This window comes from Trachypithecus francoisi, unplaced genomic scaffold (genome assembly GCF_009764315.1).
Source record: "Trachypithecus francoisi isolate TF-2019V2 unplaced genomic scaffold, Tfra_2.0 Lachesis_group10, whole genome shotgun sequence".
Taxonomy (NCBI): Eukaryota; Metazoa; Chordata; class Mammalia; order Primates; family Cercopithecidae; genus Trachypithecus; species Trachypithecus francoisi.
The window spans coordinates 37,442,580-37,583,158 of NW_022681455.1; the positions used below are offsets into that span (position 1 = coordinate 37,442,580).

At 49.4% G+C, this 140,579-nt stretch overlaps 3 protein-coding genes and 1 long non-coding RNA gene across 7 annotated transcripts; 2 read left to right on the forward strand and 2 right to left on the reverse strand.

The window, feature by feature from the left end:
- Positions 1-1,511: 1,511 nt before the first annotated feature.
- On the reverse strand, positions 1,512-2,467 carry LOC117087155. 2 transcript variants are annotated; one of them, XR_004438706.1, is made up of 2 exons: positions 2,271-2,405; positions 1,512-2,154 (listed from the first exon to the last, which is right to left on the reverse strand). XR_004438706.1 is itself a non-coding variant. In XM_033217032.1 (2 exons), exons 1-2 carry the CDS (start codon positions 2,428-2,430, stop codon positions 2,002-2,004), a joined length of 309 nt encoding a protein of 102 aa, XP_033072923.1. In that variant the 5' UTR covers positions 2,431-2,467; the 3' UTR covers positions 1,512-2,001. The 2 variants fall into 2 exon arrangements, 1 of the variants encoding a protein (XP_033072923.1); XM_033217032.1 differs by having other exon boundaries at positions 2,275-2,467.
- On the forward strand, positions 2,443-50,971 carry CMTR1 (cap methyltransferase 1). 2 transcript variants are annotated; one of them, XM_033217028.1, is made up of 24 exons: positions 2,443-2,604; positions 4,847-4,985; positions 13,227-13,378; positions 15,494-15,652; positions 19,550-19,642; positions 21,309-21,380; positions 22,566-22,660; positions 22,759-22,831; positions 28,129-28,327; positions 29,080-29,198; positions 31,077-31,173; positions 31,487-31,619; positions 32,343-32,522; positions 40,492-40,548; positions 41,322-41,379; positions 41,893-41,961; positions 42,946-43,077; positions 43,990-44,112; positions 44,796-44,887; positions 45,590-45,658; positions 47,058-47,105; positions 47,871-47,983; positions 48,606-48,714; positions 49,476-50,971. In XM_033217028.1, exons 2-24 carry the CDS (start codon positions 4,850-4,852, stop codon positions 49,606-49,608), a joined length of 2,511 nt encoding a protein of 836 aa, XP_033072919.1. In that variant the 5' UTR covers positions 2,443-2,604; positions 4,847-4,849; the 3' UTR covers positions 49,609-50,971. The 2 variants fall into 2 exon arrangements, 1 of the variants encoding a protein (XP_033072919.1); XR_004438704.1 differs by lacking the exons at positions 47,058-47,105; positions 47,871-47,983; positions 48,606-48,714; positions 49,476-50,971 and having other exon boundaries at positions 44,796-45,380; positions 45,590-45,663.
- A 1,410-nt stretch (positions 50,972-52,381) lies between these two features.
- On the reverse strand, positions 52,382-70,070 carry CCDC167 (coiled-coil domain containing 167). 2 transcript variants are annotated; one of them, XM_033217030.1, is made up of 4 exons: positions 69,976-70,070; positions 54,547-54,641; positions 54,260-54,312; positions 52,389-52,746 (listed from the first exon to the last, which is right to left on the reverse strand). In XM_033217030.1, exons 1-4 carry the CDS (start codon positions 70,015-70,017, stop codon positions 52,643-52,645), a joined length of 294 nt encoding a protein of 97 aa, XP_033072921.1. In that variant the 5' UTR covers positions 70,018-70,070; the 3' UTR covers positions 52,389-52,642. The 2 variants fall into 2 exon arrangements, with proteins under 2 accessions (XP_033072920.1, XP_033072921.1); XM_033217029.1 differs by lacking the exon at positions 54,260-54,312 and having other exon boundaries at positions 52,382-52,746; positions 69,976-70,063.
- Positions 70,071-70,145: 75 nt separating this feature from the next.
- Positions 70,146-83,512, forward strand: LOC117088684. Its single transcript, XR_004439275.1, has 3 exons — positions 70,146-70,221; positions 77,782-77,947; positions 83,199-83,512. It is a non-coding gene; the product is annotated as an uncharacterized LOC117088684 (long non-coding RNA).
- Positions 83,513-140,579: the final 57,067 nt, after the last annotated feature.

Genomic DNA, 140,579 nt, shown 5'->3' on the forward strand with positions numbered 1-140,579 from the left:
TATACTCATATATATTAAAAAATAAAATTTGCCGGGCGCGGTGGCTCAAGCCTGTAATCCCAGCACTTTGGGAGGCCGAGACGGGCGGATCAAGAGGTCAGGAGATCGAGACTATCCTGGCTAACACGGTGAAACCCCGTCTCTACTAAAAAGTACAAAAAACTAGCCGGGCGAGGTGGCGGGCGCCTGTAGTCCCAGCTACTTGGGAGGCTGAGGCAGGAGAAGGGCGTAAACCCGGGAGGCAGAGCATGCAGTGAGCTGAGATCCGGCCACTGCACTCCAGCCTGGGTGACAGAGCAAGACTCCGTCTCAAAAAAAAAAAATAAAATAAAATAAAAAAAAATAAAATTTAACTTTAACTTGACTATATTTTGAATGCATGCTCTCATTATTTAATGCTTTACATAAAAATTAAATCATTAAATTTGCTAAATATGTTAACTTTTTCAATATAACTCATTTCCTATACCTTATTTTATACCCTTCAAATTATTCTGAGAACGGGTCCATAAGCTCCACAAGATTACCAAAAGTGTTCATGTCGCAGAGCATGTTAAGAAGCCTTAGTGAGGTGGAAGGAAGTACACTAAGCTTTAGAACATAGAGAACTAGGTAAATACCTGTTTGCTGCTTCCTAGCTCTGTAACCTTGAACATATTACTCAACCTTCATTCATATTCCACACTTCCACAGATTCAGTAAATATCTATTGAGCACTGACCACCAGCCTCTTAAATCTTGTGAATTTAATACAGACAGACAATCTTTCCTGCACAGAATTTACAGCTGCGTCGGGGAGGCAGATGAGTCCGCAGGCCATTACACAACACTGTGGTAACTGCTTTGATAGTGGAGGGACAGAATGCTTTAGGAGCTCACAGGTGGGGCTCCCAACCTAGACTTGTGACATCAGGAAATATTTCGAGATAAGGACACTAAAGTGAGTCCTGAGGGATAAATGGACATTAGCCCAGCAAAGAGGAGAAGCATGATCCAGGCAGGGGGCTGAACTCTTAAGAGACATGGCATGTTTTGTTTTGTTCTGTTCTGTTTTTGAGATGGAGCCTCGCCCTGTTGCCCAGGCTGGAGTGCAGTAGCGCAATCTCTGCTCACTGCAACCTCCGCTTCCCAGGTTCAAGCGAGTCTCCTGACTCAGCCTACTGAGTAACTGAGACTACAGGCGCGCACCACCACGCCCAGTTACTTTTTTTGTATCTTCAGTAGAGACGGGGTTTCATCATGTTGGCCAGGCTGGTTCTCGAACACCTGACCTCAGGTGATTCGTCCGCCTCAGCCTCCCAGCGTGCTGGGATTACAGGCGTGAGCCACCGCGCCTGGCCGAGACATGGCATGTTTGATAAATTCAGGAGTCAGCATGGGGAGAACTAAGGGATAGCAGTACAAGGCATACCTGAAGAAGGCGTCATACTGGAGGGTATCGGAGGCCATTTTAAAGACATTAGCTTTATTCTAAGAGCAATAGGACATCATTGATGGATTTTAATCATTGATGGGTTGTGACAGGATCAGGTTTCATTAATTTTAAATTCTCTTTTCATAGATGTTGAAAATTTAAAAAATCACTTTGGTTTTGTGAAGAACGCATTAGAGGGATCACAACTGGAGACAGTCACGGGGGTTTGGAGATTACTGGAGAAATTCTGCTGAGTCGGGGTGAGTGCATGAATCGTGGCAATGGGGATGGGGGTGAATGGATGGATTTGAAAGACAATTAGGAGATAAACTCAATTAAGTGTATGAGAAGCTTTGGCGTATGCAGAAGAGGGAGACTCCTCAGATTTCTAGCTGGCTCAACAGGATGGATGGCAGCGCCCTTCCCCAGGAAAAAAGTGAGCTGATGGGAGAACATAAGGTGAAATTTGAATTCATGGGGTTTGAGGTGACTGAGTGAGGATGTCCAACAGACGTTTGGCCATAATGGCCTGAAAATCAGAAGAGAGGTTTGGGATGGAGAGCCATCTGTGTCCATATGGTAAGATGCTATGGGCGGCATTCCTTCTTTTCTCCCGTCCTTCGTTCAAAATCTGTTGAGATGTCCCATAGGCTGGATGTTGGGGATACAGCAGGGAATAAGAACACTGGGTTCTTGCCCTCAACCAGGTTACCATCTGCCTCTCGGAACTTGTTCTTAGTCTGTAAAATGAAGGTAATGATTAGATTAAGTAAGACGAGGTCGTGTGAGGGCACCTAGCACTTACAATTTTTGTATTGGTTTTCTCTTCCTCAGAGCCGGAGGAGGTGCTACTCACTGACTTTTGCTTTTGCAGCCTTTTCCCGGCGACTTTTCCGCGCAGGCGCCCCTGGACTTCCCAGGCTAAAGGGCGGAGCGGGCCAGAACCCCAGCGGCCTTTCCCGGGGCCAGGACCCGGCCGGGGGAGGAGCGGGGTGCGGCGCTGTCCGTGACGTCATCAGGCTGCGCTGCCCGCAGTACTGGACCCGAGCGCGACGGCGCGGCTGGCGGACCTGGGCTGGCTTGTGGGGAAACGAAACTGAGGGAGGAGGCGGCGGCTCTGGCAGCGGCGGCGACAGTGTCGGCCTGACCACCCCCCTCCGCTCCCCGGCAGCTCACTCTTTCCCCTCAGCGTGAGTGCCGACGCGCGGCCCGGGGGGAGCGAGCGGGCGGGCGCGCGGGCTCAGCATCCTTCTCCCCTCCACCGCCGCCTGGGCCCCCCACCCGCGGTCGTGACTCTCCTCGCCTTCTGGCCCCTTATGTCTTCCCTCCTCCTCCCACCCCCAACGCCGGCTCCCTGGAGCCCGAGCTGCCGCTGACACGTCTCTGCGCACACATTCACACGCTCACGTTATCTTCAAATGAAGGGACTGGCCGGGGAACATGGGAGCTTCTCTCTCCTCTCTGTGATTAGGGGTGGCAGTGCCAAACCGAGGCCCTGGGAGAGAAGACTGCAGAGGGGATTTGAACCCCTTCTGTGCGGAAGCAGCAGGTAGAACCAGGCCACTTGCCTTCCGCTTAGAAGTTCCTTGCCAGAGCATTCTTCTGGCTTGTGTGGGTCACTTGAGCTTGGCACTGGTTAGCTGTGTGGCCTTCCCCTCTGCGGCTGCAGTCTTTTCCAGTGGAAGATGATAGGGTTTGATGAGATGATTTGGAAGGCCCAAATCTAAGGTGATGTGGTTTGAGGAGGAGCATCCGCCTCTCTTGCCTTTCACACAACTATGCAACACAATCCGCTTTGAGTTTGCTGTACTTCCAGTCTCCCCCCGAGTTACTTAAGAATTAAAAGCTTTTGGTGCTTGCAATGGCTAGAAGCAAGTTCTGTGATGAACCTTCCTTTAGCTCACCCTGGGGGCCTTTTGCGGGTATTTAAGACTACAGGCTTAAAGTGAAATGTGGCTTAGCTTGGTCTCGCTTTCTGTTTGCTCAGTGTCTCCGGTTCTTCCCTGGGACACCCCCTGCCTGTGTCTAGTAAGAGGCTGCTTTCTCAGGAAGGTGGCGATTGTGCATTGGATTAATTGGCTCTTCCTTGAGTTGGAGAGAACTGAAACATGTAATCCAGGGTTTTATGAGGTTGGGGGGGATCAGTGACATTTTGGGGTTTCAATAGTTTCTTGCTGCACCTTGCCTTCCCTATGGATTGTTTCCCAGCCGGTTGCCCACCCTTTATTGAGTCCTCTTTTCTGAGTTCTCTACAGCCAATCAGTTGTGTGTAAGCCACACTGTATTCACTACTCTTGCTTGCTCTTTAACTTGATCATTGCTTAAGATTTCAGGGTTTCATAATCACTTCATTCCATCTCTTTTTTCTTGTGCTTACCTCTCATGTACCTAACCATGAGGATGGATGATTGATGGTGGCATGGTGCCTGTTTCCTTTCTTTCTTTCTTCTTTTTTTGAGACAGAGTCTTGCTCTGTCGCCCAGGCTGGAGTGCAGTGGCGTGATCTCGGCTTGCTGCAACCTCGGCCTCAGCCATTCAAGCCGTTCTCCTGAGTAGCTGGGACTACAGGCATGTGCCACCACCTGGCTAATTTTTGTGTTTTTTTGGTAGAGATGGGATTTCACCATGTTGGCCAGGCTAGTCTTGAACTCCTTACCTCAGGTGATCAGCCCACCTCTTCTCCCAAAGTGCTGGGATTGTAGGGGTGAGCCACCACTCCCAACCGGTTTCCATCCTTTTTTGTGGAGGTGGATTTCTGTCCTTAAAATTGTTGTTTTTGTAACTCAGTTCTATGGGATAACTACCTCCAGTCCCAATAACTTTCCCACTCTTGTGTTTCCTCAGTCTTAAGCCATTCACTGCTTCCATTCCTTACTCTGCTTAAAAACTTTCCCAATTCTTTGATGTTTTCAAATGTTATGTAGTAAACTAAAACGAGTATTTTTATGATATGTAATTTCTTAATTGTTCTGGTAAAATAATGCTGATGAAACAGTCATTCTGGGATGGTCCCTTCACCTTGGAAATATTGGTTAATATTTATTAGGTTTTATAGTTCATTTTCAGTGTACATTGTCATGCATGGCCAGTATTGCATCAAAAGTATAGAATAACTACAAGTACCAAGCTTTTTCCCCCAGTGGCTTGTGGAGTTGATCCATGGACTTTCTGTTATGTGACACCAGTGGCCCAGAGCTGTCTCAGTCTGTGAGCACCACATTTTCCAGTAAAACAGCTATTATTGAAAACCAGCACCTGGCCAGCATCCTTCCTAGACCTCATTCTGAGGAAGAGGCTATTCAAGTGCTGGCACTGGAAGATGTGTAGAGTTGCCAAATCTCATCCCATTGATGATTTACACTTTGGAATCCCTGCTCTGATCCGAGTGGCGCTGACCCAGGGGCAGCTGACTCTCTGGATTTATGGTTACAGTTAATGATGAAGAGGAGAACTGACCCAGAATGCACTGCCCCCATCAAGAAACAGAAAAAAAGAGTTGCAGAGCTTGCTCTGAGCCTCAGCTCCACTTCCGACGATGAACCTCCCTCCTCTGTCAGTCATGGAGCAAAAGGTACGTGTGCTTGTGTGGCCTGAGGCCACTGGCCATCTGGTTATTTGAACACACAGTGTCTGGATGGAGCAGACTATAGTCCTTGGTCCCTTGAGGAAAATTAAGAATACTCTACAGAGAGATGTTGGCTATAGACTCTTTTCCCTTCCGCCATTCTCCTACTAAGAGTGGGGAAACTTGTTTTAAATAAAAAATGGTAATTTTTCCAGAAGTTGCTTTCTGTTGGTTGTCCTTCAGTAGGTGGCACTCTTGCTGCCTTAAACCAGTTAGAAGAAGTAGTGGTGAGCATTGAGTGCTCTGTGCCCTGAATAGCTGTTAATGATCCTGGGGCTCTTTTGTAAGGGAGGGCCTCTTGCTGCAGTCATCGAGCTAATTTTCACTTTTTTGCATGCATACTGTTTTCTCAATTCCTTCAGCAGTCGTGGTCAGAAACATCCAACTGTACTGGAGCATTGCTGTGTTCACTGTTTGCATTAAGCGTCGAAGGATTTCACTAATCTGGTTGAAACTAGCATTTCGCTTTGCCTGCCTTTTAGGGTTCTTCACAGTTTCCATAGATGCTTTCTGAAAAGTGGTAAAATTTCTGGGAGCTTGCCTCAAATACCTCAAGGTAAATTTGCGTTTACCTTGACTTGCCAGCTGTATTAGTTTCCTAGGGTTGCTGTAACAAATTACTACAAACTGGGTGACCTAAAACAACAGACATTTATTCTCTCATAGTTCTGGAGGCTAATAGTCCAAAATCAAAGTATTGGTGGGGCCATGTTCCCTCAGAGGCTCTTGGGAAGACCTTCCTTACCACTTCTAGCTTCTGCTGGCTGCTGGCATTCCTTGGTGTTCCTTGGCTTGTGGTAGCATAACTCCAATCTCTGCCTCTATCTTTCCTCTGTGTGTGTCTGTATCCAAATTTCCCTCTTCTTATAAGGACATCAGTCATTGGATATGGCCCACTGTAATCTAGTATTACATTTGATGTAATCTGGAAAGATCCTATTTCTAAATTAGGTCACGTTTACAGGCTTTGGGGAGGATACCATATTCAACCCAGCACACCAGCAGGCTTGCATATTGGATCCTCTGTTGGATCACTGGGAAACTGGAATGAAATTTCGTAACAGATTGGTGACTGAAAAGGTGTGAAGCACCCTTCGAAGGTAGTAGGAAATACAGTTTATTCACAAGTGATAAGCTTATTGAAGGGCAGTTACTCATCAGCTGCTACTGAGAAGCTGGTCCAGAGAGAAGAAGCTTGACAGGTGGTACAGTGAATGGAGCACTGGTGTGGCTGTAGTCCAGGCTGGATAAGAGACTCACTTGCAACTTTATGTGTGGAGGTATTCACACCTTTAAAGCAAGCTTGTCCAACCTGCGACCCGTGGGCTGATGTGGCCCCGAATGGCTTTGAATGGGACCCAACACAAATTTGTAAACTTTCTTAAAACATTATGATATTTTTTGGGGATTTTATTTATTTATTTATTTATTTATTTATTTTTAAGCTCATCAGCTGCTGTTAGTGTATTTTATGTGTGGCCCAAGACAATTCTTCCTCCAATGTGGCCCAGGGAAGCCAAAAGATTGGACACCTCTGCTTTAAAGTCACAGTAGATTCCAGGGTAGGTAGGAATTGAAGTTCCTGAGTAGGAAGGCAAGAACTTATTGGACGCGATGGTTCTGGAGATTCTTGAGGAAAGGGAATTTTACCTCTCACCTGGAATTTGAGCAACTTGGTGAAGATAGAATCTCCTTGGATAGGGGTATTGGGAGAAATGGCCTGTAAGGGAAAAAGAGCATGTCTGGGGAACAAGTGATACCTGGTTCTAAGTGGATCTTGGGGGACATTTGCTCTCAAATAACATCTCTTTGAAGTAAGGAAAGGACAACTCCCAGGTAAAAGAAGACAAGTGTATAAGGGTAAGGATCCTTCAAGGAAACCATTCTGATTTAAACTTCAAACTTTTGTGACTGAATTGAGATTACTCTTGCTCCTTCTCTGGAAGTGGTACTATATGACTCAGTCAGGCTTGACTATTGCTGTTGTGTGTGTAGAATGGAAATCCAGGCTGGGCATGATGGCGCATGCTGTAATTCTAATACTTTCGGGGGTTGAGGTGGGTGGATTGCTTGAGCCCAGGAGTTTGAGACCAGCCTGGGGAACATGGTGAAAACCCATCTCTACAAGAAATGCAGATATTAGCTGGGCATGGTGGCATGCGCCTGTAGAGCCAGCTACTCGGGAGGCTGAGGTGGAAGGGATCACTTGAACCCAAGAGGTAGAGGTTGCACTGAGCCAAGATTGTGCCACTACACTCCAGCCTGGGCATCAGAGCAAGATCCTGTTTCAAAAAGAAAAAAAAAAGGAAATCCAGGGGTGTCCAGTTCCTTATATGTGCCACTTGGTCCTTTCATTTGCAGAAAATAAGATGGGAGGCAGAGGCAAACCAACATTTATAGATTTCCCTAGGTTAATTTATTTTAGGAAGGGGCAGCTCTGCATTGACACAGAAACTGAGGGCAGTATCTTTATCAGCAGAACTGCTCCCTGTGCCTTTTTTCCCACCATGCCTAGCCTGGAGCAAAAGCTCAGTAAATAGTTACTGAATAGAACTGATAAAAGGCAACAATACTATCTTTTCCAAGAAGCTTAACTTGCATCACAGTTTTCATTTTGCCAGTCTCCTCCAGTCTGCAGAAGATCATTTCATTAAGTACTTAGCATTTATATCGTCTGTGTTCTGTATCAAATTCTCTTAGGTGTCCCCTGGACGGTATACCCTGGTGATTTGCTGTCTACATATCCCCTGAAATGTATATGCAGCTTTCATATTCAAATCATTCTATTAAAGCAGGGGTGTTGCCATTTACTGCAGTCACTTCTACCTGAACATAATGTTCAAGTGGATGATTGAAAAATACTCTTTAGGGAGGACAATTAGAAAAACAAAATAGTAGTTGCTATTTCTGTCTGTGTCTGCTAAATCAGTGTGATGACTCATTATTAGATCTATTTAGTTTAATCAGTGTGTTTATTTTACATTATTCACATGGCAGCTACATTGCCAGGTCAAAGACTGACATCTGGCCAGAGTAAAGAGGAAAAGGGATGTTGTTGTCAGGGCCACTGTTGCATCATGTGATCTTTTGAGTATTTTCAAAGGAGTTTGAAGGCATTTTCAAGTGTAAATACATTCTTGCAAATTTGCTGTCAAATAACTTTTTGAGGGAAGGAGAGGCAGATGAGGTCATTTTGTTCTTTTTGGTGGTTTTTCACAGGGAAACTATGGTCTAGACCCTAAGAAAACTCCTTCTCTCCTTAGCTGTGCATCTGATGTGGGCTCCTGGCCCTGCTGCAGTGAGTTCCTTTGGAAGTTGCCGGGCTCCTTCACCAGTATCACATTAAAGGCGCCTTCCTCTCCACGAGGTTTAATTCTTTCCTAAATAGGCTATTTGCCCTGAAACACCATCGCTTTCCTGTCAGCCCAGATTCATGACCTTAATCAAAAGCTTCCTTTATCGGTATCTGTTTAAATTGCTTTAACAAGTTACCATTTGTCTGGCATGAAGGAGAAATTGAGTCTTTAAGCAGGAATGAGTTTATTTCACAACGGTTGTTAAGCAGCATGTGATGTTTATTAAAATTCATAATTTATTTTTCTGTATCTGTGTGCTGCTCACCTTGGCCATTAGTGGTTGGAGCTGCCCCTCTTTGTTGTCACTGTCATTTTTTAAACATAGTACATGTATTCTTTTTCTGTTTTTAGAGACAGGGTTTTACTATGTTGCCCACACTGACCATGAACTCTTGAGCTCAGGTGGTCTTCCTACCTCAGCCTCCCAAGTAGCTGGGACTACAGGCACATACCACTGTGCCCAGCTTGTCACTGCCATTTTTAATTTTGGCATGTTTGTCCCATTGCTGTATTGCCATGTGAAAAATTTTGCCAACAGCCAGGAGACCTCTGTTCCCTCTGTAAAGTTGAATCTTTCTTCCTTGTAATGACTTAATAGTGATTTCTATCAGGTGGAGAAGAAATCTTAAAACTCTAAATACTGTTTTGGGCTCTCTGGTAGGTTTTAGGAGGGGAGTTCCCCGGGAGGTAAATGGGAATGCTGTCCAGCTTTGGCAAATTCTTAATGAAACTAATGAGTTTAATAGACTGACCTTATTACTCCTATTAATTTATGACCTCATTGCAAAATTATCTGCTCATTGTTTGCTAAATTCTTTATCAGTCTTGAGAAGCTAAGTCTCCTCTTTAGTTCCTGCTGCAGCAGTGACAGTTGTCTCCCTTTCATATGAAAAGAGTAGCCTCAAAGGCCCCTGAGTAAGAATGAGTAGTGGCTGTGGCAGTCTGTGGACATCAGGAATAATCTAGGGAACTTTGGCCTAAAGCATGTCAAGCTAAGAAGTGGCCTCCTATACCACGTGAATAAAATAAAAAAATAAGACTTATTTGCTTATCTAGCACACTTCTTGATCTTACAAGGAATTGCCTAGTAGGGTGATATTTTACTCACATTAACCCCACTCTTAGAACCTGGAAAGGACAATGTACATTAGGTGACACCTTGGGAGGAAGAGTAGGAGGGAAAAATCTTTGTGCCAAAGTCTGGTACTGGAATTTTACACCAGAGTCACCACTGATTTGCTTAGTGAGCCTTCCACTCAAATTTGGTTCTCCCTTTTGTTTTTGCCCAGAGATATGCTGAAGACAGAAGGAAACAAAAGCTCTGCCTTTGAGATCTTAGGGTGGCAGGAACCCTGTGTGCCCAGGAATGTTATTTGCACTATTTCTGTGCTCATTGTTGGGGCCTCAGGCAAGTCTAACAGCGTGACAACTCTCTAGAGCTGGAGCAAGGCCACAGTCTCCTTTGAGGAGGATACCAGGTTTTCAGACTTTTTCTTTTTTTTTTTTTTTTTTTTTGAGACGGAATCTCGCTCTGTCGCCCAGGCTGGAGTGCAGTGGCCGGACCTCAGCTCACTGCAAGCTCCGCCTCCTGGGTTTACACCATTCTCTCGCCTCAGCCTCCCAAGTAGCTGGGACTACAGGCGCCCGCCACCTCGCCCAGCTAATTTTTTGTATTTTTTTAGTGGAGACGGGGTTTCACCATGTTAGCCAGGACGGTCTCGATCTCCTGACCTCGTGATCCGCCCGTCTCGGCCTCCCAAAGTGCTGGGATTACAGGCTTGAGCCACCGCACCCGGCAGACTTTTTCATAGGTAGACCTATGAATGTCCAGATTGCTGGTGAAAGGAATAGCAACTGATTTAGCATTGTAGCTTGTGATTAGTCAGGGCCCTGGATCCCTGGGTTGCCCAAGAGGAACTTTAGGGCTGTGCTTAGGGAGCTGCCCACATTCCTGGTACCACCTGTTTCTGTATTAAGCAGTACAGGTTGAAGGCATGAAAGCAACTGGTGAAGAGAATCTACACCTTTGGAAGTGCAGTTCTTTAGCATGTGGGCACTCTGTTGCAGAGTGCATCTCTCTCCTCTGCGTGGGAGAATAGACGAGAGGCCCTAGAACAGTCTTGAGCCATTTAGAAGGCCTTTCCACTCAGATTTGCTGCTCTTGGAAGATTTCTCTGGAAAGGAACCAACCTCTTCCCAAGGCTTGGAATGGTAATGTATTTATTTATAGCTTTCTTTTACCCTAAATTTTTTTCTTTTTTCTTTTGAGACAGAGTTTAGCTCTTGTTGCCCAGGGTGGAGTGTGATGGCTCGGTCTCTGCTTACCACAATCTCCACCTCCTGTGTTCAAGTGAATCTCCTACCTCAGCCTCCCGAGTAGCTGGGATTACAGGCATGTGCCACCACGCCTGGCTAATTTTATATTTTAAGTAGAGATGGGGTTTCTCCGTTTTGGTCAGGCTGGTCTTGAACTCCTGACCTCAGGTGACCCTCCCACCTTGGCCTCCCAAAGTGTTGGGATTACAGGCGTGAGCCACCGTGCCTGGCCCCTAATTTTCAAACTAATACATTCTTGTGTCTCACAAATGCAGAAAATGCAGGAAAATGCAAAACAAAAGAAATATGAGTTCACCTCTCGGTTTCCATGGTTACTCATTCTTAATGGTCTGGGTTTTCTGAGTGGCACACTCTGGCACTCTGTGGCGTTTGCCAGATTGGTTCATGTAAGCAAGTCAACTCGATTAAGAGAATTGGACAGCCACCTTAAAGGGAAGGGCAGAATTTTGTGCCTCTCATACAGGGACATTCTCAACCAAAATTTCTCCTTGCTAACTTATTAGGAGCCAGAATTTTGGTTTTTATTATTTCACGCATGTTCACCTGTCTTTTCTTTCTTTTGTAAAATGTTATATCCTTGAAAATGCATGTTTATCTTACCTGTTAGATTTTTAAGCTCTCTGAGGGTTGTTACTTTTGCACAGTACCCCATTATATGTAGCATGTCTTTTATAGAATAGGTGCTGAACCAGTATAGTAGTCTGATCTTTTAAACAGTATCAGTGTTCTGAACTATGACAGATGTCCTAATTCCCTACTGGTGGAGAAGCTAAATCATAACCCCAGGAGGGCTCCATTCTCTGTTAAGATACAGAGATCCCATTCTCATCCTTAAACTTTTAATACCTGAACAGCTTGCACTATTTGTAAGAGAAAATGTCTTAAGGAGTCATATACTCTGTAGGTCCTTAGGAAAGTGACACTTGGCTGACACATCTTTACATTTACTACGGTAATCATTTAATTAATTTCTATTAAATGGAAAACCTCAGTCCAGGTGTTGGGTACAGACTGTGACACAGTTCCTGCCCTCCAGGAGTGACCCTGTCCAGTGGGGCCAGCAGGTGGCAAACAATAACTGGCTCTAACGCAATATGATGAGTGCTGTGCCAATGGCACTGGTACTACTGGATGGAGCACAGTGGAGGGGATAATCAGTTAGGCCTAGAGTGCTGGGGAAAGCTTTGTTCTTCTTGAATGTCAACCCTTAACAGGTTTTGGTTCTGATAGGGAAATGGATGGATCAGTGAAGATTGGCTTCAGAATTATAATGTATTCTTCAATTTAGAAATACCTGAATAGTGACCACCTCGGGTCTATTAAAAAATGTTTTACATGCTGCCTTCTGTGACTGTCCCTCACTACTCACAAGTAGCCAAGTTTTGAATCAACACCCTTTCTGAGTGGTGTCCCTTCTTCAAAGAAATTATGCCACATTGCTAAGTTGGTATTTTCATGTTTATTTTAGATTTTAATAGATAATATGTTCACATGGTTCGTAAGTCAAAAAATATAAAAAGATAGCCAGTGTAAACTTTCGTGGTACAAAAATGTAAGTCAAGTTTCACTTTCGCTTTCACTAGTTCCAAGTAATTGTTTTGGTATTCTGCCTCCAAGTGCTAAACCCTGAATGTGTGAGTAATCACTTTTATTGGTCTTCTTGTATATCGTTCCTTCCAAAAGTTCTTTTTGCAATTATAAGAAATAAAAATGTTAGCCTTATAATGGAATTGTTGAAAATGGAATCAGGCATCAATGTTTGGATACTGATGTTCAAATAATAACCACCAGCGGCAGAAATAACAATCATATCTTCAGTAAATACACTTTATATTTGACAATGTACTTCTTTTTTTTTTTTTTTTTTTTTGAGATGGAGTCTCACTGTTTTTGCCCAGACTGGAGTACAGTGGCACAATTTCGGCTCACTGCAGCCTCTGCCTCTTGGGTTCAAGCAATTCTCCTGCCTCAGCCTCCCAAGTAGCTTGGATTATAGGCACACACTACCACACCCGGCTAATTTTTGTATTTTCAGTAGAGATAGGGTTTCACCATGTTGACCAGGCTGATCTTGAACTCTTGACCTCATGTCATCTGCCCACCTCAGCCTCCTGGAGTGTTGTGATTATGCGTGAGCCACCATGCCTAGCCAACAACGTATTTGCAAATACATTATTTCATTTAATCTTTAAACAATCCTGTGAAGCAGGTATTACCATCCCAGTTTTGTAGTGGAGGAAATTGAAAGGGTGGGGAAGGAAAACTGTTATTTTTGAGCCCCCATTGTGTCAAGTCCATTAGGAACTTTCAGTAGTGACTTGCCCAAGATTACCTGGCTAGTAAGAGGTAGAGAATAGATTTGACCTTAGGTCATTTAATGAACTTTATGTGTGTGTTGTGTATACTGAACAGTAATTGAATAAATGAAACTTGGACTTCTGGAGGCTATTTTGTGCCATAAACCTACCTAAACATTTTCCTTTTTCTTTTTCAGCATCTACTACAAGCCTTAGTGGGTCTGATAGTGAGACCGAGGGGAAACAACACAGCTCTGACTCTTTTGATGATGCATTCAAAGCAGACTCCCTTGTGGAGGGAACTTCTTCTCGCTATTCCATGTATAATAGCGTCTCCCAGAAGCTTATGGTATGTCAGCAGTTGGGTTGGGTTTCTCAAGCCCCACCAGCAGAGTGAAAGAAGGGCAGTTTGTATTGGTATGAAAAGAAGAAAAATTTGGCCATAGGTTTTTCCTTTGCTTATCAGCTACTGAAATTTAGCAGAGTGTGACCCACTTCTTGATAGAAGTATCTATCATGTTTGTATCATCTATGGGCAGTGACTACTTAGGCCTGTTTCTGCTGTCCTGTCTGGACTGGATCACCTTTTCATATCCATAGTAATGAATTCTTGTTATTAGCATGTGAATATACTTCCCTAAACATGGATGTTTGTCAGTGGGTGAAGAAGCTTCATGCTGTGAATATTTGCTCTAGTGAGTGGTGTCAAAAGAAATGACTAAAATCCTGTTCACTCCCAGATGCCTAAAATAAATGGAAGTATTCCATTTATTCTTTTTCTGAAAGAAGGCCCAATTATTTTTCCCAGCTTTCATACCAAATTGATATATCACAAGGAGAATGTGACTAGGAAGACCTGCTCATATTCCTTAGTGTATGTGCAAACGTTAGAGAAATCCAAGTTTACCTTCTGTCTAGCTTTAGAAATATTATAATTGGGCCAGGCGCAGTGGCTCACGTCTATAATCCCAGCACTTTGGGAGGCTGAGGCAGGCGGATCAACTTGAGGTCAGGAGTTCGAGACCAGCCTGGCCAACATGGTGAAACCCCGTCTCTACTAAAAATACAGAAAAATTAGCCAGGCATGGTGGCAGGTGCCTGTAATCCTAGCTCCTCAGGAGGCTGAGTCAGGAGAATCGCTTGAACCCGAGAGGTGGAGGTTGCAGTGAGCTGAGATCGCGCCACTGCAGTCCAGCCTGATTAACAAAGTGAGACTCCGTCTCAAAAAAAAAAAAGAAAGAAATACTATAGTTGACCCCTCCATTTTCTCTTGGATTCATTTAAGAATGAGAATTGTCACTGCTAAAGCCATAGGTCAGGATTCTAGTTTGCAAGGCATAAGATTTGGGGAAGTTAAAGATGGAAAGGCTTGTGACTCAGTTAGCCTGTTTGACCTGAGAGAAATATTTGTGGCTACCATAGGAATTCCATTCAGCTCTTTAGCTGGTAATTCCCCTTTCAGAGGGAATACAGACCCTCCAGGGAAATTTAGATCTTGTTAGGATTGGAGTTTTTTTTATTAGGCAGGAGTCTGTGGGGTTTGGGATTCAAGTCTCTAATCTTTGGGTATATACCTGGGCCCAGTAACTCTAAAGTTTAGTAAGAACTTATAGATAGTTGTGGCATTTAAATAACTGTTTCTGTCCCAGGGTATTATAGCACCTCCCATACCTCACTTTTATATAAGGCCAGTTTTTAATCTCTTAAGTGGGCTCCTGCAAAGCCAGTTATCCTTGCCTAGTAAGGCGGTTTGACTGGATAAGGGTAAGGTACAAGTTACTTGAAGTGGTTCCATTTTAAATTATGTTCTCTTTATCACCTCTACTCTAGATCTATTTCTCACTTAATCAGACAAATTAGCAGATGTCCAATAAGATTCATTAACTACTCTGGGTGCTTTTAATTACGGCTATGAGGTCCCTTCTCATTTATCCAGTTTCTGGTTGCCATAGACTTTAACCTCCAGAACAGCCAGCCACTGGACCCACAGTTATACTGTAGTTATTTATTTATGCTTCTTTTCTTCATTAGGCTAAGACAAACTTTAGACCTTACTCGTCTTTATTTCTTAGGATTTAGCACACTGTCTGGCATGTGATGGGGTTAAATAAATGTCTGTTGGGGCCGGGCATGGTGGCTCACTCCAGTAATCCCAGCACTTTGGGAGGCCGAGGCGGGCGGTTCACGAGGTCAGGAGATCGAGACCATCCTGGCTAACACAGTGAAACCCCGTCTCTACTGAAAATACAAAAAAAATAGTCGGGTGTGGTTGTGGGCGCCTGTAGTCCCAGCTACTCAGGAGGTTGAGGCAGGAGGATGGTGTGAACCCAGGAGGTGGAGCTTGCAGTGAGCCGAGATCGCGCCACTGCACTCCAGCCTGGGGGACAGAGCCAGACTCCGTCTCAAAAAAAAAAAAAAAAAATGTCTGTTGGACTTAATTAATTGTGCTCCATTACTTTTTCAGGCCAAGATGGGCTTCAGGGAAGGTGAAGGATTGGGTAAATACAGCCAGGGTCGGAAGGACATCGTTGAGGCTTCCAGTCAGAAAGGTCGAAGAGGCCTGGGTCTGACACTCCGGGGCTTTGACCAGGAACTGAACGTGGACTGGCGAGATGAGCCAGAGGTAAGTGTTAAAGGGAGGAGGAAATGGAAAAGCCACTTGTGTTTTTGGATGCATGGCTTTAAGAAGCCATATAAACAAACTAGAAATCTCCAGAGGCAGTACGAGCAAAGTGGAATTAGTTTTTACATGGAAAGTACTGGGAATATCCAGAATGGAAAACAGAAGGCTGGGGGAGATATGGTGGGATGTGGATTTCCTGTTGCATTATAGGACTGTCTAAGACCAATGGGTAGAAGATGCTTGAAAGGCAGAGTTTGGCTCCATAAAAACTTTGATAAATAGTTATAGCTCTCCACTAGTGGACTAGGATACCTTGTGAGGCAGTATGCTCTCTCTGCTGAAAGTGTTCAAGCAGGCCGAGGGAGCACCTACTCTCTCACTGTGTGAGTGACTGGAGTAGGTGCCTTCTAAGAAGATCCTTGTACCTCCACAGGTTTATGCCATCCAGGTTCCAAATGGGTGCTTTTTTATGCCACATTGCTTTTCTACCATGGGTGTAGTCTGTTTACTTGGGTACCAGTTTGTTTTCACCCTGAAGATCCAAAGAAACTCTCATTATCCCTTTTCATGGCACAGATAATGCGAGATTTTATTTTATTCATTTATTTATGTCCTGTCTTACTCCACAAAGGATCTGTAGTGGGTACAGTAAAAACACCTAAAAATAACATTGAGATATTACCATTACAGAGTTGAAACTAGAGAAAATGGAACTCAAACATCTAGCTTTCTGCACAGTTGCTGTAGTTCAGCTTCAAATGTGGCTCTGAACTCTGGAAAATTGATATTTTATTTGTCTCCCTAATGTTCCAGTTCAGGAAAGAAGTTACGTGAATCTGCACGTGATAAAAGCCTAATAAGTCTTCTGAGTAAGATTCTGACGAGTGAGGAGCTCTTGGGTTCTGGGGCCAGTCTCGCTGTTGACTTGTAGTTGTGGGCATTGAGACCAGTAGACTGGCAATGCGGAATAGTGTAGATACCTGCTGCTGGTTGCTGGTTGTGGGCTTTCATCTCAGAAGTACCTGGTGGTTTCTATGTCTTCATTCGTGTTAAAACAAGAATCACATCCTTTCAGTGGGGCAGATGTTGAACTAACTTTGCTAAACTCAAAATCTGAAATCACCCTATAGGCCGGGCATGGTGGCTTACGCCTGTAATCCCAGCACTTTGGGAGGCTGAGGCGAGTGGATCACTTGAGGTCACGAGTTCAAGACCAGTCTGACCAACATGACGAAACCCCGTCTCTGCTAAAAATACAAAAACTAGCTGGGCGTGGTGACTCACACCTGTAATCCCACCTACTCGGGAGGCTAAAGCAGGAGGATCATTTGAACCTGGGAAGCAGAGGTTGCAGTGAGCAGAGATTGCGCCACTGCACTCTAGCCTTCCAGCCTGGGCAACAGGGCGAGACTTTGTCTTTAAAAAAAAAAAAAAAAAAAGCCCCAAAGTAAGTAAAAGTTTGTAAGTAAAAGTTAGGTCAAGTGGGGCTGGGTACGGTGGCTCACGTCTGTAATCCCAGCACTTTGGGAGGCCGAGGCGGGCGGATCTCAAGGTCGGGAGATCAAGACCATCCTGGGTAACATGGTGAAACCCCGTCTCTACTAAAAATACAAAAAATTAGCTGGGCATGGTGGCGGGCACCTGTAGTCCCAGCTACTCCGGAGGCTGAGGCAGGATAATGGTGTGAACCCAGGAGGCGGAGCTTGCAGTGAGCCGAGATTACGCCACTGCACTCCAGCCTGGGCGACAGAGCAAGATTCCGTCGCCCAGGCTGGAGTGCAGTGGCGTAATCTCGGCTCACTGCAAGCTCCGCCTTGCAGTGAGAGAGAGAGAGAGAGAGAGATCAAGTGTCAATTGGCAGCCACTTCTTTACAGCAGGTGAGTCTGGGTGTCCAGGGTGGATATCCAATCCTGCAGTTACCACAGGATATGTGCTTAGTGGCTACTGCAGCCTAGGAATGTAGAGGACAGGGTATGACCCTCTGCACAAAGTCCACTCTGTAGGTAGTTATAATAGTCAGACTTCCATTGGGACATTGATTGAGTCTGCTTTTTCTTTCCAAGTTTATGAGCTTCTTGTTCTCTAGAGTTTATAATTTATAACCAACTCTGTCACCTTTATGCTTAAATGTGATAGATTTGACCAGGAGAAGAAGCCATGATTCACTGCCAGATTCATGGACAAAAGGCTTCAGTAATTTTTCTTTTCAACTTTTTCTCTGTTGATGCTGGTTGGCTTGCCCTCAAGACCTTGCATTGTGATACCATTTTATGCCTTTCAGAGCATGTAATATTACTTTTAATCACATTGCTTCAATTTGCAATGGTGAATCTCTTCTCCACACTTGCTCGGGAGCTAATATGTGAAGCTGCCATGCAGGTTAGCCATCTGTTTAGGTTTTATATTTCATGTTTCTCTATCCTGGTGGCACTTAGCGCTGCCTGCACAGTAGAATCACCTGGGGACTTCTGAAAATTTATCCCCAGGCCTCACCTCAGACCAGCAGAATCTTATACTCTGGAGGTGGGTCTCAGGCATCAGTACTTTTTTTTAGTTTTTATTTTATTTGAGACAAGGTCTTGCACTGTTGCCCAGGCTGGAATGCAGTGGCATAAACACAGTTAACTGCAACTTCGAAATCCTGGGCCCAAGATATCCTCCCACCTCAGCCTTCTGAGTATCTGCAACTACAGGCCTGTGCCACCATGCCTGGCTAATTTTTTAGACTTTTTTTGGTAGAGACAGGGTCTTGCTGTGTTGCCCAGACTGGTCTTAAACTCTTGGCCTCAAGCAGTCCTTCTACCTTGGCCTCCCAAAGCGTTGGAATTACAGGCCTGAGCTACTGTGCCCAGCCCCAGGCATCAGTACTATTTATTTTATTTTATTTTATTTATTTTATTTTATTATTTTTTTTGTTTTGTTTTGTTTTGTTATGTTATGTTATGTTACGTTACGTTATGTTACGTTATTTTCGAGACGGAGTCTCGTTCTGTCATCCAGGCTGGAGTGCGGTGGTGCAATCTCGGCTCACTGCAACCTCCACGTTCCGGATTCAAGGGATTCTGCTACCTCAGCCTCCCAAGTAGCTGGGATTACAGATGTGCACCAGCACGCCCAGCTAATTTTTGTATTTTTAGTAGAGACGGGGTTTCACTGTGTTGGCCAGGCTTGTCTTGAACTCCTGACCTCAAGTGATCTGCCCACCTCAGCCTCCCAAAGTGCTGGGATTACAGGCGTGAGCCACCACACCCAGCTGTATCAGTACTCTTTAGAAGCACTGCAGATGATCCTAATGCACTGTTTTGGCCTGATAGGAAAGTAATTGAAAAATTAAGAGGAAGCAGCCATTAGAGATGTCAGTTTTTGTTCTGTCTTAGAATGAATGGGCTAGGAATCCTATTTACCAGTTTCTGGATTGTTTTGTGAATAACACTTTGAAAGGAATCAGGAGATGAGACTCATTGCCATTAAGTCTGATATACTTACCTTGTCATAGACCTACATCATACGTGATAACTGCCTGTTTACTTCTCTGTGTCTTCACTGCTCTGATTGCAAACCCCTTTTGCTAAGTACCATGTCCTATTTAACTCTGCATTCTGAGTGCTTAACACATAGTAGGTATTCGTTAAATAATGAGGGAACAAATGAAAGAAACCTTAGGTTTGAGAAATTTGTAAGGATTCTAAGCAGAATTGGAGCTGGCCTTTAGAAGTTAAACTTTAGAATTGTGGCTCTCACTTCTCATGTCTGACCACTGCATTTGGCTTCAGCAACCTGCACCCTTTTCGGTCTATCTCAGTCCCTTTTGATTGTTTTGGGGAAGTCCTGATGAGTTGGGGTTTAGCTTTGAGGGTCTGTCATACCTGTCTTACTAGCCTCTCTTTTGTTTGCAGCCCAGTGCCTGTGAGCAGGTGTCATGGTTTCCAGAATGTACTACTGAAATTCCTGACACTCAGGAAATGAGCGATTGGATGGTCGTGGGAAAGGTAGGCTTTCAGGAAGACGTACCCTGACTTCTTGGCACTCTCTTGACTTCACTTGCTTGAGTCTGGTATGTACATATACTTGCAGTTTAAGAAAAATGTGAATCTGACCATTCACGTTGGTAGGAATAAAGCTGTGTCAGGAGGGAGTGTCATGAGCTTTACAAGTATGCCCCTTGGAGATATGGCAGGGCTTTTTCTTTTCTCCGAGTCATTTAAATTGTAAGGCAGACAAAATGTGTAACCTCTGTCTTCTTCATGGATGCCTTTTGAAGTGGCTTACCATACATATCTGTGTATATTCTGATCACTGCTAGATGAAAGGACATTGTCCTCAGAAAGTAATGAGGGAATTGTTACAGAGGGAATTTGTTTAATCTTCTTCTGGAAAATTGTGAGAATAAAGTAGGTGGCCACCAAATCAATAGGTCTAGAGGGCAGTTCTCAAAGTATATGTGCTCCCGGGGATCTCTAAGACCCTTTCAGGGAGTCCACAAGGGCAAAACTGTTTTCATAATGATATTGAAAAGTTATTTGCACTTTTCACCCCCATTCTCTCACAAGTATCCAGTGGAATTTTCCAGAGGCTATGATGTGATATTACAACAGATTGAATGAAAAAGCAGAAAGGAAACGCTGTCCTTCTGTTAAGCCAGATGCTGAAGAAATTTGCAAAAATGGAAAACAGTACCACTGTCCCCACTAATTTTTTTCTTTTTTGAAATATGGTTATTTTTCTGAAAATATATTTCTGAAAAGCATTTATGTTAACATTAGTCTTTTAAACTGAATTGAAAAATATTTTTTTTTTGTTGTTGTTGAGACGGAGTCTCGCTCTGTCGCCCAGGCTGGAGTGCAGTGGCCGGATCTCAGCTCACTGCAAGCTCCGCCTCCCGGGTTCACGCCATTCTCCCGCCTCAGCCTCCCGAGTAGCTGGGACTACAGGCGCCCACCACCTCGCCCGGCTAGTTTTTTTTTTTTTTTTTTTTTAGTAGAGACGGGGTTTCACCGTGTTAGCCAGGATGGTCTCGATCTCCTGACCTCGTGATCCGCCCGTCTCGGCCTCCCAAAGTACTGGGATTACAGGCACAAAAATTCTTTAGGATCCTCAATAATTTTTAAGAGTGTAAAACCTGAGACCAAAGAGATTGAGTTTCACTAGTTTAGAGGTGGCTTCACTCATATGGGGGTTGCACTTGATATCCCCGTGAGACCCCTTAACATCCCTCTTTTCTGAAATGCTACCAGGTCAGTGCCTAGTATCATGCATTTGTACTCATCACAGAGTGAGAGGCTTCCTGGTGGAAGGACAAGCTTTTGTCCTTTGAGGCATTCCCCATCCTTCTGCCTCCATGCTCCAGGGTTAGATAGCTTGAATATCTCCTTCCTGTTTGGTGTTCCCAGCCTCAGCATTCATGAGTCTTGTGTCCATATGGTGCTCTACTCAGAGCTCCGGGGTGGGGGTGAGGGGGTGCTTCATCTCATAGCCATCTGGAGAATAGCCAGAGGGGTTTAGGATTTTCTCTTTCCCACCCTTCAGGGATTAATGTTTCTTGGCAGAGAACCAAGTCCCTTTTTGCTCTACTTACTTGGAACCCTAATTTCTTCTTTCATCCCTGACAATTGCAGTCATATGTGGTCATTACTTACTGCTTTTTTCTCCCTGTAGAGAAAGATGATTATTGAAGATGAAACAGAGTTTTGTGGGGAAGAGCTGCTTCATAGTGTGTTGCAGTGTAAGGTAAGGTCTTGTGGCTACAACCAGATATGAAAACCTTGTGGGAGGTGATTTGCTGGACTTTTCCATTTCTCCTTTGAATTGGTTGTGGGAAGGCTAAAGTTAAGATTTTTACTGGAGATCAGATGCATAGCTTGATTCATATCTGCAAATTATCCTTTTTCCGGGTGACTGTTCTGCCCTGTGGGTGTTGTGCTGTCCCTGTGGTCAGCAGCCAAGAATGGATCCGCCTAACCTCAGTGGGTCTTTTCATTGTAATCCTGAGAGGGCCTGGTGTAGCAAAAGGTTTGGAGTCATTCTTCAGCATCAGATAGACCGGGATTCAAATCCAAGATCTGCAACTTTTTGCTGTGTGAACTTGGCCCAGTTGCTTTATCTTCTCTGAGTTTGAGTTTCCTCATCTATAAAATGAGGAGAAAATACTCATTTCTTGGGGTTGTTGTGAGAACTAAATGAAATAGTGGGTGTGAAGTACCTGGGTAAATGTTAGCCTCCCCTTGATACTTTTTGGCCTAATTGAGAATCACATTATCTGTGGGCAGAATGAGTCAGGGGAACTCTGAGGAGGAAATGGGTTGGTGAAGAAGGCAGGCCTCAGACTAGCCTCACAGATTTTATTTTTTGGCAGTCATAGGGTTGGGAATATCCATAAGGTGACTAGAACTCAGGTAATGTGAGGATTTCTTTAGAGAGGAAATTGGTCAGGGAAGTTTGAGAGAAGGGATCGCTACTGTGTGGTAGATGCCATCAGAAAATGCTGGTCTTGTTTGTTTGTTTCTCCTCTCTCTAAGTGAGCTCTAGTCAGGTAAGCCTTCATACCAGAACTTTGATCCCTTGGAGAGTAGCTGCTGGTATGGAATGGAGAAACAGATTTACTATGAGGATTAGCAATTTCCAGAGGTGGCTCTGTGTGTAGCAGCGGGTGCTGTTTTTTAACCATTTGCCATGTGCCAGGCACCTGCTTACATTGTTTTGTTTTTGTTTTTTGTTGTTTTTTTTCACCAATTTACCAGCAAGGTAGTTGAGCAAGTGATTAAGCAACCTGTCTAGGGTCACACAGTGAGACATTTCAGAGCTGAGATGCCACAGGAACCTTGTTCCTTGGAGGGCTGTGAGTTGGGCACTGCATGCTCTTAAGATCCCTTTCCTATCCTGGAGCTCACCTTGAGGTTCTGATTCTCTGGGCAGAGCGTGTTTGATGTCCTGGATGGGGAAGAGATGCGGCGAGCTCGGACTCGGGCCAATCCCTACGAGATGATCCGAGGAGTCTTCTTTCTAAACAGGTTTGCTGACATTTCCCTCCCCTCCCCTGGTGCTCCCTGCTCTACCTTTTCAGTTGAGCCTAGTACATCCAGTACTTTTCTGTCTTGCTTTATTGCAGGGCAGCAATGAAGATGGCTAACATGGATTTTGTGTTTGATCGCATGTTCACAAATCCGCGGGACTCTTACGGGGTGAGAACAAGATTCTGCTTCTGAATTCATGGTGCTAAGTGGGTTTAAGCTTCAGTGGCTCAGCCATTGCCATTTGTTCAATGCTAGGAGAGTATTCTGTGTGATGGAGATATTTTGCTTTGAGCTCCTCAGATAGGGTCCCACAGTGCTTCTGTGGTCCCAGGAGTGAAGCAGTTGTCTCCAGGGCTTCAGTCCTGGAATCCGAGCCCCTAACCCTACAGAAGGTAGAGTGAAAGGGTGAATATTGTTTTTATATAGCAAGCTATTTTCCAGATTGAAACTTGGTGACATCACCTGATTTGGGTGCTGTTTCTGGTATGAGAGCGGGATACTGGGAAATATGGTTTGAGTGTTGGATGAAATGTGGGCATTTCAGTGGGCCTTTTCACTGATCTATTTAAAATCAGTGTTGTATCTGAAAATCTAGCCTCTGTTGTTGGAATGTGGTGAGGAGGGACATAGCATTTATGAAGCAGGAGGGATTACTTAAGTTTATACCTTCTTTGGGCCTCAGCTGCCTCGTTCTGAAATGAGCTGTACTGACCTGCCAGAGGGCTGGGGTAGAACCAAAAGGCTCTTAAGAGTTGTCCCAGCACTGAGACTGTAATTTTAGACTGAGCCACTTTCCTTCTCGGCCTCTTTGAACAAGCTTTGTGTGGGATCGTAATTATAAGGCTTTGGCCCTTTTCAAGAAATGGTAAAGCAAAATGATTTTCTACTCTGCTGCATCTCATTTCTCTGAACATAGACTCTCCATAGTGATAGAGAAAGAAAAAAAGGAAATTTCATTCTAGAATAACCTTCAGGGTTTCAAGGCATTTTTACCTGGTCCTAGAAAGTTACTTTTCTTTGACCGTGACAGGGCCAGGAGCCAGCTATCCCAAAACCTGTTTCTGCTTCACTCACCCTCATTCCACTAGACCGCCTGATTATCCACTGGCTAAAGAAACTTATTTTCCAAGTTCTTTAATGTTTCAGCTCCACCTACGTAACTGCTTCCTCCTTGCTGGCAAAACTGGCATGTAGCCCCTCCAGCCACTACTCATTTTTCGCTCCCAGGTCTCCCTCCTCGTTCCCCAGTACCAGCAGGCAGCACAAAAGGGCTCTTGGAATTAGCATCTTGAGAAAATTAGGTTGATATGATGTTGATTTAATTTTCTGAGTTCCAAATGATTTCCTTTAAACCCCTGCCTGGCAGAGGAGCTCTGTCAAGCTGATGGGAAGTCACAGTGTCTTTTTTGGCTTTTGAATATAAATGCCTCCAGCAGCTGGTATCTGGTTATTGCCTTTTGCTGTCATGAAAATGAAGTAGGCATCAGGATTGTACCATTCAGGTCGAGGGTAGAGACGTCAGTTACATAGGAAAAGGCAGCCGTGTTCGTAATGCTTCAGGCAGCTTCTTGACCTGAATTGATTGTTAGTGGCCACGGAGAATTGCCCTTTCAGAGATGTTTCTCTACGTTCCACTATAAAAAAAGTGATTTCTCATGAGCCCCTAGTGTTTTATTCTCTCTTTTCATTTCCGTTTTACCCTGAGGACCAGAGATACAGCCAAGCCCAACAGGTTTGGTGTGGTTTTCAGGCAAGCAGAGACACTAGAACAGTCCCCAGCAGAAGAGGGAGTGGCTGAAGGCCCAGGCACACACCCACATTTGGTAGGGTCATAGTGGCTCTTGGATCAGGCAAATTGTAGACTAAGAGCAGGAGAATTTGAAGCTTGGAATGTGGAGAGGTTAGGAGGTGATAACAGGTGATGGAGAGAGCAGACTCTGAAGTTGTTGTTTTTTTTTTTTTCTTTTTGTTTTTTTTTGAGACGGAGTTTTGCTGTTGTTACCCAGGCTGGACTGCAATGGTGCGATCTCGGCTCACTGCAACCTCTGCCTCCTGGGTTCAAGGGATTCTCCTGCCTCAGCCTCCCAAGTAGCTGGGATTACAGGCATGCGCCACCACGTCCGGCTAATTTTGTATTTTTAGTGGAGACAGGGTTTCTCCATTTTGGTCAGGCTGGCCTTAAACTCCCGACCTCAGCTGATCCGCCTGCCTTGACCTCCCAGTGTTGGGATTACAGGCGTGAACTCCCACACCTAGCCAACTGTGAAGTTTTTAAGTAGGTCTGTGGTGCTGCAGGTTATGGTAAAGGAGAAAGGGGGTGAGGGGCAGAAAATAAAGAAGCTGTAAGCAAGAACTGAAGAGACAAAGGAAGGAGGGAAATATAGATCCTTGGAGTATATGGAAGCATATTATAAACTGTTACATTATATCAGGGGTTTGTGTGCCTGGGGATGTTGTTGAGACAAGAATACATTGTATGTGAAGCACTGCAGAAGACAAAGGAATGTAGGCATCATTTGTCTAATTTCCATTGAGTATACTCGGAGTGCTGCTGTACTCACCACTGGAAAGAGAAAAATGTGGAAAGGGATGAGAGTTTTGACTCTGAGGAAGTTGATCTGATTGAGTACAATATCATCTTGCATTAATTTGTTTAATACTTCACAGTTTGTAAAGCTTTTCAATATAGGATACTTTATTTAGTCCTACGACAGCCTGGAGAAATACCTGCATCAGTCCCAATTTATAACTGAGCAAGCTCAAGCTTAATGACTTATATTGTGTACTTGTCCTTGACTGCACAGGCAGTAAGTAGCAGGGCTGAGAACCCCAGCTGTCCTTCCTGTGAAAAGACTTCCTGGCCATGACCTATAACGACCATACGTCTTGAAATCACAGAATGAGGTCATATTCATGCCCCCTTTTCAGGGGTGAGGTGCTCGCATCAATCATTCTGCATCCTTCTCCCAGTCTTCCTTTGGACCAGTGGTTCACTCAGAGGGCACGGCCGGTGGCAAGGAACCTTGTTTTCCCTCTTTGCAGTATGTGTAGGGCTTAAACTTGTGACCCCTGCCTCATTACCACCACGCTGACTCGAAGATGCTACATAGTGTTCTTGGTAAATACCATTAGGTCTTTTTTGTGTGCAAATGAATATAATCCAGAAAGATGAATAATTGATGGCTCAGGAACCAAGAATGCTGGGGTGGCTTAGTAGGGAAGTGGAGAAAGAATGATTAAGACCCAGCATGCCTGGAGTGGGCTTATCACAGGATGATGACATTTATTTTTAGCTAAAGTCCCTACTTTCTCCAGAGACTTTTTCACTATTTTGATAAAGCTAGATAGCTGTCATCAGAAGAAAGGCCCATCTCACCAAGAAGTGATTGGGTTGTAAACGTTAATATTTCTATTTCTTTCTTGGGACTATTTCCCCTAAAGCTTTCTAATCGTTATCTAGCAGCTGCAGAACTTCAGACCAGTACTCAGCCATGCCGAACCTGTAGAGAGGGAAGACTGAGGTCCCTGAGCCTCTTCTGGCTGAGTGTTCATCATGGTCTGAGGCAAACTCTAGTCTTTTGCAGTTACCCACTTGTATGACTCAACTTTTTGTTGTCACCAGTGCAAATGGTTCATCCTCTCTGCTGTGGAGGGTGGGTAGAATTTCACTGTCTAGGGCTCAGGTGTGGGTAAGAGCATACCTAGCATTTGCGTAAAAGAGAAGTATAAACATACAATATGGGCCAGTACTGGGTTCAGCATAAATGTGAGGTTAAGAGATAAAGCTAGGCTGGGCATGGTGACTTACACTTGTAATTCCAACACTGTGGGAGGCTGAAGTGGGAGGATTGCTTGAGTCCAGGAGTTTGAGGCCAGCCTGGGCAATATACCAAGATCCTGTCTCTAAAAAAAAAAAAAATGTGCTGAACGTGGTAATGTGTGCCTGCGGTTCCAGCTACTCAGGAGGCTGAAGAAAGAGGATTGCCTGAGCTCAGGAGTTCAAGGTTTCAGTGAGTTATTACTGCACCACTGCACCCCAGCATGGGCTGAGTGAGACCTCATTGCTACAAAAAAAAAAAAATGCTGGGGAGAGAGAGCGAAAGCTATTCAAGGGGCCACAAATGTAATTATGCCAAAATTCAAATGATGGTTAGTCAGTCCTGAATTTGCTGGGTGCTCTGATGGTTGCCTGGAAGCTGCTGTTGCTGCACACCAGTATTTCCTTCCCTCTCTGTCTTGTCAGCTTCTGACTGTGCCCTGCCCCAGCCCTACACCCAGCACTGGGCAGGAGAAGAAGAAAGGGAGTGCAAAAAAGGAGAAAGACCAAATGCAATGTGGTGTCCAGGATTGGATCCCAAACAGAAAAAGAACATTAGTGAAATCTAAATGAAGTCTGGAGTTTAGTTAATAGTAAGGTACCAATGTTCTTAGTTTTGCTAAACATACCATGGTGTAAGGTGTTAACAAAACTGGAAACTGGCTGAGGGGTACAGGAACTCTGTACTATCTTGGCACCTTTTCTGTAAATCTAAAGTTATTCCAAAATAAAAAGTTATTTGGGATTTTTTAAAAGGTGGTTGGGAGAGCCAAGGAGGAAGGGGAGAAGGAAAGACAGAGGCTATGATGGGAAAAGGGAGGTTCCTGTGGCTGGGAGAGGGTGATGTTAGAGCCCCCCAGGCTTTGGTTGGACAGGAAGACGTGAGTCTAGTGGTTAGGCCAACTGGACCCTAATTTAGCTTTGTTGCAGACTGGCTGTGAACAGATTACTTTGTGACTTTGTATCTTGGTGCCTCTTTTTCCTTATCTGTAATGTGGGGCATATTCTGTTCAGTAGGACTCTTGAAAGGCAGTATATGGTGAGGAAAACACTCTGAGAAATAAAAAATGTACAGTCAGATACCCATAAAGATTTTTTTTGTTGTTGTTGAGACAGGGTCTCGCTCTGTCGCCCAGGCTCAAGTGCAGTGGCACGATCTCAGCTCACTGCAACCTGTGCCTCTCAGGTTCAAGCAATTCTCATGCCTCAGCCTTCCGAGTAGCTGGGTTTACAGGTGTGCGCCACCACGCCTGGCTAATGTTTAGTATTTTTAGTAGAGACAGGGTTTTACCATGTTGACCAGGCTGGTCTCAAACCCCTGACCTCAGACTGTCCGCGTCTCTGGCCTCCCAAAGTGCTGGGATTACAGGCGTGAGCCACCATGCCCGGCTCCATGAAGATGTTTTTATGAGGAGTCTGAGCTAGGCCTGGTGATGTGATAGGTGTTGTGGGTATTTTGAGAGTGGATGAGGCAACACTAAAGGGTGTTGATCACCAGAAGATACATTTCCTGGGTGCTGTGGCCCTGGTGGGAGCTCTGGATTGTACTTGCCGAAAGGCTTATTTTACTCTCCCTGCATTCTCCTTCCTGTTCCCCATTGAGCTGTCTTGTTTTCCTTCCTCTCCTGTCCTCCATTTCCCTTTGCAGAAGCCACTGGTGAAGGACCGGGAAGCTGAGCTTCTTTACTTTGCCGACGTCTGTGCAGGCCCAGGTGGCTTCTCAGAGTATGTGCTGTGGAGGAAGAAGTGGCATGCAAAGGGCTTTGGAATGACTTTGAAGGGCCCTAATGACTTCAAGCTGGAGGACTTCTACTCTGCTTCCAGTGAACTCTTCGAACCCTATTATGGTAGGGACACTGAGGAGGGTACTAGGAGATATGAGGGACAGCCCCTCTATGGGGACTTCAGGTCAGAAGCAGTTGTTATCCACATGCCGTGTTTTCTTTCCTGTCTCTTACCCTGGGCTTCACAGTTCTTGTCAGAATCTTGGTTTCCTCTGGACTATACCTTTTTACCCTGGGCGTGTAGAATACGGGTCAAACACTCCCTCAGCAGATTCTCATCAAGGCTCTATTAATTCCTCCTTTCAGGAGTGCTCTGCTTTTGTGGTGGCAGGAGATAGTGAAGCTGCCTGATCTCTGGCTGAGAACTGGCAGGGTTATTAACAACTACAAACCCATGCCCATCTCTAGTCCTCTGTGCCAGGTGTGGAATGCACTGGGTTGCAGACAGGTCGGCAACCCACAGCAGTCCCTCTGCTCTATGTTGATTGTAATTTGGCAGCAAATCCTAAGTCCTTTCTAAACAGTCCTTATTAAAAAATTGATGCCTAGATGTTGGTGCCTTAAACACAATTTGGGTCTTGAAGAGAAAGTTCCAAGAGTTGATGACTTTTGGCTGGTCAACTACTTTCGGACTGTATTTCATTATAACAGGGTACTATTCTTCCTCCTGGTCCATCACTGTAAGGGAGCCTTGTAGGATGGGCCCTAGTTCTTGAGACACCTGATGCCTGTGTTCTCTGTCCCAGAGCACTCGTGTCCCAGCTCCTGACATGTATAGGGCAGATGAACTCACTATGACTCTTGTATTCTGACAGGTGAGGGTGGGATTGATGGAGATGGAGATATCACCCGCCCAGAGAACATCTCTGCTTTTCGGAATTTTGTCCTGGATAACACAGATCGCAAGGGTGTCCACTTTCTGATGGCTGATGGGGTAGGTTACCTTTTTTCCATAGACTGATGCATTAAGGATTTGTTATTTTAGAGGTTTGAGAATTGTTTGTTTTGTCTGGTTCTTTAGCTGCCCCCAAAGGTGGTATTTCACAATTCAGATTGTAGGGGATGCATTTTTATTCTTTCTGTACATTTTTTAAATGATACTTTTGTAGAGACTGATGTTGTGGATACCTTTGCCTGGAGTAGGGTGATCTTGGTGTTGCTCCTGGTGGAGGCTATCTATACATGGTCACCTGTAAGCCTCTCATAGGCTGACAGATGGCCACCTAACCAAAGACGGCAGCATGGGAATCCATGGGAGGCTCTTGTCAGGGCTGGGCTAAAGTGAAAGTTCAAGAGGCCTTGTCTACAGGCAGCTGCTTGAGGCACAGAGGGAAGCCCATTGCAGCTTTGTTCAGCAGAAGCTCTCACCCATTAATCTGACAATGCAGGCATTCCTTTCTGGAGTGAGCCACCACTTACTCTAGAGGAAGGACAGACAATGTGGCAGCTGCTCCAGGGTCATATAGCTAGAGTTGAGAAAAGCCTCTGGGGCTCTTAGGGTGGCCTCTCAAGCAGTAGCTGTGTGGCTACTGAAGGAAGGTGGGCAGGATGTCAGCGTGATATCCAAAGATGCCCAGGCTCACTGAAGCACTGTGCACAGCAGGGAACGACAGATGACAGGCTTGGGGCTGGCTGTGAGGGAGGGGCTGCTCTAGCTGAGCAGATGTGGGAGTCTGATAGCGCTTATGAGGCAGCTGTTGCAGTGTGGCAGCTATAGAGTTGCGAACTCAAGGGCTTTCTGCTTCAGCACTTCAGCAGTGTAGAGGGGTGACCTAGGCTTTTTTTTTTTTTTTAATTGACTCCATAATTAGACATGCATTTTGAGAAGCATCTTTAAGTCTGGAAGACACTGCTAAACATTTTTTATTCTGAGTCCTTTAGCTATCACTTTTGTAGAACTGAGTCAGGGAGACCTGGCCTGGTTGGGGCCTGTTTAATAGAGGTCAGCGTCCTTTTTATTTTTATATTTTATTGTAAAAAACACAAATTTGATCATCTTAATCATTTTTCAGTGTTAACAGCAGTGTTAAGTCTATTCACAGTGTTGTGCAACAGATTTTCAGAAGTTTTCATTTTGCAAAACAGAAACTATACCCATTTAACAACACTCTGCCACCCGATGTCCCCTGGCCTCCTTTACTTTTATGTAAGCCTGACTCTCTGTCTCCTGCTGGGATCTCACAAGGAGGGAGACCACTCTAGAAATAGCATTACACATTCTTTCGGTAAATACCCTGGCCAGAGAGTCTGCCAGCTGGAGAGAAGAGGCACTGTGGTCTTAGAACGGGAAAGGGAGTATTGTAAGTAAAACCTGAGTCAACAGAGAAAGATTACTGTAACTAGGAAGGTTAACTTTTCTCCTGTCACCAGAGTGGGAAGCCGAAGTGAGTTTTCTCACTGCACTCACTCCCTGGTGTTGTTAGGACTCACCAGAGCATTCTGTTTCTTATGTTGTGGTTGACCTCTGACTAGCCAATATTTTGACTCTGTTCTGCCTTACTCTTCCCGGGATTCCCATGAGTTAAAATACTTTCTAGACCATCTCCTTGGAAAAGTAGGCTTGGTTCCATCCCCTGGGAATGATAGAGCAGGAAAGTGGAGCTGGTCCAGTGGTAGGTCTGAGTCCTGTGCTTACTCCATCTAACAAGCCCAGTGACCTTCTAAAATAACTCAACACTAAGCTGCTTCTTCATCAGTCAGATGGTGATCAATGAAAACACTTCAAGAACTCTTGATGAAGATGAGGTAGTGATGTTATTCTCAGTCCCTCTCCTTTCTCTTTCCAACCCCATTCCTTGTGCTCTCATTTCAGGGTTTCTCGGTGGAGGGGCAGGAGAACCTGCAGGAGATCCTCAGCAAGCAGCTGCTTCTGTGTCAGTTCCTCATGGCGCTGTCCATTGTCCGGACAGGTGACACTTCCTCAGCTGTCTCCTCACCCCAGGACCCACTAGAGGCCCTGTTGGACAAGAGCATGTATAAGGGGTTGGAGGGGAAGTTAAAAAAATCTGCTTGTGTTAGCTGACAGGTAGCTAAATGAGTAATTTAGGGAGAAAGAACCCTCAAAGTCCCCCCCAAAACTGGTTCTCCCCCTTAAATTGTCTCTGACTTTTAACGGACCCAGGTGCTGGTTCCTTGACTTTGTCATATTTACTCCCAAGACTACTTCACCCATCTCTTGGAATAGACCCATTGGCTGCTTTTGGTGTTTTCTCTCTAATCTAGGAGGCCACTTCATCTGTAAAACCTTTGACCTGTTCACACCGTTTAGTGTGGGGCTTGTCTACCTGCTGTACTGCTGCTTTGAACGAGTTTGTCTCTTCAAGCCTATTACCAGCCGTCCTGCCAACTCAGAGAGGTGAAGCCTTTCTCTCTATATTAGCCAGATTCGTTGGCTAAATGTGAGAACAGCAAATCATGGTGCATCTCTCTGGCATGACCTCTTAAGCTACATTTAAAACCTTGACTTTAAAGAAGTGATGAGAGCCAACAGGATTCAGGATTCCTGGGTCTTTTGGTCTTGGGATGTGCCAGTTCAGCTTCTGCCTCCTTCTCCCAAGCCTTATTCTCCATGCTTATGTGAGGGACTCTCAGCTTGGTCCAGGAGAAGGTGACCAATAGCAGGGACACTTCGAGGGGCATGGGCTGGGAAGGGGCAAGGAGCTGCTATCCAGAGGCACTGCTGGGGTCCCAGTGTGACACTGCCCACACACAAGGTGAGAGAAAACGCAACTAATCAGAATTGCCAGGTGGCTTGTTACAAACACATATTTCTGGACCTTCTCCTGGGAGAGTTTGATTCATTAGGTCTGTAATTTGACAGACTCCCCAGGTGATTGTGACGCAGCCCGTCTGTCACAGGGAAGTTAGGAACTACTGCCATAGAGAGTAGAAATAGAGCTTAACAGGGAAGGATTTGAGGGGAACTTTAGCGCGCAAAGGGTCTGTGTTGTTCTTTGTGCATAGGCCTAAGGTTGAATAGGGAAGTTGTTAAGCTTTGTGATTCCACAAGGGGTTGGGGGAAAGGAATGTATGGGGAGGAAGCCCTTGCTCGGTGGAGTGACAGAGTATCTCCTGCCAGGTATGTGGTGTGCAAGGGCCTGAAGGTGGGCATAGATGACGTTCGGGATTACCTCTTCGCAGTGAATATTAAACTCAATCAGCTGCGGAACACTGATTCCGACGTCAACTTGGTGGTCCCCCTGGAGGTGATCAAGGGAGACCATGAATTTACTGACTACATGATACGGTCCAATGAGAGGTAAGCCAACGGACTGGTTTTTGCTGGTACCACTGAGGTCCTAAGGAAGACCAGAGAGTGAAAGACTGAATGGTTGGCTCTTGGTATCACTTTGTCAACCCTGACAAATTGGCAACTGAGTATGGTCTGCTGGTTCCAGGGCTGCCTGGGACTTTGGTTAGTTACCCTCAGGGACCCCCATCCTGCTGCCAGGCCCTATCCCAAGGGTGGCAGGTAGGTGCCTGGCTAGTATAGGCCTGCCCACAGGAGTCTGTGTATACGCAGGAGCCTGTGTATAGCTGACAGAGAGCAGCCTGTGTCCCTGGAGGCAGGAGTAATTTCCCTTTAATTGCTGCTGTTTGTAGAAGGCCATCATACTTATTGCCTGGAGAAGTCCCTGTTTGGAGGCAGGAGATGGATGGAAAGCATGTGTATAACATGCTTTGGAAGTGCCCAAACTTTTGCCAGCTCATGAGTTTCCCAGCTGGTGATCCAAATGCTGTTTTCTGTATCTTCTTTGTTTTCCCCACTCCCTGTTAGTGGTAATAATTTGAAGTTGTGATATTTGGCTTAGTTTTCTCAGTGGGCAGGCCTTAGAAAAAAGTGCTTGGAGATAGGTTGGTGGGTTGTATAGTAGCAGTTAATCAACAGAAAGTGCTCTCTTAGGGGGCCAAACAGGTATTGGAAAGGCCTTAGTTAAGGGTCCAACCTTAAGTCCCCCAGAGAAGTTTGAAGATATAGGTGGCCCTGGAGAATCACAGAAGGGGAGGAAGTCTTTGTCCTGTTCTCTTCTATTTTTCCAGTATTGCCTTGTGTTTTAACTTTCCACAGTACTACCATATAAGCTCCCTCATTTTGATAGCAATGGTAGGCACCAAAGTGGAGCAGACAGTAAACTTCAGCATGTTATAGATGAGGAAGCAAACAGGCCCAGGGATCAGCCTGGCTAGGGCTTTATAACACTTCTGGGTTATGGAACATGTCTTTTGGCTGAACAAGTGTGTGTAGAAGCATGGCAGAACTGGACTTCTTTTTAATGGTTCCAGTAGCACAGAGTATTTAAGCAACTCTATAACCAACCACTTTTCTTTTTCTAAAAAAGTGGAAGTATAATTCTGTAAGTGAAATGTAAATCTTAAGTGTATACTTTAATCAGTTTTGGCAAATGCATATAGCCCTGTAGCCTACCATCCCTATTAAGATAAAAAACGTGACTGGGCGTAGTGGCTCATGCTTGTAATCCCAGCACTTTGGGAGGCCGAGGCGGGCAGATCACGAGGTCAGGAGATCGAGACCATCCTGGCTAACATGGTGAAACTTTGTCTCTACTACAAATACAAAAAATTAGCCGGGCGTGGTGGCAGGTGCCTGTAGTCCCAGCTACTTAGGAGGCTGAGGCAGGAGAATGGCGTGAACCCAGGAGGCGGAGCTTGTAGTGAGCCGAGATTGTGCCACTGCACTCCAGCCTGGGCAACAGAGAAAAAAAAAAAAAGATAAAAAACGTTTCCATCACCTAAGGAAATTTCCTTGTGCCCCTACTCAGGCAACCCCAAAGTAACCCCTCTTCTGATTTTTATCACCACAGGTTAGTTTTGCTTGTTCTAGAACTTTGTATTTTGTGTCTGGGATTTTTTCCTCATCATGTTTTTGAGATTCATTCATATTGTGTTAGTTGGTTTGGTTTTCTTGCTGACTAGTATTCCATTCCATTGTATGGGGATTCTTTTGTCAATGGCCACTTGACAGTTTGGGGCTGTTACAAATAAAGCTGATAAAAACATTCTTATACAAAGCTTGGGTGGACAAATGTTGTAATTTCCCTTGGGTAAATACCTGAGTGGGAAATTCTGGATCATAGAGGAGATGTATGTTTATTTTAAAATACCACATAGTTTTCTAAAACACTGTGTGTGTGTATCATATATATATATATACACACACACACAATAAAGCAATGTATATGTATATAGTATACATATAATATGTATATTATGGCTGGGTGCCGTGGCTCATGCCTGTAATCCCAGCACTTTGGGAGGCCAAGGTGGGTGAATCACCTGAGGTCGGGAGTTCGAGACTAGCCTGGCCAATATGGTGAAACCCTATCTCTACTAAAAATATAAAATTAGCTGGGCATGGTGGCACATGCCTGTAATCCCAGCTACTGGGGGAGGCTGAGACAGGAGAATCGCTTGAACCTGGGAGGTGGAGGTTGCAGTGAACTGAGATCGCGCCATTGCACTCCAGCCTGGGCAATGAGCAAGACTCCGTCTCAAAAAAAAAAAATTGTATATTATATATAAAAACAATAAAACAATTTATATACATTGTTTTATTCTCCTTCCAGCAGAATATGAAGTTCTGATTACATCTTTGTCAGCACTTGGTATTATCAGTCTTTTATTTTAACCATTTGGTGGGGTATAGTGTTATATCATTGTGGTTTCAATATGTATTTCTGTGACAACTAATTATATTGAACCCCTTTGTGTGTGCTTATTGGCTACTTGTATATCTTCTTTTATGAAGTGTTTCTTCAAGTCTTTTGAACATTTAAAAAAATTGATTTGCCTTTTTATCAAGTTGCAGGAATTATTTTACATTCTGGATACAAATCCTGTGAGTAGCTGGGATTACAGGCACCTGCCACCATGCCCAGCTAATTTTTGTGTTTTTAGTAGAGACAGGTTACAACATGTTGGCCAGGCTGGTCTTGAACTGACCTCAGGTGATCCGCCCACCTAGGCCTCCCAAAGTGCTGGGATTTCAGGCATGAGCCACCATGTCTGGCTGACCTTTGGCTATTTTTAATTGTTTTTTTTGTTTGTTGTTGTTGAATTGTAGGAGTTCTTTAAATATTCTGGATATTAATCACTTGTCAGATATGTGATTTGAAAATATCTGCGATTCTGTAGGGGTTTTTTTTCCCACTGCATTGACTGTGTCCTTTGATGCACTTAAGTTTAAAATTTTGATGTAATCCAATTTACCTATTTTTTTCTTTTGTTCCTTGTGCTTTTGGTGTTATATGCAGGAAATCATTGTTAAATTCAATGTCATTAATCTTTCCTCTATGTTTTTAAAGAGTTTTACAGTTTCTTTTTTTTTTTTTCTTTTTTTTTTTGAGACGGAGTCTTGCTCTGTTGCCAGGCTGGAATACAGTGGTGCAATCTCAGCTCACTGCAATCTCTGCCTCCCAGGTTCAAGCAATTCTCCGGTCTCAACCTCCCGAGTAGCTGGGATTACACGTGTGTGCCACCATGCTCAGCTAATTTTTGTATTTTTAGTAGAGACAGAGTTTCACCATGTTGGCCAGGATGGTCTCGATCTTTTGACCTCGTGATCCTCCTGCCTCGGCCTCCCAAAGTGCTGGAATTACAGGCATGAGCCACTGTGCCCGGCCAAGTTTTACAGTTTTATTTGTTACATTTAGATCTTTGATTCATTTTAAGTTAATTTTTGTGTATAGTATTAGGTGAGGGTCAATTTGCATGTGAATATCTAGTTTTCCCAGCACCATTAGTTGAAAACACTGCCCTTTCCCCATTGATTGGTCTTGGCATCTATCATTTGATCATATATATAAGAGTTTATTTCTGGGCTATCTCTTCCATTGGTTTATGTGTCTGTCTCTATGCCAGTAGTAGACAGTTTTTATTACTGTAGCTTTGTAGGAAGTTTTAATATCAGGAAGTGTGAGTTCTCTAACTTTGCTCATCATTTTCAAGATTATTTTGGCTATTTGGTGTCCCTTGAGATTCCTTATAAATTTTAGGATGGGCTTTTCTATTTCTGCACATATATATGTGTATATATATAATTTTTTTAATGTTATGAATTTCCCTTCAAGGATCCTTTAGGGCCAGGCACGGTGACTCACACCTGTAATCCCAGCACTTTGGGAGGCCAAGGCAGTTGATTACTTATGCTCAGGAGTTTGAAACCAGCCTGGGCAACATGGTTGAAGCCCTATCTCTACAAAACGTATAAAAATTAGCTGGGCATGGTGGCTTATACCTGTGGTACCAGCTACTCAGGAGGCTGAGGCAAGAGGATTGCTTGAGCCGAGAAGGTGGAGGTTGCAGTGAGCCAAGATTGCACCACTGCCCTCCAGCCCGGATGACAGAATGAGACCCTGTCTCAAAAAAAAAAAAGGATGCTTTAGCCGAATCTCCTACATTTTGATGTGTGTCTTTTAATTATCCTGTGGCTCATATATTTTAAATTTTTTCCTTATGATTTGTTCTTTGATTCATAGATTATGTGTATGTCGTATTTAATATTCAGATAATTTAGGATTTTTAAGATACCTGTTAGATTTAGTCACACCATTCTCAGAGAATGTATTCTGTATGATTTTGATCCTTTGAAACTTAATGAGGCTTATTTTATGGCCCATCATATGCTCTATCTTGGTGTTGCTTGGTATAATGTTCTATAAATGTTAATTTGGTCAAGTTAGTTCATAGTGTTTTTCAGATCTTCTAAATCTTCACTGATATTTTGAGTACTTATTCTGTCAGTTGCTAAGAGGGTTGTTAAAGTCTTTATGATTATTGAGCTGTCTGTGTCTCCCATTAGTTTTGTCAATTCTTCAGTTATTTGGGATCTTTGTTATTAGGCACCTGCACGTTTAAGACAGTTTTGTTTTCTTGATGAATTGACCTTTTATCATTATGAAATACCCTATTTCCATTAATACTCCTTGTCTGAAAGTCTGCTTTATCTGACATTAATATAGCCACTTAAGCTTTCTTTAGCTTAGTGTTTGTATGGTCTTTTTTTGTCCTTCTACCTTTGTCTTTATGATTAAATGTGTTTCTTATAGACAACATGTGGGTAAGTCTTACCTTTTTGTCCAGTCTGACCTGTATAGAAGTCTCAGCATTTTAATTGGGGTGATTGGTACATTTACATTGAGTATAATTATTAATGTTTGGCTCTAAATCCCGTCTTGGTTGATTTCTGTTTATCCTGTCTGTTCTTTGTTCTTCTCTTCCTTTCTTCCTTCCATTTTTGGTGGGACTAATTCAGTATTTTTTAATAACTAATTCAGTATTTTTTAATAACTAATTCAGTATTTTTTAAATAATTCAGTATTATTTAGTATTCTTTTTATCTCCTTGGGGTTTTTTAGATGACTTTATTTTGTTATGTTTTAGTTGTTGCTCTAGAGATTACAATATGCACCTTTAATTAATCAGTCTGCCTTCCAAAACTATTTCGTTGCTTTATGAACAGTGTAAGAACCTTACAACACGATACATGCTATTCTTTTGTCTTTGTGTTTTTGTTTTTATATAAACCCTAGTTTATATAATTACTATTTTTACTTTAAACTGCTTATAGTCTTTTAAAGATGCACACGCATGCACATATATATCTACTTTTTTTTAAAAAGGTCTTTGGTATTTACTGACATACTTACCCTTTCTGGTGTTCTTCATTCCTTCCTGTAGAACCAGATTTCCATTTGGAATCATTTCACTTCAGCCTAAAGAATTTCTTTTAGCCTATCTTTATAGTACAAGTCTGCCGGAGACTAATTCCCTGCTTTTGTGTATTTAAAAATATATTTAGGCCAGGTGTGGTGGCTCATGCCTATAATCCCAGGACTTTGGGAGGCTTAGGCAGGTGGATCACCTGAGGTCAGGAGTTCGAGACCAGCCTGACCAACATGGTGAAACCTCGTCTCTACAAAAGTACAAAAATTAGCCCGGCATGATGGCAGGTACCTGTAATCCCAGCTACTCGGGAGGCTGAGGCAGAAGAAGCACTTGAACCTGGGAGGCGGAGGTTGCATTGAGCTGGGGATTGTGCCATTGCACTCTAGCCTAGGTGAGACAGCAAGACTTCATCTTAAATAAATAAATAAAAATAATGTATTTAGACCAGGCATGGTGGCTCATGCCTGTAATTCCAGCACTTTGGGAGGCCGAGGCAGGTGGATCACTTCAGGCCAGGAGCTTGAGACTGGCCTGGCCAACATGGTGAAACTGTCTGGCAAGAGAATTGCTTGAACCCATGGGACGGAGGTTGCAGTGAGCCAAGATCGTGCCACTGCACTCCAGCCTGGGTGATAGAGTGAGACTCTGTCTCAAAAAAAAAAAGGCCGGGCGCGGTGGCTCAAGCCTGTAATCCCAGCACTTTGGGAGGCTGAGACGGGTGGATCACAAGGTCAGGAGATCGAGACCATCCTGGCTAACATGGTGAAACCCCGTCTCTACTAAAAAAAAAATACAAAAACTAGCCAGGCAAGGTGGCGGGCGCCTGTAGTCCCAGCTACTCGGGAGGCTGAGGCAGGAGAATGGCGTGAACCCGGGAGGCAGAGCTTGCAGTGAGCTGAGATCTGGCCACTGCACTTCAGCCTGGGCGACAGAGCAAGACTCTGTCTCAAAAAAAAAAAAAAAAAAAAAAATATATATATATATGTATGTATGTATGTATATTTCCCTTTCATTTTTGAAGGATATTTTCACTGGGTATAGAGTTTGAGGTTGATGTTTTTTGCACTTTAAAGATATGATTCCATGGTTCTCTGCCTCCCTTGTTTCTGATGAAAAGTCAGCCATTATTCCTGTTGTTTTCCTGTATGTCATGTGTCTTTTTCCCTTCCGGCTGCTTTTAATATTTTATCTGTTATTTTTAGTATATCAACCTTGATACATTTATATGTGGTTTTCTTTGTATTTATTCTGCTTGGGGTTCACTGACCTTGGATCTGTGGATTGATTTCATTCAACACTTCAGGAAATTTCTTGGCCATTAGTTTGTCAATATGTTTTATTGGTGTTTTTTTTGTTTTTTGTTTTTTTTGAGATGGAGTCTCACTCTGTTGCCCAGGCTGGAGTGCAGTGGTGCAATCTCAGCTCACTGCAACCTCCTCCTCTGGGGTTCAAGTGATTCACCTGCTTCAGCCTCCCGAGTAGTTGGGATTACAGGCACCCACCACCATGCCTGGCTAGTTTTTGTGTTTTTAGTAGAGACAGAATTTCACCATGTTGGTCAGGCTGGTCTCAAACTCCTGACCTCAGATGATCCGCCAGCCTTAGCCTCCCAGAGTGCTGGGATTACAGGCGTGAGCCACCACACCCAGCCTAATATATTGTTTTATTCTTTCCTCTGCTTCTGGAACTCCAATTATGTTTATGTTAAGCAGTTTGCTATTGTCCCCAATACCTAGATGATCCGTTTTTGGTTTTTTTTTCACTTTTTTTCCTCTTTTCTGTTTCAGTTTGGGTTTCTATTGACATGTCTGTCCTCAGGTTCACTGGTTCTTTCCTCTACTGTGTTCAGTCTGCCAATCCCAGCAAAATAATTTCTCATCTCGAACATATTTTCATTTCTAGAATTTCTATTTGCCTTTAAAAAATAGTTTCTATATCTCTGCTGAAAATCTTCACCTTTTTATATATTTCATTCACCCTTTCCAGTAGATCTTTTAACATGTTTATCACAGTTATCTTAAAGGCCCCATCTGAGAATTCCAACATTTGGGCCATCTCTGGGTCTTATTCGGTTGGCTTGTTTTCCCTCTTGCCAATGGGTAGCATTTTCTTGCTTCATCATATGCCTCATAATTTTTTATTAAATGCCAGGCATTGTATGTAAAGAACAGTGAAGACTAAAGTAGAAAGGGTAGCTGTTACTATACATGGGTCGAGTAAGCTTAGTCTATAGTTGAACCGAGTCTGGGCTTTGAATGAGCTCACCTCTACTCTCAGATGATTTAAGGGTGGGATTAGAAGCTTCCTTTTAGTAGGACTTGGGATCTAAGAACTGAGTGACTTGGTTTTCCTGTTCTACCCTCATCCTTCAGTAAGCCCCACATAACTGCACTGTGGGGTGGGGTGTGGGTTTCTTTCTCAACTCTCCAGCTCCTTCACCAAACGTAGATGGCCACTGCTCCAGTTTAACCTCTCTGTCCTGATGTCAGTTACCTGTCTTTTTTGGTAATCCTGAGATCAAACAATTTTTTTTTTTCTTCTAGCCACTGTGGTCTGCAGATCAAAGCTCTGGCGAAAATCCATGCCTTTGTTCAAGACACGTGAGTGTTGCCCACTTTCCAGAAACCACCTATTTCAAGGGAAGATCTTGCTTTGCTCCTCCCCCCAAGCTGGTTGTTTTTTTCATTTCAAGAAACATTTTAAAACACCTACTCTTATCTCATACTCTGCTGTGGTCTCTGAAGGATGCCAGAGAAGCATATGACATGAACCTTGTCCCCAAATACTTTACACTGTCTTTGGGCAGATAACAGTAACCCAGGAAAAGGATACAGGAAAGTTTATTAACAGTGCATCAGAGGGTTATACAGTGACATAGCACAAGTAGAATACATAATGTTCAGGGGACACAGAGTAAAGAGTGATCAAGAGAGGAGAGGTAGGACTGATCAGAGAAACCTCTGGTAGGGGGTGAACATAAGCTAATTCAGCCTTGTGGGGCATGGTGACATCTGCTGAGACAGGTTTAGTATGGCCTGTGTCAGCAGAAGAGGAGCTAGAACATGCTGATGGGTGATTGAAAAGGGGTGTCAGAGAGGACCCTGGCATCCAGGTGGTCTGGAGGGCACTTTCTCCTTTCCCATTGTGGTGAGAAGGGCAGGTAATCCCATTTCATGTATGTTTGAGCTCCTGTCTTCAAAAGGAGAGCCTTGCATGTGTTGTAATCACGCTGGGCCAGTGGCAGCATAGTGTCTGTGTGTACACTCACATGTTCATTCATTCAGGCCTCCTCTCTATGGGATGTGAGGGGTGCACTGGGGGCACTCCTGTGTCTCGTAGAGATTTTAATCACTGACTGGCTTCATACTCCCAGGACACTGAGTGAGCCTCGACAGGCAGAGATCCGGAAGGAGTGCCTCCGACTCTGGGGGGTGAGTGTCTCCCCCAGCCCATTGCTGCTTCAGGGCAGGGAAGCCGTAGAGAAGAATGGGGTTAACTCCCAATCCTGTCACCTTAGGGTCTCTCCGCATCCAAAAATATATGCTACCCTCACAGCATCCCAGAGGTTGACTTTTCGGCATTGCTGGTAGTTACCTCCTTGGCCCTTTCACTGCAGGTTTGACCCTGCAGCTGGGTCAGAAAGGACTAAGGGGCGGGGTGTGGGGAGGTAGACTGGCATCAGTTTTGCAACTGGTGGCCCCATGTAGCAGCACTGACCACAGAGAGCCCCAGAGAAAGGGAAGTAGCCTTTGGGGTGCATTGCCACAGGGTCTGAAAGGGAGCAGTGAGTGAATTATCCACCTCCATCCCTGTCAGCCTAGCCTCCTTTGTTGTGTGCCATTCCTCCTCCCCAGTCTGACCCTATCCTCCACCTGCGTACACTCATACACGGCCTCGGTCAAACGGGCATTTGAAAGTCAAGGCTCTTTGCTGTCTTATTTCAGATCCCAGACCAGGCTCGTGTGGCTCCTTCTTCCTCTGACCCCAAATCAAAGTTCTTTGAGCTAATCCAGGTAAGACTGGTGTCTGTGGTGGAAATAATTCAAGTTAGAGATCTGTCTCTAGATGTGGATAGTATCACTGAGGCCCCAAATGCATGGCCTCCAGAGGGTTTGTGCAGATGCCCCTCATGGATTCTAAGGGGCAGAGCTAAGGCTGCCACAGTGGGAAACCTTTGGTATAGGGTGTTGAATTCCCCAAGAGCAGTCAGGCCAACGGTAGATTCTCATCTTCAGTGCCTGTGCTCAGCATTCCTGCCACCCAAAGGGTGGTTCTGGCTCTGTCACCCTGGCAAGTTCAGGGTCCTGTGGGATTTGCCTACAAAAGAGACACAGAGTATAGGATGATCTTAGACAAGGGAGCTGGGCATAGGGTGAAGGGAGCTGCCAGGGAAGCCCACAGCAGGGTTGGCCTAAACCCCAGCTTCTTTGTCTTATTTCTGGTGACCTGGTCCTCAGAGTTCTTTTGCCCTGTTTCTTCCTACCACTCAACCTCCAGCTTTTACTTGGGCCTCATTTAAATCTGGCCCAGATCATGGGCAATTGTGCTGGTTTTGTGGGGGTCAGGGAGTAGAGACCGAGGTTCAAGATGCCCTCCAAAGAATTGTATGTGTACAATTTTCTAAATGGGGTAAAGAGATCACTAAACTGTTCTCAAACCAACTGCTGGAGAATCCTTGCTTTTACTTTTATTGAAGGGGCAGCTTTTATATTCTGGTGACATTTTCTTATAGGTCTGGTAAATTGATCTGTACTTGGGGACTCAGTGTTCTTTACTTTTCCAGCCTCTCCTAATAGGTCCTACAGGAACATTCCAAGTAGATGGAAATAGATCCCATTTAGTGCACAGTTAGGTAGAGAAGGGGGTGCAGGTGAGCGTATTTCAGAGAGCCAGTGCTTCCTGTCCCTTGCCTTGTCGAGCCTGCCCCCAGCCCATATAGGCACCCATACTGTCCCTTCCCCCAACCTGACAGTGTTTTCTCTGACTCGTGGCTGCAGGGCACTGAGATTGACATCTTCAGCTACAAGCCCACACTGCTCACCTCTAAAACCCTGGAGAAGATCCGCCCTGTGTTTGACTACCGCTGCATGGTGTCTGGCAGTGAGCAGAAGTTCCTCATCGGCCTGGGGGTAAGTCTGCACCTGGCTTCCTGCCCTGCTCGGGATGGTGGATTTGCCCTTTGTGGGAATCTGGACTGCTGCCTGCCACACTTGGTACATGTTCTCTTGGCACTAAGTAGCTGTTGCTTTAACTCTAGTGAAGGTATTTCTTAAAACTTTATTTCCTTTCTTCCTCTGAGTTTGCCAAGTGTCATTCATTCATTCTTTCATTTGTTTCTTCAACTCTGTGCATTGCTAAAGGGAACACTGCCGCTTTTCTTGTGATATAGAGCTTCCCAGGCTAGCAGCGTGGTCAGCAGGCTAATCTGGCTTGAGCCCGTGCAGCCATTCCTTTGCAACACCACCACCACCCCATGCCATCCCCCGTCTTGCAAAGATACTCCCTGTCCTTACCCTGGGCCCCCTGGAGTCTAAAATGAGGTGAGGGAGAGCCTTGGCAAGCTCTTTATCTTACTTAACTGGGTAAAGTCATTGCTTTTTCTTTCAACTCTTGACTTGTGTTTCTATATAATTTGATCCTGTCTTCCTCAGTTACATCTTTTGTGTCCTCTCACACTGTCTTTTTCTCATTTTACTTACTCTCTCCTTCTCTGCTCTCTGGATTCTTCAACAAACCCACCTTAGACATACACGAAATTGGATCTTTTTTGAGGGCCACTAATTATGGACTTAGGTCTTTTGAGTGGTGCCCTGCGCCTGTTCCAAGGCTGAGCCAGATCTCTGCTTCTCTTCTGCAGAGGCACTGGAGAACACTACTATCATTATCACTAAAGTATAATGGATTTAATTTCTCATAGACATTTTCTTCTGACATTTCCCAGTCCTATCAGTTTGTAGCTGCCAACTAAAAGCTCTTTTGAGAAGTAAGCCTTTTATCCTTCGATGTCCATGCCTTCCTTACCCGACTGTTTCTGCCTATAGAAATCCCAGATCTACACGTGGGATGGCCGCCAGTCAGACCGCTGGATCAAGCTAGACCTGAAGACAGAGCTGCCTCGGGACACTCTGCTATCTGTGGAAATTGTGCATGAGCTGAAAGGGGAGGTCAGAGATGGTTCTGCTCAAGTGTTGGCCTTGCAGCTAGGGGACTAGGGAGCTGCTGAACCTGGCCTTTTGCCCTGAGTTAACTTGGTTACATTGTGTGGTGGCTGACAGGGCCGAAGGCTGGGCTAAGGGTTTATAATGACTCTTCTCCCGGAGCAGTTGCTCTAAGCCACAGTGGTTCAGGTAAGGAGGAGCACAGTCTCTGTGCGTCAGAGGAGACCTTGATTGTCTCTGTGCATTGAGGGCCCTACTGAGTCTACTGGATATTTTTTAGCAGCTGATTTAGCTTTTGACCAGAGATCCCTTGGGAAAGAAGAGACTTGTTATTTCTCAGGAGCCATGAGTATGAAATCTATATGGTAACATTCAGAACAGTCAGTAGGAACAGTTGGCAAGGGGTATAAGCCAGATCCTGGCTGGAGTGCCATGGCAGCAACCTCACTGGGTTTGAGGTTCAAGGGGCCTCATCACCAATGCCTTGGATCTTACCCTGCTCAGAAGCCCAGGCCAGTCGTTCTGACAAGCAGCTGGGAGGGAGACAAGAGAAATATCCCGCTAATATTTAGAGCCCTACCTTTCCCCTGGCTATAGGCGGAATGGAGCCAGCATGCCATGGTGGGGGTTAGTGGGGCCTGAAGGCTGACGCCTGGCAGATTGGGCAGTGTACTTACTTATCCTTCTAGGGGAAGGCCCAGCGGAAGATCAGTGCCATCCACATCCTCGATGTCCTTGTGCTGAATGGCACCGATGTTCGGGAGCAGCACTTTAACCAGCGGTCTGACCTGGGCCCCAGGGTAGGGAGGGTGGGGGTAGGCCAGGGCAGCTTGGGAGGACAGCAGCCTCCTGAGGTGTGGCCCCTCACCCAGGGCTTCTCTGCTTGTCCACATCCTGAGTTTCCCTCTCCCACCCACTGGGTGGTCCCAAAGTCAGGGTGAGAATTGGTGTTGCCACTTCAGAGTTGGCTAGGGCTTGGGCCCTGGTTATCAGAGATACCAGCACACTCCATTTTGCCACAGCTGCTCAGGTTGAGGTATTTAAGGTTGAGCAAGAGGGTGACCTTGTGGGAAGAGGGGTACTCCTTGGAAGAAATATCCTGTGCTTGAGTGGTCCCATTTAAGTTGCTTCATCTGAGTGGGTGCACTGTGGTGTCCATGCTTTGGGGTGACAGGGCAGACATAATAAAGATGATACTTGAAGTTCTAGTGGAGGTGACTGAGCACAGCTGAAGGCACACTTCAGGAAAACCAACCGACATAGTGAAATTAGAGGTCAGAATCCACAGGGGTGGGGCATGAATAAAGACGTCGGTGGAGAAGGGCAGGGCGGGCATCCTGGGGGACGTGGGTGCTGCCTCTTGGAGCAGTCTTGCCGCAGATTCAGAAGGTTCTCTGACTGGAGCTGTGAAAATGCCCTGGGGGTAGGGGTGCTGGTGGAGGCATCCTTGGCTTGCCTCTGAGAGAGACTGTTTGGATTGTAGAATTCAGCTTGCCGAGAAATTTGTGAAAGCCGTTTCCAAGCCCAGTCGGCCTGACATGAATCCCATCAGGTGAGCGTGGGGTCCCTCCCCTCCATGCTTCTTTCTGGCCAGTACCTGCTGCTCCCGTCCAGTGAGGGATGGGAGGGCTCAGTGGAGGGCACTAGGCAAGTTGGTGTTAGAGACAAGACCATTCTTGCTGAGAAGTTTGTGTGAGGGTGCTAGGTAGGTGACTTGCCCCAGAGCATCTCCCCATCCTGCCTGGCAGTGGGTGAACTTCATTCTGAGGGGTTAAGGCATCCTTGTTGTTAAGATGCACGTGCTTCTGAAAGTGCCAGCCCACCTCATGAATCACCTGTTCCCACTTGAGCATTGTTAGCACATCACCTGGCCTTTTTATTTTTTTTTTCAGGTAAGAAATGGGTGCTGAGGGAATGGGAATTTTGAACATGAAAAAGAGAAGAATGGTTTGAGGGAATGGGACCCCCAGTGCTGAGGGAGAAGGCCAGGGTTGTTGTAATGTTAGATAGTGGGAAGGTTCCAGGACCCTGAGAGGGAAAGGAGGAAGAGAACAGAGTCAGGAGGAGACAGATGGAGGACACACTTTTCCAGGGTAGGCTGAGGTCTGAGGTTATTGCCAAAGGGTACTGTTTAGCCCTGCTCTTGGGGGCTTCATGTGGCTGGAGACTGAGGTATCTAGTTACACTTTATCTACATTGTTTTTGTTCTTTTTAACATAAATTTACTTAGTTAAAATTAAATTCAGTATTGAGAATGCACTTTATAGGTGGCATGCAAAAGTCCCAAAGGAATTTCTGTCTGCGCTTTAAAATGTCCTGTCTGCTAGGTCCTGAAAGACAGCTCCCGGGGGAAACCTTGCTTTCATTGCTTGTGGTTTGGTTGCTGGATTTCTGGGAACCTTCCCCACTAGCAGTTCCAAAGACATGTTCAGGGCCCCCAAGAGCTGAGCGTGGGCGTCAAACAGGAGCCCTGCATCCTTGTTAGGGTTTCCCCACCCACTGTGGATAATAGGACTATTAGGACTGTTTAGCAGTAACGTGTTATGGAAGGCCTAAAATCCACATGGACAGACCTGGGCAAGAGCCTACTCCTTGGTTTTCTCCCCTCTGGTGATGGTGAAGATGCCTTGGGGGTGAGAATGCTGACAGAGACATCTTTGTCTGCCAGACTTTTCTTCCTCTTTCTCCCTCCTGTCTTCCAGCATCTGTAGTTTCACTCCCAAGTTGCCCTGACACAGGCCTGAGGAGCTGCTTGGCAGCTCTGAAACCCAGGGCTTGTCTGTGTAGAACAGCCACAGGGCAGGCTCGGTGTCCTTGCTGCCGGTGGGCTGGGTGGTTTCAGGGAGGGCCTGGGGCAGAAGCCAAGGTCAGGTGCAGTCTCCTGCCTCCCAGCTGCCTCCTGGACGAGAATGTCCCCCAGGAAGCCTTTGTCTCTGTCCCTCTACCCGCAGGGTGAAAGAGGTGTACAGACTGGAAGAGATGGAGAAGATTTTTGTCAGGTGAGTGACTTGACCGGTGAAACTCAGATTCAAGAGGAGGTGGGGGTGCGGCCATGTCCTGGAGTCATCCTCTGTTTCGTAGAGACTGGTCAGGGGTGGGGTGGTGCGCTGGCTCCAGTGGTCCCCTCACCTCACCTGCCTCTCTGCAGCACCGCTGCAGTCAAGAGCCCCCCGGCTGAGAGCTGCTTCAGCATCCTATCAGGAGGGAGCCGGGTGGGCTGTGTCAGGCAGAAATACGGGCTCATTGATGCTGTCACAGTTACGATGGGCCCTGCGAGGGGCAGAGCAGCAAGCTGCTTGAAATACCATAAATCCCAGCTCCCGGTGCTGAGAGAAATTGAGCCTGGAGGGGTAGAAGGGGCATAAATGCGTCCTCATGTTCTTAGTGGTGTGCGGGTGCTCACAGATCTCAGTCTCCTGGGTGTGCTTATGTGGAGGTTACATTAACGCTTTAGTGGCCGCATTGCCATGGGCACCCATGGTATCAGATCTCACCCTTACTGGTGTTACCCTGAAATCCTCCAAGCAGCAGTGACACAGCAGGGTCATTTGTTACTCCCCTGCCTCCACTGCCTGAGTAGGAATTCAGGACCTGAATTCTAAACTCAGCATGGCCACCCACTCACTCGGCTCTGTGCCTTAGTTTCGTCTTAAGGCAAACCAGGATCAGATACTACAGTTGGGGTGATTTTATTAGTCAGAGACTAATTTTATCAGCCAGGGCCTTTTCTCTCTCTCATGTACATACCTTCTTGGGGAAGTCAGGTTGGAGATGAAGATCATCAAGGGCTCCAGTGGCACCCCAAAGCTCAGCTACACAGGGCGTGATGACCGGCACTTTGTACCCATGGGCCTCTACATCGTCAGGACAGTGAATGGTGGGTGAGGAGGGACTGTTCCCGCCATCCCCTCCCCTCTCCCCTCTCCCCACCAGGTGATGGGCCCAGACCCTACCTGAGCCAGAGCGAAGGGCTCCCAGCTAAGGTGGGTAGCAGCTAGGCTGGCGTTTCTCCGAGGTGTATGTTAGGGGACAGTGTTCCCTGAGCCTCTTCTGTTCTTCCATGGGCCCTGGGAGTTGGTTAGGGAATAGAGAGAGGAGCTCAACTTGTACACAAGCACGTGTTGTTCTCCTGGCAGGAAAAGGGCCTTCTCAGTAGACAGCGCAGATCCAGAAAGTCAAGCTTGGCTTCTTCCATTTTGCATCCCCCTTTCTTCAGAGCCCTCTGGCTAACAGAGTCCTATATCTGTCAGAGTCCTAGAGATGTCACCCTGATGGCAGGTTGGCAAGACTGGGGTGGGGTCGTTGAGAAGTCACGGCTTAGTCATTCTCCTGGAGCCCCTTTGGGCTGGTGATGAAGGCTGCTGCCTCACGGGCTGTTCCCTGCTTGCTTTTGGGGAGAGGCAGGAATAGGACCACCAGGAGTGGAGGAAGGCACGCACCTGTCCTCCACAAGTGCTTTGTGTCCCCTTCTGGGCTTCATCCCCTCTTCCTCCTGTCAGAGCCCTGGACTATGGGATTCAGCAAAAGCTTCAAGAAGAAATTCTTCTACAACAAGAAAACCAAGGACTCTACCTTTGACCTCCCCGCAGACTCCATTGCCCCATTTCAGTAAGTAGCTCTCCTCCAAGCCTGCCCTCCTTAGCAGCCTCAAGTACTCCTGCAGGATGTCAGCCAGCTGTCCTGGGGCACACCCTGGTTCCTGAGACTGTTGCCCATGTAGGGGTTCCCCTGAGCACAGGCCTGAGAACACCTTTGTGGGGATGGCAGCCCCCTGCAGGTGTGGCTGGGCCTGGGTAGAGCTGGTGAGGGAAGCATGATGCCTGGACCTGCCGTAATGGTTACGGACCTGGCTGTGAAGGCCCATCTGGGCAGCGTATCCACCCCATGGAGCAGCCACATTTCGGTGACATTCCAACACTGGCCTGATGGTGGGAACATGCTGAGGGCCCACAGCCCTGCCCCTTGGCACTCAAGGTCCCAGCTGTCCCTCTTTAAGACCCGGTGTCCATTAGACTGTTGGTCATAGGCTTCCCCAGCAGCCCTAATGTGCCTGTAATTAGCCACTGACATTTTCTGTCACCACACTACTAATACTGTTCTATTAGAGAAGCACAGACAGATAAGCCAGGAATATCAGTCATTGTAGGAATCCAGTTGGATGCAATTAGCAGCAACAGCTGTTTGTTGGGAAAAGTTGGTGCTGGGAGGCAGGGCAGAGCTAGGGCCTACTGGGTACCTTTTGCCTGCCAGGGGGAAGACCCTCAACTAAAGTCACTGACAGATCCCTGCGCCCGACACCCTTAAGAATACTTGACCCTATGCCATCTGGGTGCAGTCCCCTAACCTCTTTCCCCTCCCTCTCCTCCCAGCATCTGCTACTATGGCCGGCTCTTCTGGGAGTGGGGGGATGGCATTCGTGTGCATGACTCCCAGAAGCCCCAGGACCAGGACAAGCTGTCCAAGGAGGATGTCCTCTCCTTCATCCAGATGCACAGGGCCTAAGAGCCTCAGGATGCGCCACCCCTGCAGAATGCCCTGTCATTCCTGAGACGGGGCCACCTGGGGCCCATAGTGCTGGCTTCTTCCCCCTCTTGAAAAGGGACTGGGGAGCACTGCACCTGGCATGAGGAGTGGGTGGCCTCCTCCCCATCCCCCTGAAGAGCTCAGGCAGGGCCCTGCAGAGAACACTCCCACGTTCCTTCTGGGACACCTGCCTGGGAACTTCCCCCTGCCAGGACTCAGCCTGAAGGAAGCTGCTCCTGAGGCAGGTATGAGGTCAGTGCCTAGGGCACGTGGGGCCGATGGAGGACGTGTCAGAGTGGCAGAGCTGTGGGCTCTGCTGTTCTCTCCTGCATCCTGTAGACTCACTTTTCTGAGTTCCATGCACTGCCCTGAGGGTAGCCATGCCCTTGCTTTGCCCAACTTTTTATTGGGCCATCCCTGAGTGGGTGGAGACCTGCTGTCGTGAGCTGGCCAGGAGAACCTGCTATAAAAAATCACGGTTTTGTTTCTTTGAACTTACTGTTTTGATGCCAAGTTGGAGACGATTTTCTTGTCTCCTTCCCCCATTCATCCTGGCCTTGCCTGAAGTTCTTCCTAGCTCAGAGGTCTGACAGTCCAGCAGGGTGGGAAGGAGGGAGTGTGGGCCATCCGTCCCTGATACCACATTGAGATCCTGGGAGCCCTCTTTCGTACTGAGTATGGAGTTGTAGAGCCATCCTAGGTCCCATCCCCTCTTGGTCCAAACACTGGGCAGCGCTAGATGGCAGGAAGCAGCCTCCAAGACCTGTCTTTCTCTCCCCCACAGCAGCAGTGGCCCCACCAGTAACCAAGGGTACCTCCAGGGGTTTGGGTAGCGCTGCCCTCTGACAGTCATGCACCACTGTCTGCCATAGCCGCTCTAGGGTCTTGACAGAATTCTGAGCTGGAAGTGCAGCTCCCTTGCTACCCTTTCCCTTCCTTTTTCTTCCCTAATAGGAGGTACAATCTGCTTTTGTTTGTCATTATGTGGTCACTCCCATTTCCTTTATCTTGTCTGACAACGCTGAGAGGAGGGGGAGCTGGGCCGTAGCTTGGGGTGGGGGAGGGCACCTGTGGTTGTTTTTAATGGGAAATACCTCTCAGAGATGTTCATGCAGGCTCCCTAGGGCCCCATCCCAGTGCCAGGCTGGTTTCCATGGCGATAGGGCACTGAGGCTCCCGTGAGGTTGGAATCGACTTCACCATGGGGGTCCTTCAGCCAGCATCCAGCTCCCCACCCCCAGGCTGGCAGCAGCACAGCTGAGATGCTGTATTTCCACCCAATTCTGGGTATATCAGTGTGTCTTGCAGAATCTTGGATCATTAAAGATAAACATATTTTTAATGCCTGTGTGGCTCTGTGTTGGGGCTGCTGCTGTTTGTCCTCAGTGCTTTGTGGTCTGAGACTGACTTGGATGAAACAGCTTGGGTCAGAAGTGAAGGGGAGGCAGCGCTACTCAAAGCAGAGGAGAGAAAAGAGGGTTTGTTTAATCGGAGCCTGTCCAAGCTCTTGGGCCCCTGCAGGGCTCCCAGGGCTGCTGCTTGCTGCTCAAGAAGGGGCCCAAAGAAGAGTTGGGGGAAATTATGCAGCTCCTGTTAGAAGCAGGGACTGCAGAATGAATGAACCCACAGCCCCGGGAGGGCAGAGAGGCACCTTCCCCCCTTACATAAATCACACATCTCACTCCATGGTGGCACTGTGACAATCCAAGATCAGTCTGTGTGACTAAAATAACAGAGGCGTCAGACCAATTAGTGTCACTAGACTTGGGGGAAAGAGGGAGGGAGAGATGGTTTCACTGACCCTAGCCTGCCTTCCCTCCAAGGAGAGCTGGTTCTGCCTGCAGGGGGCTGTGCCTGGGGGCGGGGGATGCAGATGCTGCAGGCACCTCCTTTCTCTGTTCCCAGCTGATTTCTCCACCAGTTAGTCATCGCCCTGGTGCTGGTTCCTCCCAAAGTCCTCCTTCACTTTGCTAGACTTCCTCACTTTAGCCCCAAGAGTCCTTCGTGGATGACCTTAGCTCCCTGGGCAACTCTGTCCCTTGTTTTTCCTACTTAATTGGTTTCATCTCAGCTATCCACGCCCTTCCTCTGTTCTGCCTTGCTGCAGCCTCCTACCTGCTCCCCTCCTTATTCCTAAGCTAGGAGTTAGAGTTGGGGGGTGGAAGGGTAAAGGGGATATCTGAGTTTGCTGCTCCTGCCACAGCTCCTCCTCTGATCAGCCCCACCCCTCCTTCTCACTACAAACCCTACCTGATTTACTGGCCACTGTCACCGTAAGTCTGTCTGATCATTACCATGACTCTTGCTGCCCGCTCGCAGCCTCTCCAGCCTTGCCTGCCTGTCGAAGATGGATTAACTCCGCACTCCCCCAGGATTGCCACATGACCACTTCAGGTCCCCAAGCCACCCTTCACTGCACAGACTGCACTTTTTCTCCCATAATTACAAGCAATGGCACTGGCTGGATGGCATGACAGTGTGTAGTGGGGGGATGGACAGGTGGCACAATGTCTGCTGCTCAGCCCCAGCAGTGCCCAAGCCCTGGAAGTAACTCCCACTATTTGGCTTGGGAAGTGCTTCCCACTGTCTCCTTACTTCCCACTCGAGCTAGGGGCCTTCTCCTCTATTCTGAATTGTAAGCCAGAGCTTTCCCTTGAACATCTCTTCTTCCTTGATTCTTGAGTGCGGCCCCTGCTGCTGCCCCTTCCTGCCCCCGGCCCCCACCCTCTGCTAGTCAGACCATGACATGTACTCAGCAGATGGGAATAGCTTTGTGTTCTTTATTGCTTCTCCCTTGGGCTAAGGGAAGAGCCAGCACCATGTCCTTCTGGAGACCTGGAACCCCCCAGCAGGCCAGGGAGGCAAGGCCTGGGCCGCCAGGAAGCCATGCTTGAACACTAGGTTGGGAGGGGAACACCCCAGCACCTTGGTCCCGTTGAGGCTTGAAGTGCCTGCTTGGTCCTGATCAAGGGGCCAAGTGGAAGCCTGTGCTGGTTGTGGGGAAGTGCCCGGCTCACATAGTCCAGTAGGCATAGACGAGGGTCAGGAGGATGAAGATGGCCACAGAGAGCAGCATGTTCTTCCGGTTCTCTTGCCGAAGAAACTTCAGTTCCTTCTCTGGGAGGAAAGAGGGTGATAGGAATGGGACAGGCAGTTTAGGCCCATCTGTTGTTCTGCTCTGCCTCTCCAGTGAGTGGGTACACACTGCTGAGGGCAGAGACGCACCCAGCCACCTCCTTACCCATAAAAATGACCCTGCCCTTCTTAATCTGTCCAAATCCTGACACCCTTTTGGCTACAGACCCAGCCTAATAAAAGTCCCAGTGCCCAATGCTGCTCAACTATTGCTCCTTAAATGTGGCTGAGGTCGAGGATGAGGTGGGTGAGGAGTCACCAAAAATGCCACACCTGAAAGCCCGGCTAGGAGGTGGTGTGACATCGCCAGGTGAGTCCGCTAGCCTGTCATGGGGTTGGCTGTGTGGTGCTCAGCCTTCCAGGTATCTCATCCACCTCAGAAACTGAGGGCACCTGGGGCCTCATTGGGCCCGACAGTGGAGGAGGTGCCAGGTGGGGCCGCGTGTTTCCTGAGTCCCTGCCCTCTGCCGGGTGCTTGGTTGAGCAGAATCTAGGGATGCTAAGATGCAGTTTTTGTCCGTGAGGCAGCTGGTCTTGACTCTAGAGGAAATCAGTCCTGCTGCTCTGTGGCCATACTTATGTATATAAGTATCCCCTCCAGGTGACACGCAGGTAGAGGGTACTCTGTGAGGGCTAAATTGAGTGGTGGTGTGGTTTTGTGTGAAAACCGCTAAACTTGAAGGGAAACAGATGTCCCATCCCTGTCTGTGCTGGGCAGTGGGAGGAGACACCTGCAAAGCTACTCTGGGCAGGCCAGACTGAGTCCAGGGCCCAGGCTGCACCGGGCCAGACATGTTGAACTCCAGGCAGGGCCGGTACGTGTGGACTGTGCCTACGGCATTCATCAGACCAGCACTTCTAGGGGGCTCCCTGCCATTAGCGCCTTCCTGGGGCTGATTCTTGGCCAGGCCTGGTCCCCCAGGGGAGAACAGAACAGACAAGTCTGAGGAGCACCTGTAGACCGTGGTCCTTCCCAGCCTTCAGCAGGGAGCCCACCAGCCTGCCAGCCACCCTCTAGTGCCCTGCCAGGCCTGGCCTCTACCTGCCTCTGCCCCCAGCGCCCAGAAGGTGGCGGCATCGCTCCACCCACAGGAGCCCTTGCCGTACCCAAATGGGAGGTTCGGCTTCCTTTACCCCTCACTTCCACTGCACGGTTTTCCTGGGAGGGTGTGGTGGGGTGGGCTGGGCTGGGGTGAGAGCAGACTTCCGATGTCTGGGTCAATGAGTGTCTTCTAGACCTGGCCACGGCCACATCCCTTCATCCCAAAGAGCAGACAGACCCACAGGCCGTCTCATCCTCCCTTAGAACAAAGCAACAACCCTGCTCTCTCGCAGGCTGCTGGGCCTAGCAGGGGTATCTGCAGCCTCTGGGGGCTGGCTCCCTCCCAAAGAACCCCCTTGCTCCCTGCTGCCTTGTCAGGCCCCTTGGGCTTCTGACCCTTCTTGGCTCTGGGGACTGGAGGCTGGGGCTGGTAACTGAAAGGAACTTTCTTACCGTAGTTGGAGGCTTTGCTCATTAGGCTGTTTTTCTCCTTCTCCAGGGACCTCCTGTGAGGGGGAAGGAGTTTCATGGCCCAAATCCTTTTCCTTTTTCCCACTTGAGGGGCAGCTGGCATGCCAGGTTGGCAGGGCTTGGGTCTTGTTTGGGGGAGGGGGGTACATTGAAGCTAAGGTGTCAGGGATCTAAACCCTCTGCCTCAGGTCTACTTTGGGGGACCCAGGATAGATACAAGGGGTGGGGGCCCGATGGGGAAGGGTGGGGTAGCTGGGCAGGAGCATTACCTGGCCTCTGGGCTCAGCTCCTGGCTGTAGAGCCTGGAGTTCACGGCCTCCAGGTCTTTCCGACACTGGGACAGCTTCTCCTCTAGCCCATCAATCTGAAACAAAGGCCACAGAGAGGTGCGCTGCTGAGGCTTCTAGCTCTCAAAACACTGGGACCGGGAAGCAGGGCCTCCGGGACTCTTCTTGGACAGGTGTTGCCTCCATTCATTTTCACAGGGGCAGGGCACCCAGGCCTATCTTCCCTGGAGTATCTTTGTTTTGCTGTCCTTTGCTTCCATGTGGTTCAGCTCTGAGCTGCAGAGGACAGTGGCCTGAGCCACGCTGGAAACAGCAGTGGGTGTTGCCCAGGGTCTCACAGCTGGCCCAGCCCTCTGGGCCAAGCACAGGTTGGGGGCGGAGAGAAGCAGCCCCTTGATCTGTGTCTCCCCAGCATGATGCCCCAGTTGGGCCCACAACAGGAGCAACCAGAACCCTGAACACGGCACGCACCTTCCCCACAGGTGTATCCTAAAGTGGCGGAGACGCTGTGAAGAAACTCTGGCTTCCAAACACTCCACACATGTGGGGCCAGGTGATTAGACATCTGGGGCAATGCAAAGGTGTTTTTCTCATTGACATATTGCATCTTAATAACTTAGTAGTTCAAGTTGTAAAAATAAACATTTTTCTGTGAGAATCAAGAAAAATTACTGAGAAAAATCCTCAAAAACACCTTTATTCCTTTCTGACTTGGTTCTTTTTTTTTTTTTTTTTGAGAAGGAGTCTCGCTCTGTCGCCCAGGCTGGAGTGCAGTGGCCGGATCTCAGCTCACTACAAGCTCCGCCTCCCGGGTTTACGCCATTCTCCTGCCTCAGCCTCCTGAGTAGCTGGGACTACAGGCGCCCGCCACCTCGCCCGGCTAGTTTTTTTTTGTATTTTTTAGTAGAGACGGGGTTTCACCGTGTTAGCCAGGATGGTCTCGATCTCCTGACCTCGTGATCTGTCCGTCTCGGCCTCCCAAAGTGCTGGGATTACAGGCTTGAGCCACCGCGCCCGGCCCTGACTTGGTTCTTAAGCAAAAACTTTACCTACCATCAAGGTAGCAAAATAGTTAAGGTATCTGTTTTTTCCATTTGTTTGATTAGAGTTTCAGAGAAGTGTTCTTGGGGAAATATTTGAGTTGTGGAGAAATGTTTAATAACATACTGGACTGGGTTGTCCAAACCTGGGTCCTGGCACCACGCATTTGGCATTGAAAGTCCATCTTCCTGTGTCTGACTCAGTCTCCAGGTGTTTAGCTGGCCATCTCTCTGGCTGGCGCGAGCCTGGGTGTCACTGGGTGGAAGGGTTCGGGGGGCTCTGTGACCCTCCCAGCAGCTGACTGAATAGTGCTTCGGAGCCCCATAATGCTCCATTTCCCACCTCTGACTTCACTCATTCTCATCACTTCCGTAGGAGACATGGCAAATAAGACCTCTATTTCATGAATGGAAGAATGGGGGTCCCCCAAATGGAATGACTTTCTGAGGAGTCAGGGTGGGACACTCCTCTCCTTATCAGTCTCAGCCAGTTCTCTGCCCCATTTGCTTCTGGAGTTAGCCCCTGCAGGGTTAGTAATAAATGACTGCAGGTAAGATCCCTGCCTCCCAGGATGGCTGGTCAGAGGGTGGCAGGCATTCTGGGGCTGGGTGTCAGGGGAGTCACATTCCAAGTCTCTGGACCTCTGCCTCTCTCTCTGGCCAACACCCATCTCAGCCACTTCCATGTCAGCCACTTTTCCTTCTTCCCGAGGAAGGCCTGGCAATGACACACCATCCACTCCCTGCCCTGCAGCAACACCACTGCCACCCCCAGCCCCATAGGCAGGGCCCTATGAGAGAGAGCAACCGCAGAGCCTTGAGTTAATTGCCTGGTTAATTGTGTCATTTATCTGCTAATGGGCACCCAAAAGGAGGGCAGTCCTGGGAAACAGACCCAGCCAGGAGATGGGACTGTCCCTGGGGAGGCCAAAGGCCTACCTGGAACCTGCGCAGCAGGGAAATGAACACTGGGAAGCCAGGCTCAGGGAAGAGTGGCAGCCCCATGCCAGTGTCTCAGGCCACCATGCGGCCTCCCCTTTACAGCAGTACCCCCAGCACACAGCCCAGCCCCACAATACCCTGAGACTCAGTTTCCTATGGTGTAGAAACCACAATCAGGGAACCAGATTCCACTGGAGCACAAATAAAGCTTAATTCTTGATGCCCTACCTCCTCCACCAGGCTTCCCTGCTGCCCTTGGCTGTGGCAGGGGAGGGGGTGCATTCCACCCTCCTCCTCCTGGCAGATTAACCAGTCCTTCCTTCATGAGGCTGAGTGCATTCTTTGTTGCCCTCCTGTTTGTGTCCAAACCCTATCTTCCCAAACTCTAAGGGTCTCTAGATGGTGCCAACTGGCAGCCCGTAGGTCAGGTCTAGCCCACAGATCGGCCCATTCCACTTATATATGTGACCTGCCTGGTCCTGGCAGAGGCCTGAGTCTAAAGCTTCTGTCCTAGAAGTAACAGTGACCATCTGTCTCCTCTTTGTGCCCACCACAAGGCCTAGCCTGCTGCAGTCTTTGTATTTTTAGCCACAATGAGTGGAGTTGAGCTTGGGTGGAACTGAGGGGCTAGGACAGACGGTTTAGGTCTCATGTAGCAAGAGTCTGAAACCCTCCCTCCTCATGTCCACAGAAGCTAGAAAAAGCTAGAAGGAGAAACAACTAGACATGCACATAAATTATGCACTTTGCAGATTGCCCAGTGCAAGTCTTAGTCCTAGGTGAGATTTCTCCTTACAGCCTTTGAGCCAGGCCTTGGTTTGCATGTCATTCTGGGGAGGGAGCAGGTTGGGGACTTCCATCCCTCATCACCTCTGGAAGGCTACCAAGTGCCCAAACAAGTGGTAATTGCCCCCAGAGCAAGGCCAGGAACTCATGCTAAGCAAAATCTTAAAATTGAGGTTGGCAAACCACAAGTGGCCAAGCCAATCTGCTATCATGCTCTGGGCAGAGCCTGCAGAGCTGGCAGTCGGGGGCCTTTATCTGAACAAGCCCAATTTATCTGCAGTTCCACTGAATATTCCACTTTCATTTGCCACTTTTTAATGAGGCTTAAACGGTCGAACACAAATCAAGGTTTTAGGGACTCAAGTTCTAACCTCCCTCTATGAATATTTATGTCCTGCTGACAGCTCTCTCTGATTCCCTTCTAAATAGCAAGTTCCCCTTCTTTATAACCCAGCTGCTTGATGTGGGCTGAGTGAGGGGAGGCTAAAACTGTCAAGAGGCTCTTCAGAGGCCACAAACCCATCCTCAGAAGGTGACCCTGCTGGGTCCCCAGTACTGGGCCTGGTTCAGGAAGCTGACAATCAAACACCCTGCAGCATTTGCTGAAGCAGGAGCCAGCTGTCAACATGGGTGGAGAGACTCCGGGGGACCTGGCTGCAGAGGCAGGGAGGGAAGGGAGGTCCAGATGCCTCTTTTAGTTGTGGCTGGGGTCAGGAGTGGGGGCTACAGAGCAGAGCTGACACAGCAGGATGGGCCTGAAAGGTGGGAGAGGACCCAGAAAGGGGGTCTTAAAGGAAGTCCCGACTTGGATTTTCAGCCAACTCTCAACTGCATGCACACGGATTATGCACTTTGCAGACGACCTGAGGCAAATATGCAGTCTTTGCTCATATTTGAGGGAGTTAGCTCTCTCCCTGCCACTACCAGGCTGAAGGCAGAGGACAAGACAGCCACGACCAGGAGAGAAGACGTGGGGATTAGGACCAGATAAGGAGACAAATGTCGAGAAGATTCTAGAAGTGCCAGAACTGGGCAAGCAGTTGGGAGTTCAAGTGCCCAGAAGCCTGGAATGGTGGTTTCGGGTGAGCGAGTGGTAAGGAGCATGGGCTATAATCAGTGCCCTTGGCTCTGTCACACTTGTGGTATGACCGGGTGAGTCCCTTAGTTCTGTGCTCAGTTGACTTATGTGTAAAACAAAGATAACCACATTTCATATTTCAAAGAGTTACGTGAGGATGACATGGAGCCATACAGGTAAGATGCCCAGAACATGCTTTACACGGTCAGAGTTCAGTAAATTTTTGCCATCTTTATTATCAGAGAGTGGTTTGCACTGGATCTTTGGAGAAAAAAAGAAAACCTAATTAGTCCATGGCAAGAGTAAGAGAAGGTGATAGAAGCAGGGGTGTGGCTGGGCACAGTGGCTCACGCCTGTAATCCCAGCACTTTGGGAAGCCAAGGTGGGTGGATCATGAGGTCAGATCGAGACCATCCTGGCCAGCATGGTGAAACTCTGTCTCTACTAAAAATACAAAAATTAGCCAGGTGTGGTGGTGCATGCCTGTAGTCCCAGCAACTCAGGAGGCTGAGGCAGAAGAATTGCTTGAACCCAGGAGGTAGAGGCTTGCAGTGAGCTAAGATCGCACCACTGCACTCCAGCCTGGGTGACAGAGCAAGACTCTGTCTCAAAACAAAAAACAGCAGCAGGAGTATGAGGTAGAGAGGAATCTCCATGGGTTGCTGACTGGCAGTGCAGCGGGGAGAGGAGGGCCCCTCTAGCTTGGATGTGGCCATTCCCAGTCCATGAAAGGGTTCAGCAGGGAGGGCCCCCAAGGTAGATGTCAGGACAGCAACAGGCCATAAGCCACCTTGCTTCGCTTGCTCTAAACATGGCATGGTGGGAACCTTGCGATCCTGCCTGGGGAAAAAGCTAGGGTGGGCCTCTGGAGCCAGGGCCAGGTTGCAGACATGGCGCCTGGTAGAATCCTAGCGTGAGAGGCGTGGAGCCATGTCCAAGGTGGAACAGCCTCAGGGCAGTCTGGGCATCAGTGGGCATCTGAGAAAATGTGGAACAGCAGGTGAGGCCCAGCAGCCAGAGCCAGAGCTCACCCACACCATGGTTCTAGGCAGCTTGAAGGGGCCCCATGGAAGGGATCCAACCAAGCCCAATAGGAAGGGTAAGTTATATTCTGAAGGCCATGGGGGCTCCCAGGACTCCCGCCCAACAGGCTGCATAGTAGGGCCACCTGGCAGGAAGAGGCATGGCTGGCTGAGGTGCCAGGACTTGCCTGGAGCTATCAGGGGGCAGCATTTCTGGCTGTGACTGTGACCAGCAAAGTGGAGACAGCCAAGACAGAGACCTAGACGGCACTCAGGCACAGTGTAGGGGCAGAGAGCAGGTGCCCCCTGCTGTACAATAACATTAAGAAGCACCCATGCATTACATTTGTACTCAGAAAACCAAGGTCAATTTTTACACGGGAAAAGAGCACTGTGTCCCAGTCACTGAGATGAGTCAGCAGGGGGCGCAGGGCTGCGATCTGCAGGGGCTCTGGGGACCCCAGGAGGTAAGAGAGGCGGTGGTATGAACCCACTGTAAGCCAGCACACTGTGCTTCCTGGCATCTGGCCCAGCCTGAGCCCGTGGAGGCGCTGTGTGAAGACCTGTGTGAAGCCTTGTGCAAGTGGTCCAGGGGGCCAAGGAACAGGTTGACGAGTGTGAAGGGTGTCCTGGGGGAAAGTCTGTTCTTTACCCAGAGACCAGCAGTGGCTAAAAACTGCCTGGGGTGATGGCTGGGGGGTCTGCCTAGGCAGGGGAGACACAGAGCACGAAGGAAGAGGGGAGGAGGAAGGAAAAAGAGGCATATGAGGCAGGGAATGGCGAAGGAGCCTCCCTCAGGTAGAAAGGTGGGAAACGCCCCAGGGGAAGCCTTGGGGACTGGGACCTAGCAAGTCTTTTCTTTAAACAGAAAAGCCCCGTAGTGATGCTGCCTAAGTCAGTATGAGAACTGCTGCTTCTCAGTATCAGAGCCTGGGGCAGGGAATTGAGGCCTGCTGGGTGGAGGAGTGAGCTCAGCGAGGAGACCCATGAGACCAAAGGCCCTCCACAGAGTGGGTGCTCTGTGCAGAAGAATGAGAAGATGTAAAGTCAGCCCGGCAGTCAAGGCCGCAGAGACTGTGTTGTAGGCCTGAGGGGTGCTGGGGACAAGGCCCTAGCCAAGTAGGGCCGTCAGTCCTGCTGGCAAGTGCCAAGAGCAGAAATGGCTTCTTCATGCCCAGCAGCAGGGGAAGGGACTCTTCCTGCAAGCACCCGGGCCTGGAGTTCAGCAGCCCCCAGGCAGATAAGCTAACTCCCCTCTGCTGCCTGACTTGGGGAATATCACCTTATTCTAGGAGCTTTAAGGAAGTCTCCCTGGGGTCCTATATGCCATAAAACCACTGTGTTAAGAGAAACTGTAAAATTCGTCTGAAATCCCCGTGAGGCATCTTTTCAGGAGTGTAGGCCCTCTCAGAATCAGCCCCACAGAGGCTTCGCTGGGGGCAGGGAACTTCCTGCCAACTCATGCACAGATAACCGCCCAGCATCCTGGCCAGGTCAGCTAAGGGGGTGCCAGCTCCAGGGCTGGCTGCTGTTGGGGGCCTCATATGCTTTTCTTCTGCCAACAAGCATGAGACAGTTCAAGCCACTGGCTACCGTTCACTCCATTCTCCTACTGAATGGTGCTCCCACAGAGCATCTAGATGGCCGGGGAGGTGGCTCTCTGCCTACTCCCTAATGAGCCACTGTCTAGGGCCAGACCTTTTTCTGGGAAAGGGCAGAAGGCACCCCCAGGGCCTGGCGCTGGGCCACACAGGCCACTCTGCTTTCTGGTTTAGGAAGTTGTTTGCTGTCTCTCCGGCCTTACTCTTATGAGCTTCTGGCCAGTGAGTGACAGGTTTGCCATAGGGTCAGGCAGTGGCCATGGGGCATACCTTGCACCTGGCTGGCCAGGTCCTTACTGGGCACTGAGACCTTCCAATAAAGAGCGTGGTGCCACGGCAGCTGAGCCAAGCTCAAGTCACGGAGTCTCCAGTGTCTGCATGACAGCATGAGTGTAAGCAGCCTCTGGAAACCAAAAGTCCAGACAAAATGGAACCACAACAGTGACAGCAGCAGCAACACTTCTGTAGTGTGTGCTGTGTGCCAGGCACTGACCTACATGCTTTACACCGATTAACTCACGTAATGCTTGCAAGAACCCTGTGAGGTGGGCGGCATTAGCATCCACATTTGACAGATGAGGGAACTCAGACATGGGTAACTGTCCAGGGTCACACAGGCATTAAGTCTGGGAGCTAGGTGGCCAGGTCTGTGCCCTTAACCACCATGCCACATGGAGAAGGCAGCGCTCACCAGCTCTGAGGGACCCCTAGCTCCTGGACACAACCTCCACACCTTACCTCCCTGGAGCTGGGCAGACTGTGGGCAGCTTCCTGTGTCTGCAGCCACTGTGCAAGGGCCCATCTGCATCTTAACAGAGGTGCAAGCTCCCATGCAGAGGTCTTCAGCACCTTGCCCAAGGTCGTGTAACTGGGAAGGGGCAGAATTGAAGCCTGAATCTGGGTTTTTCTGCTTCAGGGCTTATGCTCTTTCCACCACTTCAAGCTCTTTCTCCAAAATCCCTCATGAAACCATTCATGACAAAGAAGGATTCTGCAGAACAGTCATTCCACATCCCAGCTGAAGCCCATCTAAGCTCGCTGATCTGGCTTCAGCAGATTCTCTACTCGGAATAATCTTGTACAAGGCTGTGCTCAGTTTCTGTCTACATAACGGATACTCTGTGAGGGAAAGCCCTGATTGAAATGTGTTTGCTGAGACAGAGGAGACAGGAGCCCAGCGTCTGCCCTTACACTGAGCCAACTCAATAAGCTTCACAAACATCCCAGGCATCCTGCCCCAGATCACCTAGACTGTCAAAGCACCCTCCAAGATTCACTCAAAACAGATCCAGTTTGGAGAAGGAAAAAGGTGGGCTACTTGGGCCTGATAAACCCTTCTTTCCCCAGCAGTACTGAAGCCTTCCCTTTCACTTGCTAATCCACAGCCAGGAGAGTGGTGTCAGCTGTTTCATCTCCAGCCCCAGCAGCCTGGGAACTACATTTTTGAAAATCCACTCATTTTCACACGTCAGGAGACCCCAGGACATTTATTACAATGGGTAAAGCAGCCAAGTGCCTGCCCAGATGGTCTCTGGCAAGAGTGCAGGGGCTTTCCATCTGGGGCCTTCAGGCTCCACAGCAAGTCACACGGGGGTCTTGGGCCTCAATCTTCCAGGTGACCAGCCTCAAACCCCAAAGGGTCCATTATTCCCACATCGTTTAAGGGATGTTTTTCTGTGGAGGCAGCTCACAGAGCTCTGTGGGGGCAGAAAACAAGCCTCCGCCCATGGCTCTCCACATCAACAGGCTCTGTGAGGATTTCTCTCGCAGAGCGTGCAGCTGAAGACGGCTGACCTTCCCAGTTTTTAATCAATGAACAATTTTCAGGAAGAGCAGGGAGAGCCTAGGGGCTTGTCACTTGCCTGGACACGCACCCCCATGCCAGGTCGGAAAGGCGAGGGGGCCGCTGCAGCCCAGGCGAGCCCCGACGCCTTCCGGTGCGGAGACGGAGGCCGAGCCAGCCCTACAAGTCAGTCAGTCCGCGCCCGAAGACCCCTGCTGTCCTTGGGCCGGAGGGTGGTGTGGGGTTTGTTTTCTCTTCTTTCCCCCCGATATCTATTTTTTGATAAATTAGCAAAAGCTTCTTCATCGCTGAAAGGCTCAAAGCACTTTTCAAGAACTGGCATCCACCCCGAGCCTTATGAATTCATTAATTAAGATGCTGGCAGACAGCCACTCCACACGCCGCCATCCAGCCGCGCTAGGTAATGAGGTTTTAGTCTCCTGACCCCCGTCAAGTGGCGCAGAGCCAGACGCAGGCTGCCGCGAGAAATCACCTGTCCAATGGCGACCTGTCGCTCCCGCCTGGCAGCAGGTGAGGTTCATTTAATGGTCAGCGGCCCCTGAACAGTTCTCTGCGTGCCGCAGCCCCTGGCTTGGGGCTCTGGGCTCCCAGCAAGGTGGCGTCTAACCACCTGCTCTACTGTGGCCTCCTCACCTCTGGCCACCCAGTCACTCAGCTGGGCCCAGACGTCAGGGTGGAAGGTTCAATGCTTCCTCCTGCCACTCGAGCCACTTCAGCAAATATTTATTGACAGTCCACTCACCTGCTCCTAACCCTTGTCTCAGGAAACTGGGAGGTTCCCCTGAGCCCTGTGCACAGCCTGCTCCAAAGCAGTGCTCCACACTTGGTGCTTCTGCCCGCCCTGCCCCACAGAGGCTACTGCAGTGGCTGGCATCATACAAATAACCACAAGTGTCAAGCCTTCCGGTGCTCTTCCTGGCCTAGGCCATTCTCTCCCCTCAGCCTACCACTTCTCCCACATGGTCAGTGATCCTGCCCTATTTTTTTTTTTTTTGAGACGGAGTTTCGCTCTTGTTGCGCAGGCTAGAGTGCAATGGCGTGATCTTGGCTCACTGCAACGTCCACCTCCCAGGTTCAAACCATTCGCCTGCCTCAGCCTCCCGAGTAGCCAGGATTACAGGCATGTGCCCCCATGCCCGGCTGATTTTGTATTTTTAGTAGAGACAGGGTTTCTCTATGTTGGTCAGGTTGGTCTCGAACTCCCGACCTCAGGTGATCCGCCCGCCATGGCCTCCCAAAGTGCTGGGATTACAGGCGTGAGCCACTGCGCCCGGCCGATCCTGCCCTCTTTTTCTGGTAAGGATTCCAGTGAATTTTCAATGACTCGCATTAGCTTTTATTCCTTACAGCAGATACTGTCAACTGGCCAACACAACACCAACTCCCCACCCCAGCTCCTTTGCCCACCTCTACTCCAGAAGGTGGAAAACCTCAGCAGATGCTCTCCCAGCCTCACTGCAGCTAGGCTTACTCATGACCCAGTTCTGGTCAATGAGACGGTCCAGACGTCAGCTAGGAGATTCCCGGGGAAGCTTATGCTTTGTTGATAAAAGGGATGGTGTTGTTCCTTCCTCCTCCTTCCTGACTTAAAGTTTAATATTATGACTGGAGCTGTGGCTGCTATCTTGTGACCATGAGGAAACAGCTAATAGAATGCAGAAATATCAGCCCTGTCATAGGTGAACTTTTAAACCAATGCCAGTAGCCACCTTTCTACAAATTTCTTTTTTTTTTGAGATGGGGTCTCTGTTGCCCAGGCTGGAGTGCAGTGGCATGATCTTGGCTCACTGCAACCTCCGCCTCCTGGGTTCAAGCAATTCTCCTGCCTCAGCCTCCTTAGTAGCTGGGATTACAGGTGTGTACCACCACTCCCAGCTAATTTTTGTATTTTTAGTAGAAAGGGTGTTTCACCATTTTGGTCAGGTTGGTCTCAGACTCCTGATCTCAAATGATCCACTCACTTTGGCCTTCCAAAGTGCTGGGATTACAGGCGTGAGCCAATGTGCCTGGCCCCTACAAATTTCTATAGGGGGAAAAGTCTACTCCCATTTGCTTAAATCATTGAGGTCAGTTTTCTTTAACTTGTAGCCAAAAGCTTTCCAAATTGATAGACTTTCTGTACTAGGGGTCAGATCCAACCAAGTTATCTGCTTTAAGATATTGGCTAAGACACTACACATCTGTTAACTCAAGACCAAACATCTAAAGACACCAGTTTGAACAGCCCAGCTACAAAAGAAAAGTGCTATGACCAAGGAACAGCTCATTACTATCAGAGATCTGAAAACACAAAAAGGTTTCACATCAGTCAAAATTCTCCTATCAGTTTAGACTGGAATTCAACATTTCCTTCCTCCCACACAACATTAAAATCAGTACTGGGTGGGTGATTTCTCATTTGACCTCTAATTTTCTTTTCTTATTAAGAATAAATTATCAGAAGCTAATACACAGTTTTTTCCAACTCTGAGATCTCATATGGTGGCAAATGAATTGGATAAAAGGAACCACTCTGAGGAGGCTAGAGGGTGCCCTGGTCGTCCTAAGACGTGACTGCTTATACAGCTGGCCTGAGCCAGCCCCACGGGTGAGTGCTGCCTGCTTGGTAATTGCTTCATTACAAGTGGAGACTGTTTGCAGGTGCTGAGATCACTCACTTGTGGGGGTTTTATTGCACTCGTCAGATTAATAAACATTTTTGATTAAATCACCACTTCATTGGCTCTGAGCACAAGACTTTTAATAAGAGGACAATATCTACTGCTACTAAGCATCAGTGCACATTCAATACTTAGACCCGCTGGGGGCAACTGAGAAGCAAGGTGGGGAGACAGCCAGCTAGATGTCAGGCTTTTGCCAAGGCACACGGTTACAGATGTCAAATCTTCGAATATCCAAGCAAAAAGTAAACTTAGGGACCAAGATAGCAAATATAAATATCTACAGTGGTATGGAGAGGGTAAAAAAATGGAATCTGCCCCAGTATAAGGCACTTGGAGAATACATCCCCCACCAAGTTTAAAAACTTAAAAATCCAGCTGGGTGTGGTGGCTCACGCCTGTAATCCCAGCACTTTGGGAGGCTAAGGCAGGCGGATCACTTGAGGTCATGAGTTCGAGACCAGCCTGGCCAATATGGTAAAACTCCATCTCTACTAAAAATACAAAACTTAGCTGGGCGTGGTGGTGCACGCCTGTAGTCTCAGCTTCTCGTGAGGCTAAGGCACGAGAATCACTTGAACCCGGGAGGCAGAGGCTGCAGTGAGCTAAGATCACGCTACTATACTCCAGCCTGGGTGACAGAGCGAGACCCTGTCTCAAAAAAATAAATAAAAACTTAAAAATCTGTGTCAGCCAAACAGAAGACATCTGTGATCTGCATTTGGGCCACAGTCAAGGAGTTTGTAACCCCTGGTGAAATTCAAGTCCTTCATGTTATAGACAAGGGAACAAATAAATGCCCAAGAACGAGTTTGACTCAGCCATGATGGAAGGATGCAAAAGAAATACAAAGGCTGGAGCTACCGTGTATTGATTACCAATCCCGTGCCAGGCACGTGCTGGGCACTTAACACAATGTCTCATTTAATCTTCACAACCACACTGTGAGGTGAGGTGCCAGCTGCAGCGAGATTACAGGCTGTCTGTGAAAACACACTAGTCTCTTCTTCCATAGTAAGCAAACAGTAGCTGGCTATGTGGCCTCCTGATTGGTGAACGCGTTTCCCTGGTCCCCGTGCAGTCAGGTGGGGTCTTAGTTCTTTCCAATGGAAAGTGGGCAGTTTGGGCCCAGGACAGTGGGTATGCTTCCTCCATTCTCCTCTTTCTCTGCCAGTGGACACATCAGTGGAGTACGCCCTGGTTCCACTGATAAGGTGACAAGATCCTGAGATATGGTGGAGCCACAGAGGAAGGGAATCTGGCAGAACCACCACAGACCTGGTACTCTAGACCAGGAGTTGGCAACTAAGCCCTGTGGCCAAATGGTCTAATGCCTGTTCTTGCAGATAAAGCTTTAGTGGAACACTGACACACCCACTCATTTACATATTGCTTCATTTACATACTTCTTAGCCTGAATACAGTTGGTTCTTGTTATTCCTGGTAGCTATGTCCTATAAAGTTGCCTCCAATATTGAATTAGCAAATACTGAACCAGGCTGGGTTCCTGCAAGCCTACGGACACATTTTTGCCACCTTGTTTCATGTGTGATTCTGTTTAAAGTGACCTTCTTCAATATATATTGTTGATTCATTAACACTGGACTCACAACCAACATGAGTTATATCATGCCTGAACAGTTTATCTAAGAAACCTGTTTTCTTCTGCCACACATCACAGCCTTCTTGGACTCAGGAACACCAGACAGCACTTCAGCCCTATGCTTGAGGCGGGGGGGCTCGGGGACTCGGGGGTCGGGGGTTGGGGGTCCGGGGTCGGAGGGGGTGTGGGCAGGGCACTTTAAACCGCGAAATCAGGTGGTGGCTCACACCTGTAATCCCAGCACTTTGGGAGGCTGAGGTGGGCGGATCACCTAAGGTCAGAAGTTCGAGACCAGCATGGCCGACATGGCAAGACCCTGTCTTTACCAAAACTACAAAAATTAACCGGATGTGGTGGTGGGCTAATCCCAGCTACTAGGGAGGCTGCAGCAGGGGAAGGGGGGAACACCTGAACAGGAGGTGGAGGTTGCAGTGAACCAAGAGTGCACCGCTACACTCTAGCCTGGGCAAGAGCGAGATTCCGTCTCAAAAGCAAAACACAGCAAAATCACCAATAAAAAACACGAGAATGAAAAAAAACAAAAAACAGGGCACTAAATAGAACACAATAAGGGCCCTTGTTTACAGCAGGACAGCTGAAACAAGGCAGGGCATCACCTGTTTGACTTTAGCTGAGAACATGGACCTTGAGCGACTCCAATTTTTTCCCACTACTCTGCATTTGCCACAAAAGCACTGAGAGTACTGATTTTGGGGTTACAAATGCATTTTAGCTATTAGGGAAATTCACAAATGTGGAATCTGTGATTAATGAGGATCAACTGTAGTTGCAACCAAGACCATTTGGCTCTTTAGAAGAGACCATGTCTCTTCTAAAATAGTTACTATCTGAGCATGTGCAGACATCTGCTGCCCCTTGCTCTAGCCTGTTAGAAAAAAACTCACTTTCTTGTTCTTGAAACCACTGAGTTTTGGAGTTTCTCTGTTACTGCAGCTTATTGTACCCTAATACAGGTTACAAAGTCTATGTTCTTCCCACCATGCAGTGCCATCTCATTTCAGCATTCATAAACCATCCTCTTCACATTTCCATCAACCTTTTTCCTACCAAGTATAGGCCAATATTTCTCAAGGGGTGCTACTAAAACTACCTGCATCACCACAGGGTGTGCGTGGCTTCTAAAAAAAAAAAAAAAAAAAATGTAGATTCTGGCCGGGTATGGTGGCTCATGCCTATAATCCCAGCACTTTGGGAGGCTAAGGCGGGCAGATCACTTGAGGTCAGGTGTTCAAGACCAGCCTGGCCAACATGGTGAAACCCCGTCTCTACAAAAATACAAAAATTAGCCAGGCATGGTGGCACGTGCCTGTAATCCCAGCTACTCGGGAGGCTGAGGCACAATAATCGCTTGAACCCAGAAGGCAGAGGTTACAGTGAGCCAAGATGATGCCACTGCACTACAGCCTGGGCAACAGAGCGAGACTCTGTCTTAAAAAAAAGCAGATTCCTTGTTAAGAATGCACATCAAAGTCCTACTGGATTACTCGGGGTGTGGGAAGAGTTCAGCTCTCCACTTTTAACAAGCGCTGTGACTCTATGCATGCTAAAGTTTGAGAATCACTGAACTTACTAGTAAGCCTGAAGAAGACTATGACCTGGTACCTCTCCTGCAACCTCCAGGAGGATGCCCTAAGGGAAGGGAAACAGGGGAAGCAAGATGAATTTCCAGGAAGACCACCTGTGCTTGATTCCCAGGCTCCAGCACTTCCACCATCACAGCCTGGGTTCCACCTGAAACCTCAATTTCCTCATCTGTACAAACCTCACAGGCTTGCAGTGAGGATTAACTGATAATGCAATGAAAGTAGCACATAGTGGCTGCTCAGTATGCATGTTTTCTTTCCCTTCTATATGCAGCAAATTATTTTTAAGCCATTCAGTCACATCAATTCCAGAATTTGTCAGATAGGCCTCTGAGCCCAAGCTAAGCCATCATATCCGCTGTGACCTGCACGAATATATCCAGATGGCCTGAAACAACTGAAGATCCACAAAAGAAGTGAAAACAGCCTTAACTGATGACTTTCCACCATTGTGATTTATTTCTGCCCCACCCTAACTGATCAATGTACTTTGTAATCTCCCCCACCCTTAAGAAGGTTCTTTGTAATTCTCCCCACCTTTGAGAATGTACTTTGTGAGATCCACCCCCTGCCCCCAAAACATTGCTCTTAACTCCACCGCCTATCCCAGAGCCTATAGGAACTAATGATAATCCACCACACTTTGCTGACTCTTTTTTCGGACTCAGCCCGCCTGCACCCAGGTGAAATAAACAGCCATGTTGCTCACACAAAGCCTGTTTGGTGGTCTCTTCACACGGACGCGTGAGACCGAATTATCTTTACATATTCCCAAAGTAATTTTGAAGGTACAAGCTTCCATACTCTGGAGGAAAAATTTCCCCTTTTAGAGGATACTTAAACCATTAGTAATATACACCAGAATGGGCTCCCTCATCTTTGCGTCCTAGCCCTTTGGGAGTTCCCCTCATCTACAGGTCTCTGTTTCTCTGGGGTCTCCCTCACCTCTGTACCCATCCCTTTTGTTCTGTGTCCCCCGCTTTGAGTTCCCTCATTTCTATGCCAGGCCGTCTTTGGGGCTCCCCTTCACTTCCATGTCTCTTCCTCTCTGGAGATGCCCTCTAGTCTGGTTCGCCCATCCGGTACGATGGGCGAACTTGCCTCCGGGAACCCCGTGGGCCTTCTCACCCCTCCTGTCCCTCTCCCCAAGCCGCGTCGCCCTCTCTACCTCCGCTTGGCTCCTCCTCCCACCTACAGCCCAGCCCATCCCTTATCCCGCAGCCAGGAGAAGGCAACGAACAAGGTGGCCCAAACCCCACTTTTCCCCTCACCTCTAGAGCGACGCCCAGATTCTCCCGCTTCTTTTTAGTCATGTTAGTTGCCCGGATCCCCAAGTTATCACTGGACGCGCCCACCAAGTCGCTATGCGCATGCTCAAGCCTTCATGCTTCTCCCTCATTGGCCACCGAGGCAGCGGGAGGTGGGGCTGCTGACGTCGCCATCTTGTTGAGGGGCGCGGCCGGCTTGGTGCGGACATGTTTATGAGGGGCAACCTCTCGCTTGAGGTCTCAGCCTAGGTGGGTGGAGGAAGGAAAAGTCGGTACAGGGTGGCACAGTGGATACCGGGAGTGGACCTGCCCCTTTCTTCCCCAGTTTTAAGCCACTTTGCGTCACTTAGATCCTTTTTTAACCCCATGTTCTCTTTCAGTGTGTTTTGTGTTTCAGCAAAAACTCTGTGTCTGTTTAGGCCACGCCCCTGATTCAAATTCTGTCCATCCTTCAAGGCCGGTGCAGGAGCCCTGAGCTCCTCGCCAGTGGAATCTGATAATGACCTTCTGTTGTTATTTCTCCTTTGTGTCTTGACTTCTTTTCTTTTTGTTTTGTTTTGTTTTATTGTAAGAACAGCCTACAAATATCACAGAAAACATGTAACTGAGAAGCAGCATCCTTTATTCTACCAACCTTATCGATTACTCTTTGCTTCTGTTTATTCCTCCCAGGCTTGGCCTCACACACAATATTTTATATTGTTGTAATCCTACTATACTGTACACCATAGACCTACGGCCTTTGAAATGTTTTGACTGTGACCCCATGATAAAAAATATATTTTATACCATGGCCCAATAATCCATGAAACCAAAACCAAAGTTTCACAGTAAGTACTTTTACCGCCTGTGATGCACTCTGTTATTTTCTATTCTTGCCTATTTAATTAAAAAAACAAGGCCAGGCATGGTGGCTCAGGCCTGTAATCCTGTGTCCAGAGTTGGTTCCTTCTTGTGGGTTCTTGGTCTTGCTGACTTCACAGTGAGTGTTATAGTTCTTAAAGGTAGCAGGGACCCAAAGAGTGAGCAGCAGCAAGATTTATTGTGAAGAGCCAAAGAACAAAGCTCCCACAATCATGGAAGGGGACCTGAGTGGGTTGCCACTGCTGACTGGGAGGTGGCCAGCTTTTATTCCCTTATTTGTCCCCACTTACAGAGTGCTAATTGGTCCATTGTGCAGAGTGCTGATTGGTCCATTTTACAGAGTGTTGATTGGTGTGTTTACAATCCTTTAGACACAGAGTGCTGATGGGTGTATTTTTACAGAGTGCTGATTGATGCATTTACAATCCGTTAGCTAGACACAGAGTGCTGATTGGTGTGTTTACAATCCTTTAGCTAGACACAGAGCACTTATTGGTGCATTTTTACAGAGTGCTGGTTGGTGCATTTACAATCCCTTAGCTAGACACAGAGTGCTGATTGGTGTATTATAATCCTTTAGCTAGACATAGCACTGATTGGTGCATTTTTACAGAATGCTGACTGGTGCATTTACAAGCCTTTAGCTAGACATAGAGCACTGATTGGTCTATTTTTACAGAGTGCTGATTGGTGCATTTACAATCCTTTAGCTAGACACAGAATGCTGATTGGTGCGTTTACAATCCTCTAGCTAGACAGAAAAGTTCTCCAAGTTCCCATTTGACCCAGGAAGTCCAGCTGGCTTCACCTCTCAATCCCAGCACTTTGGGTCAGGAGTTTGAGAGCAGCCTGGCCAATGTGGCGAAAGCCCGTCTCTACTAAAAATACAAAAATTAGCTGGGTGTGCCAGTGGGCACCTGAAATTCCAACTACTCGGGAGGCTGAGGCAGGAGAATCGCTCGAAACTGGAAGGCAGAGGTTGCAGTAAGCCGAGATCATGCCACCGCATTCCAGCCTGGGAGAAAGAGAGAAACTCCATCTCAAAAAATAAAAATAAAAGCAAGTTGGTGGCAGGAAACCTCTTAGGTTTATTTCATGACCCCTTAATGGAGGGTGAATTGCAATTTGAAAAACACTGCCAAGGATGTTTTTCTGTGTCTTTGAAATTATCATTTGCGGTGGCCTCATGTGCCACCAAGTGAGTCTCTCCCATTGTTGCATTGGACATCATTTTATTGACAGTAACTCCAAATATTGTGAAAGCGAACATTTTTGTGCACACAGCTCTGTCCTCTGGATTCTTTCCTTAAGATAAATTCACAGAAGTAGAATTACTAGGTCAAAGAGTATGAGACCAGAATCAAAGCTCCTTATTTCCTGACCAGTTATCTCTGTTGGTGCCTGTGTTTGTGTGTGTGAAAAATAACCCCAACTCAGTGTTTAGGGGAAAAAAATGTTTTCAGATCTGTGTTCTCTTCCTGATAGAGACATTGAGTGATGGAGCTGGAAGGGGCCTGAGATACCATCTCGCCTGGCTGCCTGACTGAGGCCCACAGAGAGAGAGTGTAGTAAATTCTATCTGAACAGGAAGCAGGCTGTTGAGCAGTTGCTTAGTGCAGTTCTCAGCTTAACACCCAGCACAGGAAAAACTGATTCAAGAACATTGTCCATCAACTGTCAATCAACATTTATTGTCAGAACTCTCTTCACAGCATTGGTTCCAATCCCAGAAAAACCAGACTCTGTGCTTCCCAATTATCACAGGCACCGGCCCAGGGGAGATGAGAAGAGGAAGAAAAACACTGTGTTCTTTGAGAAGTGGCTCCTTCTGCATTTGTTTGGCACCAAGAAAAAGCCACAGAGATCTGGGTGCGCCTCATGTCGGTCCCTTGTCCATGAAATGATGGGCAATCTGTTGTCTGTCTCTCTGAAGAGCCTCATGTTTTCCCAACCAAACCTTGTCTCACAGGTCTGATAATGGGAAGAAATGCTTGAAGTGGGGTTGGAATGACAGTCCATGTGGGTTTTAGTGAAAGGGGAGGCTTTTAGAGGGAGATCAACCTGGATGTCAGTCCCAGCTCTGCCTCTTAGCAGCCTGTGATGTGAGGCAAGATACTTCAGCCCCCTAAGCCTCAGCTTCCACATCTATAAACAAGCACATCATACCAAACTCATAGGGTGTTTGCGAGAAGTACGAAGTGCCCGGTGCTGTGGCTTGTGAGTGCCCAGGAGAGCCTCAGCAGGACTGATGAGGCTGCTGCCAGCTTGTCGTTATAGGGTTTTGCTTAGCAATTGTTGCCATGGGTATTTTTTGTTATTATTTTGTTTTCAGTTTCTGTCAGCTTTGACACTATTGTATCTGTTATCATAAATTTGGGGCAAATACTTGGGTGGTTTCCTGCTATCAAGGGTGCATAGTTCACTGCAAAAGGCAGCCCCTAGCAAACACAAGCCCTCTCCACCTGTCTACGTGTCCTTCCTGCTGAGACCATCAATTACGGGTTTCCTCTGCCCCAGACATCAAAGACAATAGTGACCTGTGTGGTGTCAGGGAGGATGCAAGCGCTCCAGGTACCCCACTGAGGTCCTTTCATACAAAGACCCAGCTTGGATTCCCATGGAGGCTGTTTGCTGAGCCTTAGAGCAGCTTGACTTGCCTCCGTGTTGGAAATTCTGCCCATGAGCAGATGGATTACTGTGGGCCAGCTGTCTGTCTGTCTGTCTTTATTACCCCAGGGAGCTGTGGTTCTGAACCTCCTATTTGGGGGTTTTAGAACTAAGTGTTTCAGGGAAGTAGAACATTGCATTGACAGACAGGAGAACTGGAGTCGTTCCTGGCTAGCCCAAGTTCTCACTGCATGACCTTGGGCAAGTCAAGCCTCCTCTTTGGCTCTCAATTTTGTCTGCTCAATGGGTACAGTGAGGAGAACGAGACAGTCACCCTAGGCTCCTGTTTTTCATGACCTTGTTATTTGTAAGGTATGCAGACATAAAGCTTCCTCGTTATCTGTAAGGGAGACAAATAAAGTAAGAACTAACGATTACCTCAAGATCTCTTTAATCTAGTTAGAGTGACAGACTGACAACATGAAATAGTGCATGCCAGACATCATATAATTAAATGCCAGCTGTCTGGCACTCGCTATTGTTGCATTCGGAGTACAGAAAAAAGAGAATGGGATGGGTATTTGGGGGTGGCTTTGTGGAGGCTATGGGTCCAGGAGGACAGGTGAGATTGCGTCAGGCAAAGATGCAGGAGAGGGCATCCCAGGGGGGAACCCACAGGGCTTCCTGTGCCAAGAAGGGGCGCCCTTTCCGACTTTGCACAAAAGCATTTTATACGCTAGCCACATCCCTGGCTTATTCGTCCTAGAGACCCTGGGAGATCATTTCCTCTATCCCATGCCTCCTGGGCTTGCCTGAGCTGTGGGGCCCAGTTTTGGGTCCCCATCACTGCCCGAAGGGAACCTTTTCAGAACAAGAATGAGGGAGAGTGGCATCGCTCACTGTCAGAAGCATTTCAGGCAGGAAATGAAGAATTTTGTAGGTGGTTAAAAATACTGTGAAAGCTGATTTATGTTTGCATTTTGTTCCAGGACAGCACATTATAGCCCAAGTTCTGAGGCAAAGGCAGCAGTGCCTTTATGGCCTGCTTGGAACAGTTTTATGTCTTAGTGAGTTTTATACATTTCGGCTAAGCCAAGATGCTAGAACTTTTTTGTCCACATACTTCACTGGGGAAAACTCATGTACCACTCCTTGCACCCAACCTCATGTTACCCTGCAAAAAGAAAGAAAAGGAAGGAAGGGAGGGAGGGAGGGAGGGAGGGGAAAAGAATGTGCTTGCTATTTAGTTGGTATCCAGTTTTCAGTTAACATAAATCAAATTGTAGACAGTGAATCCACATGAAACAGAGTTAGACATCCAGTGACATGAAAACCAAAGGATCTCTAAATATTGTTGAATATGCAGACCACTCCACCCTGCAGCATCTTTTTTTTTTTTTTTTTTTCGCTTCACTCTGCTACCCAGGCTGGAGTGCATTGGTGCAATCTCAGCTTACTGCAACCTCCGCCTCCTGGGTTCAAGTGATTCTCCTGCTTCAGCCTCTCAAGTAGCTGGTATTACAGGCACCCACCACCATGCCTGGCTAATTTTTGTATTTTTAGTAGAGACGGGGTTTCACCATTGTGGCCAGGCTGGTCTTGAACTCCAGACCTCAGGTGATCCGCCTGCCTCAGTCTCCCAAAGTGCTGGGATTACAGGCATGAGCCACCGCGCCCTGCCCACCCTGCAGCATCCTCTTGATGAGAAGAAATTTCTACCAGACATTGGTGCTGAGCTAAGCTCTGTGGCCTTTCCTGGCATACTGATATTCTCTTATCCTGTGACTACTCTATTTTTTGTAGCTGATCATGTTTCCCACTTTGTTCATGAGGAAGCTCAGAACCAAACTTGTTCGGGGACTTTGAGCATAAGTTTCCAGGTACAAGAATTTTCCCTAGCTTTATTTGATTTTTCTACCCGTGTTTTCCCTCTGCTCTGTACCCTTACTATTTTTATCCCACTATATTGTGTGCATTTTGGTAAGCTATCTCAAATCCTTTTTTGAAACACAAAGGAGTGTAAATAAATCAATAAATAGATCCTGTATTTGTAAATATGGCACTTTGTTCGTTCTACAGCAGTGTTTGCATCCATTAACTCTGTAGGTCCTCACATACCTCTGTGAGGAAAGTAAGGCAGGCTCCATTGCCCCAGTTTTCCAGACATGAAAGTTGAGGTACATCCGTGAATGAACTAGTTGGCGGAAGAGGACACTCACCCCCTCTTTCTATATAAAAGACCATATAGGTCTCTCTGAGGTAAACAAGAATATGAAACTAACAGCCTATTAGGTGACTTCTTAGTAGATATAGATTGAGGAAGGAGAAAACCAAGGTTGCTGTTGCCAGTTGGAAAGGATACAAATTGGGGTGACCCAGGCTTCAGAGAGTCCCCCAGATTTCACATCGGTGTGGCCATCTCTCCCTCTCACCCTATCTTCTTATAACAGACCCACTCCCACTATTCACATGGGTGGCATATGATCTAAGCTGGGGAGCCAATCATAGAACCACATGTCCCTAGCCATAGTGATTGGTTCAGAAGGGAGGACTCATGATCTGAGCTGGGCCAATAAGAATCCTTCCCTGAGATTTGTTTCACCTGTAGCTGGGAAAGGAAATCCCACCTTAGCTTTGGTTGCAGAGCAGCTGACATGTGATGCTGGAACTGCTGGCAGCAGTGTTCTCTTCCAGAGAAGAAGCTCATGGAGCATGAAAGGGCAGGCAGCCAGCACAGGGCAGCCACAGTGAGAGACAATGAGGAAGATTGCCCTGGGGGTGCTTGTTTGAAACTTGAATTCCAGGTGCCCTAGCCTCACTTTTGCCCCTCGGAGAGTGGAGGCCAACACATTCCCTTTTTTGAACGAGCTAATTTGAGCTGAGTTACTTCATTTACAGCCCACAGATTTTTTGATTCATGTAGTTTTTAGACTGAAGGAATAAACCCAGAAGTTTGCTTCTCTGGTATCCAAGTTTTGGTTTCCTAGCTCTGTGGGTCTCAACGTTCAGCTTATCTGAGAGGTCTTAGGCCCTGGGAAGTAATCATAATGTTGTGTCTGTCTACAACTGGACCACAAACAAAGGTACTAGAGCCTAGTGGTTCAGAGCACGGCATCTGACTCTGTTGTTCATCAACTGTGTGACCTTGGGCAAGTTATTTAACCTCTGAGCCTCAGTTTCTTCATCTGTGAAACAGAGATCATAGTAGCAGCTACCTCATAAGGCTGTTGTGAGGATTGTACATAATAATCCTTTTCAGCACATGATGCTATGCCTGGCATCTAGTTAGCACACCACAAATATAGTTCAATTATTATGGATAATTTTATACACAATATCCCTCAAACAGTTCTATGAATAAGGCAGAACAAAGATTCTCATATCTGTCTGGGCAGCGAAGACTGTGATGCTCAGAGGGCTGTGACCCACTAGGTCACATAATAAGTGGAAGAGTCTGGATTCTGGACACCGGAATCAAATCCGGAGTCCCCCCACTTTGGACTATGCTTCTCAAATGGCATTGTGTTGGCAACTGTCAGGTGGCCAATTTAATAGCTTGTAAAGGGCACTGTCCCTCCAGGGACAGTGTTTATTAGAGAAGCCAAATTCTGGCCAGAATGCTGCTTGGTGGGGACAGAGGATTGGCCCTGGAAAGATGCCCAGAGAAAAGACTGCTTAAGCTGAAGTCCCCAGGCATCCCTAGCCAGTTTCAGCACACCCTCCTTCTCCCCTGCTTCTCCCTCGTTGCAAGCTCCTCGTACCCACACACTTTACTTATGAAAATTCTAAAAGACAGATGGTCAGAACCAGAAGCCGATATAGAGATCATTGTAGTCTATTTAACATTTATTAAACAGGCATAGTAGATGTAATGATGAACCAGACACAGATCAAATCTCTCACTTACAGATGAGAACCATGAGTCCGGGAAGGAAGATATCTTCCCTAAGATCTACTGATAGTAACTGCGTTAGGCACCTTCTAGAGAATATCTGCCTAGCTCACAATAGGCCCCCTTTCCTGAGGTTTGTGTGATCCCACCTGCCCGGTCACAGCTGATTGGATCAGAGGAACACACCTGACTGAAGCCGGGCCAATCAGATTTTAAATCCCGGGAATCTGACCCTAGGACGAGATGCAGATCATAGTTAGCCCAGGGAGGAAGGGGCAGAATGATAGTATGGTTATATCAATGGTCCGGTTCTTGGTTCCAACCCTTGATTATCCTACGAGCACCACCCATTCCTTACAGCACATCTCTCCTCTTCATTTTGGGGATTTTGAAGTTATTAAAGTTATTGATTTCTTTTCCTTACAACCAAAACAATCTAAATTAAGATTGTGGCCAAGTTTGGATTAAAACCCGCCTCCCGGCTCCAAGACCCATGTTTTTCCATCATGCTGACTGGCAGCAAAGACGTCTACCCATGGATTTTTCAAAATTCTGCTCTTTAAAGGTGACCTTGGACACACCAAACAAACTCATGCCATCCAAAGGTTGGAGGTAGGTGGGGGTGGGGGTGGGGTAGGTGGTGGTGGGGGTAGGTAGTGGGGGAGTGAGTAGGTGGTGGGGGGTAGGTGGTGGGGTAGGTGGTGATGGGGGTGGGGTTAGGTGGTGGTGGGGGTGGGGTAGGTGGTGGTGGGGGTAGGTGGTGGGGGAGTGAGGTAGGTGGTAGGTAGTGTAGGTGGTGATGGGGGGTGGAGGTAGGTGGTGGTGGTGGTGGGGGTAGGTGGTGTTGGGAGTAGGTGGTGGGGGAGTGAGGTAGGTGGTGGTGGGGGTAGGTGGTGGGTGGTGTAGGTGGTGATGGGGGGTGGGGGTAGGTGGTGGTGGTGATGGGGGTAGGTGGTGGGGGAGTGAGGTAGGTGGTGATGGGGGGTGGGGGTAAGTGGTGGTGGTGGGGGTAGGTGGTGGGTGGGGTAGGTGGTGATGGGGGTGGGGGTAGGTGGTGGTGGTGATGGGGGTAGGTGGTGGGTGGGGTAGGTGGTGATGGGGGTGGGGTTAGGTGGTGGTGGGGGTGGGGGTAGGTGGTGGGTGGGGTAGGTGGTGATGGGGGTGGGGTTAGGTGGGGGTGGGGGGGGGTAGGTGGTGGGTAGGGTAGGTGGGGGGGAGTGAGGTAGGTGGTGGGTGGGGTAGGTGGTGATGGGGGGTGGGGGTAAGTGGTGGTGGTGGGGGTAGGTGGTGCGGGAGTGAGGTAGGTGGTGAGGGGGGTAGGTGATGGTGGGGGTGGGGGTAAGTGGTGGTGGTGGGGGAGTGAGGTAGGTGGTGGGGGGGTAGGTGGTGGTGGGGGTGGGGGTAGGTGGTGGGGTAGTGAGGTAGGTGAGGGTGGGGGTAGGTGGTGGGTGGGGTAGGTGGTGGGTGAGTGAGGTAGGTGGTGGGTGGGGTAGGTGGTGGTGGGGGTGGGGGTAGGTGGTGGTGGTGGTGGGGGGTAGGTGGTGGTGGTGATGGGGGTAGGTGGTGGGGGAGTGAGGTAGGTGGTGATGGGGGGGGGGTAGGTGGTGGTGGGGGTAGGTGGTGGTGGTGGGGGTAGGTGGTGATGGGGGTGGGGGTAGGTGGTGGTGGTGATGGGGGTAGGTGGTGGGTGGGGTAGGTGGTGATGGGGGTGGGGTTAGGTGGTGGTGGGGGGGGGGGGGTAGGTGGTGGGTGGGGTAGGTGGTGATGGGGGTGGGGTTAGGTGGGGGTGGGGGTGGGGGTGGGGGTAGGTGGTGGGTAGGGTAGGTGGGGGGGAGTGAGGTAGGTGGTGGGTGGGGTAGGTGGTGATGGGGGGTGGGGGTAAGTGGTGGTGGTGGGGGTGGGGGTAGGTGGTGCGGGAGTGAGGTAGGTGGTGAGGGGGGTAGGTGATGGTGGGGGTGGGGGTGGGGGTAGGTGGTGGTGGTGGGGGAGTGAGGTAGGTGGTGGGGGGTAGGTGGTGGTGGTGGGGGTGGGGGTAGGTGGTGGGGTAGTGAGGTAGGTGGTGAGGGGGGTAGGTGATGGTGGGGGTGGGGGGTAGGTGGTGGGTGAGTGAGGTAGGTGGTGGGTGGGGTAGGTGGTGGTGGGGGGTGGGGGTAGGTGGTGGTGGTGGTGGGGGTAGGTGGTGGGGGAGTGAGGTAGGTGGTGGGTGGGGTAGGTGGTGGGTGGTGTAGGTGGTGATGGGGGTAGGTGGTGGTGGTGGGGGTAGGTGGTGGGGTAGTGAGGTAGGTGGTGGGTGGGGTAGGTGGGGGTGAGGGTGGGGGTAGGTGGTGGTGGGGTTGGAGTAGTTGGTGGTGGGGCATGGGGGTAGGTGGTGGGGGGGTGGGGGTAGTTCTGGCAGGTGTCAAGTTGTTTGATCTCTAAAGCAATTACCTTGGTGTGAGGGAGTGACAGTGGCTACAGTGAGGCCTTCACCAGCTGTGCACCCAGGGCAAGTTACTTTTCTCAGTTTCCTCCTTTGATATTTATCTCGTACATGTAAAGTGCTTAGAGCAGTGTGCAGCAATGCAAGCTATTTATTATGCGACTAACCTGCTTTTTAAAGATGGCATTTGCCCACAAAACCTTCCTAGACCCTTAGGGTTTAGCTTTCACTCACATCTCTCTAGCTACTGCAATTTCTCTGAGATCCAGCCTGGAATGATTGCATTTTTAGCATAAAAACAAGTCACATTCAAAGCCCAAGTGTGATAACCACATGAAAAGCAATCAGTCTCTGTCCTTTGACACACCTTGATATGAGGGCTGTACCTCTGATGAGGTAGTTGTCTCAGTTATACATTCCCTAGGACAGGAGCTGACCAGCTTGATTGAAGTGTCTCATGAAACTTTCATTCAACAATTATTTGCTGAGTGCCTGGGTTGGGGGACAGGGTCTGTCTGTATGGTGACAGATTAATAGATAAATACAATACCAGGACTGTGAAAGAGGTAAGTGTAAGGAGCTATGGATGCAATGAGTATATGGACCCAGTTCAGACGGGGGCATTAGGGAAGGAGGCCCAGAGGAAGAGAAAGATGAGTAAGAGTTAGATGGGCAATGGAATTTTACAGCCACAGATCAGCAGACACCTGACAAAACCAAGTGTTGACATGAATGCAGAACCAAGACAACTCTGACATTGCTGGCAGAGTGTAAATGGGTACAAAACTCTGGAAAGCAAATCAGCATTAACTAGCAAAGTTGAAGATGCATTTGTGCACCAGTTGAGGTATATGAGCGTGAATTTTGTTGCAACAGCAAAAAATAAAAAATGTAAACGTCCATTGTATTCATTAGCTACTGCTGCAATAAAGCTGTGTAACAAACAATCCTAAGAATATCATTGGCTTGTAAGGACAAACATTTATTTCTTGCACACAGGAGTGCAGGTGAGCTGGGGTGAACTCACGTTCACACTGGCTACAAGTAGCTCTCATTTGGGGACTCAGGCTGAAAAGACAACAGCTTACTGGGAAAATGCTCTTCTATGGCAAATGGCAGGACTGCAAGAGGCCAAACTAAACCACAAAAGCACATGAAAAACCTCCATTTGCGGCCGGGTGCATTGGCTCACGCCTGTAATCCCAGCACTTTGGGAGGCTAAAGCAGGCAGATCACGAGGTCAGGAGTTCAAGACCAGCCTGGCCAACACAGTGAAACTCCATCTCTACTAAAAATACAAAAATTAGCCAGATGTGGTGGCATACCTCTGTAGTCCCAGCTACTCAGGAGTCTGAGGCAGGAGAATTGTGTGAACCCAGGAGGCAGAGGTTGCAGTGAGCCAAGACCTCACCATTGCACTCCAGCCTGGGTGACAGAGTGAGACTCCATCTCAAAACAACAAGAACAACAACAAAAAACCTCCTTTTGCATCACATTCTTTAGCATTTGCTTGGTTAAATTCCATTAGGCCAAAGCCGGAGTCAATGGGATGGGGATATATTCTCCATCTACTCTGTACATCAAAGGGTGTGAATGTATAGTCCTGTACAGTCCTGGAGTAAAGAATTGGGAGTGATAATTCAACCAGTCCATGAATAGAAGAATGGATCAATAAACTGTGTTATAGTCATACAATGAAGTATTATACAGCAATGAAAACAAATGGCCTAGATCAGTAAACTATGGCCCATGGGCCAAATCCAGCTTGCTGCCTATTTTTGTAAACAGGGTTGTATTGGAACATGGCCACATTCATTCATTTACATATTGTCTGTATCTGCTTTCACACTATAATGACAGAGTTGAGCAGCTGCAACAGACTGTTGGGCCCACAAACCTTAAAATATGAACAATCTGTCCCTTTCCAGAAAACTTTACCGAGCTCTGATCTAGATCTACGCATATCAACATGGATAAATCTCACCAACATAATGTTACATGAAAGGACAAGTTGCAGAGGAATGTAAACCAGAGGCTCCCATTCACTTAAAGTTTGAAAATATTCAGAATATTCAAAACAGGGCTACATACTGCTCGTCTTAGTCCCTTTGTGCTGCGATAACAGAATACCACAGACTGGGGAATTTAAGAAAAGAAATTTATTGGCTTGCAGTTCTGGAGGCTGGGAAATCCAATATGAAGATGCCAGCAGATTTGGTGATTCTGATTTCAAGATGGGGCCTTGAATGCTGTGACTTCCAGAGGGGAGGAAGGCTTAGTCTTTGCATGGTGAAAAGTGGAAGGGCAAACGAGAGCCAGAGGGGGTTGAATGTGCCCTTTTATAATGGCATAACCCACACATGAAGGTGGAGCCCTCATGGCCCAATCACCCCTTAAAGATCCCACCTCCTAATATCGTTACAATGGTAATTAATTTTTCAACGTGAGTTTTGGAGGGAACAAATCTTCAAACCACAGCACATCTAACTTTCAAACCTGTGCTATACTAATGGTAAATATAAAAAGCAAGATAGTGACAGCCCCAGTCACTGGAGAGACAGATGTGCTTAGGACGGGTGCCAGGGGGCCTCTATTGCGTGGGTAATGTTTTCTTCCTTAAGCTGGGTGGAGGTGGTAGTGCAAGGGGATTAATTTTATTGTTATTTATGCCTTTTATGTAGGTCCTAAATATTTACAATATTAATAGAAAAAAAAAGTTAGAAGAGGTAGGAGAACATAGAGGCGGGGGAAGGGTGTTCCAGGCCCAGGCTCCAGGTTGCAAGGGTGGAGGCATGAGAAAGACGAGGCATGGCATGCACGGGGAGGAGGGAATGGAGAGAGGAGACTGGGAGGACAGCTGGGTCTCTGGGCCATTCCCAGGAGTCTGATTCTATACCAAAGCCAAGGCGAGCCCCTGGGCAGCTCTGAGCTTTTGCGCCACTGTGATCAGATTTGTGTTTGAGAACAGTTAGCCTGCTCGCAATAGGGAGGGTGGTGGGGAGCAGGGCTGCAACACGACCCCAGAGGGAACACCTCCTTAGCATTTGTCCCTGAGGTGCCTCACTCTCTCACCCTACTCCTGGCCCTGGCATGCCTTCTCTCCTGAAGCCTACATGGCTCCCTCCGTCCCCTCTTTCCAGTCTTCACTCAAAAGTTGCCTTCTTCACGAGGCCCTCCCTGGCTACTGTCTTTAAATTGAACCCCCTCTGAATTTCCCTTATTCCCCTTGCTTTTTCTCCATAGCATTTCCTGTATATTTTGCTTATTTGTTTTGCTTATTGTCTTCCTCTACTAGAATGTAGCTCCATCTCCTCACTGATGGATCCCCAGGGCCTAGCGTAGTGGAGGATAATAGGAAATGTTCACTAAATATTTGCTGAATGAATGCATTTATAGGAACTCCAGGACTGACAGGAAGCTGTCACTTTCTCTTGCTGATTTCAGCCACCTGGAGGATGAAAGCAGCTGTTCGGCCTGATTCAGGGATGGGGCTTGGCTCAGAGGAGGTGAAAGAAAGTCAGCAGGACGCGCAAGGGCTTTGAGAGGCTTCTCTGGGGTGAGGTCTCCACGTCTTTTGTTATCAAGACACATGGTGTGGTGTGGAAGAGCACGGACCCCAGGACCTGTATGCAGCCCTTCCCGGCCAGCTCTCGCTGGTGGAGAGAGGGCTGCCCCCTGCCCACCTCCCTCCTCAGCGATGTTTCTGCTCCCAGCACCTGCCTTTACCTGGGTGACTCCTGTCATGGAATTCTGACCTCTCCAAGTCTCTACATGATTTATTACTATCACAACCATGCTACCTGCACTATATCTTACTATGCAATTAAAACTACTAAATACAAGTTACTATTTTTTCCCATCACAAAAAACCTCTAATACACAAATATTTAATAGCCCCTGACAATTAAAATGAACGAAAATTTATTTACCCCCTTCACAACTCCATCACTCCTAGGCTTGCCCGCTGCTTAGCTAAACTCCCTGTCTCCTCCGACCAATTTCCCCCTTTTTGGGATTCCTATACACGGAAACCTGTACTGTTCCACTCAGCCCAACGATGAATGCAGCCTCGTAGAGTTCTCACATTGTTTTTTGTGCGTATTTTGTCTGCAGCCCCACTTGCAGCCTGCAAGAGCAGACCCCCATCTCCTGCGCGCCAAGAAGCCCACAGGGCAAGGGCCCCCACTGATGCTCGGTAAACCCTCATGGGGAGAAGGAAAGGTGCTGTCATTTCCATCAGACATGTGTAGCGACTAACGTTTCTTTTGGGCTTCCCATCAAGTGGCACTTGCCTGCCCCCCAACCCCCGCATTTCTTCTGATGGGAAACACACACTGTCACCTGTGCTGTCACATTCCACCCTCCAAGAACCCCAGTAAGTGGGTGCTTTATTGCCGCTTTCCAGATGAGCACACTGCCACCCCGAGAAAGGCAGGAGCCTGCCTAGAGCAGCACAGTCCGTCAGATGCACAGTGGGTCAGAGCCGGCTCTGAGTTCCTTGGGGCTGAGGGAGAGAGAGCTCCCTTGTCCCCTTCTCTGCCAGCTGCATCTTCCCAACTAGTTCAGAGCCTTCAACACCAGAAGCCTGCGTTCTGGAGGAGAAGTCAGAGCCTGAGCTGAGCTGTGTATATGGCAGTGAACAAAGGCTCGGGGCTCTTCCTAAATGTCTTGCTGGAGGCACCAGCGTTTGTATCAGCAGCCTCCTGTCTCCTTGCCTCCTGTCCTTGAGCTGAGTAAGGAATCAGAGAGCTCTCCTTCCACCTCCTGCCTGCATCCCCTCCACGAGGGCACCTGCTCAGGCCTGGCTTTAGCCAGATCACTGCACGGCTGCTTGACACGGCTCTGCCTATGGGGAAAGTTCAGGCTTCTTCATCTGATATTCCAAGCACGCCTTGATCCGCCCAAGCTCACTCCTCCAGCCTCCGCCGCCCGCCTTTCCTCACCGCTCAGTCCCTCTGCTCTCATTCCTGTAGGGAAGTTGTGTGGAGGTGGGATATGGTTATCCGTGAGCGCCTGAGGGGTAAGGAGCAGCCCTATGGGTAGGGGCCAGGCCTCTGTGGAAGAGAGGTCATTCGCAGTGCATCCAGGAAACCTTCCCTTTGTCCCTTCTGACACATAATCCCCTTTCCACACCCGGCTTCCCCTCCTTCTTGGCCTGGAATGCTGACTTCTCTGCATCCAAGGGCTCCCTTGCCCTCTGGCTTGCAGCTGGGTTTGGAGGAAGGGAGGAGAGTGAGGACAGGGAATTTATTACCCCAGGTCCCTCCTGCAAGGTCACCACAGGGTGGCCGTGTCCCTCTGACCCCGTTTGCAGCTGCTATCAGGCAGCTACTCTCAGAGGGGGCTCCCCACTCTTGCTAGCCCTAGGGGCTCCCCATGTTGGTTTCCCTAAACCCTGCCTCCATCTTTGTAGAGGTCCTTTATTCAAGTCTCCTCACGTTGCGCAGGGTGAGGCTGCGATCACGGTGCTACCAGCACCCTGCACGAATCCAGTGCTGGCCCCTTGAGGGAGAGCCGAATCCCCAGACAGGAAATAGGGACTGAGACAGCAGGCTCTGTAGGCAGGAGGGCACAGCCGCAACTTCCTGGGCATCCTTCTCCTGGAATATAGGCACCCTTTGGCGAGGTACAGGCAGGAGCTCAGTAAACTCCACTGACTATCTTAGTGCTTGCTGCTTCCAACATGGAGCTGAGCGCAAACGCGGAAAGTGGCTCCTTCCACTCCTCCCCTGGGAAGGAGAAGCCGCCCTGAACCACCAATGGAGACCATCCAGCGCACTAACAGTCATCTCCAAACACTTGGCTCACACACCCCTGTGGGTAGAATATTTTTGAGGATGTGCCGCATATCAGGTCAGGGTCCCAGCAGGAGACAGATGCCACTTTTCAATTAGGGTAATATGAGCAGATTTCTTCACAAAGGACTCTTTATAAAGGTGCGAGTGCAGGGAAGCCAGGAGGGACAGTGCAGTAAGCAGGGGCTGGCTGCGCCACAGGGTTGTGACCGCCATGCCACGAGGGGAGGGGGTGCTGAGCCAAATTTGGAAGGAGACAATCAACTTGTAAGCAGCTTCCAGGAAAGAGTTGCCTGCGGTGCCCTGCGGGGATGGAGCGGTGGAATCAATTCCCCAACTGCACTTTGCCAGTGTCCTCTGATCTCCCCAAGCCTCCCCTTAGCCAAATCCTACCTGACACCTGAGGGCAGGGAGCCCGGAGATGGAGACCATGCAGGGCAGCCTCAGAGCAGGGAGGTGGAGGAGGTGAGGAACTCAGGGGTAAGCAGGAGATACTCAGCGTGTATCCCTAGCAAATGTACACTTATTATTAGTAAATTCTAAATGTGCAATTGTGCTAATATGTGCATTATAGAGTATACAGAAAAATGGGAGTTGAAAAGCATGTGGTCAAATAGTTAGAAGTGGAAGTTCTATTCCATTTCCCCTGCCCCCAGTAGATTCTTTCACGCCCTGTGGGGGTGTGTTTTTCCTGCTTTGAGGAACACAGAGTTCAAAGGCCAGTGCCCTGAAGGAACACTCTGGGGTGACAGGAACATTAAATTGATCTTCACGGTGATTGTCTGAGTGTATACACATGTAAAAAGTGCATGTGCCTGTGTCACGCTGCACACCGATCTGGGTCAGCGGGTTCCCTGTTCTTCCAGTGTTCATCCGGGAGGTGGGGCTGCCTATAGCTCCAGGGCTACCTCCCTCACTGTCTTTTTTTCTCACTCCTCTTAGCCCATCCGTACAAGGCTGACGTGCTCCAGCCCAGAATGCCTGCCTCCCTGGGGAGGTCCAGCCACCTTATTCGCTGAGAGTAATCATGAGTCACATGTGTATAGCTCTTCCTATGTCTTGAGAGTAGCTCTAAGCACTGAATATGCATTCACTCATTTAATCCCCACAACAGCCCTGTGAACACTGGAACTGTCTTTACTTTCATTTTACAAACAAGGACACTGAAGCACAGAGAGGTCAAGTGACTCACCCAAAGCCACACAGCATGTAGAGTAGAGCCAGGACTTGCTCCAGGGCCTGCGCTCCAATCCACGTTGTGCAGCTTCTCATCTTCCTCAGGGCCAGAAAGAAAGTTACACTCAGGGCCCGTTCCCTTGAAGCCAATCTCTCTTTTCTCTGTCATTTTTCCCAAATTCCAGTTATTTTCCTCTCACATGGCAACTGGTGTGGGACGGAGTCCAGGCCAGGGCTATCTTGGCAGCACTGTGGTAATGAATGAGCAGCGCCCTAGGACAGGCAGCCTGGGAGGCAGAGTCAGGGCCTGGGGCTTTGCCTTTCTCCTGGTCAGCCTGGAGGTGGGAGAGGTTTCTGTTTGCCCAGACAACCCCCAGCAGGCTGGCTTCCTTCTCGCCCTCCCTCCCCACCACCTGCAATGAGTTGCTGCTGCCCCAGCCGGTGAGATGCTCCCCGGTCTTCCAGGCCCAGTGAAACCACAACTCGCCTTGTGAATCTGAGAGCCCTGATTCCCTCACTGCAACTCCGGGAAGGCAGGAACCATATCTGTCTTCCTCACTGTCACCACCCGACACCTTCCTCAAAGGTGTTTTGGGACACAGCAGGTACCAATAACTGCTAGACTCTGCAAAGGAATGTTAGAATGTTCTCAAAGGTCTTGACAATGTTCTGTGGGCCTGGTGGGTCACCAGAGTTTTCCAGCAGGTGAGTTTCATGGCCAGAATTCTCCAAGTGTCCTGAGGTGTTTGGGGCTGGCTGGTATCTTCCCTTCTTTTTTTCTTTTTTTTCTTTTTTGAGATAGAGTCTCACTCTGTTGCCCAGGCTAGAGTGCCGTGGCATGATCTCAGCTCACTGCAAACTCTGCCTCCCAGTTTCAAGCGATTCTCCTGCCTCAGCCTCCCCAGTAGCTGGGACTATAGTGTGCACCAAAAAGCCCGGCTAATTTTTGTATTTTCAGTAGAGACGAGGTTTTGCCACGTTGACCCGACCGGTCTCGAACTCCTGGGCTTAAGTGATCCGCCTGCCTTGGCCTCCCACAGTGCTGGGATTACAGGCATGAGCCACCGCGCCTGGCAGCATCCTCCCTTCTTTCTGAAGTGTTTGCTGAGAGCTCTGGCAGCCTGATGAGCCCCTCCCCATGGGCTGCAAAAGAGAGGGTGGACCCCACTCATCAGCAGCACGAGGTGTGGGACGCAGCAGGGCGACGCTTGCGAGGCCTGCTTCCCCAGCTGCTGGGCACCATTCGTGCCCACCCGGTGGGGCAGAGCCTGCGGGGCATGGGCCTTGCAACAGCCTCGCGTCAGAAGGCCCTGAGCAGACTGATCTCTGTCGCCTCACAAGGCAGGTCACTTCCCTCCTGAGCTTCCAAGCCTTTACTGGAGCTGTTTTCTTGTCCCTTAAGTCTGTTGGTATTGAAGTCTGGGCGGCCTGACAGCCCTGGCAGGCAGCCCAGAGGCCAGCGCCCCAGGCAGACACTCTCTCTGCCTTATTTATGCAGCTTCGCAGCCGCTGTGATTGGGTGGCATTTGTGAGCACAAAAGAGAAGACTCGGGCATTCAGAAGGCCCTTTCAGCAAAGGGCGCCACAGGCCTGCTGGCTGGAAATTCTCCTGAGGTCGGTTGGAGTCTATTTGCAGGCATGCAGGCATTTCTGTTTGCTTCCTGACCCTGGCCTCCTGGGCACTGCAGGGCGCAGGCCTCTGCATGTGGGGACAGGAGGGGGTTGGCACAGAGGTTTCTGCCAGGGCCTCTCTGCCTGGAGGACCTGGCCTTGTGGTCTTCCCCAGGCCCATGTGCCCTGCTTGCTTGCTCTCTCACCAACAAGGTGATGAGACGGCATCCACAGGGATCAGCCCTGTACCGCCTGGCCTCCCTCTCCCTGCCTTTGCAGCCCGCCGAGAAATGAACAGAAGCTGCTGCGGTGTGGCTGGGAGTCAGCTAGGAAGGGCCAATCGGCTTAATTGGTGCCCCACGTGACTGGGGCTCCTTGGTCACATCACCATCTGTGGTACCTAGATCAAAGGTCCAGCCAGGGGTGCACCAAGTCCTCCTCTTGGCAGGAAGCAACAGACTAGAGCAAGTGAGGGAGAGTAGAAGCTGGCGGGGAGTTTTCCCAGACAACAGCCTGTCCTGTGCTGCTCCCTGCCGGCCCCAAATCAGGAGTCCCCCCACCTCACCCCCCACTGTGTTTCTAGTCCTGAGAGCGATGGGTTGGAGAATGGAGGCTCTGAAAATTCCACCCAGGTATGGTGCCCGGTTCCAGCATGCCCTGTGGCCGTCTGTTGTTGATTTTAAATCTGTTCGCCCAGGAGTCCCAGTTCGGCTCAGCAGACAGCAGTATTTGCTTATTAATTTGTTTATTGATTTACTGGGCTGTACTTGGGGCTTCTCCTGGGAAAGACTCCAGACACGCGTGTGCTGCTCAGCATGCAGCCATCCATCAGACTCAAGTTTGGGCTTAAGATGCCACAAGGCCTGGAGTGGGCAGGCCTGGAGCCAGCGCAAAGCTCCCGCAGGATGGACTGGACCATGGGGCACTGGAGGACTGAGGACAGTCGGGGAGACGGGAGGCCACCTGCAGCAGCTGCAGGACGCAGGTACGCTGTACTCTGTGGGAATGGTGCCCCTGGAGCTGTGCAGCTGGGCACTCCTGGTTTGGGCCTCTCCCTACAGAGCAAGGGGAACACGTGTCATCTCAGAAAGGCCCTTCTCTGTCTCAGACTGTATTTAAGAGGCCTCCTTCCAGAGGCAGGGGATGGAGGAGAAAACCAGTCCAAGGTCTTCGGTGCCCCAGAGGCTCAGATTCATGTCTTCGGATGGGTTTTCCAACGTGCCAGGATTAAGTAAGGCGAGGGGTGTTTCTAGCAACGATTCTCTCAGCTCTTGCATAATAAACTACATTTTTAAAAAAAAACCTCTGAGGACACGTCTGTGGCTTTGTCGCCTTTTTGAGGCATATGCTGACTACAGATTGTGGCAGCAGGATGGAGGGGAGGGGAGGAGAAGCGGGAGGAGGCCACAGTGTCTGAACAGAATTCTGTCACGGATGTAGAAAGAGCCTTTCTGAGGACTTGTAAGAGTGAGGTGGCTGTGATTGTGGACTTGGCATCAGGCAGACCTGGGGTGAATCCTGGCTCCCTCATTTATGAGCTGGGCAACCTTAAGCAAGTTATTCACCCTCTCTGTGCTTCATCTCATCCATAAAGTGAGAGTCAGCTTGTCAGCCTCACAGGACTGAAGTGAGGGTTATGAACGAGACAATGTCAGAAACACATTAGTATATAATTAGTTGCTATCTCCTTAGCACATATGTAAGATGGGAGACAGGATGCTTCCTGATGGAACTCTCACCCCTGAAATGAAAAGAGGGCTGTGTCTGAGTAAACCCGAGAGTTCCCTTTTGAGATCTGCCTTTCTCTTTGGCTGCTCTGGACTTCCGTGGGCCTTCCTGTTGCTGTTACGTTTCCCTTTCCCTCCACGTCCAATATCAAAACCTCCTGATGTGTCTATAAGCCAGCATGGACGAACAGGAAGCCTCGGAGGATGCTGGGTGTGGACACAGGTGCTCAGGTCAGGAGAGGGAAGGGGCGGTGGGTACCCTCAAATCCCGCTGCCTTGTGAGAGTGGAGCATGCGGGTTGAGGAGTCCCACTGCCCAGGCTCCACTCCCAGCCCTGCTGGGCACTGCTGTGCATCCTTGAGCAAGCGGCCTGATCTGCCTGTGCCTGGTTTCTGCATCTGTGCAAGGAGACTATGATAGTACTGCACTTAGCTTGGAGGGTTGTGAGGGTAAGCGAGCTAATGCATGTTACACACTTAAAATACGAAGCATCCGGTACATAGTTCCAAGTCCTCCCCAACATCTGCCGTCACTCCTATCCCCTCCCTGAGCACACCACACTTAAGCCATGTCCAGTCGTGGCCTCTTTGCCTTTGCATTTGCTGTTCCTTAGCCAGGACTGTTCTTCCTCTCAACCTGTCTAAGTCTTTCTCATCATTCAGAGCCTTGTTCCATTCACTTCGGAAAAATCTTTCTCAGTCCCTTGGGATAAAATTTACCTCTCTCTCTCTGTCTCTCTCTCTTTCTCTCTCTTGCTCACTCCTGAACTCCCCAACTCTCTGCATGTATCTATCTCAGTTATATCACTTTCTTCCCTCTCCCTCCACCTCCCACCAAAGGCCTCCCCATTCTTCGGGACTTGACATAGATGTCACTCCCTCCAGGAAGTCTTCCTAGATCCCCTCCCACCCCTGCATTTCCTCCCACAATATTCTGTGTCTATACACCCTCACCACACTCTGAGGGATGGATTGGTCTGTTTCTTTGTGTGCCTCCCCCCGCTGATTGTGAGCTTCTAGTGAGGCATCCGTATCAGTTAGCCTTAGCATGGGCTGTAGGTCATGAATAGTACAACCCCAAATATTGGCCCATGCAATTTAGCAGTGTTATTTCTTCCTCTCTTGAAAGTCTGCAGTATGGGGCTGGTTGGTGGCTCTGTTTGATATGGTCCTCTGAGGCCCAGGCTCCTATTATCTTGTTGTGCTGTGGGGGGTGACTTCCGTCTCCTCACAGTCCAATGCAGCTGCTTCAGTTCCAGCCATTTCATCTACTTTTCAGTCACCTGGGGGAAGAGTGAGTGCCAGCCATCCCTTAAGGAGTTTCAGAAGCTATCACTTGACACTTCACACTGTATTGGTCTGAATTTAGTGAGAGGACTATGTCTAGCTGCAAGAGAGGTTGAGAAATCTGGTCTTTATTCTGTATGGCTATGTGCCTGGCCGAGAATTCCAGGACTACGGAAGAAGGGGAGAGTGGAATGGGGACAACAAGCAGTCTCTGCCATAGGGCCCCTGCCTCATTCATCCCTATGCTGTGCCCCAGCCACACCACAGCACATTGCCTGGCACATAGTAAACATTCCACGTTTGCAGAAAGAAAGGCCTGTATTGACAGTTACAGCACGTGCGTTTGCCTCCTTGACTGGAGTACATGTGTGGCGGCCGCTGATTGATCCATGTGCTCCCCTCCCCAGTTCACTCATTCAACAAACATTTGTGCTTCCTGTGCCCTGGATGTTGTTCTAGATACAGGGATGAAGCCATGAATAAAAGAGGTAGAAGTCTGTACCCTCTGGGGCTCACATCCCAGTGGCTTCTATAGTGATAGCAAGCACTGTTCGGCCAGGTGAGGTGGCTCACGCCTGTAATCCCAGCACTTTGGGAGGCCGAGGCAGGCGGATCACCAGAGGTCAGGAGTTCAAGACCAGGCTGGCCAACATGGTGAAACCCTGTCTCTACTAAAAATACAAAAATTAGCTGGGTGTGGTGGTAATCCCAGCTACTCAGGAGGCTGAGGCAGGAGAATCACTTGAACCCGGGAGGTGGAGGTTGCAGTGAGTCGAGATGGTGCCATTGCACTCTAGCCTAGGCAACAGAGTGAGACTCGGTCTCAAAAAAAAAAAAAAAAAAAAAAAAAAAAAGAAGACAAGCACTGTTCGCAGTACGTTCTTTCTTTCTTCATTAAAAAAGAAAGAAAGAAAAAAAGAAAAGAAACAGGGTGTTTCTCTGTTGCTCAGGCTGGAGTGCAGTGGTGCAATCATAGCTCACTGCAGCCTTAACCTTCAAGGCTCAAGTGCTCCTCCTGCCTCAAGATGTCCACCGCCACACCCGGCTAATTTTTTGATTTTTTTTTTTTTGAGATGGAGTCTCGCTCTGTCGCCCAGGCTGGAGTGCAATGGCGTGATCTCGGCTCACTGTAAGCTTCGCCTCCTGGGTTCATGCCATTCTTCTGCCTCAGCCTCCCAAGTAGCTGGGACTACAGGCGCCCGCCACCACGCCCGGATAATTTTTTGTATTTTTAGTAGAGACAGGGTTTCACCGTGTTAGCCAGGATGGTATCAATCTCTCAATCTCGTGATCCGCCTTCCTTGGCCTCCCAAAGTGCTGGGATTACAGGTGTGAGCCACCGCGCCCGATCCAAATTGTTTCTGAGGGCTAACTCGTGCAAGTTGGGTCCCCACATTAGTCACCTCTGTCTTACAGATGAGGAAACTAAGGTACAGAAAGGTCAAATGACTCACTACGGTCGCACGGCTTATGTGAGGCAGAGTTGGGTTTTGACCTGGATGGTCTGCTGGAGAGCCCACTATTGCCTCTAGCACCCTTGCACTCCAGTGCCCTCGCTGCACCATGCCCTGTGCCCTGTGCCCTGCTTTCCTCAGTTAATGGAGCCACAGATATTTCCCGTAGTTTCTGTCATCACCATCTGTGGTGGCTCCAGGGGGAAGGGCGGAGTGGAGCAGCTGTGGTCTGCAGTAAATGGGGGGAAAGGAGGGGCTTGTGGTTCCTGTGTGGTGTCAAGAAGGATTTGTGGGCACTTGCCCGGGTGGGGCCTGTGGTGAATGGAGCCAGGGCCCTCCTGGCCTGGCTGACATGTTCTCTGTGCCCCTCTTTGATTCTCCCCGGGGCCTGCCTGCCTTCTCAGGCCCTCTCTGAAGTCCAAAGGGAGGCTTCAGGGCCTCAAGCCTTGCCCATCTCCCTTGTCTTGTCCTGTGACTGACTTCCAGACCTCAGAGGCATCTTTGCAGCCAGGGGAGGCGTGAGGGTCCCCTACCCATAGCCTGTGGAACACATCTGTTTTCCCAAACCTTTTCTTGGCCCCAGGGAAAGGGAGAAAAAAGAGAAGGGGGAGAAAGAGAGCTCTGGGGAAAGGAAAGCCCACCAAAAATGAGACGCTGGGGCTCACGTCTCTGCTACCTCCCCATGCCTCACCTTTCCCCAGCGGCCTGCTGTTGTCCTTCAAGGGAGGGGGCTGCCCCGCACACCTGCTCCATTACTGGGAACATTACATTGCACAGGGGAGGAACCTGGGGCTTGAGGAGGGCGGGTCCCTGGCTCCGCTGGTTAGTCAGTGGAAGGGTAGAGATTAAAATTCTGCCCCTGGTGTGGTGGGTGGGGAGGGAGCAGAACACAGCTGCCCATTTTGCAGACGGGCACATCGAGGGCTAGACATTTAGTTAAGTGGCCCTGCCCATAAGCCACAGGTTGCACAATGAGTCAGGAATGGAACTTGGGTGTGGGGGGACTCTCAGTCCAGGGTTGACCTTTCTGATTTTACCTCTGGCCCCACAAATTTGGTTTCTGAGACCCTAAGGATCTTAAAGCACCTAGGTAAACCTGTGGACATCAGTAAGTGCTTGGGGCCAGGCTGGTTCCTGGCAAGCATCGTGTGAAATGCTGTGGAGGATAAAAAAGAAAGGGCTGAGTGCAGTGGCTCACGCCTGTAATCCCAGCACTTTGGGAGGCTGAGGCTGGCGGATTACAAGGTTAGGAGTTCGAGACTAGCCTGGCCAACATGGTGAAACCCTGTCTCTACTAAAAAATACAAAAATTAGCCAGGCATGGTGGCAGGCACCTGTAATCCCAGCTACTCGGGGGGCTGAGGCAGAATAATTGCTTGAACCTGGAAGGAAGAAGTTGTAGTGAGCCGAGATTGCACCACTGTACTCCAGCTTGGGTGACAGAGCAAGACTCTGTCTTGGAAAAAAAAAAAAAAAAAAAAAAGACCCAGATGTGATTCTCACTGGTGGTGGTGATGGTGTGTTTCCAAACAGGTTGATGAGATGAGTACTTGGAAATAGGAAACTCTGCGAACACTGACTATTTCAATATGTGGTAATGCTCCTGAGTGCCTTGAAAGCTGGAATGGATCGGAGCACTTAAGAAAGCTTCCTGGGGCTGGGCGCAGTGGCTCAAGCCTGTAATCCCAGCACTTTGGGAGGCCGAGACAGGCGGATCACGAGGTCAGGAGATCGAGACCATCCTGGCTAACAAGGTGAAACCCCGTCTCTACTAAAAAATACAAAAAAACTAGCCGGGCAAGGTGGCGGGTGCCTGTAGTCCTAGCTACTGGGGAGGCTGAGGCAGGAGAATGGCGTGAACCCAGGAGGCGGAGCTTGCAGTGAGCCAAGATCTGGCCACTGCACTCCAGCCTGGGTGACAGAGCGAGACTCCGTCTCAAAAAAAAAAAAAAAAAAAAAAAAAGAAGAAAAAGAAAGCTTCCTGGAGGAGGAGGATTTGAGCTGGACCTTAAGAAATGCTAGGAACTAAACTCATACTGGAAGGATGGAGATGGGGCAGGAGCATGGGAATGGCAGCTTGAGTCAAGGCACAGAGGTTGGTCTGAGGTGGTGTGTGCCAAGTACAATGCAAAGCTTGGCGTAACAGGGTGGCTTTGCTGGAGAGGAGTGGGCAATGACGCTGGAGAGGAAATGAGGGGTCAGATGGTGGAGGAGTTTGGTAGAACAGCAGAGGCATTTAGACTTAGTTCTGTAGTCCAGGGAAGACTGATATTCAGTATGGGTGGCTGCAATCTCCCCTCCTTCATTCATGGCAGACATGAATCACTGATCACCGCAGTCTCCCTGCTGAACCCACACAAGGCCTCAGAGATCTGTTCCACCCAGAACTCCAGGCAGTCCCCATCTGTGGTCTGCCATTGAGAGGGAGCGTCAGTGTTGTGGGTAATTGGGAGCCAGTGCATGTTCTTGAGCAGCAGAATGGGTGTCAGAACAGTTTTGTGTTTCTGGATCCCGGGTGAACTGCTTGTCATGATCCCATCAACCTTGACTCAATTGCAGTGGGGGATGGGCCCTCTGAAGACTCCAGGGCAGTGGGGTCTCTGCCTTCACCCTGTAAACTCACCTAGTCCAGACCTGTTCCCCTGGGGAGATGGCCCAGCTTTCTCATCGCAGAAACCAGGCAGAGGCTGGGGGTGGTGGCTCAAGCCTGTACTCCCAGCACTTTGGGAGGCCAAGGTCAGGAGTTTGAGACCAGCCTGGCCAACAAAGCAAAACCCTGTCTCTACTAAAAATACAAAAATTGGCTGGGCGTGATTGTGTGTGCCTGTAATTCCAGCTACTCAGGAGGCTGAGGCAGGAGAACCACCTGAACCCAGGAGGTGGAGGTTGCAGTGAGCCGAGATCACGCCACTGCCTCCTAGCCTGGGCAACACAGTGAGACTCCACCTCAACAACAACAAAAAAAAAAAAAAAAAAGAGAGAGAGAAACTGGGCAGAGACAGAAGTGGTCACGCCACTCAGGCAAGATTAAATTCTGAATGAGAACCTGGTTGGCTGCCTTTCTGCTGAGGGGAAGAGGAGGCCAGGGTTGGGTGGGCACCGCCACCAATCCAGATTCTAATTTAGTGAGTTTAAATGCACCTTTAAGGTGCATAGAGGCCCAAAGAAAACTCATCTGTCATGGTTTTCAGGGTGAGAAAAATCCATCTAACCACCACCGATATGTATCTGAGTGTGTGTGTGTGTGTGTGTGTATACACACACATATATATAATTTTTTTAATGTATACTTTTTTCTTTCCCCAAAGTAAGTATCGATTCTCAGTGACTGTGAACAGGTCATATGAACACTCTCAGGCATCCCACCCTCTGATTTCTACCATGCAGATAGGACTCTGAAATGACATTCCATTATGGTTTGGGGCTTGTTAGTCATTGCTGATGTGCGCGTGTGTGTATATGTGTGTGTGTGTGTGTTCTTGTGTGTGTTAGAATGGGTCAGTAAGAGGCACAGGTACTGGAAAGGTGGAAATGAAAATGAAGTCATTCCACCTTCTGGGAGCTGCTGTGGACACCGAGTGGATGTGTGCATCAGTTGTGGGTCTTGGCGGCTGACCAGGGGAGAGGAAGCTTCGACTTGCCTGGAGTGGGGAGCTGCAGGGCCCCCGCTTTGCAGGCCCCTGGACCCCACCCCCCTCCAGACTGCAACTTTGTCCCCACCTGGGGAGGGTTGTTGATAACCAGCTCTCTGGTGAGCAGCTGAGAGATATGTTTATTTCCTTTTAATATTGCTCAGGGTTCAATTTACCCAGTGGCATGCGAATAAATAAATAAGAAAACCAAACCTTTGACAGGGGGAAATATGGAGTTTTCCTCCTATATTTCTAAGTAATATCTCAAAACTTTTGTGACTCATGAGGGCCTGCAGTGTTTGGCTAAGGAAAAGAAAAAAAAACATGGAAAAGGAAAACATCTCATTTCCTATATTTGTCAACAGTTTTATAGCAAGTGGAGAATATTCCATATAATGTGGCCCCATGCACCATCTGTGCCGACACCAGGTTCCCCCAGGTCTGTGGCTGTGTCTGAACTCAGGGAAGTATAACCTGTATAATTGTATCTCTGTAAAGGGGGCTGTTTTCTACTGCCCAGAACCCATTACCCACCAAATCTCCTGACACTAATCTCCTAGGCCTCGAAGATCTGGGCGTGGGGGTGGGGAGTTATTGCACAAACATCGTTCAAATACTCTGGCTCAGAACATAGCAGCAGTTAAGAAAAGAAAAAAAAAAGGCAAATGAAGGAGAAGCTGTTACAGGCGAATGGGGCAGTAGGAGGCAAGAGCAGTGAGGTGAGGATGACGACTATGCATTTGTCATCTGTGTACCTGTAAGACTTTGCTGAGACCCTACTGTGTGCAAGGCATTGGGCAAGGCATGAGGACAGCAGAGCAGATAGCAATAATAACAGCCACAATGCCATCATGGTAATAGTAATAATGAAGTGGCCACCTCCTAGGTACTTACTAGGAGCTGGGCGCTGTGTTAGGCTGAGTGGCTCAGAGTTGAGCGGCTGAGCTTCTTGTTCTCAGGGAGTTTACAATCTGGTGGAGGAGTAAGGATTGGGCTCAACTGCCCACTGAAAAATACAAGGAGAGTTTTGGTCTTGAAGATTAGTTGAGACAACCTCAAATTAGGGAATTTTTAGAAATTTTGAAATTCAGGTTCTGATGAATGCTTGCAATTTCAACACTGTCTTTCTAAAGGACTAAGGGCCAAAGTGACCAGGAACACTGATAATTTAGGCTTTCACAGGATAATCTGCCAAATTTATCACAGATGGGATGGGCAAAAGAGTGAGGAGAGGTGGGGGCTGGGGAAATATGACTGGGTAAAAAGGGGACATTCAGAGCTCAGAGAAAGATGAGGGCAGGGAGAGGAGAAGGGGAGGAGGAGACATCTGACCACGTAGCTGTGAAATGAATCAGGCCTGTGGCATGCAGATGACAGAGGTGGGAGAGGTGGGGGGGTCCCCAAGCCCAGGGCACAGTTTTGGGAATGGAACAGATGGGGGCAGTTGGCTGGCCAGGAGATGGGTGCAGGGTTAACTGAGGTCTTCTGCATCCTGAAAGGAATCAGTGAAGGTGGCTGAGAGTGAAATTGCTCCTTTGGTTGTAGGACAGAGTTTGAGGATGTGCTTCCCAGGGAGGGAGCAAGGAGAGGCAGGGGTTTCTGGTTTCTGAGAGGAAACCAAGCGGTGGGTGGTGGGTGGAGGGAGATGGCGGGGAAATGCTGTCCTCAGCAGGCTCCCTGTCTCAGGCCTGAGTGGTGGATGACAAGGAAGAGCCAGTTGGGGAGCTGTCCACACCTCGGGTGCTGAGATAAATTCCTGGAAATAGCTCTTTCTGGTCCATAGAAGTTGAGATCCTCCTACACAGTGGTTTTCAAAGTGTAGTCCCTGGGCCAGCAGTATCAGAACCAGCTAGAAACTTGCTAAAAATGCAAATTATCAGGCCCACCCCAGGTTTACTGAATCAGAATCTGTGTAGCGGTTGGAGGGAGGTTGTGCACAACAATCTTTTGTTTGTTTTTTGTTTTTTTGAGACAGAGTTTCACTCTGTCACAGGCTGGAGTACAGTGACATGATCTCTGCTCACTGCAACCTCTGTCTCCCAGGTTCAAGCAATTCTCCTGTCTCAGCCTCCCAAGTAGCTGGGACTACAGGTGTGCACCACCACGCCCAGCTAATTTTTGTATTTTTAGTAGAGACGGGGTTTCACCATATTGGTCAGACTGTTCTCAAGCTCCTGACCTCAGATGATCTGCCTGACTTGGCCTCCCAAAGTGCTGGGATTACAGGGGTGAGCCACCGCGCCCGGCCAGCAATCTGTTTTTAACAAACCCTTCAGGGGATTCTGATACCACTCACTTTGGAGAACCACGGTTCTCAATAGCTCTTCCTGTCCCCAGTCCCAGGGCCCCAGTCCTTTCCTCCACAGTGCACACCCTGCACACAGCTCTGCCATGCACTCAACCCCTGCTTCTGAAAGCACCAGAAGATCGTTTTCTCATCCATGCTGAGCTCCACGAGGGAGGGCAATATCCTACTCAATTCCTAACTGCAAGTGCCTGGCACAGACACTAGCACACAGTAGGTATGCAGGAAATCTTGTTAATAAGCAGGTAGAAGGATGGATGGATGAATGCTAGAGCAGCAGCCAACATGATCTTTTAAAAACATAAATGAAATCTGGTCACTTTCTGGCTTAAAACTCTCCAAAGGCTCCCAGCACCTTTAGAATGAAATCCAGCTCCTTATTATGGCTGATAGCCCTTGGCCTGGACCTTGTGGCTTCGTCACTCTAATTTATCATGCTGTCCCCATCAGCTGCTGTTCTTTGTCTCCCAAATACCCCTAAGCTAATTCCTGCCTCAAGCCTTTGCACACTGTATCCTCTTCCTGGAGTGCTCTTTACTCATATTGTCACACAGTGGGCTTTTCTTCCTTTTCTCAGGGCTTGACACCTCCTCAGAGAGGCCTTCCCTGACTACCCACCTAAAGCATCACTTCCCACCCTGTTCTATTGCCCCGTTGGTTGGGTCAGTTGTTTTCCTCTTCATGGCATGAGTACAGGTGCCAAAAGTGTACTGGGAGGGATGTCCCCCATTTCCGTATGTCCCTCCCAATATCCCTCCATAGAAAAGAAAAATAACCCTTCCTATACATAATTGACATTGCCTCAATTTTTGAAAACCTTCCTGTATTTGGATTTTAAGTAAAATCAATGTGTATACTTAGCAGACTCAGCTTTAAGATGAGCTCCCTTCTAATCATCTTGTTGCCTCCAAGTCCCTTTGGATAGGACTACTGGAACACTCATGGACTGAGCCCCCTTAATCCTACCATGGTGGGAGTTATGGACCTGAGGTGAGAGATATTGGCCACTTGGAGAGGAAACCAGTTATGGGCCAAGACTAACACATTCAGAGAAATGAGGGAAGGATGCGTGCTTTGAGACTGGAGTGCAAGGTGCGTTCTGGCTAACCAGAGAAGGCATTTACAATGCACTGGGAAGATTTTGAAGGGATGAAGACAACTAAGATAACCATAATAGTAGTTATCCTGTATCGTGCTTGACTCCATGCCAAGCACTGTTCTAAAAGCTTTGCTCATATTCATTTAATCTTATATGAACCCCCTGAGATGGGTGCTATTTTCACTCTTATTTTACAGGCATGGAAACTGAGGCACAGAGAGGTGAAGTAACCTCTGCAAAGTTCCCCACTAGTAAGAGGTTGAGGCAGGATTCAAACCCAGGAAATCTGGTTTGAGTCTTCCCCATCACCTTCTACGGCTTCTCCAGTAAAGACATCAGCAGTACTCTAAGGTCTTTCCAGTTTCCCAAGCCTGTCCCAATACTCCAGCCGGCTCTGAATGCCTCTGAGGTGGCCAGGGCAGGCGTTTCATCTCCGTTTCCTTTTTTGTTTGTTTGTTTGTTTTTTGTTGTTTTGAGATGGAGTCTTGCTCTGTTGCCCAGGCTGGAGTGCAGTGGCGTGATATTGGCTCACGGCAACCTCCGCCTCCTGGGTTCAAGTGATCTTCTGCCTCAGCCTCCCAAGTAACTGGGATTACAGGTGCCTGCCACCAGGCCTGGCTAATTTTTGTATTTTTAGTAGAGATGGGGTTTCACCCTCTTGGCCAGGTTGGTCTTGAACTCCTGACCTTGTGATCCACCGACCTCAGCCTCCCAAAGTGCCAGGATTACAGGCGTGAGCCACCGTGCCTGGCTTATCTCCGTTTTCTAGGTGAGGGTGCTGAAGCTGGTTAAGCAAACCATCTGAGGCTCCACAAAGAGGAAGAGGCAGAGTAGGGCTCAAAGCCCTGCCACCAAGCCCTCCTGCCTGTAGGAAAGCCTTCGGGGTCCTCGTGCCCCAACCACAGACTGCACGCCCTGGCCGCAGGCAAATAGAGGGCATTTGGGGAATGACAGTGAAAAGCTGACAGGCAGGCAATGTCCTGCTGCTCTCCCCCAGCCCACTCTCTCCCAGCCATAAGATATATATAGTGCCAAAGGAGAAACGACATGAATCCGGTGTTTGTCTGTAGCCTCTTCTGCAGATCCATCACAGAGCAGCGCTCGGTGCAAGATTTTGCAAACAGCTTGAGATTACTGAATTAATTAGAATAAAATTAATCAAAACACCCACCACAAAGGAACCTGAGCGTGTGGAGTGTGACTTGGGTGAGGGAGGAGGCGCAGCAGAGAGGGCACAGCAGGCTGGACTGGCTTCCTGCCTGGAGCCTGCTGGGGCAGGCCAAGAGCCCGAGGAGTGGGACCCAGATTCCTGTCTGCGCTTCCACATGTCCCCCACCCCCATGTCTGCACACTGAGTCTCTGTCCAGGCAGCACATTCTGTGGAGACTGAGCTTGGATCCTGGTGGGTGTTGGGCTGAGCCTTTAAGGAGGTGATGAATGGGAGGGGGGTCACCTGGCAGACAGTGCAATGGATTAGAGATCAGAAGACCCAGAACTCTGAGCATCATTATCCAGTTTTCCAGGATGGATGGTTTTGACTTTACTACCTGCTTGCCCTTGTAAGTTGTACAAAACAGACCAGAAGTTAAGAGCATGAATCCTGGGTTAGCCTGCCTGGGTTCAAAGCTTGGCTCTACTGCCTGCGAGTTATATGACCTCAAGCACCAACTAGCTGTGTACTCTCTTCAAGTCTTAGTTTCCTCATTTGTCAAATGCAGGTGCTAATAGTGCCTCCCTTATAAAAACTGGTATACAACAGTTGCTATAAAAGGTGCAAGCTGTTTTCATCACAGCTAACCGGTCAAGGGGCCCTGTCTGTCTTCCTTTCCCTTGTTCTCACATTTCCCTTTCCTTCCCGCTGCCACTGTCTCCGTCAGGCCTTCATCACTCCATTCCTTCATCCCATAAACATTTAGGAAGCTCCCATGATGTGCCTCACACTAGACCAGAGCTTGGGGATGAAAAGCTAAAACGCAGCCCCTGCCTTCGGGGGGATCAGGGTTCAGGGGATGCTCCACAGAGAGCTTGGAGCTGCAGTTCTTGGGGCACACAAGTCTGGGAAGGGCATTCCAAGCAGGGGGAACGGCATGTGCAAAGCGCTGCCACCAGCGTGAGTGTCCTAAAGCACGAATTTGATCAAGTCATGTAAGTTATGTCCTGGTTCAAGAACCTGGTTCTAGAGCCCTGTTAACTCACTGTACTCAATATCGCAGTCAACATAAAGCCCTTTGCTTCGGTTTCAGGCCTCCCAAAATCTGCCTTCCAACACCCTCCTTCAGCTGGGGGACTTAGTGCCAATCTTCTCTTCTGTAAAGGGATAGAGCTATCATGGAACTTAAATGATTATGTGTATCCAGCAGGTGCTTGGTAAGTGAGCCCTCCTCCCACACGAAGGCTGCTTGGTCTGGTTCACTTTGTTTCAAGTTGTGCAGGAGGCAGCCCCACGCAGAGTTCAGAGTGCTGGTCCTGGAGGGGTGGGACCCAGATTCCCGGCAGAACCATTTCTCGTCCTGGCTTTGCCTCCAATGCAAGACTCCTGTGCCTTTTCCAAGGGGATCCTCCCTTTATTTCTGCATCTGCAAAATGAAATGCAGAATTTCTCAATGGGGGGCACTATGGACATGTCGGGGAAAGGAATATCCCAGGCAGGGTACAACAATTGAGCATCCCAGCAGCCCCACCTCTCCCAAGCATCGAGGCAACCACCCCTCATATTTCCAGTCCCACCCTCCCTGCCCCTTTCATGATCGTTCCAGCTCTCACCTTCTAGCCATCGCTGACTCCTCGGTTCTCTGGTGCTTCCAGGGGACTCTGCTTTGCGCAACCCCCAACCCTCAAACTAGAGGAGTTTGATGTACACATAAGGCAGGAAGCAGGAAGCCAGTGATAGACTCCTGGTGGGAGCAGGGAGAGCCCAGGCTCACTTTTGGTTCTGTCACTTACCACTGGCTGTGTGATGCTGGGAAAGCTACACAATCTCTCTGAGCTCCAATACTAGACTCACTTGGAAAATGAGCGGTGATGGTAAAAGTACCTACCTCATAGTGCTTTATGAAGGTTAAATAAGATAATAAATGTAAAGCACAGACCCTAGCATGTAATGAAATAATAAAAGGTTTATTGGGTCTTCTTGGGCAAAATTGAACTCTCAATTTTCTCATCAAATAAGGATAATAGCGCCACCCCCCAGGAATGTAGTGAGACCAAAGTCGATAATGCACACCCATGCCTGGCATGCAGCTGGGCCTCAGCGCAGCACATAACCGGTGGGAGTGTAAATGGCTCAGCACCTTTGGAGGTCCGTTGGTCACATCTTTTTTTTTTTTTTTTTTTTTTTGAGACGGAGTCTCGCTCTGCCGCCCAGGCTGGAGTGCAGTGGCCGGATCTCAGCTCACTGCAAGCTCCGCCTCCCGGGTTCACGCCATTCTCCTGCCTCAGCCTCCCGAGTAGCTGGGACTACAGGCGCCCGCCACGTCGCCCGGCTAGTTTTTTTGTATTTTTAGTAGAGACGGGGTTTCACCATGTTAGCCAGGATGGTCTCGATCTTCTGACCTCGTGATCCGCCCGTCTCGGCCTCCCAAAGTGCTGGGATTACAGGCTTGAGCCACCGCGCCCGGCCAGTCACATCTTTTAAAATTACAAATGTGCATTCCTCTTGTCCCAGTAATTCTATCTCTAGCTATTTTTCATACAGTTATATTTCCAAGTGTGTAAAATAACTTATGTACAAGATTTATGTTAGTAAGTGATTGGAAATAACTCAAATTTCCATTCACTGAGAACTAGTTAAATAAATTATGGGACATAAATACACTGGAATACTATATAGCTTTAAAAAGGAATTAGGAAGTTCTTTCTATACTCACACAGAAAGATCTCCAAGACATTTTGTTCTAGAGAAAAAGAAGAATGTTCTGGAAGGACTGCATTTATATGCTTGTCTGTGCATAGACTATTTCTGGAAGGACTCATAGCAGATCAGTGACAGTGGCTATTGTCTTCAGAGAGGAAAGCTGGGGCACAGGAAAAGAGGAAGGCTTTTGTGGATTTGGAACCATGTGCCTATAAAAGCTATTGCTATGTATAAAGCCAGAAACTAATAAGGCCAGGTCTGAAGTAAGCTCCTCTACGCTGAGGGGATGACGTGAGGCTTGGCTCCCCAAGTCTCAGGCATATGGCCTGTTGCTCTTGCCATCAGCACACACTTGCAGGGGCTGAGACGGGGGCTCAGCTGGGGACCAGGAAGTGCTGCACCGCCTTGGGGCAGGCAGCAGCTCGGTCCAACCCTGGCACTTTGGGAGGTCACTTTCCTTCAAGGGTTTCCACGTGTTTGCATGGAAACTGGGGCTGTGGTACCAACTGCCTGATTGCTCTGCCTGGGACTGTGCCACCCAAGGGTTCTATGAGTGTGACTGGAAAGGGAGAAAATATCACAGATGGCCCTAGCCCTGTGCCTCTGCTCTCTGCCTGGAGCAAAGGAGCTGCTGCTGTACCTCTGAAGGAATGAGGTTTCCATCTCTGAAGCAAGGTCTAGCCCCTCAGAGGGAAAAGAGGGAGATAGATGGAGATGTAGAGTCTGTGGAGTCAGACAGACATGGCTTCAAATCCCATCTGGGCCGCTCACCTGCCGTGTGGTCTGGGGCAAGGCATTTAGCCTCCATTGGCCTCAGTTTCCACATCTGTAACATGGGCACAATCACACTCACTTCTTAGGTGCTTGTGAAGAGCGAAGGTAGGCTAGGCGCAGTGGCTCATCCCTGTAATCTCAGCACTTTGGAGGCCGAGGTAGGAGGATTACTTGAGGTCAGGAGTTTGAGACCAACCTGGGCAACATAGCAACACCCCACCTCTACCAAAAATTTAAAAATTAGCCAAACATGGTGGCTCATGTCTTTAGTTCTAGCTACTTGAGAGGCTGAGGTGGAAGGATCTCTTGAGTCCAGGAATTGAAGGCTGTGGTGAACTATGATTGCATCACTGCACTCCAGCATGGGTGACAAAGTGAGATAATGTCTCAAAAAAAAAAAAAAAGAAAAGAAAAGAAAAAAAGAGGCTGGGCGCGGTGGCTCAAGCCTGTAATCCCAGCACTTTGGGAGGCCGAGACGGGCGGATCACGAGGTCAGGAGATCGAGACCATCCTGGCTAACACGGTGAAACCCCGTCTCTACTAAAAAATACAAAAACTAGCCGGGCGAGGTGGCGGGCGCCTGTAGTCCCAGCTACTCGGGAGGCTGAGGCAGGAGAATGGCATAAACCTGGGAGGCGGAGCTTGCAGTGAGCTGAGATCAGGCCACTGCACTCCAGCCTGGGCGACAGAGCGAGACTCTGCCTCAAAAAAAAAAAAAAAAGAAAAGAAAAGAAAACAAGAACGAAGGTACATTTGTAAAGTGCATTAGCACAGAGTAATAACTGAGGGAAGGATTTGGGTGCAAGTAGTTTATTGGAGAGTGATCCTGGGGAGCACTGGGTAGGGAAGCCGGGGCAGGAAGGAAGACAGTAAAAGGTGTGGGAATGAGCAGTTAGCCTCCTGGGCACAGGGCTCAATCCTGCTATACTTCTGTGAGGCTGTGCAGAACAAGCCTCAGAGCTGTCTCAGAGGGACTGCTGGAGTATTTATACGCCAACTCCCTACAGTTATCAGGTTGAGGGCTACTCTGAGTCATTTAAACTCCTTGTACTTCCAGCCTGCCTGGAGCTCAGGGCAAGGACACTGGAGTGACAGGGTAGGAGTGTGGGAATCAAAGAAACCTATCAGGAGGGCAGAGAACCACAGGTGCTTGGAGTTCAAGAGCCAGGCATGGGACCAGTGAGTGCCAGGGATATAAAGACAGAGCACCAATGTCCCTGCCACAAGTGCTTTGGCATGTGCCAGGCACTGTTTTAAGCACTTTTAAAATGTTAACTCACTTAATTCTTCCTACAACACAATGAGGTGGATGAAGACAGAGGCATAGGAAAGTGAAGAAACTTGCCCAAGTTTACCCACCTAGAAGGAGAAGTCAGGATTTTAACCAAGGAAGTCTGGTTTATTGGGTCTAAAGGGTCTTAGAGACCATGTAGGTCAATATCTTCATTTCATGGTGAGGAAATCAAAGACCAGAGAGGGCAAGCAATTTATCTAAAGTCACACAGCTAGCTAGCGACAGGACTAGGACTTGAACTTAGATCTCTGTTCCTTCCTTGACATGCCCCCTGCTTAGCCTTAGCCTTTTCTCCTCTGGGTTACCAGACTCAGGTGGGGCTGGGGTGTGGGAGGTGGCTTTCTGCAGAGCACTGGGTGCTGCAGTGCGGAAGCCAGGAGGCCATTAATCGGCCGGGAAGGCGGGCATAGCACAATCAGATTATGATCTTTAAGATGCATGCTTTGAATCTCAAAATCAGCCAAGGAATCAGGCCCCAAAGGAGGTGTGTGTCGCCTGTCCCTGCTTTTTAACCCCAGGCTGGCATCAAAGAGGAAAAGATGAGCCTGGCTCACTAGGGTGTGAAATTTCCTTTTTGTCTCCTGGGGTGGGGAGGGAGAGATGAGAAATTGCGCCGCATCCCATGTGTAATTATAGGCTCTACAATTTCTTGAGGATTATGTTGCTCAAAGAGACTCAGTGGGCTCTGGGTGGTATCTCAGGGCCCCGGTGGACATGCCTCTCAGTAGACTAAGGGAGAGTAAGAGCAGTGTGTGTGTGTGTGTGTGTGTGTGTGTGCTTGCGCGCATGTGTATGGACGAATGCAAGGAGAAAGCACAACTGACAAAATGTAAATTAACTCTTGCAGCTTCATATTTTTCAGAAAAGTCAGAGCAGGGGCTGGCTGTCTTTGCCCAGAGACAACATTCTAGAATCTTTGCCCTTGAGTTACCCAGAGGTGTCCTTGCCAGGCTCTTAGCAGGTTGCTGCGGACATGTCTGGCAAGACAAAGGTGACCAGCTTGTTCCTGTTTTCTCAGGATTGCCCAGTTTTAGCAATGGAAGTCCCATGTCACAGGAAACTTCTCAGTCCTGGACAAATCAAGATGGTAGGTCACCCTAGGCATGAACCTTCAGTCCCTACCCTGGCCAACCCTGGACCAAGAGAAGCCAGCTGTGTCAGAAGACTGGGCTGGCGGTGGCTGGATAAGGTCACAGGCAAGTGCAGGCCATCCAGCCAGGTTCCAAATCCGTCTCTAATTCTCGTCTTGGGATCCCCTGCCTTTATCTGACTGCTCCCTCAAGTAAGGTCGCACCCCAGTCAGGGGCCCTTCCTGCTCTGGGAAGGGGGGGTTCATGATTCCCTCATGGGTCTGGTGGGTCTGGCTGGCAGAGCTGTGTGCCTGGGGTGAGGAGAGGGCAGGACCAGGGCTGAGGCCAAGCTATAAGTGCTATGCAACTTGGGAAAGTCCTTTTCCTTCTCTGGGCCTCAGTTTCATAAGAAGGGGTTGCACTGAGAGATTGCTGTTTTTTTGTGGGGGGGGAGGGGAAAGATTTATGTTTAAATTATGAAAGTAATACAATTGTTAAAAAAATTTAACAGTACATAATGTAAGATGAGAGGTTAAAGCCCCTTTCTGCTTCTCCTTATCCCGTGGGACAACCATTGCTAACAGTCTCTTTTTATCTTTCCAGACATTTTCTATGCATATGCAAGCATGTGAGTATATATAGCCTTTATTTAAAATGTAACACAAATGAGACTGTACTTTACATGCTATTCTGCAACTTGCTTTTTCCGTTTAACAATATATCCTGGACTTCTTTCCATGTCCCCATACACATAAATCTCCCTCATTCTTGCTGCAGAATGTTCTGCGGGAAGGATGCACTCTGGCTTGTTTAACCAGAACTGCTGGTTTCCAAGGTCCCTACTAGCTCAGAGCCCACCACCTAGGCAAAAGGAAAAGCTGGAGGTGGGTGTGGAAGAGGGCTGGGGAATATCAGCAGATTCTCAGACTAGGAAGCCTGGGTATCTGCCCCAGCTCTTCAATGAGGGATGTAAAATGATTTAGAGATGGGTGAGGAGGAACCAGTAACTCCTGGATCCGGGGCATTAGGCATGGGGTGGGGGCAGGGGCTTCTAAAGATACTCAGAACACCCTGCCTGGCACCGGGGTGGGGACGCAGACACAAGGCTCTCTGCTGATGCAATGTGACGGGGCTGCCGCCCCTAATAAGTTTTTCCATTTCTTTGTCTTTCCTGAGACAGGCTCATGATTATTGCCTTCTAGGTCACCAGGAGCAGAGCACAGAGAGACAACACAGCTTTTGGGCTTCCAACTGGCTCCCATCAAGAAGTTAGAAGGGAGCCTGCAAACACGTTTCCTGCTATCATCTCTCCACCTCAGAATGACTTTCCCTAGGAGAACTGGGGGAGGGGAGACGAGCAGCAGGCCCCCAGGAGGCCCTGGGCAGGAATATTAATACCCCAACTTCCCAGCACAACAGGAGGGAGGAGGAGCGGCCATGGCGCAGTCAGGTCCTGGGGGCCCTGGAAGGTGGTTGCTGAGCAGCTCGTGGGAGGCACGGATCCTCCAGCTCACGGCGGCAGGGGCCGCCCAAGTCCTAATGAAAACATCTAGCTCTTGGCAGGGCGCAGCCGACACATCGCCCGGCCTTCTCGGCCACCTGGGAGAGGATGGGCGCCGCACGCGGATACCCAACCTGCAGGGCTGTGCGCGCAGTGACATCGCTTTTCTCCCGGCAGGTGCATCCATCTCACCGGGTCTGGATAGATAATACAATCTCTCTGCCCACACCCCATTTGCTGGGAGACAGCCTGGGCGTCTCCATTTTTTATGGGCTCACTTAGCTTGGAGGAAATCCAGAGGTCAAAGCCGGCGCAGACGCTCGAGTCACCTTGCCCGTCCGGGCGCGCAGCCCTTCCGAAACGGGCTCACCCACGGGGCCCTAAATTACGGCGATTACACTGCAATTCGCAGCGCGATATTACTTTGATACACTACCTGCTGCAGCCTGGCCCAGGAGGCGTGCATTATTTACCAGGGAGGCTGTCCATGCTGCGCACCAGAGCCAACAGCGCTCCGCGGGGTCCCTCCTGTCCCTACAGACCCGCCTTCGCCTGCAGTGAGGGGTCTGGAGGCGCGGGGGCGGGTCAATGGAGCAGCCCCGCTCTCTCGGAGTGACCCTTTCCTGACCGCAATATAGCCCGGAGAGGACTCAGTGGCGGAAGCAGCAGCTGGCGATGAGGTTGGGGGTTGGTAGGTGGGAACAAGTGCTGAGCCCGCAGCTCCTCCTGGCTCTTAAGGACACCCAGACCCTCCTTAGCCGGCCTATAAGGGCCTTTGTTGGGCGCGCGCTGGGAACCACACAGAGGGCCTGCCCAGGGGTGCAAGACTGGTCCCTGGCCACTGGCCAACTGTTAATACGGCTAGCAGCCGGCTAACCCCAACGGCAGGCTCGAGGATTTAGCCTGCGGCGGCTGGTGGCGGAGATGGAGGGAACTCAGGCTACCCTCTTTTCCTCGGGCCCTGGAAGCTGAGTCCGCTTCAGCTGAGGCCTGATTTCGCCCTAGCTGGGGGCTGGGGCCGGAGCTGGGCCCGGCTTCTCTCCGGCTTCCCCATTATGGCTTGGCATCAGCATCTAGATTGCAGGTTACTTCTGCTTTTATCCAAAGCGGTCCTTAAGGGAGATGGATTTCTGATTGAAATCCCATCAATTGGCGCCGTGGCTCAGAGGGCCCAGCGTGAGCACACTTGTAGGGAAATTGCCCTGGGTCTGAGAGGAGGGGCAGGGGTGGGGGAGGGGACAGGACCCTCAGGCCCTGTTCCGGAGCCTGTGAACGCGCTGCTGCGAGGACTTTAGCTGATGTGCTCAGGTCGGTATCCGTGGGAGTCCTGGAGGGAAATCCGCTGTCCTTCTCCATCTCCCTGGGATTGATGGAACCAGAAACCTCAGGCAAGGGATTCCCAGAGGTCACTGCCTCCAGTCTCCAGCCTCAGACAGTGTCTGGGTAGTGGAGGAGGGGCCGAGTCTGTGGAACCGAGGTGTCTGCTTTGGTGGGTGAAGAAGGGTGGACTTCAGGGGTCTGGGTTCAGATGTGGATTAGTTCCAGAACTAGTTCCTGGTCCTCGCAGGTGGGGAGAGGTCATGGTCTCTGCTGAACTCATCTGGCTGTGTTCAGTCCTGAACTGCCCTGGTCTCCTCAGCAGTGTGCATAGAGGTCTGGCCTCCAAGTGTCTTGTTAACAGCCCATCAGGAACTGGAGGAGCTGGCCTGGCCTTCAAGGTGTGGAGGGGCTCATGGAAGGAAGCAGATGGGCACAGGGAGGAGAAGAATGACAAATCCATGCTTCCGCAGTTCTCAGGAGAGAATATGGTAGTGGGAAGGAAGCGTGGGGACCATGCATCCCAGGAATGCTTCTGGTATCCCAGGAATGTCAAGCGCTCATTCTGCCAGCTCTTCCTGGGCCAGCAAAGAACATATATATCATTTCTCCATCCACTTTGGGACCTGCCTGAGATGAGCATATGTTTTAAAAGGAATCCCAATTGCTATAGGAGCAGATGGTGCCACAGGGGCAGGCAAGGGCAGGAGAAAGAATACTGGCTGGCAGTAGGGTAGGAGTCCTGGGCTCTGCCTCGCCCCTTCCTCTTACCAGCCGTGTGAGCTGTGTGGCTGTGGGCAAGTCACTCCTGGGCTCTGCGCTGTCCCATTTTCCTTGTGAAGAATGAGTGGGTCCCCTGTAGCACGCAGGATGAGCTGAGGCCTCCCTCCCCTGCAGTGGAGAGGACAGAACACTCTCTCCATTGGCAGGAAAGACTGATTTTCCTACTTATTAGCCTGTTCAACTGGCAGACACGGGGACTGTCCTCTAGGCCATGGGGTGGGGAAGAGGAGGACAGATCCCCACACCAGCCACCGCTGTGTCCATCCTCTGTCTGTGGCTGTTTGCCTGATTGATTTGTTTGGTGGCCTCCCTGGCTGGGATTGGGTTCCTGTGTCCTCCTGCACATTTGCCTCTGGTCCCTCTCTGTGTGGTTAGGAGGGGGAGCTCTAGGTGTAGGGGCCGAAGAGACCGGAACATCTATCCATCATGGACTGACTCTTGGGCTTGGTAAGGATCTTAACAGCTGCCTGGTCCGACCACCACCTTGTGCTCCAGACCCCTCCCAAGAAGCACCCACCCCCCCTCCCCTGCAGTGGGAGGCTCACTGCCTCTTTTGAGCCACTCCCAGAAAGTTCGCCCTTTTCTGGATCCCAAGTCGAGTCCCTTGTGTCATCTCTCATTCATCCTAGCTCTTCTTGTTGGCCTAGGTGTGAACTCCATGCCTACAGGACCACCCTTCAGATGTTTCAGGGCAGTGATCTTGTCCACCCCCCACTCCACCTTCTTGGGGCAAAACCTGCCTAGTATCCTCCCTGCTGCTTCCCAGTCCCCTCACGCTCTAGCTCTGACAAGAACTGATTGAGCTTCCAGTCAGATATCAGAGGCCTTGGTCTCCAGGGAGCTTCTAGTCTGGGAGATAGTCTTCCTAGGACCTAAAGAACGAATAACAAAATCACGCAGGCATTTGGGACTGTTGGATTTCCAACTGGCGTGGCTGCTGGTCTGGAAACCTCCTCAGAGGTGAGTGGGTTCAGTCGTCTTCCAGGGAGAGAAGTCTTCCTGTTCTCTCTGAAACAGCTATGCTCCCCCTCCTCAGAGACTGTGGGACTACTGGGTGCCCTGATGGGGCTGGTGTCTGCTCCGGAGAGAAGTGGAAGAGAATACTCTCCAGTTCTTCCCACCTCCATCCCCATCCATCCTGGTGTGGGCACCCACAGGCGTGGGTACCACAGAAACCTGAGGTCCAGGGGGAAGCCTTCCACAGTAGGGAAGCTACCTCAGCATCTTCGGTCCCCAGGGCACCTACTTTTTCTGCTGACTTCCAGAAGGTGTTCCCAGAGGGGCTGGTCTATGCTGCAAGAGTGGGCCTGTCACATCTAGGCTTCCACCCCGCCCCCAGCTCTTAATTTATTATTAACTCTGGAACTGACTTTGAAATGATGGAAGGCCATGTTGTTTCTTTCCTCTGCATCTCTTATGGTCCCCAAGGGGAGGTGAGCTGAGAGTGCCAGATACACAAATATGCAGCAAAAACCCTATGGATTTTTGGTTCTAGCAAAGGGAAGGAAATTAGCTGTAATAAGCCGTTGTCACCTCACTGGAAAGCCTCCAGCACAGACCCTCAGAGAGGCTCGTGGTCCCCCTTCTTCTGCTCTCCCCACTTCCCAGCTGCACGGCTGGAGATCTCTGTCTTCAGGTTCCCCTGCGGGGCAGCTGCCTCCTCCCCACCCAGTCCTGTGACCTCACTGATGGAGATGATCAATATCCTGGGCCTGTGAGGAGGAGGAGGCTGCAGACACACAGAGAAGCAGTCCCTGGCCTTTCCCCGAGCCATTAGCTTGAATGGTGGTAGGAGAGGCAGGTGGGAGTCAATTTCCATTCTCCTAGAATTATTGGAAGGCAGAGCGTTATTTGGAAGTTTCTGAAAGGTGTGAGGTATTCATTGGCCCTCACACAAAAGGATCAGTAGGCGTCTGGTCTTTCCTTTTTCCTCTCCTGAGGAGAGCCAAGGGCTAAAACTCTTAAGTGACTACCCCACAGCAGCAGCTGCACTTAGGCAGAAAATAGCCCTGGGCTGTGACTGGAGCCCTGGAAGGAACTGGTTCTAGCCCTTTGCGGGCTAACTTGGCCCATCCTGATCTGGCATTGGGCTTCTCTCTGGCTTCTAATGCAAAGAACATAACTCAATCAAATGGTAGACGTGATGTTAGGCATTCATTGAATTGAGTGGTTAGATTTCCCCATAATTTGCTGGGTGACCTCTGGTGAGTCACCTAACCTCTCTGGGCTTCACATACTTTATATGTAAAATGACAGCAGGGGTGAGATGAGTGCACCATTTCTGAGACCCAGGAGTAATCATGCTGGGACACATGTTTTATAACCGTGGCCCAAACGCTCTTTCCATCATGTCCACCAGCCAAAATGTTGGGCCATCTTCTGTAGCCTCACTTGCCGATAATGCTATTACATGGAAGGTTTTACAGCCAACAGGACAGTCATGCACTTTCAGTACTAATAATTATCTTTGTGATTTAGAATTTTAGCAATAAGATGGATTCTTACCATATTGCTATGTATTAGTCTGTTCTCATATTGCTCTAGAGAACTACCTGACACTAGGTAGTTAACAAAGAAAATAGGTTTCATTGACTCACAGTTCTGCAGGCTGAAGCATGGCTGGGAGGCCTCAGGAAGGTGAAGGGGAAGCAAGCACTTCTTCACATGGTGGCAGGAGAGAAAGGGCAAAGGGGGAAGTGCCACACACTTTTAAACAACCAGATCTCGTAAGACAGCACTAGGGGGATGGTGCTAAATCACTAGAAACCACCCCCATGATCCAATCACCTCCCACCGGGCCCCACCTCCAACACTCAGGATCACATTTCAACGTGAGATTTGGGTGGGGACACAGGGCCAAACCATACCATACTGTATATTTTTACTTTTTAAAAAATTTCCTAAGATTTTTCCCTTGGAGAGACAATAGGCTGTAAGAGTGAAGAGTGTGAGCCCAGGAGCCTGTCTGCCTGGATGTGAATCCTGGCTCTGCCACCTACCAGGTTTGTTAACTTGAGGGTGTCCCTTCACTTCTCTGTGCCTCTGTGTCCTCATTTTAAAGTGAGACAAATGGCCAGGAGTAGCGGCTCACACCTGTAATCCCAGCACTTTGGGAGACTGAGACGGGTGGATCACCTGAAGTCAGGAATTTGAGACCAGCTTGGGCAACATAGTGAAACTCTGTCCCTACTAAAAATACTGTAGTCCCAGCTACATCGGGAGGCTGAGGCAGGAGAATTGCTTAAGCCCAGGAAGTGGAGGTTGCAAGGAGCTGAGATTGCGCCACTGCACTCCAGGCTGGGTGACAGACTCCATCTCAAAAAAAAAAAAAAAAAAAAGAAGTGGGGAAAATCATACAACACAAGGTTGCTGTGGTCTGAAGGGCTTAAAACAGTACCTGGTGCATAGTTAGTGCAAACTTATTAAGTGTTGAGTGTTATGACTGTGTATGATAATAACAGAATGCCTTTGAACCCTTCTCAGGAGAAGTGGCTTTTGTATTTTACCATGTTGTCTCCTGCATCTTTGCTAGAGTGATCAATTACAGACATAGACTTTCCGAAATTCTGAGGGCACCCAATGGGATGCTTTAAGGTATACTTCCAGCCAGACTGTGTGTATACTTCCAGCCAGTGTGTGTGTGTATGTGTGTGTGTGTGTTTCTGGCTAATAGTATACACTGGTTAACTGAGAATAGCCCATTCCTTTTAGTTTCATTCTCCTATAGCTGAACATTTATTTGAAATGCACACATCCTGTCCCTTGCCTTAGCGGGATTATTCATATTCCTTTCTGAGGAGGCCATGAAGTATTATCAGCAGGAGCTGTGGGTAGGCTGTCAGAAGGGCGAGTCAGTTCTGCCTCTTTCCCTGGCTTCCACATCTGTAAAAGGAGGGCAACAACACCGAGAGGGCGTGGGGGTTTTCCATTCTCACGAGGAGATCTCAGGTGAGGTGACAGCTCCAAGATAACTTTTAAAACTGTAACACGCCAGTCACCCAAAATGGCATATCCTCCTCACCACAGAGCCTCTGCACCCTGGGAACTCTTTTTCAGGACAAGATGTCACCTTATCCAAGGCCCCTGCAGGGGAGGCCCAGGAGATAAAGGGATTAGGATATTGTTTTGTTCCTTGCATTCTTTTCTGATCTTGTTTTATAAATCCACTTAATGGATAGTTCCAAGAACCCAGACTTCAGAGGTCGGGGGCGCCTGTGTGTAGTGTGGCTTCCGCATGGGCCCGACTTTCACCAGTGCCCTTGTCACAAGCATCTTCGTTCCCAGAGCTCATGTCTGCGCAACACCACATACTTTGCGGATGTAGACGCTCATTCATTTGATGAACATTTATGGAGAAACTGCCAAATGCTGTTCTAGGCGCTGGGGAGACAGCCATGAGTAACACAATGTCCCTGCCCTCATGGAGCCCATGGTGAGAGGGAGAGAGACTGATAACAAATAGGAAGATATATCAAAAGGGTTTTTTTCATGATGATGAGTGCCTTGAAAAAAAGAAACTGGGGGAGTGTGATAGAAAGTGACTGGAAGGGCAAGCATCCTTCCTTGGGTGTGGTCAGGACAGGACAGATTCTGCTGAACGGGCCACTTTATGTAACACAGATAATCCCAAGTCCTTTCTCTTTAATGGAAGTACTACTGCTACCGTGCATACGGGCAATGACGGTAATGAACAGTTACTGACTGTTTGCTGATGCCACACCTGTTCTGGAAGGTTAGCAGAATCGAATCCCCACCAGGTGCAGTGCCTCATGCCTGGAGTCCCAGCACTTTGGGAGACTGAGGTAGGAAGATCTCTTGAGGCCAGGAGTTTGAGACCACCTGGGCAACTTAGTGAGACCCCATTTCTAAAAATGAACTTTAAAAAATTTAGTCAGAAGTGGTGGTGGTGCTTACCTGTAGTCCCAGCTACTTGGGAAGCTGAGGTGGGAGGATCCCCTGAGCCCAAGAGTTTGAGGCTGCAGTGAGCCGTGATCGCACCACTGCACTCCAGCCTGGGTGACAGGGAAAGACTCTGCCTCAAAATAAACCACAAAAAAGGAATCAAATGCCCCCGAAAACCCAGGTGGAGGGTATCATTATAATCCCCACTTTACCAGTGAGGAAACTGAGACATAGAGAGGTTAAGCAACACTGCACAGCTAATAATGAATGAAATTGGAATTGGAGGGTCCTGCCCAGTTTGAGAATATTGGTGCTTTGGGGTCTATCGCATGAGTGTTTAACTGCTACTTGAATAGTTATGCTCCATTAAGTATTCTCCATTCAATTTGACCCATTTTCAAAATGAATTTGGTAATTTGTAAGTTTTACCTCATTTGAGTGGAGAGGGCTTCCTTTGGGAGTTGGGAGGCGGGTGGTTCAGGAATTTTGTAGCTTCCAGGATGGTAAAGGTAGAGAAATCTTGAAGTCGTGGAAGAGGAGAGCTGCAAAGGCTCTATTTGGGCCTGGTCACTTCCTGTGTAGATTGAAAAAGAGGGCCCAGAGAGGGACTAGAGTAGCCCAAAGTCACACGCCACACACACTGTGACCCCCTTCCCTCCAGCCTTCCGCACATTTTGAAAAGCGTGTCAGATTCTATTAAGAGTAACCAAGCACAGTGCTCCAACACGGTTTCGGTCTATTTATCCAGGGACACCACAGCTTTGGAGGCAACGAACATGCCCATTTGTTACTATTTGCAAAGATGGCGTACACTAAACGTGGGCTTTCTGTAAACAAATTAAAAAGTAATAAAGTGGCCCCATCTGCATACTAGAGCAATGTGCTTCCATTTTAATGAAGCTTGCTATTGAAAAGCCATTTGATGGCTTGTCAAAAGCGTGAACGCCTGTGGCTGAACGTGGAAGTGTGCTGTGGTGCAAAGATGTAGTCTTTTCTTCCTCCAGTGTGCACGGGGCACCTGCTGCACCTGCTGCGAGGGCCTGGTCCCGCCCTTAGGCCGTCCGCTAGGCCAGCGAGACCCCGTGTGTACATACAATACAGTTAAATATCAAGTTAAATATCAAGGTCAGACATCACAAGAGGGTTCACGGGCCAAATGAACAGTAATAATAGCAATACTATTTAATCAGCGCTGGCCGATGTCAGTGCTGGAGACCTTCCGTTTGCCCCTCCAAATCCCCTCTCCACCCTCTTCTGCCCTGCACTGTGCCCCGGGAGGCTGACTCTGTGGATCGCATCCTGGGACCTTCTCTAGGTGGTGTTACCCAATGATTGGAGACTGGAGGGAGGAAGGTGAGTGAGGTTGGGGTAGATATTTTGGGATGGCAGTGGCTGCCTCCTCAATGTCCACGGTACCTGTCATGGCCCCTCTCCTATAGCATAGCTTTTTTTTTTTTTTTTTTTTTTCCGAGACCGAGTCTCACTGTTTCGCCCAGGCTGAAGTGCAATGGCAGGATCTCGACTCACGGTAAACTCCAACTCCCAGGCTCAAGTGATTCTCCCACCTCAGCCTCCAGAGTAGCTGGGATTACAGGCACCTGCCACCATGCTCAGCTGACTTTTGTATTTTCAGTAGTGACAGGGTTTCACCAGCTTGGCCAGGCCGGTCTTGAACTCCTGACCTCAAGTGATCCACCCACCTCAGCCTCCCAAAGTGCTGGGATTACAGGCGTGAGCCACCGCGCCTGGCCTACAGCATAGTTTTGTCTCTGGGTGCCTTTGACGGCTCCCTCCTGTTTCCTCTCTAGGCCTGTGGATGGCCAGCTCCCTAGCGCAGTTGGCCCAGGCGTTCTGCATTGTTCCTTGTTGCTTTCCTCAACCCAGCACACACCTGTGCAAACAACCCCTCTGGTAAACTCCTGAACAGTTCGAATGACCCATCTGTTTCCTGCCAGGACCCAGGTTAACACAGACTGCCTGAGCTAAGCCTTCACACAAGTGTTCTCCAGCCTCAAAACAACTATCCGAGGGATGGGGCTGTTATCAGCCCCAGTGGTGGATAGGAAACTGAGGTTTGACTTACCCAAGGTCGAGGAAGTGGCAGAATTTGAACCAGCTCTGTCTGGCAACAGAGATTAACAGAGTTAATCACTGGCTTGCCTGCTGGACAGGAAGAGTGACTCCAGTCCTGGGAACCTTCAGGCAGCTCCAGGAAGGGGATGGCCCATCTGTTAGGCAGTCATTGATTAACAAACATTTATTGAGTACCTATTATGAGCCAGGCACGGTGCTAGACACTAGGATTTAGAGATTAAAGGGAGCTCCCCTTCCTCTGGAGGAGCCCACAGCTTAGACTTGCAGCTTTGCTAGCATGCGTGTTAGCATGACCTGGGGAATGAAAAGGAATCAATGTCCTGCTGCCCCACCACCAGCCAATTAAACCAGGGTCTCTGGTGGTGGAGCCTGATCATTCCTGAATGAGTGACAAGGCTGGGCTGGAGTGGAGGCCAGGCTTCAGTGCAATGAGGGGACAGAGAGGTTGAGACAATGTGTGGCTGGGCCGACTGGGGAACACGGGCTGGCCCTGCGGGATTTGGGAAGACAGAGGCTGGCAGAGGTGAGTGGTCTAGGCTAGGGGAGGAACTGGCCTGTGAGTTTGCAATTATTTATTCAACAGACACGAAGTGGGCAGCCCCTGAAGCTCAATAAATCCCTGTGTTTTCTGTGTGGAGACGGTCTTTCAGACCCCTAAACCACAGGAGGCTTCCTTCCTAAGAAGGCTGGGCAGTGGGGAGCCATTCACACTCCTTCCTGTCCCCTGAAACTGGTGCAAGCTTGAGAAAGCTGTTGGCTGTGGCCAAGGCCAGGACCAGGGAAGAGAGTATGTCCGCAACATAACCTCCATCAGCCCCCACCACCAAGCGTGGACTCCATGGCCCTTACCAGGTCTTTCCAGTTTCTACCAGGCCCTTTAATGCTCTATTCTGTGGCCCACCTATTGGCAAGAAGAAAGGAATTTTTGAGTATATGGAACATCCTTTCCCTCCCTAGAACACCCAAGAGGTCAGTCTTGTTCCAGGAGATAAATGAGGTGACTCCCAGGGAGGAAACTCAGCCCTGTCCTCAGGGAGCCCCGGTCTAAGGGGAGACACAGTCTGAGGGGACACAGCCCTGACTCAGGGAGCCCCAGTCTGAGGGAGACACAGTCCTGACTCAGGGAGCCCCAGTCTGAGGGGACACAGCCCTGACTCAGGGAGCCCCAGTCTGAGGGGACACAGCCCTGACTCAGGGAGCCCCAGTCTGAGGGGACACAGCCCTGACTCAGGGAGCCCCAGTCTGAGGGGACACAGCCCTGACTCAGGGAGCCCCAGTCTGAGGGGACACAGCCCTGACTCAGGGAGTCCCAGTCTGAGGGGACACAGCCCTGACTCAGGGAGCCCCAGTCTGAGGGGACACAGCCCTGACTCAGGGAGTCCCAGTCTGAGGGGACACAGCCCTGACTCAGGGAGCCCCAGTCTGAGGGGACACAGCCCTGCCTTCTACAGCAATGGCCACTCTGTCCCAGTGGAGTCGTAGGCCAGCCTATCTAGAGGGCTGGAGGCCCTAAAAGAATGGTTGGTGGCCCGAGGCCTGCCCAGGGAGCAGGGTGAAGCCTGACAACGGTTCTCTCCATGTCTGTCTCTCCCTCAGGAGTGGGGCAGAAAGGGAAGAAAGAATGAAAGGAGGAATAGCGGGAGCCAGGCAGAACAGCCTCAGTGCAAACTTTCTTTTCCTTCCCCCCAGACGACGGTCCTGACTTCGGCTGTTCCTCTGGGTACCCTCAGCCCTTCCCCCCACCACCATGGCTCTTCTTCCCTCATGACCAGTTAGTTACATACCAGGTCCCTGCTCCCCTGGCTGAGGCCTGGAGGCCTTGAGTCAATCTCTTTCCCTGACACCCTGACCCCTCCCCCACACCCACCACGTTGCAGGGGTTCCAGCAGCTGAGAACAATCACTGAGCCAGTAGCCTGTGCCTGGGGCTGCTGGAAACCTTTGTCCGTAGGATTGTTTAATCCTAACAATAGCACTAGGAAGTGGCTGCTATATATTTTTTTTAACAATTAGTAATCAATTTATTACAATAGTTGACCTAAGCATCTGCAATGGTGACTTCAGCCTTCACTCCTGGGCACATTACTAATGGAAGTAACGAGCTGATAACCTCGGAAGGTGGTGCAAGTCAATGAGTCACTTATGGGTTCTTATCTGGAATACATCCTGCATCTTAGAACCTTCACCACAAGTTTTTGTTGTTGTTGTTGTTGTTGTTTGGTTTTTTTTTGTTTTGAGACAAGGTCTTGCTCTGTCGCCCAGACTGGAGTGCAGTGGCACAATCTTGGCTCACTACAACCTCTGCTTCCTGGGTTCAAGCGATTCTCCCACCTCAGCCTCCTGAGTAGCTGGGACTACAGATGTGTGCCACCACGCCTAGTTAATTTTTGTATTTTTTTGTAGAGACGGGGTTTCACCATGTTGGCCAGGCTGGTCTTGAGCTCCTGGGCTCAAGTGATCCACCCGCCTCGGCCTCCAAAGTGCTAGGATTACAGGTGTGAGTCACTGCGCCCAGCCCACCACAAGTTTTTCTTAGGGTGATTCTCAAAGTCCTGAGAGGCATCAGAACTGGTCCTGTCACTCTCGAGAGTCCTTTCCTTGGTGCCTCCACTCAAGTCAGCACACACCTCCAGGGATTTTTCCTTGTGGCTGGTTAGGGTGATTCTAATTCCATGATTTGTCACCTCTGGCTCCATGAGTGTTTCTCTGGTGTCCTTAAAAGCCACAGCTGGGCCAGGCGCGGTGGCTCGCGGCTGTAATCCCAGCACTTTGGGAGGCTGAGGTGGGTGGATCACTTGAGGTCAGGAGTTCAAGACCAGACTGGCCAACATGGCGAAACCCTGTCTCTACTAAAAATACAAAAGTTAGCCTGGCATGTTGTCAGGCGCCTGTAACCCCAACTACTCGGAAGGCTGTGGCAGGTGAATCACTTGAAACTGGGAAGTAGAGGTTGCAGTGAGTCGAGATTACGCCATTGCACTCCAGCCTGGGCGACAGAGCAAGACTCCGTCTCAAAAACAACAACAACAAAAAACAAAAAACAAAACAAAACAACACCACAGCTGCAGTGCAGCTTCCTGACCAATTTGTTTCTTGGTGAGCGAACAGCGGTGACTCGCAGCGGGAACTGGCGGACCAGAGCTCTGTAACACCCATAACCGCATCATCCTGAAAAAGAGGCTTCTATTATTATCTTCATCGTATAGCTGAGGACAGAGGCACAGGGAGGCTAAGCGACTTGCCCAAGGTTGCAGAGCTGGTATGCTCTGGAGGTTGAACCCAGGCAGCCTGGGCAGAGCACCTGCTCACTGTCCTGCCTCTCCTCGGAAGTTTGCCAGTTGGATGAGGTGCTGAGGGGAGGCCAAAGCTTGGAGGGATGGAGTTGACAGAAGCAGGAAGGAAGGAACTCGAGCTGGAACTTGTTCCCAGGAGTGCTCGCATATTCTTCTGCTGGCAGACTGAGGGGTTGGGGGTTGAGGCCGCTCTGGCCCAGTATGGACAAGGAGCAGTACGGGTTGTAAATTAACCGCCCTCTGAGGCTGGCAGGTCCATCCAGCCTTGTACAGGTGGCAGCCCACGATCAGGGCAGAAGAATCTAGCTCGGCTGCATCTGGAGCCAGGGTTAGCCTCCCTTCCGTCCCTCTCCTGGAGGGGAAGATGAATCATACTGGCTTCAAGTTGCCACAGGATGGGCCAAGAGGAATGGACCAATCCTCCTCAGACAGCTCTCTGGCCATGCACCTAGCCCCTACCCCACAGCTGAGTCTGTAGGTGACTAAACTGCCGCCCACCCAGATGCCACCTCTAGATGCTAATTTTTCATGTATTAATTCATTTAATCCTCACAACAGCCCCATGTGGTGGGAACTGTTGTTATCCTGGTTCTACTACAGGTTCAGAGAGGTTGAATCACTTGTCCAAGGTCACACAGCTCCAGCTAACTCTGGAACCAGTGTTCCTGACCACTAGGCACTTGCCTCTGCATTCCGCAGCCTTGTCGAGCCAGTTCACGCAGCTGGGGTTGGACTTCAGGTTTTTCTCTGAGTCTCCTGGCCCACGTGGGAACAGAGCTCTGAGAGTGGGGTCCTGGACCTTTGTGTCCAGCTCTGCACCCTGCTCCCCATCTTGCTCCCCTCAGCAATTGGTTGTGGTGTGTCCTCAAATGTCTGCACCTGGGTCTGCAGGTGCCTGAAACAGCCTGGCATGGTGGTTCAGAGCTTGGGCACTGGAGTGCCCATATACCAGCCCTGCTGTGTGGTCCTGGGCAAGTTACCTAACCTCTCTGGGTTTCAGTTTCCATTCCTGCCAGGTGGGGATAATAATCTCTGATGGGGCGGCCCAGGCGTCCGAATTTTTAAATCAGCACCCTAGGTGGATCTGATATCCATGAAAGTCTGAAACCTCTAGGGAGGGGAGGGTCCTATAATCGTTTGGATGCTGGTCAGCCAGGACCAGATCTACTAACCCTAAGATTCTCTGATCTCTCACCCTCTATCCTCAACAGGATACTAGGGAACCCACCTCACCCCACTGCAGTACTGGCCTGTGAGTTGAACTTTCCACAATTGCCCAAATCTCTCTTATATGACAAGGAGCCCCCAGGCATTCTGGTCACAGCATCCAGTCTCTTTCCTTAGGAAGCAGGTACAATCCGTCTAACATAGGCTTGCAGGAGGATGAGTGTGCATAGGTGTGCATGTGTATCTCTGTGTGTGGCGGTCTGTTTCTGCGTGTGTATCTCCGTGTTTCTGTACTTGTGAGTGTCCCTGTATCTCTGCACATGCCCTCTCAGCAACAGCGTCTGGTGATGAAGCAGTTGGGGCTGGTGCTTCTGCCGGGAGTGGCGGCAGCTCCCTCTCACAGCTCAGAGCCCTCTTGGCCCCTTGGCTCCCCACATCCCAGGGGCCTCCACACCTGGTTTCTGGCTTCTGAGCCCTCCTAAACTGAGGCTGCTTTCCGTTCATTATTTCCTGCCTGAGTCCTGGAGCAGCATCTTTAACTATTCACTGCACAGAGCGCAAGCTGAGGCCGCAGAGCTGGGAGCCGCAAAGGCCACTCGAGCAGGCTGAGGTCCTGCAACAGAGTGGAAGGACCACAGAGTCCACGTTTGGGACCTGCCTCCTGTCTGGTACAAGCTGTGTGACTTTGGGGCCCTCCTTGAGCTTCAGTGTCATCATCTTTAAAATGGGGACATTAATAACTATGTCATGGGTTGTTATGAGGAAATGAGAGTTCAGAGCCCATGGTCTCATCGGGGACATCAAATCATCAGATTATAACTCAACGTGCGGTGAGGCCCGAACTGTTCATAATAATCGTAAGCGACTTTTCCTGAGGGTTTCCTCAGCGTCACACACTGGGCTAAGCGCATCACAAGCCCTCACTTGATCCCCACATCGACTCCATGAATTGGCCTCTGTTATTTCTCTGTTTTGCAGATGATGCCGCTGAGACCCCAATGTGTGAGATGACTTGCCCAAGGTCCAACAGCCAGTAATTTCAATGCAGGCAGTCAAGCCAAGCATTGAGGGAGACGGAGGAAGCGGGGAGCGACTGTGCCTGGATGGGTGAGGGTGGAGGATTGCACAGGTCAGGGGGCTTGTTCTGGCTCCTGCCAGGGTAGTCAATTGAGAGCAAAGGTCCAGAGACTGTGGGGTGAGGGTGGCCTCGCAACCCAGTGGGGTGGGCTGTGGCTCCTCATCAGGAGGGGCTGGCTGTGGTCCTGAGCATCCCTCGTTGTCGAAGGTAATAAACCTGCCTCTTTATCCCCCTCCGAAGAGGCCGTTTTGTTACTCTTCGGTTCTCCCGGCACCATAGCGCCAATAAGCCCCATCTTTATGGCCAACAGCAGACACATTGAGCTGGTTAGGGACGCTCCCTCGCCCGGTGTTTGCCCAGCATCTAAGAGGAGGCCTGGGCCCTATTTCCTCACTCCTCTGTAGCAGAGCTGAACGCCTTCTTTCTTTTTTAATAGTTCCACTCCAGGAGCCGAGTCCCCTAATCTCTTTTCCAATCTTTGGTTACAACACTTGATTAATCCACAGCCATGCAGTGTGTGTGAAAGGTCTCCTGGTTCCTGGGAGTACTGGCTGTGTTGACATCATCCTAGAAGTCACTGACCAGATTGGGGATGGGGCTGATGCTCACTGAGTGCCTGGCACACTATGTGCCGGGCCCTGGGCTGCACAACAGACATGAACACTTCCCAGAGTCAACCCTACAAGATGCATGACCTTGGGCAAGTTACTTGACCTCTGTGGGCCTCAGTTGCCTTATCAGTAAATTGGGGGTAATAATAGGACTCACTTCCCCGGAATAAATGACTTTCTCCAAGTAAAGCAACTTAGAGTAGTGGTATCTCCACAGACCAAGCCCTATAGAGGTGATGGGGATAAGGCTTGGGGGCTAGGGATCCTGCCCAGGTTTTAGCTGGGATTTAAATCCAGGCCTCTCTGGCTCCTAAACTCATCCTTATTTCACCACATTCTGTTGGCATCCAATCCAAGCTCTTCCTTCTATGGGAAAGGCAAAACCCAGCCTGGAGGGGTGCAAAGCAAAGGCAAAACCCAGCCTGGAGCCACTTCCCCAAGAGCACACAGCAGCCAGCTAGGAGGCCATGTGGGACAGTGCCCTGCGCGAGGAACAGCCACTTCCCCTCTCTGGGTCTCAGTTTCCTCACCTGTAAAATGGGTGAAGGGGTTGGTTGGACTTGAAGGGCCCTAAGGCACTGCTGGTTCCATATTTGAGTGGTAGAGCCTGAACTTGAATAACAGAGATTTGTCATGGTAGAAGGGACCGTAAAGCTCAGCCCGTTGAAACTGCTGGTCTCAGAGCTCTGCACACTCCACAGACCCATTGTATTTGGCTTGCAGAGCGTTTTTAGAATTTACATTTGAATTTGTTTAGACAGGCTGCTGTCTCCGGGCTCCACAGCTGGCTCCGCTCCCTAAAGCCTCACACCAGGTCTCCTTATACCCTCCGCACCCTTATCTCCTTGGTCCCTGATCTGCTTCAAACTCCTCATTGCTCAGAAAATAATAATTGATATTGTTAATGAGCTCTTTCTATGGGTCAGACGCTGTTCTAAGCCCATTCATAGGATCTAACTCATCTAACTCTCATAGCATGCCTCTATGCAGATATCATTACGAGCCCATTTTACAGATGAGGAACACAAGGCTCAGGGCAGTTAAGTAATTTGCCTAACACCCTTGGGCAGGACCAAGGCCAAAGAAGAAGCATAATTTACCAAATTGGCAAAATAGATGATCCGGATTCACTGTGCAGTGCTCTGTACATGAGACAGCCTCAGCCAGGGCAGGCATTTTTAGGGGGCTCCCTCTGGCCCTGCCCTTTGGGGTATGGTAGAAAGAAGGAGAAGAAGAGATGTGTCCCCCAGCTCCACACTCTTTCCACCAGACAATGACCACCCTCTACCCCGCCCAGTCTCTCTGGGGGTCCTATATCCTAGCAGCTGCAGAGGATCAAAACAGCCAGTTAAAAGCGAAAACCCGCAGCATTTTCTTCACAATTCCCTCTGCCTCTTGAGGAAGAAGGCACAAGTGTTCGCAGGAGCTTTCAAGTTCTTGGGAACAGAAAAGAGATGCTCTCATGGCTCTTCCTCTGCGTTTGAGGCCCTCGGTGCAAAGTGTTATTATTAGCATTGCCTTCACTATCTTCCAAACAGGCTTCCCCTGGAAGAAGTAATTAAATGCATTATTCTATGCAAAATAAAAGCACATATCCACATTTGCAGCCTCTGACACTATCCCACTCATTTTGTGATTTTTACAGTTGGGAAGCTTTTTGTTGCATCCCATCCAAAGAGGGCAATTCGCCCTGGCACAGGGCCCATGGAGGGTAGAGGGCAGGCCCTGGTGAGAGCCTAGCAGTTGGATGAGGTGGTTTGTTTGTGAATTTTGAGGCTGGAAATTGGGGCCATGTGAGAAATGGAAGCACTGAAGTATCTGAGCCAGGCAGGGCTGAGCCAAATCCCTTCAGACCAGACGGAGAATGAGGATTGGAGGGGTTGGCCACCAGCCCCAGGTGACCCAGCCTTGGGGGATGCCCTGCCTCCTCTGAGCTAGGCAATTCCTAGCAAGAAGACTCCTGTCTGAATCTTGCCTACTGGAGCCAGAGACTGAGCTTTCTTTCTTTCTTCCTTCTTCCTTTCTTCCTTCCTTCCTTTCCTTCCTTCCTTCCTTCCCTCCCTCCCTCCTCCTTCCTTCTTTCCTTCCTTCCCTCCTCCTCCTCTTTCTTTCTTTCTTTCTTTCTTTCTTTCTTTCTTCCTTCCTTCCTTCCTTCCTTCCTTCCTTCCTTCTTTCTTTCTTTCTTTCCTTCCTTCCTTCCTTCCTTTTCTCCCCTCCCTCCCTCTTTCTTTCTTTTCTTTTTTTTTTTTGAGACAGAGTTTCCCTCTCGTTGCCCAGGCTGGAGTGCAATGGCATGATCTCGGCTCACTGCAACCTCCACCTCCCAGGTTCAAGTGATTCTCCTGCCTCAGCCTCCCGAGTAGCTGGGACTACAGGTGCATGCTACCACGCCCGGCTAATTTTTGTATTTTTAGTAGAGAAGGGGTTTCTCTATGTTGGTCAGGGTGTTCTCGAACTCCTGACTTCAGGAGATCCTCCTGCCTCGGCCTCCTGAAGTGCTGGGATTACAGGTGTGAGCCACCATGCCCAGCCTGAGCTCCTTTCTTAATTCCTCCCTCTCCTTTAGCCTCCATAGCAAATCTGTTTCCTGGTGTTGCTTGTTTGATTTACTCAACAGTTTCAAATGCATCTGCTTTTCTCCCTGGAGGCCAGGGCCTTAGTGTGGTCCCACTGTAACAGGAGAGCAGTGGCTAAGGGCACAGGACTGTGGGGTAGGAGCCGGGGTCTGAATCTTGGCTTTACTGTGACTTGAGCTGTAACCTTGGACTAGGGTTGCTCGATTCAGGAAGTCAAAAATACAGGCTGCCCATTTGAATTGAATATGCAATGTTTGGGATATATTTATGCTTTAAAAAATTCCTTGCTTATCTGAAATTCAAATGTAACTGCTCATTCTGTATTTTATCTGACAACCCTACCTTGGACAAATTCTTTAACTTCTCAGTTCCCATGTCTATAAAATAGGGATAATAATGGCACCTACTTCAAAGGTGGTTCTGAGGGTTAAATGAGTTAAAAATACAAAATGCTTAGAACAGGACGATAATGACTGATTTGTTTTTCTAAGACCACCAGAGCGAGCACAAAAGAACCAGCGAGTAGGCAAGGCTAAAAGCAAAACTGCAAATTTATTCTTTGGTCATCTAGCTCCAGAGAAAAAGGTATGGGGGTGAAGTCTGTTGGCCTCCGGCAAAGGAGGCCGAGAGAGTCACCCAGTAGAGCTCTTGGGCAGAGTTCCTAATGCAGTCCCAACAAAGGTAGGGGCTGAGGAAGCCCGCCCCGTGCATCTGCCGGGAGTGGCTTTTCTAGGAGTGGAAGGGCAATAGGCGGGGCACGGACGCGTCAGGGGAGCGGGGGGGGGGGGGGGGGAAGGCGCCGCAGGTGCCACCAGGTAAATCTTGATCTCTTCGGATTGACATCACTTGGCGCATGCCTGGTTGGTCTGCACCTTCCCTGGCGCCAGCTGCATCCTCGCGCACACGGGGAAAAGTTGGTGATGAAAAACCCGGAAATGCACCATCTTGCCTCCGTTCGTCAAAACAATGACCATCTCACTTAATTAGTGTATTAAGAAGTGCTTCATATACTGAAAAATGCCTTGCAAATGCTGTTGATGTGTTATTTTTGATGTATCTTCCCTCTCCCCTGACTTCATCAGAGGCAGCAAACCGGCAAAACGCAGGTGAGGGAGAAAGAGGTTAGACCTAAGAGGAATTTCCTGGCAGGAAGAATCAGTCACATCCCTCCTGCACAGGAGCCCCAAAACTTGAAGATGATGCAGCTGGTGACATGTGGGCTGGGGAGATGGGTGGTAGGGCTGTAGCATGCAGACAGTGACAAGCTCTCTAGGACAATGAGAATGAATGAACCATGACTCCCGCAGCCACAGAGATGAGTCACACAAACACTGCCAGGCTGGCTGAAAGAAACCAGATACGAAAGAATGCATGACATGGGACTCTTTTTTTTTTTTGAAACGGAGTCTTGCTCTGTCTCCCAGGCTGGAGTGCAATGGCGCAATCTTGGCTCACTGCAACCTCCGCCTCCTGGGTTCAAGTGATTGTCCTGCCTCAGCCTCCCGAGTAGCTGGGATTACAGGTACGCACCACCAAGCCTGGCTCATTTTTGTAATTTTAGTAGAGATGGGGTTTCACCATGTCGGTGAGGCTGGTCTCAAGCTCCTGACTTTGTGATCCACCCCCTTGGCCCCCTAAAGTGTTGGGATTACAGGTGTGAGTCACTGCACCTGGCAGGACTCTATTTATATAAAGTTCAGAAGCAGGGAAAACTGAACCACATTGTTGAGGGAACACACAAACAGAGAAAGGTAGGAAGCGACTGCCTGGGACCCCTGGGGAAGAGAAGGTCAATGGGAAGGGATCCACAAGCTGCTGGGTGCTGGCGAGGTTCTGGTCCATGACTGAGGTGGTAGCTACCCTGCTTTGAAAGAATTTGTTAATGGAACATTTGTTTCATGCCCTTTTCTGGACGTGAGATTTGTTCCACAATGCTAAAAGGTTACAGGAGAGGGAAGAGGGTCACGCTTGGGAAGCACCTGAAGCTCACCTTCTTCCTGGAAGGCGCCTGAAGTTCTACCGTCTTCTGGAGAAGGGCCTCCAGGGAAGAGGTGGAAGCTGACCTTTCCGTGCCCCCAAAGTTAGAAAGTAAAGCTAGAAAGCAGGGCAGCCTGCGTGTTGCCGGCCTGAGTCAGACTCATTAAGATTCCTTCTCAGTCTGCCCTGGGGTCCACAGGGCAAAGAGAAACCTGTGAACCGTGCAGGCAACTGGGGTGAGAGAGAAAGATTGGCAGGGAGCAGGGAGAGAGGTGGAGGTGAGGAGGAAGACAGGTGGGGTTGAGGGGAGACAGAGTGGGGAAGAGAGATGGGGAGAGGCTGAGGACCCTAGGCCAGCACGCCAGGTCCGAATTCTTTAGCCAATCCATTCTAATGACAGCTCTTCAGTGTGCTCCTCCCTGCCTCCCCCAGGAGCGGGGATCATTACTGAAGATAATGATCACTTAGGGGGCAGGGGGCACTTTTCATTAACCCCAGACCTGGAATCCAACTGCCCTTCCCAAGGAGGAGTCTGCTCCTCACCCCATCCTGCAGGGCCCACTCCTGCCAGCCCCTACCTTGAGTCGTGCCACTGGCAAGTCCCTGTGCCTGTCTTCACCTTAATTGCTGGGTGAGTGACATTTAAGGGTGAGCTCTTCATTGGGCCATAACAATTTACAAGCCAGGCAGTGGTGGGTTGTTCTGAGGTCCGCGGGGAGTGGTGGCCCTTTATCATCTGCCAGGGTGAGGGGCCAAGTGATGCATGGCTCCTCATTAAAGCCTCGCCGACAACACCAGGGAAGTAAAACATTTTAGCAACCCATTCACTTTTCATTTCCCAAGCCACCCTCCGCGTCAGGAAAGCCACTCCTGACTTAGGGCAGCTGGGAAGCACAGAGGCCTTTAAATGTCTTATTTATATCTTCCTGTCCCTCCCTCGGGGCGCCGTCTAAGGCAGGAAGCCAGCAGGGCTTCATGCTGCCATCCCAGTCCCCGAGCTGCTCCCCATTTCAGCCCTGAGAACAGGCACCCCAGAACATCTCTTGCTGGGGTTTACAAAGTGGTTTCATTCACCCGTCGCATCTTCACTGAGCCCCTCAACCGCTCAAGGTCTGTCAGTAGTAAATGCAGAGGCTGGATTTGAACTTGGGTATCTGGGGCACATTTAAAGCCAGACCTTCCCACAAAGAGGTGAGACCAAGCAGGGGTAGCTCAGGGGAGGTGACCTAGGGTTGACCCTGAAGCCGGCAGAGGTGTGGAACAGGGGTACCCAGCGGCCCTCCCTGGAAGACAACTCATTTTTGCAGGAGAAGGTAGGGTGGGTGGGGAGACGGAGTGACCTTTCTTTCTCATCTCAAGCTTCACTACTGTGAGGCTCTGAGATTTTCTCTTTCCATTTGTGCCTCTCTCTGGCTTGTCCTCTCTCCCTTGTCTTTTCTTTTTCCCCTTCACTACTCCCTTACTTCCTCCTTTTTGTCTGTCTCCATCTCTTGGGCATTTTCTAGAGAAACAACCTGGTGAGCTGGGAAGAGGAAGTGACGTGGCCTTGGCCTGCGAGCACCCGGCTTCACAGCCAGCTTTGCCGCCGCCGGCTGAGTCTGGACATCTCTGAGCTTCTTCCATTTCTCATGTGCAAAATGGGTCTCGGCCTGGCGTGGTGGCTAACGCCTGTAATCTCAGCACTCTCAAATGAGTGTGAGACCCTGGAAAGTCCTGGAAATCTCCTCATCTCCTCTTGAGAACTTTTAACATCAAGAAAAGCCCTGGCTGGGCATGGTGGCTCACACCTGTAATCCCAGCACTTTGGGAGGCCGAGGCGGGTGGATCACGAGGTCAAGAGATCGTGACCATCCTGGCCAACATGGTGAACCCCCGTCTCTACTAACAATACAAAAATTAGCTGGGTGTGGTGGCAGGCACCTGTAATCCCAGCTACTCGGGAGGCTGAGGCAGGAGAATCACTTGAACCCGGGAGGCAGAGATTGCAGTAAACTGAGATTGCGCCACTGCACTCCAGCCTGGGCGACAAGAAGGAAACTCTGTCCCCAAAAAACATAAAAAATAAAATGGGTCTAGCTGTCTTTCATTTTCAACAGTGGCTGCAAAGATGAGGAGCCCAGCCCAGAAGAGGTATCCAGTGGATGCTGGTACCGGAGGCAGACCTGGCCCACAGTCCATTACAAATCTAGGCTCCCTCTTCCTTGGTGTGGAGTGTCTGGTTGAGAAGTAGCTGCCCAGCCGGGAACCCCATTTTTCAGACCCCTTCATATATAGGTGGGGCTGAATTTCTAGTTCTTCCCCATGGACTGTGTGCAGGGCGTGGTGTGCTGCTTTCAGATGGAAGGATCAAGAATTGATCTTCCCTGCCTGGCAGTTGCACAAGAAAAAATCGGAGTTCTTCAAGGGGGCAGAGCCAGAAGAGGGAGGGATTGGGGGAGGCCGCCCTGACAGCAGAGCTGGCGCTGGGCTGTGACTGAATAGGAAACGAACTTTCACAGGCTGAGCCACTGACATGGGGCTAACCCGTTACAGCAGTGGCGTTACCGCTTCTTTTTCCATCCCTCCCTGGCAACTGTCTTGATCCCTGTCCAGCTGTCCAGGCCTCATGATCTGGTGGGAGTGCCTCCCATTCCCTCTGACCTAGGCCCTTGCCCTGACTCAGGCCTGGCTGCCCTGGTGTCCACGGTGAGCCAGATGTGGCCATCTTGGCCATCAGACTCAGGGCGGACTGGGACCTTCTGCCCAGGTGCCAAGTGCAGTCCCCACCTCAGTGGATGCTGACAGGTCGGTCTGGTGGCCCAGGAGGTCTCACTTAGTCATAGGGTCCTCTGCGGATTGGTGTATGGGGACCCAAGCCACACTGCACTTTGGAAATCCTGCTCTCCCGCAGGAGCGCCCAGGGAAAGAGAAGCCACCATCCGTCAGTGCAGTTAGCCTTGGCCCCATATCCTCTCTGGCCCTGGCTTACGTCTTCCGGGGGCTTTGTGGGCCTCCTTGTGCAGCCTCCCCATGGTGCTGGGCTGGGGCCTCCTGCATTTCCATGGTTTTTATGATCCTGTCTTCTCCCAAGGCCTCCCTTAACCTCTGCCTTGCTTCCCCTGACCTTTCCCCACCTGTCCTGACTTCTCACCTCTGTTCCCTGCCGCCTGCTCAGGTCTTCCTGAGCAGATGCTATGGTGCAGACGCCTAGGTCTTCCTCGGAATAGAAGCACAGCCAGAGAGACTCAAAGAGGTCACCTCCAGGGGTGAGCTTTCTCTTTGCCTCTGTCTTAGCAGAGCAGGAAGTCCCTAGAGGGAGACAATGGCAAATTGGATACAAATCTCTCCGTGGCAGATTCACTTTCCTGGGATTAGGCCGACTCTCACGCTGGCCCTCCCCAGATGGACTCTCACGCTGGCCCTCCCCAGATGGACTCTGCCCTGAGTCATTGGTACCTGATGGCAGAATGGGCAGCAGCTTTCCTCCCCTGGCCTTCTCTCCTGGTCCCTGCCTCACCACCCTGAGTCCTTGGCACACCCTCTACCCCTAAGCCCACCGTCTCCCAACTTGAAGCCCCTGATTCTCTGCCACCAAGCCACGACCCTGCCCTTACTTCTGAACTCTGAGTGGCATTAATTGCCTCGAAATATGTCTTAGGCTAATCTCCCAGACTCTGGTCCCTGTACTCTTCTTTTGACAAGGTGAGGGCTCAGTTCCAGTTATCCTGAGGTGGTGTTGAGGGGGTGGACATTGGAACAACCCCTCTGCCTCTGATCAGCTACCTGAGCAGCACAGGTGAGCGATTCACCTGAAGGTTCTGAGCCAACAGCATAGCCTCTGCTGTAAGACAGACAGACAGACAGACAAGGGCGGTGAAGTATTCTGGTATATGTGTTACTGAGAGGCCCAAAGAAGAATGGCCAGTTTCACTAGGGAGGGGCTGGGCTCAGCAAAAACCTCACTACGAGGAGGGAGCGTGGAGCTAAGTCTTGAAGGATGGCTAGATCTCCAGGAGGTGGAGGAGACAGCGGTGGGGAGGGTGTTCCAGACGGAGGGCACAGCCACTGCAAGGCCCTGGAGGGAGCGTTGAGTCCCACACATGGAATAGCCAGAGGGAGAAGATGGGGAACAGACAGGGTGGAAGGGCCTTGCCTCCCTCCTGAGGAGTCTGGCCTTTATCCTGAGCGTGGTGGGAGCTGCTGAGGGAGTTAACAAGGACTGACCTGATCAGATTCTTTGGTTTCCTCTGCCCCGACGTCTTCTTACTTCTATCACAACAACTGAGCTAGGCTCCCGCCCCCAGCTCGGGCTGGCACACTGTAGGTGCCCAGCATGAGAGCGTGGACACCACTCATGTCTCTCACCATTGTCCCTAAAATCAAATGCACAGTCCATGGAGGCTTGCCCTGCCGGCTCCTGAACAGCTGGCTGACCCACTCTGACGCCGTGGGCTCCCCTGGAGTAGTGCCCACGCTGGGTGTCGCATTATGAATTGCGCTGTTTTTGCCACCTGGGCTGCTGTCCCCACTTCCCACCCCATGCCACCCCCTACTTTTCCTCTTACTTGGCTCCTTCTCATCTGGAAGGTCTTGGCCACAATATCACCTACTTGGAGAGACTTTCCAGAGTGTAAAGAAGTCCCCACTGCCAAGATTTTCTCACGGATGATGCCCTTTTACTTTGTAGCACCGAACCTGGTTTGTTGTTATATAACTGCGGTTTGTTTGTGGTCTGTCTCCTCCATTAGGCTAAAACCTACAGGGCACGTGGCTTTTGTCTTCCATTGCATCTTGGGGCCTGGCACAGGGCACAGGGTAGGGAACCAGGACTATGTGTTGAAGAAATGAATGAGGCTCAAACCTCTGCTCAGACTCAGGGCTCCTTAAAGACAGGAATCGGCCTCCCTTTTCAGCCTGGGTCCCCTTCAGCCCCTGCACAGGGCAGGGACTGCGTCCACCCCTCTCCCTTCTCTCATGGGGTCTCCTTGCCGCAGTCAGAGCTGCAGCTGGAGCAGAAGTGCGGCTCAGGCCACTGAGGAGGCATTCACAGCTCAGACCTGCAGCCTCCTCTGACCACAGAGCCAATGCTGTGGAACTGGCCACAGGGAAACCCTGCCAGCGCCCTGAGCTTATGGCCTGGCCTTAAACCTGCACCACTGGCTTGAAAAGTGCCACATCCTCTCCCTATCTTTAAAGATAGCACAGCACCTGCCTTCATGAATCCATTTCAGTGAAAGTGTGGCTTAAAAAACAGAGCTGTACAGCAACATACACACACACCCTAAACATCCTCACTTCCACCTTCCATCTTTTCTCTTTGCTCTTTCTGCATTCACCCCTCCGGCCCAGTCTCTTTGTCTCTGTTCCACCTATTTCTGTCTCTGTCAATCTGTGTCTCTTTCCATCTGCCTCTGTCCCTTGCTGCGTCTCTGCTTCTCTCTACCACATTTTGTGTTTCTTTTCTGTCGCTGTCCACTTGTGTTATTCTGTATCTCACGCCCTCTCTGAGTTTTTGTTCATGTCTGCCTGCTTCGCTCACCCCCAAGGGCCCTGACATCCCCGCCACCCCTCGTTCCTCCGTTCCTCTGTAGCAGCCACCTCTCTCGGTGCCACCAGCTCACACTTCGCTCTCAAGGCAATCGTAGAAAGAAGAAAGGGAGGAGGATGCTAGTGGGGAGCTTGAAGCAAGTGGTGGGGCAGCAGTGAGAAGTAGAAGTAGCGCTGAATAAATACGCAGCTGTCTCTTTTATCTCTTCTTGGCAGGAGGCAGAAGCTGGGGCAGGGGCGGCTCAGAAGAATGGGCGTGGAGGCAGACGGATGATGGGGCCCAGAGTGAGACGGGGAGACTCAGGGCAGCAGACAGGGCTGAAATAAAAGGGAACGCAAGTTTCCATGACCTCTGGCTCCTGGCAGGAGACTTTCCACCCTGATTATTGGGGACAGGGAATTGTTTAGGAGTCCAAGACAAAAGGATAAAATAAGGAGACCGTGGGAAAGGCAGTAAGTGTGTGTGTGTGTGTGATAGTCACTAGTGCTATTTGCTAAATATTTCTGGGTCTCGGCTTCCAAATTGCACTCCCTGGCCCCCTTGTGGTTGGATGGGGCCATATGACCAGTTCTGGCCAATGGGCAGAAGAGAAAGTGTCACTTCCCAGCAGAAGAATGCAATTGCCAATGCAACACCTTCCAGAGGTCTTTCTTTCCCTCTGGCACTATGACCAGCAAGCTTTGAGCTGGTGGCTTCTCCATCAGCCTTGGCCTTGGGGTGATATGATGTGCAGAAGCTGTGACTGGCATGTCGTGTGAGCAAGAAGTAAGCCCTATGGTTTTAAGCGGGAGAGATTTTGGAGTTGTTTGTTAATGAAGCATAGCCTTGCCTATCCTGACCAATAGAGTATACAGGCCTGTGATTGTAGAGGTGTCTGTATGGAGTGTAAAGTGTCCAGGGATGTGTGTTTAAGCATGTGTACGTGCCAATATTTATTCAACACATAAACAAGCACATGTGTTTAGAAGTGAGCGTGTGTGAATACAAGTCTTGGTATTTTTGCTACACACCCAGCAAGTGCTGAAGAAGGAAAGTTTCCCTCTGCTGCTGTCTCACCTCCTGTTTGAGGTAGAAACACAAAGGGTCAGATCTTGGGTCCCGCTTGCCTCCTAACCACATGCCTAGCTTTAACCTCCAAGTCTTCTCTTCCCAGTAGCTGCTACCCTCTTCCCTGAGTGTTCCTGGGGTGGCTACTGCTTTTGGCTGCCTGGCACAATTTCCCTCTCTCCGAGCCCCAGGCAGAGTGACTGGTTCTGGGATGGGCGTGTGACCTGGGCCAGACCACTCAGACACCTTCCCCAGGATTTTCCTGCTGGAGCAAGCAGGGAAGTGGAGCGCCCCTTCCCTTTGGGGTGATAGACACAGGAAGGGGTGAGATGTACAGCTGTCCCTGCCATGAAGGGACGAGTGGCCAGGCCGAAAGATGCCAAGCTGAGAGAAAGGAACAAGATATTTTGGATCCAGTGCCGCCTGGTCTCAATAATGACATGGACTGGTGTGTTTATTTGCTTGCTCTCCAAGGCTGTGGTGGACTCTGGAGCCCAGCGGCCTGGGCTGCAATCTTGCTAAGTGATATGAGCACCTTATTTAATCCCTGTGCCTCTGTCTTCTCTGTGATGATAATAGTGTAAATTTCACAGCATACTTCTGAGAATTAAATGAGTGGATTCACATTAGTGCTCAGAACAGTGCCTAGTACATGGTGAGCAGCTGACATGGGCTATTATGATTTCCTAAACCAATGTGAATTGGGTTTTTGTTACTGGCCACTGAAATGGTTCTGGTTATTAATAATTCTGTCTTCCCAGGCTGATCAGCCAAGAAGCACCTGGTTTCACTACTTCTTTTTCTTCTGGTTCAGAAACAGAAGCAGAAAACCCGTTTAGATTTTCACCAAGTCTTTTATCCTTCAATGGTAACTTTTACAGAGGACGGCAACACAACACAATGGGAATTCCACTCAAGCAGAAACAACTGCAGAAAGCCCGGGTTGGGGCTTTCTGGGCCTTCTGTTAGGTGAGAATGTCCCAGGCCAGCTCTCCCCTACCCCTCCCAACCTGGAGTGGTTCTAGGAGGGTGCTGGGGGTCAGGCAGGCCTGGGTGGGAATCCTGGCACTTCTGACTGGCTGTGGGACCCCATGTAAACATACAATCTTGTAGAGCCTCAGTTTTCTAATCTATAAGATGGGACTAATAATAATAAGAGCTGCTCCATGAGATTTTCATGACATTTAAGTTAATGCGTATACTGAAGTTCTCCATAGATGTTGTGGTTGCTAAATCATCCTGGTAAGAGACTCCTCTAGTACGTGCTTTAGAAAGCAGCTCTTCTGGCCGGGCATGGTGGCTCACACCTGTAATCCCAGCACTTTGGGAGTCCGAAGCAGGCAGATCACTTGAGCTCAGGAGTTCGAGACTAGCCTGGCCAACATGGTGAAACCCCGTGTACTAAAAATACAAAAAGTTTAGCCAGGCATGGTGGCGTGTGCCTGTAGTCCCAGCTACTCAAGAGGTTGAGGCAGGAGAATCACTTGAACCCAGGAGGCGGAGGTTGCAGTGAGCCAAGATCCTGCCACTGCACTCCAGCCTGAGCGACAGAGTGAGACTCCTTCTCAAAAAAAAAAGGCGGGGTGGGGGGGGAAGAGCAGTTTTTCTAATTGCTACCTGGGCTGAATGTGAGCTTCGGTTCCTCAAACTTTGGCTGAGGGAGATTTGGGATGGCCCCATTGGTGGGATCCCAGTTCTTTCCAGAAACTGCTTCTGAATCTTCTGACTATGGGAGTCTCTTCTCACACTTCCATACCCTCCAGTCACCACTCAGGCCTGGGCTGGGCTGTGTGTCTCTGTTTTGGACCCTTGCCCAGGTCCTTGGCAGAGAGACACTCCCCTTTCCGGCGCCGAAAGACCCACCCCCTGGCTTTAGGCTGTTCTGCAGCCTTTTCAGGAGGAAGCAGAGGATGGGCCTTTGTCCCCCTGATCAAGTCCCTCTGTCCCTCCTCCCAGAGAGCTCTTCACTGCCCCCACTCCCCACCCACCTCCTCCTGAGTCAGCCTCCAACTCTCACCTCCCTTTCCCCCAGTGTGTCTGCATTCCTTTTCCTGTGTCAAAACCTACTCAAATACTTCCTATCCTAAAAAAGTTCTCCCTCGCCAGGCATAGTGGCTTGCACCTCTAATCTCAGCTACTTGGGAGGCTGAGGCAGGAGGCTCAGTTGGGCCCAGGAGTTTGAGGCTGCAGTGAGCTATAATTATGATTGTGCCACTGCACTCCAGCCTGTGCAACATAGTGAGACCCTGTCTCTAACAAAACAAACAAAACAAAACAAAACAAAACACCCTCCCTGGGTCCCAAGCATCCAAGTCTTCATATCCTCTCCTCTCTGTCCTTTCCTGAGCTCTCAACAACAAAGCTTCTGTGACCTCCAAGCCCTGAATATGCTCTTGATAAGCTGCCAATGACTAGGCAGACTTCTCTGTCTTAGAATCCTCCTCCACCAGCACTGTGCTCCCAGGCCGACCTCCGTGACCAGCATGGCCCAGGCTCCCTGTGCCAAGGAGGGCCCACCAAGGGAGAGGCCCACAGAAGATCAGAAGGAGGAGAGTGAAGCCAAGATCTTTATTTTCCTGATGTGCTCCCTGCGGGGCTTCAGGGGACTGGCTTTTTGCTGTGTCTCTCCACACTAGGCTACAGCTCCCTTCCCGCAGGCCCTCCCCATGGCTCTGTCCATGTCCCTTTGGGCCCAGCTGTTCCAAGCCCTGGGGCTTCAGCATCTCCTGTTGATGTCCTTGCACCCTGCCCACACCTTTGCACCTGGCCTGAACCTTCATTAAACTCTCTTTGAATCACTCAGTTTGGATATATCTTGACTTTACTGCCGGACTGGAATTGTTAATAGAAGGTCCAGCACCAAATTCATGGGAAACACCTGTGTTTTTCTCATTGGTGCTTTCTGCTGTATCTGATTGGTCTCCCTCCTTCAAAAGCCCCTCTCTCCTGACCCCACCGCGACACAGTGCTCCACCAGCTTCCTTTTCTCTCTGACAGTTCCTTCTTGGTCTTTCTCTGACTTAGGCCCTTGCTCTATTCTCTCTCCTGGGTAGTTGCCTCTACAGCCCTTGGGATTTCAGCCACCATGTACATTGCTAGTCCAGCCTTCACCCATGGAGCTCAGGAGAGAATACTCAGTTACCTCCTGGAAGTTGATATGGACACCCTCAGGTACCTTAAACTCAGTGTGTTCCGAACTGGACTTCTTCCCCTCAGCCTGCTCCTCCTCCCATGTAACCTTTCAGAGGCTGGCACTGCGGTTCACCCACACCCAGGCCACATATCCAGAAGTCGGCCTTGACTGTGATTTTGCTCACTCTGTCTTCATCCTTTTGGGTGCTGATGCTTGGATGTCCAAAATATGTATTGACTCTCCCTTTCCCTCAACTCAATCCTTATTACTCTGACATGGTTCCCCATCATCCCATCCCGTTTTCCCCTCCCTGGACTGTGGCAGAAGCTTCCTAACTGACATCCCAGTCTCTGACACCCACTCCAATACATCTCCACATTACATATCTGAACTGGTGACTCCCCTGCTCAAAACCCTTCAATGGCTCCCTATTGCAAGCTTGTTGGATGGCGAACAAGACTCTATGATCTGAGCCCTGCCTCTTTCTCTTGCACCTTTGCCCTGGGATTATAGAGCTGTCTCCACTCCCCTCACACTCCATGCCTCTCTGCCTTTGCTACACCGTCCCTTCGGCTTGCAATTCTCTCTCTGGCCCCTCCAACCACTGGCCACTCCTGGACAACCTTCACTGCTTCTTAAAGTGGTGTCACTTCTTCCAGACAGAGGCACAGTAGCCAGGTTTTATTTTTTGTTTGTTTGTTTTTAATCTCAAGGGGAATCTGGTATGTGAAGCAGAGGACAGGACTTGGCCATTGTTTGGAGGGGAAGCCGGTACCTAAAAAACACCCCCTCCCTCCAGGAACCTTCTCAGCATGCCTTGCGTTCCTCCTTCCTTGCTGTTTTGCTGTTTTCCTAACTCTTCAGGACTGAGAATCCCCTGGGTCTGATGGTGGCTACAGCCTTGCAGCTGCCAGACTGTGGTGTGCTGAGCTAGTCACTTCACCTCTCTGTGCCTCTCTGGCTGGGCTCTCTGGATAAGGTTCTACAAGGTTTTCTGTTTCCAGAGGCCCTGGGGTAGGGTAATAAGTGGTTACTAAAAAGAACTGTGAAGGCAAATCTCTGAGGCAGCAGCGCCTGTCTCCTCTGGAGGGCTTGAGTCTGTGCATCTGGCTTCCAGTGGACACAATGTAACCTTGGGCTGAGGCAAGAAGTCTTTTGTTCCTGTCGTGACAGCTCCACCTCCAGACCCCAGCCTTCCCTGAGGCTGCTGCTGCCGGGGCTTATGCGCCTGCTGTCTCCTCTGCAGCTGTGCGCCACCTGCCTGGGAGACGGAGCTGAGGCAGGAGTGCATCTGCCCATGGCAGGGGGCTAGGGAGGGGCTGCCGAGCTGTGTCAGGCTGTGACAGGCCCCTCACCCCAGCTGGGCTGGGCAGGTCCCTTGGAGGGCTGCTGGAAGCAGCAGCAGCTTCCTCTGAGAGAGGGTCTTATCTGCTCCAGCACCCCCCATCCCACCCAGCCCCTGTGCTTCCAGGAGTTAGCTTTGCCCTTTCCAGAACAATAGCTTCCCTCCCCGTCTCTCCGCTCCATACTAGCTGGCTCTGGAGAAGAGCTGGCGTCAGGAAGACCCTGAGGACTGGGGGCGGTGGGTGGTGAGAAGCAAATGATTTAAAACAGGGCAAGAGGGACAAGCAGAGGGAGTGACAGAGAAGGCGCACACTGGCTCTGGCAGCTCTGGGAGGCGGCCGGGCTTCAAAGACTTGCTCCGATGCTAGGCAAAGCAGCCCAGCAAGAAGCCTTTATTCTGCCCTTCCTTGGGGAGCAGTTTTCAACCAGGGACTTTAGGAAGGGAAAGAGAGAAGGGGAGTGGGGAGGGGTCACGTGGGCTCCGCTGTCATGGAAACAAACTCTAGGTGGATGCTGGACAGGCGGCAGCGCGCACCCCCTCCTCGCCCCTCTGTGCCGTGCCCCGGCCGTGGGCGCCCCCGTGCGGCCACCATCGGAGCAGCCCACCACCGCCCCGGCTGCACCCAGGGTCCTGGAAGCCCAGCCCTGGGCAGAGAGAGGTCAGGGAAGTGAGGACCCCGATGAGGAATGGGCCCAGCCATTCCTCATCTCTCCACACATCCATCACCCATCTACGCACCGGGGCTCCTTCAGCTCACCCCCTCCATCCTGCCACCTACCAGGGACACTGGTCAGTGGAAGGCTCTGGATGTCCATCCATTGATGGTTACCTTTCCTCTAGCCCCTTGTGCCTAGGAACCCCTCTTGGTGTACATCCCACTGTCTTATCTCATTAGGTGCCTGTCCTGCCTCTCCTCTCCTTGCCTATTTAGCAGCGACGCATCTATCAGAACTCTGGAATCAGTCCTTCCAGCTGCCCCTGTGTTTGTTGTCTGAAACTGTCTCCCTCCATCAATCTATATGTATCTGCCCATCTATTACTCTGGCAGCCGCCTATATATCATGCAGGTCCCATTATCCATCATTTATCTGCATATGTATCATTCATGCTTCCACCTATCTATTATCCATCACCTCGCTTGCAGCCTCTTTGATGTCCTGCACTCTGCCATGGGGTTAACGCTGTCAGGCCTGCTTTCCCCAGCCCGAGAGAACAAAGAGACCAAAGGGACATGGAGGGAACAGAGAGGCCTCTGGGGGATGGTTAAGAGAGCTGGGGGCTCACAGCTGAAAAGAGAGTGGAAAGACCCAGCGATGTGTCAGATGCGGCTGTTTTGCTGAGAATTCCATTCATTATCTCCTTGTCCCTCTTCCCCCACCTCCCAAAAGATCAAGAGGAC

Coding starts and splice junctions, on each gene's coding strand:
- LOC117087155 (XM_033217032.1), bottom strand. CDS start 2,430: ATGACGTCACGGACAGCGCCGCACCCCGCTCCTCCCCCGGCCGGGTCC. Junction 2,155..2,274: donor AAAAGGCTGCAAAAGCAAAA/GTCAGTGAGTAG, acceptor TTCATTTTACAG/ACTAAGAACAAGTTCCGAGA.
- CCDC167 (XM_033217029.1), bottom strand. CDS start 70,017: ATGACTAAAAAGAAGCGGGAGAATCTGGGCGTCGCTCTAGAG. Junction 54,642..69,975: donor ATCTGGGCGTCGCTCTAGAG/GTGAGGGGAAAA, acceptor CCTTTGTTTCAG/ATTGATGGGCTAGAGGAGAA. Junction 52,747..54,546: donor GAGCTGAGCCCAGAGGCCAG/GTAATGCTCCTG, acceptor CTTTCCTCCCAG/AGAAGGAACTGAAGTTTCTT.
- CMTR1 (XM_033217028.1), top strand. CDS start 4,850: ATGATGAAGAGGAGAACTGACCCAGAATGCACTGCCCCCATCAAGAAA. Junction 41,380..41,892: donor AGTGCCTCCGACTCTGGGGG/GTGAGTGTCTCC, acceptor GTCTTATTTCAG/ATCCCAGACCAGGCTCGTGT. Junction 47,984..48,605: donor CATCGTCAGGACAGTGAATG/GTGGGTGAGGAG, acceptor TCCTCCTGTCAG/AGCCCTGGACTATGGGATTC.